This window comes from Scatophagus argus, chromosome 5, assembly GCF_020382885.2.
Source record: "Scatophagus argus isolate fScaArg1 chromosome 5, fScaArg1.pri, whole genome shotgun sequence".
NCBI lineage: Eukaryota > Metazoa > Chordata > Actinopteri > Scatophagidae > Scatophagus > Scatophagus argus.
The window spans coordinates 9,824,194-9,967,503 of NC_058497.1; the positions used below are offsets into that span (position 1 = coordinate 9,824,194).

The 143,310-nt window shown below is 41.1% G+C and overlaps 8 protein-coding genes across 13 annotated transcripts in view; 5 read left to right on the forward strand and 3 right to left on the reverse strand.

Annotated features, from left to right (window-relative positions):
* Positions 1-355: 355 nt before the first annotated feature.
* veph1 (ventricular zone expressed PH domain-containing 1) lies at positions 356-71,043 on the reverse strand. Of its 3 annotated transcripts, none has more exons than XM_046388616.1 (15): positions 70,843-71,043; positions 62,269-62,851; positions 61,901-62,119; positions 59,687-59,861; positions 36,268-36,431; positions 34,916-35,125; positions 29,356-29,579; positions 27,437-27,655; positions 25,928-26,304; positions 22,618-22,757; positions 21,808-21,942; positions 14,855-14,972; positions 4,346-4,482; positions 985-1,035; positions 356-638 (listed from the first exon to the last, which is right to left on the reverse strand). In XM_046388616.1, exons 2-15 carry the CDS (start codon positions 62,404-62,406, stop codon positions 456-458), a joined length of 2,490 nt encoding a protein of 829 aa, XP_046244572.1. In that variant the 5' UTR covers positions 62,407-62,851; positions 70,843-71,043; the 3' UTR covers positions 356-455. The 3 variants fall into 3 exon arrangements, with proteins under 3 accessions (XP_046244572.1, XP_046244570.1, XP_046244571.1); XM_046388614.1 differs by having other exon boundaries at positions 985-1,038; XM_046388615.1 differs by lacking the exon at positions 70,843-71,043 and adding an exon at positions 70,645-70,836 and having other exon boundaries at positions 985-1,038.
* Positions 46,700-55,073, forward strand: ptx3a (pentraxin 3, long a). Of its 2 annotated transcripts, XR_006843347.1 has the most exons (5): positions 46,700-47,042; positions 50,111-50,270; positions 50,947-51,386; positions 53,331-54,050; positions 54,393-55,073. XR_006843347.1 is itself a non-coding variant. In XM_046388617.1 (4 exons), exons 1-4 carry the CDS (start codon positions 46,901-46,903, stop codon positions 53,987-53,989), a joined length of 1,401 nt encoding a protein of 466 aa, XP_046244573.1. In that variant the 5' UTR covers positions 46,700-46,900; the 3' UTR covers positions 53,990-55,073. The 2 variants fall into 2 exon arrangements, 1 of the variants encoding a protein (XP_046244573.1); XM_046388617.1 differs by having other exon boundaries at positions 53,331-55,073.
* A 1,588-nt stretch (positions 71,044-72,631) lies between the features above and the next one.
* LOC124058969 (lysosomal amino acid transporter 1 homolog) lies at positions 72,632-79,569 on the forward strand. Its single transcript, XM_046388620.1, has 8 exons — positions 72,632-72,806; positions 73,052-73,437; positions 73,577-73,706; positions 74,209-74,296; positions 75,081-75,190; positions 75,363-75,464; positions 76,878-77,063; positions 77,799-79,569. The coding sequence occupies exons 2-8, from the start codon at positions 73,235-73,237 to the stop codon at positions 77,913-77,915; spliced, it is 936 nt and encodes a 311-aa protein (XP_046244576.1). The 5' UTR covers positions 72,632-72,806; positions 73,052-73,234; the 3' UTR covers positions 77,916-79,569.
* Positions 79,570-80,210: 641 nt separating this feature from the next.
* golim4a (golgi integral membrane protein 4a) lies at positions 80,211-99,354 on the forward strand. Its single transcript, XM_046388619.1, has 16 exons — positions 80,211-80,909; positions 89,610-89,684; positions 90,157-90,206; positions 90,460-90,513; positions 90,661-90,811; positions 91,282-91,364; positions 91,632-91,715; positions 93,323-93,544; positions 93,646-93,897; positions 94,258-94,544; positions 95,286-95,362; positions 95,481-95,554; positions 96,036-96,245; positions 96,460-96,528; positions 96,627-96,719; positions 98,129-99,354. Exons 1-16 carry the CDS (start codon positions 80,723-80,725, stop codon positions 98,252-98,254), a joined length of 2,094 nt encoding a protein of 697 aa, XP_046244575.1. The 5' UTR covers positions 80,211-80,722; the 3' UTR covers positions 98,255-99,354.
* Positions 99,355-102,044: 2,690 nt separating this feature from the next.
* LOC124058970 lies at positions 102,045-106,802 on the reverse strand. The gene is made up of 7 exons (XM_046388621.1): positions 106,709-106,802; positions 106,065-106,194; positions 104,283-104,376; positions 103,885-104,018; positions 103,646-103,788; positions 103,098-103,295; positions 102,045-102,990 (listed from the first exon to the last, which is right to left on the reverse strand). The coding sequence occupies exons 1-7, from the start codon at positions 106,717-106,719 to the stop codon at positions 102,873-102,875; spliced, it is 828 nt and encodes a 275-aa protein (XP_046244577.1). The 5' UTR covers positions 106,720-106,802; the 3' UTR covers positions 102,045-102,872.
* A 2,282-nt stretch (positions 106,803-109,084) lies between these two features.
* On the reverse strand, positions 109,085-124,981 carry serpini1 (serpin peptidase inhibitor, clade I (neuroserpin), member 1). 2 transcript variants are annotated; one of them, XM_046388623.1, is made up of 10 exons: positions 124,807-124,981; positions 117,850-117,931; positions 116,134-116,435; positions 115,732-115,962; positions 115,193-115,387; positions 112,858-113,062; positions 111,275-111,372; positions 110,325-110,411; positions 110,106-110,195; positions 109,085-110,008 (listed from the first exon to the last, which is right to left on the reverse strand). In XM_046388623.1, the coding sequence occupies exons 3-10, from the start codon at positions 116,396-116,398 to the stop codon at positions 109,932-109,934; spliced, it is 1,248 nt and encodes a 415-aa protein (XP_046244579.1). In that variant the 5' UTR covers positions 116,399-116,435; positions 117,850-117,931; positions 124,807-124,981; the 3' UTR covers positions 109,085-109,931. The 2 variants fall into 2 exon arrangements, with proteins under 2 accessions (XP_046244579.1, XP_046244578.1); XM_046388622.1 differs by lacking the exon at positions 117,850-117,931 and having other exon boundaries at positions 124,807-124,962.
* Positions 124,982-125,358: 377 nt separating this feature from the next.
* On the forward strand, positions 125,359-134,929 carry pdcd10a (programmed cell death 10a). 2 transcript variants are annotated; one of them, XM_046388625.1, is made up of 8 exons: positions 125,359-125,601; positions 128,924-129,153; positions 130,803-130,856; positions 131,060-131,177; positions 131,934-132,060; positions 133,430-133,508; positions 133,602-133,684; positions 134,138-134,929. In XM_046388625.1, the coding sequence occupies exons 2-8, from the start codon at positions 128,995-128,997 to the stop codon at positions 134,217-134,219; spliced, it is 702 nt and encodes a 233-aa protein (XP_046244581.1). In that variant the 5' UTR covers positions 125,359-125,601; positions 128,924-128,994; the 3' UTR covers positions 134,220-134,929. The 2 variants fall into 2 exon arrangements, with proteins under 2 accessions (XP_046244581.1, XP_046244580.1); XM_046388624.1 differs by having other exon boundaries at positions 125,360-125,601; positions 128,961-129,153.
* A 986-nt stretch (positions 134,930-135,915) lies between these two features.
* Positions 135,916-143,310, forward strand: part of LOC124058973 (WD repeat-containing protein 49-like) — a 29,771-nt gene continuing 22,376 nt past the window's right edge. Inside the window, 5 exon segments of the mRNA XM_046388626.1 lie at positions 135,916-138,919; positions 139,093-139,401; positions 141,281-141,454; positions 142,005-142,088; positions 142,269-142,647. Of these exon segments, the coding sequence (XP_046244582.1) occupies positions 138,839-138,919; positions 139,093-139,401; positions 141,281-141,454; positions 142,005-142,088; positions 142,269-142,647 (1,027 nt within the window). The 5' untranslated portion in view covers positions 135,916-138,838.

A 143,310-nucleotide genomic window follows, 5' to 3' on the forward strand; every position in this document is an offset into this window, starting at 1 on the left:
TACAAGTCCATATGAGGTCTGTGTATTGTGTCAAGTCTTTATTGCTGAATACTACTCTTTACTGTAGTAAATTTTAATCATCATGCGTCATTAATCTTCCAAATCCCAAGTTTCCACAGATGCTGGTTTTGTTTGATTACTAACGCTCACAGCAGAGTCTGGGTTCAAGCAGAGGAAGCTGAAATGTCCACATCATGTGGTCCAGTCCAATCAGGTGAAGACCTTCTGAACACGTCACATGTAACTTTAATCTGTAACACTCATGTGCTGTAACATTCAGTTATGACGGCACACGGTTGTAGATATAATGTTCCTCTGTTGTACTACTGGCAGTGGATGTTGTGTGTTTTTTATGTTCAACTAAACATGGTTGTCTGTGCATGTATGAGTTTACATGTGTGCATAGCATGCACTGCCAATGGTACAGCGCATGTCCTCATCAGTTTGTGCTGCTCTCACAGGTAGGTGGTAGCCTCTCTGTTCTCCCTCTCTCTGGCCTGGGCCACAGCCACATTGATGCACTGCAGCCACTCCTCAGCGTGTTTCTCATCCTGAGCTTTCAGCACGTACGTCTTGCTGTCCGTGAAGATCTCAAAGGCCCGCGGAAGGCCGCGATCGCGTCGCTTCTTGGCTACCACCTTTGGAAAAAAAGATGAGAAAGAGAAGGATAAGAAAAAGAAGACAAACTTAGAGTTTTAACATCTGAAGAGATGCAGGTTGTCATCTTTTAGACTGGCTTACTCCCTCAATGTACAGTTGTAATGTAAGCCCGCTCAAAGTGTGTGAATCTGTGATCTGAGTGTGGAGGTTTTCAACCTTCCACGCAGTAAACATGATCAGATGATTATAAGCAGCTTCGTAATAACAAAACCACAGCCATGAATCCAGCTACACTGCTAATGATACAAAAACATGTGACCAGTGTGAAGATCAAAAAGTTTTGGGAGCAGTTTTGTAAGGGATGGTTACAGTATAAAGCTTCACCTTGACACTTTGCACCTTGCTCAGCTCAATAGGGATGTCATCCAGCTCATCCTTCTGGGCAGAGAACAGAAAATAAGAGAACACACAAGAAAACAAATGAAAAACCTCACATGAAAAATCACAGAATTCTTCATTTTCCAACAGCAACACTGCCACATTACATCAAAATCCTTATCTTACAAAGATAAGTAAAATTCAAAATGTTACTCATAAATATGTCAGTTGTGCTTGATGTAGAGTAAATTTTAACTTTCATTAACTGTAGGGTAGTTTATCCCGTAAAATGTATCACATTTTATAAGATAGTATAATGTTTTGTTAACTGAATAAATTACTAGCAACTGTAAATGTGAAGTAAATATCATGCATTAAAAAGTATAATATTCCCCTCTGAAAAGAAGTTAAATCTTATGGTATAAAGTAGCACAAAAAGGAAATGTTAAAGTATGGTTGAGTCATATAAAAGTTCATTGTGCATTTTAAGAATATCAATAAATCTGTCTGCACTATCAGCTTCACAATACTGCGTCATAGTTTTGTTTCCAGCATGTACAACCTCAGAAGAAACCAATTACACATTATTGTTCTGCTTTTCCAGGGCAGGTCATTTTGAAAGCGTGTGTTTGTAAGTGTGGGGAGGTGTGGTTGTGTATGTGCTGCACCACAGTCACGTCTTCTTCACATAGTTATGTAGGTAACATGACCAGAGCTAGCTGCGAGACTCGACTGCAGACATCCTTTCTGCGGCGTGTGTGTGTGTGTTGAAGCAGACATTCTCACAGTTCACCTCCCAGCTGGCTGTGCTGAGGGTCTGATCTTGGTTCCCTGATTCAGATCTGATTCAGATGGACATTCGATTTGTGTTATCCTACCCAGAAAGTCTTGCCAGAGACTGAAATAAAAGGCAATAACTTTCCAGGGGTGTCCTTGCTGTCTAGGTCTTGAGATGGCAAAAATGATTTTAAAATTCATATCATTATAACTTTAGATTGCATTATTATTCATATTTGACTAAAAATGTTTGGGATTTTGGGAAAGGGCTTACTGACAGTGACCCTCTCAACAGTACAACTGCACTGAACATTTGGCTGCTAAACAGAACCATTCTGTGTGCTGTGACTCACATTATGCTTTTCAGGATGTGCATGTTTGCTTTTTGTCTTCTGCCCAGTGACACGTCAAATCACCTTGTAAATTAATAATATGCTGGATTTTGAAGCCTATCAGGTCAACTAAACACACCACAACTTAGCAGCACTTTCACTAACAAAAGTAAGACGAGACACTCTTACAGTAATGGGTTAACAAAAGCACTTTTTCAATGTCTCAACAGTGGAAACTAACGGCTGCCTGGAAGGTAGGAAAATGGCATTCAGTGGACTGAAGCAGCAAAACAATACAAAACAATGTGCCAAGTTATGCCACAGAGAAAGACAATAAAAAGTAAACAGGATAAGGGATAAGGCTTATATATGCTTCTGCTCTACTTAGTGTCATCATAAGTGCAGTGATATATAAACACACTGACACTGAATACATCATTCATTCTCATATAAGTCCCATTTTTCTGTATGCATTGTTTTCTGTATTCCTGCATTAGGTCTTGCCAAATTCAAGCCCAGGCCTGCCTGTAGACTAGTCCCAATTAAAGAGAAAATACAGCACTCAGTGGAGGACAAACCAGGGTTCAGCAATAACCCACAACATAGAGGAAACAGGTATCCTCCTTTACAGAGTGTGTGATCCACTTGGTTCATGCGCTCATGGAAATGAACACGACAAGTAGCAGACCGAGATACGACACATAGCTTTGTGAGGTTGTGGGGAATGTGTCAATTCAATTCAATTCAGTTTATTTATATAGTGCTAATTCACAACAAAAGTTATCTCGTGAAACTTTCAATTTAATTAAATTGTAATACAGAGAGACCCCAACATTCCCCCTTGAGCAAAGACTTGGTGACAGTGGCGAGGAAAAACTGCCTTTTAGAACGCAGAAACCTCGGAGCCATCTGCTTTGACCGGATGGGTTGAGAGAGAGAGAGAGAGAGAGAGAGAGAGAGAGAGAGAGAGAGAGAGAGAGAGAGGGGGGGTGGGGCAGAGATGCATAGCAGCAGTAATAATACTAGAAATATTGAAACTGTAGATTATGATAACAAAGTATACAGGAGGTACTGCGGTGATTATGATAGCAGTATTAGTAACAGTAATAATAGTAGTAGCTGTACAGAGTAGTAACAGAATTAAAATAGATTATGACCTCTCAATGAGTCAGAGCTGCTCGATCACTCAGTGTGGAGGAAACAACACATTTTTTGGTTCTTAATCTCACTCCCCAGTTGGGAAAAAGATCTTTCACAACAAACTAGAACATGCTGGCAAAGACAGACTGAGCTCAGAGAACTAACACAAAAAAAACTCTCCAATTTGTGGCTGCTGAGAGGAATCAATTACCATCTGGATAGCAGCACAAAGACTATTGTTCAGTATAAAGAAAGAGAGACAGGGAGAGAGACAGAGAGACAGAGAGAGAGCTCAACTCTACTTTTCTGATTGTATAAAGCTGGCAAGCTCTAAGGATCCAAACAACATCAAATCTCCTCTTGGCTGTGAAATTATTTTTCAATTACAATTACTTACTTGTAGAAGACAGCCATAAGCCACAACAATATGTTGCAACTTTTCAGAAAAAAAACAAAAAAAAAACAAAACAAAAAAACAAACAAAACAAAAAAAAAATCAAATCTGACCTATTTTTTTTTAGCAAAACTTTTTCAACACGTCTTCTATCACGCTGCTTCCGCTCCATGTTTTTGATTAAGCAAACTTTCCCTTTGGACAACAATTCTCTGTTCAGTGACCTCAGCCTTTGTTCAACCTAACAGCAAGTCACCAAACACAGGAAAGCTGGAGAACTAGTGCTGTTGCAACCCAGAGGGAAATCTCCTCACCTTTGAGTTTGGCCTTTCTTTCACACACACACACACACACAGTACGAGGCTATACGTCTTCTTGTGTGTATGCTACTTGTGCGTAATGATATCTGCTTTGAGTTATAGTGGGTCAGAATGACTCATGTTGTTGCAGCATCCTGCTTTGGCCTCGTGAGTCCCCCACGAGTCCTTACCGGGGCCAAGGCTTGCTACAGTCGGATTCACCAGATGCTCCAAGGGGACAATTGAGCTTATCACGATATGAGATTTCCACTGTTTCATACAGAGTTTCATCATGATTCAAATGACACGGAACAGGGAAATATTAATGAGGGTTCTCTGAGTGAGAGGTCGGAGACAATGACCCTGTATATCCGTGCATGAGTGTGTTTGTGTGTGAGGAGGCCTCGTTTTCATTAGCTACGTACCGATTTGCCTCTCCGGAAGAGGAGCTGGTTTCCTGCCAAAGTGAAGTAGCGGGTTTTCCAGCGCTTGATGAACTTCCAGCGGACCTGCTTCTCCTTCAGCTTCCCCTCGATTAAAGGCTGTCCCTCTTGGTTCACGACTAGAGAAGGGAAGAAAGAAAGAAAAAAAGAAGGAAAGAAAACAAGGAAATATTTTGGTGTTTACTGCTAAACATCAATGAACTGATCTCAAAGGGGCGTCACTAGGATGCATTCATGACTTTCATCTGGGACTTGAATCAGCCAATGAACAGCACTGTTTTTGTGTGCTTTGTGATGGGAAAATTGAGCCCAAAAGACAAACAATAAGTAAAAATGATGAGATGGATGGTGAAATAAACAATACCATTTATTATTTGGCACTGTGATAGGTTTTTCATCTCCACCAAGTTTTGAGACTGATGCCATATCCAGATTGCTTTGAATTTATCATTACATTCATTACAGCTGGCAGGCAAATTTTAATTTTTCCATCTTTTCCTATCTTGAATATCCCCCTCTTTTATGTTATAGAGCACGCGAGCATACATAGCGTTTTATTTCATACGCAAAATGTGCAGCACCTAATTTCTCAACACAAAGGCTTCATGACCAGCTGCGCTTTGAATTAGCGTGCACCAAAGTGTCTCTTTTTGAACCAACAAAAATAGTTTATCCAGAGACAGACATCTTCATTAGAGGTGGACAACTGATTATGTTTTCACAGAGTTCAATGTGACTACTTCCTGTCTGGTGAGAAGAAAGCTGGCATTACTTTACCAAACATATGGTATAACAAAATGCAGCTTCAGAGTCCAGATCATTTAAATGTATTAAATCCACCAAATGCACCACCATTTGAGAAGACTTTCATGGGGAAATTAATGTACAACAATGGCTGCTTGTACATGGGCCGGCATGTGCTACCATTCACATGGCTAATCGTAATGTACAAAGGCTCGGTGTGTTTTTAAGCCAGAAACACCCTGAAGCCATCAGGATGTTCATCAAATGTGGTAAACCCTGCAGATTACAAACCATCCGCCTTCTTCACGTCTCAGTTTTCTCCATATAAAGAGAGGCAACAAAACATTTTCACATCTAAAGTGCAGAACAGCCTGCTGATCTAAGACTCACATCATGAATTTACTGTTACACTGTTCTCACAGTAAACTTCTGTTCTCTGTATTTATTTCAATTTCTGTCTCTTTAATTTTTTTGCTGGGATGTTTAACAACCCTAAAGCCGTTTCAGTTTAATGAAACAAACAATACAAACAAACAAACTGGAACTTTTTCCATTCCAGTCGACATTAAGCTGTTGCTCAGTTTAAATCAACAAAAGCATTTTGTCTCACTGACAGAGGAGAATTCCCACAAAGTCGAGTCTGGACCAGTCTGATTAGAAACACTCACCCACATCAAACCTGTTTGTGTGTGTGTGTGTGTGTGTGCGTGTGTGTGTGTGTGACAGTACCTATAAGTGTGTGAATCTATGTGTTTTTTTGTGTTTACGTACATGGGTGTTTTGTTCGAACGCTAACGACCAGCTTTAAAATAACTGATCACGGATTAATTTCCCATGACTTTGTATTCTCTGTGTACTTTGAGAGTACTGTGATCTCCAGGCCAAAACACACAGCTGTTTTGATTGGTTCAGGTATTGGTGCCAGTAAACCAGGAAGTCAGAAGTTGACTACTGACAGAGACCTTCCTTGTTGCCATGATGATGACTAAAGCAGTGAAGAGATAAAATCAGTCTGATAGGAGTGTGTGTGAGTGTGTGGGCATGCTGCAGAGGTGATTCACAGATGTGCCCGACGTCAAACAGGACGAACCTTTAAATGTCATCAGAACCTTGAAAAAGTAGAGAGAACAAAGACAAGCTTGTTTGCTGTGTTTCCGTTTCACATTATTTCAGTCTTTTCACAGACATTATTTCAGTGTCTGAGTATGGGTATTTAATAGCATGTGGCATTTTAGTGACTATTTAAGAAATAATATATACATCGACAGTAATAACAATCCCAACCTGCACCCGAAAATGCCTTACTATGCAGGGCTGCAAGACAAACACTGATTCCTTCACAAATCTTTCTTTTAAAGGGCCAGTTCCCCCCAATTTAGACTTTCTTCCATACAGCTAGTTTTTGTTTGCTTTGTCCAGGTTTTGAGATATCCATCCCCAACCCAAATACAATGGAGGAGAATGTAAACTTGTTCACATTTCTTCCAGAATTGAAAAATGTAATTTCAAAAATGACACAGGAATGCGTTTTTCCAGAACAAAAATGGACACAGTCTCTCTGACATCACCATCGGTGCCTGACTCCACCCAACCCCCAGCTCATCCAAACATAGGCAGAGATGTGAAGCACTGTCTTATTGGATGGTCTGCTTGTACAATTATCTGCAGAGCAATCAATATTATTTGTGCAAAATTTGCATGAAAATCTCCCCAAAACCACCGACACCACAAACGCAGCTGAGAGGTCAAATTCAGTGCCTTGAATTATCTGCAGACAGCTAGCAGCTATCTGTTCAGCTATCTGCTCAGCTATCTCAAAGCAGCCACACACTCACTTGAGCACAACTTCAAACCTTGGTACAATTTAAATGAGTGAGTCATATAACAATTCACCTCCCATATAGTTGTCATAAACGTGGAAATTAGCTACAGAGACCAAAAGTGTTGGAGTCGGGTATTTTGATATGAGGGTCTATGGGGATTGACTCATTTTTGGAGTCAGCCTCAAGTGGCCATTTAAGGGACAGCAGTTTTTGGTACTTTCACATTGACTTCATTTTTCTTCTGCAACAGTTGCCACTGTTTCAGCAAACTCACTGAAGACAAAAAAGTTGAAAAAAAAAATTAAATGTAGGGAATATTTCTGTAGAAATTATTATTTTAAAGGTATGGATGTAAGTAGTATTAATGTAAGTATTAATGGTTTGAATTTCTAGGTTTTTTGTATCACACTGATGATTCAACCAGGATGACAATCACCAGAGCAAAACATTTCTGATCTTTAAGAAGGCTGTGAATGAGTGTCCTTCGCAGGACACGCCGACATCCTGTGAGCCTGTTTAGGCAGAAACACTCATATACGACTGGAAACACTCCCACTTCTGTGGGGTGCCGGCTTATCTGCATCATCTAACAAATATTTCAGTTTTCTGAGTGCTGAAATAAACTTGTCAGGTGCATAAATCATCGTGCCTCGTGCCGTCTCCTTGCTTTGATGCGGACACCTGGAAAGGGATCCCTGGATTTGTCATCAGCCTCAGGCAAGCAGTTCACGACCCCTCGCCCAAAACACACTGAAGTCAAACAATGACACGAAGACACAAACAGTGGACAAAGGTAACAAATTAGATTTACTCAGGTAGTTCAGTGAAATTTTGATTTATTTTTAATTGAATTTATTTTAATTTTGTTGTTGATTTGGCGCTATATAAATAAATTGAATTGAATTGGAGGGGAATTAACATGCTACCTTGAAGTAACTATACATAAGTAATTAAATCACAAATATTGTGATTTGTCAAATAATTATAATGAGCATTGCACTTGATCAGACCCCAATATGAGTTTAGTTTCTTTCTGCTGCACTGACACCTTTATTTAGATCTGTCCAAGTGTGTTCAGATTACTGAACTCACACATTTTATTTCTAAATCTGACTCCTAATAAAGCCCTCTGCCAGAGGCTCGAGTACTACATTTTGAGCTTTGAGCTTCATTGGAGTGACAGGATTTCAAAACTGTGACAGGAGTCAAGTTTCCAACCCACAACATCACGTGAAACAGCTGTCACTGCAAACGCAAGCCTTATTACACCCTCAGGTCCAAATATGAAAGGACGTTCATATTCATCTTCAAACATATGTGTGCATTTGTGTAGTAATGTGTGTGGTTTGGTGTTTGGTGGGATGAGGTGTGAGGAGAGAAGTGAGACGTATCCAGAGAGACACTTAATCTCTTTCTTGTTAACTGTCAATGTTGGGGAAAAATGTGGTTGTAAACAAGCTACCAACCTGCCTGCTGTGTTAAATGTCAGTTTGCTTTTTTGAGTGACAGAATTTCATAAGTGGAGAACATGCCAAGTCATTACCGAGAAGAAAGGTGCTTCTTGTAACATGTCTAGCTCTGCAAAAACATGTTTTGGAAATTTTTTAGAAATAAAAACTGAAAACAGACACAGACAAAATGATCAGTTAGAGGCCCTGGTTGGTTTCAATAGAACGCCCTGTTGCCAGTTGGGATCTGCAGAGAGTTCTTGTATTTGTGTCTGTATCTGTTGGGGCATTAAAATTATTTTTATTTGAATAAAAGTGGAAATAAGCGCAACAATCTTGTTTTTTTTGTTGCAATAAGAGCAGCTAAGTGATTTACAAGAGTGGCTTGCAGGGATACGACATGGATGTGTTGTTGATTGACTGATTGTTGATTGTGGTAATTTTAGGGGGTTTGGTGGATGCCTGGGTGGGAAGCTCAACATGTAAATGTAAATGTGCATTGCAGAAGTTGACAGATGATTAAAATCTTTGCCTCTGCAGAATTTCATTGGATCTGTAATGACTGTGAAATGCTGCCAGACAGCACTTGTGTCTTTATGGCAGTGGGAACGATATAAGTAGTCTCAGTAGCATGCAGGTAGCTTAACTAGTAAACATCGACAACTGGGAAAACGATGGAGGTAACTATAGATCGTTTCTGCAAAAGGAGAGCAGCCCAAAAGGCTACGCTAATTCTGATCAAGTATAGATGCAGTTGAGATCATGCAAAAGGACAAAACACAATCCAAAGTGGTCTGTAGCTGCTCTTCTTTAGCGTAGTGGTTCTCAAACGGGGAGGAGGGGGTCAAAGCAAATTAATTCAAGCATTCACCAGTACAACGATGGGTACGCTTATAGACATGGCTGCTATACAACAAATATTACCAAATCCAAACCAGCTTTGTTTCTTCCAGACTTCGAAAGTTTTATTCACGCTTTTGTCTTTTTTGCGTCCATTGCAAAGCATTGATTACAAGCCTTACACAACCCACAGTGGCTTGGCTTCATCTACATCCTTGCCTCCTGTCACTGGCTGACAATTAATTTCAGGATTGATCAGAAATCTCTTTAATAATCTTCGAAGCTCAACATGGTAAATACAAAGTTATTGACTCCCTATGCTAAGTCATGGCCTGAGATCCTCTAACCTACCATTGCTAGTTTTTCTGAGGTCATGGCTGGTGACTAAGAGCATCAGGACACGCAGGCTCTGGAATTCTCTGCCTGAGGAGTTCAGGCTGGTCACCATATTATCTGTTTTTAAATCATAGCTTAAAAATAACTACAAACATATGATTTGACTTTTTATTTTGTATATATATATAAAATTTATTTATTATATATATATATATTTATATAGAGAGAGATTTTATAGACGAATACTATAAAAATGAATATGCTTTCTTGTCAATAATGAGGTACTAGCTAACAATGTTTCCTTATAATCACAACCTGCTCTGATGGTTTTGCCAGAATATCTGCTGTCTTAGATCATCTCAGCAAATACTGCTAACTCTCAAAAAATCCATTTGTGGCAAAGGCACTTAAACTTTGGCAAAGAGTGATGGTCGTCCGCTTTTAGCCAAAGAATCTCCTGAATTTGCAACACAATTCCTGGAGGTGAGAATTTCTGTCCAGCGTGTCTTCACTGATTGATGGTGGGACGATGGAGAGATTGGCTTGGGGTTTTCCATCTTATTGCAAACAGGGGATCTTTCTTCTAGACATGAGTGAATGTGTGCACAAATCCACAAGTAGAGACATGAGGATGAGAGGGTATGTATACATTGTATATGTATGTATATGTATATGCATGTATAAATTGTGTGTATGTTTGTGAGTGCCAAAATCCACTCAAGCCAATTACAAATCTCTTTTCTCTTGTTACTGGAAACCCTGAAAGAGAATGAGAGGATGTGCACACACACACACACACACACACACACACACACACACACATTACTGCTCACTTCAAAGGCATTCCTGCAGTTGAACTCAACAGTATATCAGGTAACTACTGGCTCCACTTTGGCCTTCACAATGGAAAGCACTTCATCTTTCCCATTAAAACACGAGAGCAGCTCCCTGCTTGTGTGCGTAATTTGTGTAGTAATCACAGTGAACCACTCAAGCCAAGTCAGCAAGTTTTTAATATGGTAAAGCAATATAAAGCACTGTAAAGTAAAATATTGGCTGGTAGCAGCTCATAATGTGACCAGCATGTATACATGGTAAATATTTGAATCTTTTATGATGAATATAAAAACAATTGGGTCACCTCAAAGTGAAAAGTTCCAAATCCAAATTGCATTGGATCTGAAGTCAAGTTGTTACATTTGTGTCAATGAGATGAGTCATCACTGACATTTACTGTAACTTGACCAAATACTCCGGATGTAGCCGGATAGCTTTTAGTTGGACGAATAAGAAAGTTTCCTGTTTTGAGTTTTGTTTTCTGGCTTCAGCTATGTGAGAAAGACCTCACATCTCCATAAACCATTTGAATTTTCAGACAATTTCATGTACATGAGCCATTTGAATGTGCAAGGGGCTGGTGTCCTATATTTGATGGCACAGATGCAGGCACTGCCTTAACATCATAGAGTGCAGTACAGTCTGTCTAAACCGAGAACAACTTCCCCATAAATTTCTTCAGGTTGCATGGATGTTAAAAGCAATTCGATAAATTTTCTGCAAAATCCCCACTTGATGGGTTACACATACAACACTGGGTCAAATGTGCAGTGGCTGCTAATGATAGTTTTGATTCACAGGTTAGTAAATGAGTCAGTATGATTCTGAAAGGGGTCTCACAGGGGTCTGCTGGGCCAGGGACCTGAATGTCTCTCCTTTCTATCTCCCTACATTTCTTTCTGACTCTCAAGAGCATATCATCAATTAAAGGTAGAAGTAACCCTTAAAAAGGTTTGAAAATGGTTCCAAAATCTGATTTAATATTTCAAAACTTGTCCTGCACAGTAGAGACAACATGAACTACCTTGACGTTTTGCGTAACATGTTACATTTCCTCTAAGTTATGTAGCTGACTGTTGACAGCTGACTAATGATCAGCTGCAGATAGCGTTGGATCAGGCCACTGAGTTCATGACTGACACAAAAATGTCACGCCTCAGGTGGTAAAGGTCACACGGGGGTCACTGACTTGACACAGAAGGCTGTTTGAATACAGCACAGGATAGATATACAGCCATGCTGGGAGAATTTGTTGTTCCAAGTAAGAGACATGCATGCACGCACACAATATTTGATGCTTGAATACATCAGAAATGTGAAAATTTCCTGTTTCAGTAAAAACAGTTAAATTCTCCAAATGTATTAATGCTATGCTCACCAGATTCCAGTAAATCACTTTAATCTGCACGGTAATAGGGAGACAGAGACAGAAAATCTCAAAATGGCTTGGCTAGACATTAAGAGGGGTAAGTGAAAAAATATACTGTGCTTTTTTGTAAATAACCCTTTTAGTTTATACCAGATGCAGACATGCAGAACAGTAGGACCATCCGAGACCACAAAGACACAAATGCTTCAGTAAACACGTGTCCACACACGCTTCCAATCATACAGTCCCAGTGGGAAGGTGCTACTAATCCCAATGTCAAGAGACGAGCATGAATCGAAAAGGAAATCGTGCATTCCTTGCAGTCCTTCAGTTGGCTCAGTGACGGCACTGGTTGGACCTCAGCAGCAGAGCTGAAAGAAAGGCTCTTATGTGGCTTTTGTATAGTCTGACATGCGTGTATATGTGTGTGTGTGTGTGTGTGTTTGAAGAAATGGGTGATGACAAGACAATGACTTGTAAGAAAGAAAAAGAGAAGTTGTCAGCCCAGCTTAATGACAGCTTCAATATAAACAAACCAAATGAATGACTTTCATTTGAATAGATGCAGATCATTCATCACTCACTAAATTATCTCCTATGTTCAATACTGACATCTGGAGAAACATTTAGACAGCGTGCAGCGTTATTCCAAGTGCTCACATAGGGCTCAAAAGTGAAGGGAGGCATAAGGTGACGTACCAGTCCACAACGAACCAAGTTACATGCGCTTATGACAGATATTTTACTGTTTTAATCCCTCTAAAGTTTGGGCTTTCAGATGCTTTCTACTTTCAACCTGTTTATCAATCAACTAAAGCTAGTTAAACGATGCATCTAACACTGTAATTTGATACTTTGTATTGCAAAAAGGACATGTTTTGGTTGCGTTTGGGTCTCCATTAGTCCCAGACGACTGTAGCGAGGCTGCAGTGGAAGTGAACACTGAAGTAAAACACAAAATGCAAATCCAGCTGGTGGCAGAATGAAAAATAAATGTGGAAAATAAGGCAATAGTATTATTGGCATTAGCCCGAATCATACTTGAAAATTTACATTTATGCCAGAGACAGTTTAATAAATCTGACACCCTCATATGCACACATAGTGTCACACTGCAGATAATCCCATTGACATTCATGACTGGAAATAGTTCTTAATAGTATTATGTATGCTGTGCAGCGTGGCAACACTTTCACATTATTCCACTGATTGACAGTCGGCAGCTGCAGCAACAAAAGGTAGGAAAGAAGAAGAGTGACAGCTCACAAACATTAAGGTAAACAATGCTGGCTTCAAAATATTCTTAAAATCGTTTGTTTCTTGAATAAAAATTGCACTCAACATGTTTGTTAGACCTGCAGAATAAATAATAATTACTTAAATGTTGTGAATACAAAATAATTTTTTACAAATAATTGCTTTATTTTTTTGAGATTGGAAAAACCACCCAAACTCTCACCGACAAAGCTGTTCTCTCCTTATTAGATACAACCTGCTACATGTGGTAAACATCTATAATCTGAACCTCTCTCCCTCCAGAGCACATAAACATAAATAAACACACGCACATGCACTTACTAAACTTTAACTGCATCCCATCTGCCTGTTTCCTTCCGCCGGCAAACAACGTCCTGCCTCCGGCTTTAACTTTCTTCTTATTAGCTGCCATCAAAAAGCAGAGCCTGAACACGCCAGGTTGCTTGTCGGGACGGAGGTTTACAACTACTTATTAGTGACACTATGCTTCCTTGATTTCAGGTTCACTTGCTCAGAAGCCGGTCCCTCTCATTCCTACCTCCCGACCCCCTCTCTCTTCTCCCTCCATATTTCTTCATCAGCACACAACATCTGCCACAAACTGCCCCCTCTGACTCCTCTTATATAACTAATAACTGCTTCCATTTGAGACATACAGAGACACACAGATTTAAAGCCTTTTTCCCCCAAAAGCTCTGTCACATTTGCACCCCTTGAAGCTAAACTGTCGCTCATTGATTTATAGACAAATTTACTGCATCATCACTCACCCACGCACAAGCTCTTTGTGCTGCCTTTAACACAGTGGGGAAGCAAGTGTGGGAGGAGAGTCTGAAAAGTGGGGAGCCACTGTGTGTGAGACAGGTGTACACACCTTTTTTCAATGTTTTGCTAACATTTTATACAATATATTTATATATAAGTCTGCAGTGAGTACAGCTGTATTGTAGGCAGTAAACACACTCAGTGATCTAAATGTGATTTTTTTTCTTTAAATCACAGTTCCAAGTGTTACTGGTCCAAAGGAGTGAGTCATGATGGCAGTGGCTGACTGATTGCAGTGACCCTTCGTAATGACACAAAAATCAGACTGCTGGCAGCTATTAAATAAGAGGTGCTCTTTGCTCTCTTTTTCCTTGGCTGTTCTGGGAAAAAGAGAGCAAAGAGGCCTTGAAGGCCTTCTGAGTAAAAACATATGACGGAACGCTGCGATGGTTTTACTATCAGACCCCCAGGGAAACACAACTGTGCCCAGGAAAGCTGGTGAAATGACCAAGAAGTGAAAGGAAATCTTTTAAAACGCCACTTCACTTGTTCATTGCTCTGTTTAGAGAAGACGACAAGGGTTAAGAGCAGTTCAGAGGAAACCACAGTGGAGTCTGGTTGTTTATGCCTGTAGTCTTTATTTCCCTTGTTTCTTTTGCCTCACCTTTTTACACTTTTATGGCCACGGATTTATTGATTTTGTGCGGTTACTCCAGCCATCAGTGTTCATCACTATTAATTCACGACTTATCTATTACCATGTTAAATTCAAAGTATACAAAGCAAATAATAGTCGCACAGCAAAAAAAAAAAAAAAAAAAAAAAACACAACTGAACTGATTTTCACCACGAACTTTTTCATTTCCAGGGTCAACTTTTGATGCCATGTTATCAGAATGGTAGCTGATCCGATCATATTAGTATGAAGTTGATACAAGTTTATTTTCTGACATCACTGTTCCTGTGTATGAAAAGCAAAGCTGATATGCACTGATATGCACACACACTAAACTGACGATTCAGTATAATTGAGCTTTTGTTTAAGAGAGGTAATGTGTGTGTGTGTATGTACCTGTGGCTTTCTCAGGGTTGTTACACATGAAACAGAGCCAGCTTCCCTCTTCCTCACTGTAGCCAAACAGGTCAAAGAAACGCACCTCCTCCAGCTGAATCTGGAGACTGTCCAGGTCCTAAAGACAGAAGGAAAGAAAACAGAAAACGGTCCTGTGATGACAGTTAGACTTTTCGGTTGGTATGCTTTTATTTATATTGACAATAGGCCCTTTTCCCAGCAGGCATTTTGACATGTCACAGTGGGAAAAGCGCAAGTGTAAATATTAAAATGAATGATGGCTGAATTCCATTTAGCTGATTCAGTTTCAGGGTCCCATCTTGCTCATGCTGACTCACCGACACACTGTCTAGGCTTATTGGAACACTTCAACACAACAGAGCGCAGGGCGTACTTAGCCAGTAGTAAGACTGAATCGAAATTAAATAGGCAATTTTAACTAAAGAGTTTAAATAGCTTAGGGAAATGAAGCCTTCATCATGGATTTCCTGTGGTGGTTTCCTTTATTTTGTCTATTTGTCCTCTTGTCTTTTATGTGTGGAGACAGGAGAGTCTTTATTGACTGGTACAGAAAGCCTCTCTTCATGTGCAGCTTGAACAAAATGCTGAACGCTGTGCACATTAGGAGCCATTTCCAGTCAAACCAAACAGTGGGGTGATCCTGTCAAATTTAAAGGAAACTGGTCAACGTTTATTTATCAGGCTCTTCTTTCCAGTTTCTACAAGAGTAAGAAGAAACTCTAATTTACAAGAAAGGTTTAGCCATCTCACTGAGCGCTGCTGCTACAAGTTGCTGTACATGCATACACACACACACACAATCACAAGCATACACTCACAAATGATAAACCCTCAGGTATTTAAGAGCTTTAGGTTTGTACTGTGCAACTATGCATCAGTGTGTATGTGTCAAAACAGAAAGCAGTGGAAACCAAGACCCGCCTTCCAAATCCCTAAAGACCTGCCTGCACATGGTAAGAGTTATACTTCTCCTTATATACACAGAGGCACACTTCAGCATCACTTAAACCCATGAGAGAAAATACATATTTATCTTAGGCTGGTTTAGAGAAAAACAGGAACATTTAAGAAAATGATGGATTACTGTCATCAGTCTTCATGACAAAGAAGCAGTCACTCTCTTCTATGTGTCTGTGCGTATGTGTGCAGGCGTGCGCGCATGTGTGTTCGTACTGTATGCGTGCTGTGTTTGAGTTTAACTAAATCTCTTTATAATGAATTCAGTGTTATATATCCTCACCACCAACCCACTAGAATAGTTTGCTTTCATATTTCTCTTGAACTCTGACCCTGGTGCAGTCCTTTCACATTTTCTGATGATCCATTAGAGAGCCAGAGACGTATTTATTACTATGACAAAGTTAGACTCACAGGAAATGCCCAGAGGGAGCTGGATTTGAAGGAATGTAAGAAAAACAGGTAGCTGTAATGACTGAGCTAAGAGACTGTGTGACCTAAAGCTAGTTTTTAATGTTTCTGCTGCCATGAAACTAAACACCAAATTTCAACAGACATGCACATGCGCACATGCACACACACACACACACACACAGAGCACTGGCCATGAGCATGTCTGATCCTGGGATCCATGCATCACTGTTAAACACAGCTATGAGTAACAGCCCTCCTTCTCCTCATCCTTCCCAGTGAAACATTTGTGTATTTGCTCATATGCAGTCAGATGGAGTTGCTGATGGGACAGACGACTGTGAGACGACAGAGGCGGAGGGTGAACTGGCCTCAAACATGTCTCTCAGTGAGATGGGTGCTGCTGTTTAAACAGCCATGCCCCAGGCGAGGCACACCTGGCTTTAAAGGGGAATGGGAGATGACACTCTGATTGGTTAAATTCAAGTTCTGCCCAAAGTTATGATTAATTAAAAGACTAAAAACAACCTGTTCACCCAGATGATGGGCCATTTTACTACCAAAAAGGAGATGGACAGGCCCTGAATGCACCTGCACCATGAACTCTACACCATTGCTTGAATGGGACCCTTTGTGTTGTAACAAGTTCAGTTAGGGCTTTGCCAAGACCATGTAAGATTATTTACTCCACGACATGAACGTGACAGCTGTAGTTACAAGCTGCTTTGCCAGGGGAACTAATTCTCCTGCATATCACTACCTTAATTTTCTCGTCTCGCATGTCAGATTTCTACATTATTATTATTACTACTATTACCAGTGCTGCTATGATCATTATGATTGTTAATACTGTTACGGTAATAACTGTTCTGTTATTTTCACTGTTGCTACGCATCTCTGTCTGTGTCTCCTCTCCTGTCTTGCTCTCTCTCTCTCTTTCTCTCACAACCTAACCAGTCAAGGCATATGGCTGCCCACACTGAATCGGGGTCTGCTCCGAGGTTTCTGAAGGGCTTTGTTGGGTCGCTCTGTACCAAAAATCAAATTAAAGAGTTTGGTGTAGACGTGCTCTAATTGGAAAGTGTCATGAGACAACTTCTGTTTGAACTGAGATGAAAGAGATTTTAAAAAAACACAACACATTTGTATAGCTTCCAAATGGTAATGCAGTTACAGGGGCACTCCAACAATTTTAATCACATGAAATTCAGTTTACTTATCTGAAAGAGTACCACTCAGTCAGTGAAAACAGATGTTTAAAGTCTTCATGTGGCTCTGTAGAGAGCACTCTACATCTTGTAAACGATGCCATTTTAAAGATGTGCCACTTTCGGCTGACAGACGTGAGCTGCTCCTGACATATCTTCAATGAATCATTTTGGACTTTTCAGTAATCTTAATGAGTTTTGGCTTTCAGAGATAATAAAAAAAAGAACATTTTCTGGGTTAGAAAATCCAATTCATGCCTAAACAACTATCAAAACTATTAAAATAGCTTTGGCATTGTTCACTCATACAAAACAAAGTTGATCTGAATCATCGGTTCTCTGAAAAGCCTCAAGAACAAAGACAAAGACAGAAGCTGGAAGATGATGACAGACAGACTGTGAGTCAGAAGCTGAGGAACAGTGTGTGAGAGAATGAAGACTCATAACTCAATGAGTAATGAATCATTAAAGGAATATGAGTAAGAATCAGAAAAGCTCAAACTACAGTCTGTGTGTGCCAGGCTCACCACACACACACACACACACACACACACACACACAGCTGACAGGCCATAATACACAGCGTAAATGATTTGTATTTGGTTTAAATGAGCTTTCAGGATGTTTAGAGTGACAAATTTGCAGCCAGGCAACAGGCGGATGTGGACAAACACAAGCCCATATTCAATTCATCAGCACCAGAGAGGCGCGTTCAATAAAGAGATGAAGAAACAATGACTAAACCATGTTCTGAATATAATCCATCTATCCTCACATAACCTCCTTTCCTCTTTCAATACAGCCCTTCTCTCTCTTTTTGCACCCCCCAACCCTTCCTTCATTGTTTCTTGACCATTATAATTGGATCAAGATGCAAGGTTATAACTGCATGACTGAAAGATGCAATGTGTCTGCAGTTCTAAAATGCTATTTATTGAAATGAGATAAAGGTATTTTAGTAATTTTTGTGAAAGGGGAACCTTTTCGTGAGTTGTTAAAATGTTGATGTTAAAATGTTAAAATCGCAGCACAAAAACAGAAATAAGTACAGCTGAATAGAAAAAACAAATGACTAAGCATGTGAATAAAATAAGAATAGAATAGAATCTAAACAGGAAAAATCACCACAAAAATGTTGCAGTGGTGCAAACAAGCACACAGATAAAGAAAAGTAGACGAAAAGACTAGAGACAAAGACAAAAGGCCGGAAGGGAGGAGACAAGAGGAGAGGACAGAGACGCTCTTTGGGGGTTTCCTGAACAAACTTCACCAGAGACAAAGAGAGAGAGAGATGGGACAGTGGGAGGTGGATGCACAGAGGGTAGCAGAGAGGGGAGTGTAAAGCCAAGAGAAAGGTGAGTGGATGAGAAGTGGGAGTGTTGAAAACAGGAGTGGAGGAGAGATGGATGAAGGCAATAAACCAAGCACAGGCTTCATTTCTGTCTCTCTTGACATTTATCCTCTGCCTGGGCGGGAATTTTATGAGGAAAAACAAGGGTCCTGGCATTATAAGTCATTTCAAACAGGCACAAACAATTCCCATACATAAACCAAATCCTGTCCTTTCAGTCCTCCTGCTCTTGCTTCCTTCTTCCCATCCTGGCCCTGTTTGTTTTTTCCTTCCCCAATTGTCGTTATCTAATCTCAGCTTCAGCTCTGTCTTCAGTGTAATTCTATCTCTTGGTACTCAGCATTTCTACATCATCCTCTTCTTCCACCAAGCTTTATCTCCACCACAAGTGTATCAACAAACGCCCTCACTTCAGGCAGAAGAAAGACAACAGGTGAAACAATTCTCGTGCTGTATCTGCCTTTTTAGGTTTCCTCGAGCATATCTCATGCTTTCCCTCTTTTCCTCTTCCTGTGTTCTCTTGCTACATAATACGTGGAAACTTTAAACTACCTCTTTGAGCTCTCATATGACATCTTTCTCTCCATCTTCCTGTCTTTTTCATTCTGCATGTTCTTCCTTCATCAGGGACACAAAGTCTTGTCTCTTTTTCATCTGTCTTTTTAATAATTTTTTAAATTCTTCTTCTTTAATTGTTTTTATATTCTTAAGTTTACACTTAACTTTAGTCATCTTTTCACCAAACATCCTTCCTTTACAAAACCTTCTTTCCTCCCTTCTCTCCTTTATATTCCTGTTTTCTCCCACCTCTCATTGTTACCAGGAGAAGCACAATTACCACTTTACTTTCATCCCCTTTTATCAGTAACTGTTATTTCAGTCTGTCTGAAGATCGAACTGCTAAACTGTGCTGCAAGAGGTCATCTCTTACATCCCTGAAGCCTCATAACGTCCTAAGGTTCCCTTTAAATGACCTTTCCTGTCTCTTATAGGTCCTAGGTTTTCTCCCTTTGGCATCTCCTCTCTCCTCGTTTTCCACTACATGTGTTTGTGATTGGTTGACAGTGATGGGAGGGAGGCTGTGAGACTAACGAGGATGGAAAGAGAGAAAATAGGAAACGCAGAGCATATGGATGGAGGGAAAGGTTGTGACCCTCATCCTCCATGTCTCATTAAATCTCATCTTTTCTCTGTGGCTTTTCTTGGTACTCCCTGAAATATGAGACTGAAACCATTTTAGAAACAAAGGAGACCCAGGCAACAGTATATCATTCTGTTTGTCTAACCTGCGTACTTGGCAGGTCCACTGGATCAGCATCTGTGCCAAAACATCACTGATCCACATTAAATATTGTTCTTAAGGAACTATTTCACGGCTGGAAAGGTCTTGTCATAAAATGTGGATGTCTACGCTGTAGACAGATACAAATATTTTTATGATATTTTTTGACATAAATAGAGAAAACAGAAAAACAGCTTTGGTATTTCAGGGAAAATCTACAAGAACCAGAATGTACTGAGTCACACCAGGCCAATAAACGCTCTGGTTGGTGGGTGATGTACTGCGAGTTCAACAGCGCTTGGTTTTGACCCCATTTTGAAACAGGAGACAGTATGATGGCGGGCTGGTAACAATCAATCATGCATTACAGCTAACCAGTTCACTAAAATCTGTTTTTGAAAACATTTTAGGTGAGAGATTAGCACTGCCTCATTTCACAGATCGATCTGAGTTCTGGGTAGTTTTAGCAAAAACTGGTCATTTGCGCAGACTACCCACATTGTAATGACACAAAGCTTGGCAAAATGTCCCCATTAAGCTCTGCTCCTGTTATTTGCAGCAGCAGTCTGATGTTACTGCTAAATGAACTTCCTGCATGTGCTCCACAGTAATTCAGTTTTAATGTGTAGCCAGTGGTACGTCTTTACTGTGAAAAGTTATGTCTTAACAGTATCAATAACTGACTCTGACAAATAGTTTTCTTTATTATAGATTTGCTCCCTTCTTTGTTGAGAGGTTGCTTGTAAATCTCTAAAAAGGAGGAGCTATATTGTTTGTCAGACCAGTTTTAGTCTGTATAAAAGATGAAATGAATGAAGAAGCATGAATTACATTGATGAAACCTTTTCTGTGAGGACACACACACACAGGCTTTCATTTATGTAATTAACGCCTCAGCATTTAACAACTCAGGAATGAATTACATGTAATGACCTTCTAAGCAACATATATAGGATTTGGTGTTGTTTCAGTACTCTGTATCAGCTGATAAACCCTGTTTGGATATCATGTTTCCTGTTTCCAGTCTTTAAACTCAGCCAGCTGGCCGCAGCTTCTTATTGATCTTCTCTTACAAGTCACAAATTATTACATTTTTAAATAATGAACTATTTCTTTAAGGTTCAAGTAGTCCAATTAAGAACAGCGGAAAACACATTTCACTGGTGACAGACACAATGAACACACTAAAAGATTATGACCACCAGTGTTCGTGGGCCTGTGCTCAGTTTGTGTGTGTGTGTGTGTGTGTGTATGTGTGCGCGTGTGTTTATGAATACCTCTGTTCAGGCTCCATATGGTAACCATAGCTGTTCTGTCTCACTGCAGCCACAACACATGTTTAGAGAAAGACAGATCTTTATTTTCTTAGTGGGTCTAATTGTTTCCTAGAGACCACTTAGCTTTGTCACACTATGGAGGAGCAGTGGGAGAAACATCACCCACATCCACACTCTCACAGAAACACTGACATATTCACACACACACACGCACGCACACACGATAAAGATGAGGAGGAGGAGGAGTCAGGGTGAGCAGAGGCCTTGTATACAAAAATGTCCATTTAGTGACTTCCATATTTAAACAAAGTGGATTGTGAACTTTGACACTTGCCTTTCTTGGAACTTTTGTTTTTATTTTTTCACTACAGATGACTTCATCCCCTTTGCTGGAGACAGACAGCTTTTAGGAGGAAGCAGCATACAGACACACTGTGTTCCAGTACCTTCCTGTGTGGGGTAGGTTGTTGTGTCATGGCCATGGGGAAGCTGTGAGCTCCTTTTAGCTGCGTCTTCTCCCACAGAGAAGCAAGTTTCTGGACACATTCGTCCTTGGAGGATAGAGGGGCACTGGACTTACTCTGGCCAAAAGAGGGAGAAAACAAAAGCACAAAAATATTTACACAAAACAGGGGTTATGGTTTGTATGGAGACAAAGGAAAAGTTTGGATGAACAAGGGGAAAATCGAATTGGGAAAACAAATCGAGCCTTGCATGCAATTTTATACTTGAACAGATGCAGTCATAGATTGATACATAGTCTGGTACATTTCTGAACCTCAAAGCTCTCTTTAGATTTCCAAATATGGCAAGGAAGGTGGAGAACTGACAATTTGAAGCTTATGTTTTTTGGTTTTATTCCTAAATGACGAGAAGTCAAGGTTAAAAATTAAAGCATCCACTGGATGGACTGCAATGAAATTTGGTGCACACATTTGACTAGACTACCACTAATTTCTCTTATGAACAAACATCTGAACTCTGATGACATTCCCATCAGCCTCAGCTGCACTTTAGTGCCAATTATCAAACGTCAGCACGCCAGCACGCTAAGGTGGTGAGTAATGTAAACACTGTAACTGGCTCAACACGAACATGTTAACATTGTCATTGTGATATACGCTAAAAACTAGCTGTACGTCTTACATTATGAACCGAAATGACTCGATGAGCTGGACAGTTCCAGATGTGTATAAATGCTTTTAGACACAATGACATGTTCTGTGCATTACAGCTCATTCCAGCATTCTGTGCACCTGCAGATGTAGCAGCATGATGTGTATCCAAAGATGAGGCTGTCGGCTGGTCAGACTGAAACAAGACTTGGCGTACAGACAGTAGTGGCCCTTTAAAGGACAGGAGAACGAGAGCTTGGCCACACATCCTCGATTTGAATCTGTCAAACACACACACACAAATACAACGCATTAAACAGCAAAATCTTTAATATTTAGCAGATGTTCAAAGGTTGCCCATCTTAAATTGAAATTCCTAAGCAAAACCAGAGTCAGTCCCTTTTCTCTGTGTGTTCGTCTCTGTCTTTAGCACATATGGACTTCTGTAACCATAGGAGCATTTAGAGTGATTCATAGCATGCAAGGAGAATGGGTCTGGGTCTGATTTAGCTGGTAAAAGAGATTTAAGATTTCTTCTGACCTTTTTGATAATGTGTTTATTCGCTTTCTGTCAGAAGGTTAGATGATAGGACTGACACCAGTCAAAGCAAAGAAGCTCAATAGTGTGCATGAGCAAAGCCCAGCTGGGCACAGGTGCAGATGGTAACTGCTTCCAGCTGTGAAACAGTGCAGCACAAACTCACCTGTAAAACAGCAAATTATTGTTCTGATATGGATTTTTTTTTTTTGAGATACAACAGGTAGTTACTAAGTTTCCCCCGTACTTATTTTGTGAAAGCTTCTTATTAGAATTTGACAGGATATTTGTTTTTTTCATTATATTTGTGGAAATGAGCTTCCATATGTTTAGAATTCAAATGTCAACATTATGAAAAATTATTCAAACTATTCATTCCAGCCCCACCCGAGTTTGTGTGTGTTTACTCTGCTTCAGTCATAAGCACATGCCTGATTCTAATAGTGTTTGCTTGTATCTGTTGGTCAGTGACACTATATATTTTTGTGTCAACGTGTGTGTGTGTGTCTGGATGTTTGGACTAAATATACAAGTGCACGTACACTTTTTAATGTATGACTGAGATGGAGGGTGCAGATGTGCAGATGGGCCAGGAGGATGATGACATCATCCAGCTGAGACCAACTGTGACATCATATCCTAAGTGCTTTGGGATTGATTCTCATTAAGAGGCTTAATACTGAGAGAGCAAATGCAAAGCACCAATTATGGGATGAGGAAAAAACGTGTGTGTGTGTGCATGTGTGTCACATTTGTATATTTACATTCATTTTCAGATTTAATCAATGAACCAGAGGCCATAGGTGGAGTTCGTTGCCTGTTTTAACTTTATGGATATGTGTGTGGGTGTGTGTGGGTCTGTGACTCCTGGCTGCCTCTTAGTTAAAATGATGTTACGGCTGAAGCAAGAGAAATAACATTCCTTCCTGTCAATAAAATATCATCACCTCTCATGTCATGTTTAGTGTGCATGTGATTGTTTGTGTGAACTTTGTCTGCTCTTAATACGTTCAAAGGAATGAAGCCGTGTTCCCATAGGTGGAGCTCAGATGCAGATGAGTCAGACAGAGGAATACAGAAAGGACTGTACTGTCCAATATATATGTACGTGAGTGTGAAATGATGTGTATTGCTGAATGTGTGCACATACACCAAAGGTGTGTATGGTCCCAGAGTTCCTCTGTAAATGCATCTCTCTTTTAAAATCTGTGTAGTCGTTGTAAGGCATATTTAATCTACATTTCAGTGTATTTTATGTTGAATTTTTCTGTATTTCTGGATGAAGATCACATCAAGAGAAGATATATCATTTCTGCTGCAAAGATGGTGATGAAGTCTTAATTCAAGTAAAGCAAATCGAATTGTAAAATGGAAATAAAGAAGAAGTCATACGGCATGAATAAAAATAAAATATCAAATACCTGAATATGAGAAGAATGAGAGGGGGAAATGTGAAAACGGATTACAAAGTTTAAGGAAATGGATTAGAATAGTTTGGAGACGTAAGAGGTTTCTCATTTCATGAACTGCTTGACCTCCTGTTTCTAGTCAATGCTCACTGCTACAACCCTGGTCTGAAGGCAGGCATGTGCATACACACACATACACGCACACACAACACTGCACTCCTATAAACATGTACCTCTACATACTACATGTATATGCATCACATTCATCTGTTTCTACTTTAACCTGACTGTGTTGGATAGATGTAACTGAATATTATGACCCTGCCCGCCTCAAAACAATTCTCTGCTTCTATACCATCATTAATTTCTCCATTGGCAAATCAGTTGTATGACATGAAGTCCATAGAGACGTTTTTGTCAAAGAGCTCATGTGCCAAGACCAAGACTAACACAACATAACATGAATTAAACATAATAAAATGGATTTTCTGATACAGTTCATTCCACTGGATGACTTCCATCATTGTCCAAAAACACATCAGTGAGAAACTCAGTTGCATTGGAAGACATGTTCCTTTATTACCATAGGCATGGCCACTGGAGTTTTGTGTCAGTCCTACATACACTGTCCTGCTGCTGGAAATAATCACCACAGCATGAAACTTGAAGCTGAAAATAGTCCAGGTTTACAGCACACCAGTTTGAGTGAATTTGTTGTACGCTAATATGTTCATGGCCCACTTCTAAAGACTCACATGTTCTGTAGGAGAGAGAGGTTTTGGTCTTTTCATGAGATTTGTTTACGGTTACAGTAACAGTTTACACCAGTCTTACCTTTCAAAACTGGTCTATTGTTAGTCTAAAATCTATTAAACATTGTTCAGACTGATGCAACGTGTTGAAAACAACTGCACTGGAGCTGCAGGAGTTCATAACAGATATTTGACAGGCAAATCATCAGATCCTCTTCAGCAACTGGGCTGATGGTCCTCAATAACTGGAAACACAGTTGTTAGCACCCAAAAAGTTATGATGAGATGCAATATTCAATAAAAGGTGTCTGTCCATAAAGGTTATAAATTATAGGAGGACACAAAATGTATTCAGAATTGGAACCAATAATATGTAAAAGAAATCATGATTCTGGATGGGATTAAAATCACTGACCAGCACAGTATTAAAATGAGTCCATTCCCACCAGAGAAATAAATCCCTGTCTGACTGAGGCTCGAGAGACACTAATCAACTCACAACTGACAACTATGTGTATGCACACAACTATGTGTGTGCGTGGGTGTAGGTGTGAAGGAGAGAGGGGGAAGAGCACGTGTATTCACGCTACATCATTAATCAGCTTGACTGTAATCTCATTCAGGTTCAGCAGGTTACCCAAACCCTCCCTCTGCCTCTCTGAGTGCTGTTTTATTGTCCACAGCACTTAATTTCTTGTGCTGATCTCAAAGAAAACATTCACTGACAAAGCTGTTTGTCACGCTCACATTACCTTCTATCACACACTGCTCCGGTGTGGGGATCTGCTGCACCATGTCTTTGCAGAACTCTCTGATCGTCTCCATGTTCTCTCTCAAATGGATGAAGAGTCTATCGGCTTCCCCCTGCTCCTCCTCCTCTCCATCCTTCTCCCTGTTTTGTCCTCTCTCAGCCTCTTTGACCTCTCTGCCCAGGGCAGCTGTGACGGGCCGGGAGTCGTCGCCCGTCAGCTTCCTGTCATTATGTAGTGCTTCCTGGTTTTCTGAGTGCGACTTCACCAACATGCTGGAGAAGATGTTGTCTGGGATTTGCTCCAACCCCTCACCGTCGTCCCCAGTGTCTGAGTTGATGGAGCGTGAGCGCACAGCATGGAGGGCCAGGCTCTTTGACCTAAGAGAGACCATGAAATAAAAACAGTCAAAATTATCACTCTTAACAGATAAAATTCTGCCTCCTTCCTGTTGTGGTCACTGTGCAGCAAATTGTGCAGAATTAAATCTGATTCTGTGGTTGTGAACCACTGAGGCAAAGAGCTTCAAGACAACGTTATTAACAGTGATTTTGTAACAAAGAGAAAAACATAAACCAGCAGTGGCTGACTTTCAGTTCATGGCAGAAGTATTGTGCACATAGGCAGACACAGATCTTCTGTAATCAGTGTTTTTCTTTGACTGAATAACCTTTTTTTTATTGTAGGAAAACTGTTGTCTTTAGTCAACTATACAAACTACACTAACTATACTAATTATACTGAAAGGATTCTGCACTCCAGTTCTAATGCAATCAGCCTACAATGACCAGTAGTCAAAAGGTATCACAGAAGTCCTGCAGTGAACAACTTCCAGATCTTTTAGTACACTGATGATAATGACACTAAACATGCAAACAAGGCCCAATCTCTCCTGGAGGTTATTCACGGTGTTGTGTACCACATGGAGTGACATAAAAAGCTGTGTCAGGAGTGCACTAGAGAGAGAGGCTCAAACTGTCTTTCTCATCTCCACGCAACTAACCAAGCACAGCCTGAAGTGGATATAAATGTTAACTTGGTGGACCCAAATTCCCACTTTGGAAATATCGGGGGGGGGGGGGGGGGGTCTGAAGCTACCCAACCATCTGATAAAATGCAACAATTCCTACGCTTCATTTGTTATGTGTGTAGACACCCATTAATTAAAGCTGTAAATCAACACTTGAACAAATGCATTGCAACAAGAAGTGCATTATTATCTCAACATTCTTCACACTCACTAAACTGTGACATGCATAAATACATCCACCAGAACTGAGCTTCCATATTGTGTATTCTCAGCATGTGAGCTTTTTTTAATAAACAGCATGTCTCTATTTCAGGACAGTCTTGAGTTTTCATCAACAAACAGACACAGTTACGGCTTCTCAGCTCAAAAGATCTTGTGTTAACTTGACTAGGAATCAATAAAATCCAGCAGGTTTCAAAGTCTCTTCTTCATAAAATTGAGATTCTTATTGAGCAGAGACATAATGTTAGACCCTAACAGACCTGTTGAATCTCATCTCTCGCCTCTCCTCCCTGACGGCTTGGCTCAGGCTGTAGCGTCGCTGGGGGGCAGGAGAGTCTTCCTCCACCTCCTCCTCTCCCGCCTCCTCCACCATTTTCTCATCAAAGGCCTCGATCTTCACCTGCAGCCGCTGCTCTGAGCCTCCACCCCCCCCTCCTGGGAGAGCGGCACAGGGAGACGGCGGGCATGCCTTGTCCACTCTGTAAGCACACACACAGAGAGGGCAAAAGGTTGTATTGCAGGTGCTGGTCATGTGAGATGAAGCTGGAAAGACACATTTGGATGAATTTCAGGAGCCTCACCCTCCTCCTCTCCTGCTCCCTCCCTTCCTCGCTTCCTCCCCTTCTGGCTAACTTTTTCTAATTCTCACTTTCGAATGATGACTGGCTGTATCTCTGTCTCTCTCACCCCATTTGTACCCCATCTCTCCCTCTTTCACTGGCAACATCTCACCCTCTCCCGTCTCACTTTGGCTTTGTTTTTCTTTGTCCCTCACCATGGTGCCTGGCCTGTCTCCTCTCTTCTGCTCTCTAATTCAAACTAATTATTCCCTCCCTCTGTGTCTCTCTCTTTCTTTCTGTCCATATTACTTTTTCCCCGAGTGGCCTTTATAACTTCATTAAACTGTCCACTTGTTTGCTGAAAGAGGACTTCCAGCTGCCCCGTTGTTGTTTTTATTCTGTCTTCACCCCCTGCTCCTTCACTAATAAACCACCCTGCCTCTCTTAATCTCTCGTCCCCTCCGTCTTTCTTGCAGAAGACCCCAAGCAAAGCCTTTGAAAGCTTCCAATCCTGCACATAATGTTTTTATTCTGGAGAAAGATGTGTATGTCATTCCCACACTGCAACCAGATGAATCCCACTCAACTTTTGATACACATTTACACACACACACACACACACACACACGTGCCGTCCTCACATGTTGCACATACATACTGCAGGTGGTGGTGCATATGTAATAATGTGTTGTTGTGGGGCAGTCGTGGATCAGCGGTTAGGGTGTCGGACCCGTAACCGGTGGATCGCTGGTTTGATTCCCCGTCCCGGTGTCCATGGCTGAGGTACCCTTGAGCAAGGTACCTAACCCCCACTGCTCCCCGGGCGCGGCACGCGGTCGCCCACTGCCCCGGGTTTGCTGTGTGTGTGTGCACGTCACTTGGGTGGGTTAAATGCAGAGAACAAATTTCATTGGAGTGAGTTCCCTCCAATGACAAGATATGTCACTTTCCTTTCCTTTCCTTACAGATAAAAATTTTAAGCTTTAAATTTTGTTATGAGCAGGTGTCATTAACACTGAATTCACTGCTCCTCAGTCTAAGTGCCAACTGGGGAGCTTCATCTTTTGTCATTTATCATCATTTTTTAAAGCCCCTAAAACTCTCAAATTCTGTATTTTTGTATAACTAATAATAATTTAGAAGAAAATAAGTTTTGGGGGAAAGCATCCCAAGGTATTATATACTAAGAATTTAACACTCAGGAATTTGCTTCAGCAGAACTGTGTGAGAACTGATCGGTTTGCTTTGACAGCAGCCTTACAACACAAGCAAACAATCTCACTACTATTATCAGATTTTCACTCAAATATTTTTAAGTTGTGAATGGTGAAGTGAAGTATGTCAAGTAACCAGAGTGCAGGCAAAACAAAAGAATGTGTGAGTATGTGAGTAATGTGTAAGTTTTCAATGCCTTTACATGATCAGGGTGCACTGAACAGAACATCGACTGCATTGCTTTACAAGACACAGATTCAGTTTAGTGTTCAGCTGAAGTGTGTCTCATTAGCTTGTTTGTCCCTATATATTTAACAGAATAGTTGAACCCTTTGGGAAATGTGCTTATCCACCTTCCTGATAAGAGTTAGATGTGAGGATCAACACCACTCTCACTCTCTGACCTGCAGTGAGTCGTAGCCGTATTCTCCTCCAGTCTTCTCCCCAGTAGTCTGGCTATAGAGGTGAACGAGTTGCTCATCCTGTAGATGTCTTTGCCGCAGCCTCCCAGTAAGGACGGGTAACGGTCAGTCAGAGCTCTGATCTCCAGCAGCAGCGTGTGGTGAAAGCTGTGCTCCATGCTGCCCAGAAGGGACACCAGATAGACCAATGAGCTGTGAGCATGAGTCTGGAAAAAGGCGACAACAGTGGGACAAGATGTTAAAATGACCATTCTCATGTTGTAATCCATGCAGGCATAAAATTAAACAAAGATAGTAATAATAAGACAATAAAGAAAGTCAAGAAGAAAGAGTTTACTCTACACAAGCAGCCAGTTTATTTGTCTTGAGTGTACTGAAAATCAACGGAACTGGAAATTTAGCTGAATAAAGTGTGTATTTTATCTCATTCGACACAGATTAGTTTTCCACTTTCAGGCAGTTTGGGGAACTTTCTTTTGTTTCTAAATTCAGACAAACAAGAATAAATATAAACACGTGCACTTGGCTCGGCAAACTTTGAAAATATAAACTTTTTCGTTCCCCAAACGGCTTTACTTTCCCCACTGGTCTTGGTAATAACTCATAAGCGTGTACATTGCATCATTCTCGGCCTGCATTTTGTGTAAACTGTGTCCAGTACTTAAACAACCTGCTTTTCTGTGACACAGAGTGAACAAGGTCTGTTGTGTATATTTTCGGTATTCTCAATGTTTGGTCCACATCTGTCTTTTATATGTCCTCATCAGTGTAAACCTGTAAATGCAACTTTCACTCATTTTAAAACTGCAAAGCTTTTATCCTGACCTATCTGGAGCCAATTAACTAGCCATTCAACAACGAAAGACAATTTAAGGTGGCCTAAAACAGTCACCACCGACATCGTTGTGAAACAGAATAACTAAGGTGATACGATCTATTGACAGCTCTCTTGCTGTGCTTTAAGCTGAACCAAATCCAACAAAACTCCCAAGGAAAAAAAAGAAATTTGAAAAAAACAGAAGTCTCACTGCTTGAAAACCCTCCCTCTCCTCCGACTGAGAGACAAACTGACTGATCGATGCAGGGATAGAGAGGCAGGCAGAGCCAACCTGTGCCTTACAGGGCTCAAGCACACCTTGTAACGAGGAGAGAAGAATGCAGTTACTGCACAGTTCAGGCATGTTTCACAAGCCCTCTCTGTAGGAGGCTAACTTTGTATGTGGATGCTAAAGCTACCAGAAAAGGTAGAACTTGACTTTATACTGTTACAGCATGCCAAGCAGGTATTTAGGAGTCTGTGAGGTCGAAAGAAACATTAGCGCCTGGAGCCTGGAGAGCAGGCTGCAGGTACAAAGACTTTGACTAGTATGTACCTTGATTCTGCACCAAAGATCCGACTGATGATTCGACTTTTTAAGGACTTGCTTCAATACTTCCAAACATCACAGCATAAGCACAACCTGCATCATTCACAGTTTGCAAGTGAGCCATTTTACAGTAATTCTACATGAAGCCTGCCAGTTCGTATGAGGCCCTTCTTAATCATCAAACGTGACCAATCGGGTCTCTGGCAGGTAACCGCTAAGGATGCTAAACTCTGTCCACTAGCTCCCCCCTCTGCCCCCTGCCCCCAGACTGTAACCCAGCCATTTACACAAGGCATTAACCTCAGCTGTTTTGCACCTAAACACTCAGCACACTCACTGTGTGTGACCGTATTTGCATTACTGTCATTATTTTTTTATGCAACTGCATGGCATTAGTACGAAGGCGACAGAGAACCAGTATTTTGATTCTCCTGTATGTTCTGCACGTACAGTGAATTGACAATAAATCAGTCTTGAATCTTTGAATCTTGTATATGAGCACACCACCTTACTGGCTTGTGCAGCTATTGCCTTCACTGGTTACAATCGAGGTCTTTACAATTTATTAAATCACCCATAAAGACTGCATGTCATATCTCTGTGCCAGTCGTTCCCAAACTTGTTGGTCAAAAGTCAACTTGGAACCCTTGTTAAAGGTTTTGTATTTTTATGAGCTATGAGCAAAGAGTTATTTTTACCTTCTCATATTGTTAATCTGAATAAGTTTTACGGGCCCAAAGAGGTAACACTACCCAGCATTTCACAAAATACTAGTTAATAATCATCTCACACTGTGACCACTGCTCCATTTTTAAAAAAATAAAAACAAGTAAACAAAAATATTGGTTTATTATATATGAAGATGGCTACAGGGTTAACAGCTTCAAAATAGTGCAGTCATAAAATTTTGTTCTAGGTGATGAAATTTCAAACTGAGTGAAAAATACAAAAGCTGGTTAAACACTTAATTTTGTTGAGAACATTACTTAAATTCTTTGAATGCTGTTTCTGAAAACCAGGATTTTCCACAGGACTGATTTGGACAGAAATACCGTGTGGGCCAACTTCTTTCTCACACTTCAATGAACATGGGGATATACACTGATCCAACAAGCAATATGTCCAGAAACACAATATACAGTAACTCCCTTTAGGAGGTAAAGGAAGCCAGAAAGAGTATTGCACAATACTTTTTGGGTCAAATACAAATGCAACCCAGTGAGAAAGTGTGTGTGTGTGTGTGTAGGGGGGGCATAAAGACAAACCCACAGGAGGTACTCCCCACTGCCATCACCAGGAGGCCTTAGTGGAGGCATTTCCCAGAAAAACAGGGGTTATTTTCCAAATGGTTCCAATGTGAAGAAACACAGGACACTGAGGTCTGACCAACTGTGTGTGTGTGTGTGTGTGAGAGAGAGAGAGAGAGAGACACTGGGTTGGCACATTCTTCCACAAAAAGACTGAGGGGTAAGGGAGCTTTTGGAGGAAAGGTTGCCCTGGAGTAAATGAGAACGTTATTATGACTTCCAGCTCTATGATCTCTGTGTGTGTGTGTGTGTGTGTGTGTGTGTGTGCATCATCTATAGAAAATTGTGGCACATTTTCCCCTTTAGTTCATTTCCCAAAATTGATGTTAAACTGCCTTAAATGGACCCAGGGGAGCCCTCGGTCTGTCCTGCTGTCACCTTCATCACTCTGCTCACACACATTACAGACTGACTGCAGGGAGTGACTTCATCCTACCTGTCATTATAGTGTTGCGTAGACAATCATGTCTACTTCTTACTTCTGCATAACACAAGTTGATAAAATTTTCTCATGATCTGCACACCCAGATGTCAGGGCCCCACATGTGAAAGCCCATGCTTCACAATACAATCCTTAAGGGGGAAAAATCAAATCAAATTAGTTTTACTTGCTATTCAGCACTGTTTTGCATCTTCCACAGTATTTTATTGACTGGGCACATACAGAGCTAACGTCCAGCATGCGTACCTGATGCTGTAGTACATGGACTTTGTATAAACTGTACATTACTGATGTATGTCTTGTCTCATCTTTTGTATTGAGTTCATGTCTTGCATCCTTGTGTATTTGCAAGTATTTACTAGGGTCCCAGTCTGAACCACTTACATATGGGAAGGAAAGAGAATATAAAATAGAAGAACAGTGAGTGTTAATTTAATCACACTGATGAAAGAATCTAAGAGTTAACAGTCAGCTAGTGGCTCTATGAGGCTGTACTGTGCACAGCAGCTCTCTGAGGACAAAAAAACAACCTTACATACTCACATTACTCACAATAACAATGCTAATGCGTTGATGTTTAGCAGCTGTAGAGTTCTCACTATTTTTGTAACTAAGTGTAACTGATTCTGATAGAAATGTTATTAGTTTTTGTCATAAATCAAATTATAGGACTAATGAAAACATGACCTGATGAAGGTACAAGATGAAAAGTTTGCAGATTAGCAAAGTTATTATAATTCAACCTGAAAATGAAGTTCACGAGTCAGGCAGCTGAAAAGACGACACGCTGACTGACCTTCCACTGCATGCATGTTTATGTTTGTGACGCCAACATCACTCACTCTCCAGGCCATCAAGCAGGGACGCCACCTTGCAGTTTGCTCAGGCTGCTGGGCTGATTAACCTGTAATCACCAGCTCAAGTGCTTTTGCAGGGGGACCCAGGAGACCTCTTTTTACAGCAGAAGGAGTGCTATGAGGAGCAAATGAGCAGCCAGGTCTACAGGGCAGCCAAAGTGTTTAATCCATGGGTTGGCCAAAATGAGGCTCATGGGACAAATTTTGCTTACTCCAAAACAAATTTCAAAAACCAAAACGTATATTACTAGTATAGCAACTACTAGTCTTAGTAGTTGTATTCAAAGGTATTAAATGAGTACCTGCTGCAACATATTGGTGCAAATACTTGCATGAAGTTGAGACAATCCCAACTGAAAATGCTCAGAGGAGATTGTTTTTGAAGAACACATAGGGTGATTTTCTCCTCTGTAATAGTGTCATAGTCCATTTCTCACAGTATGTATGGAAGAAGATTTCTCAAGGTTAATATTCTTCCCACGGTGGAACAGCAGTTTGTGGTGTTTCTTCATCTCTATTGAGCTGTAGATAGACAGAACTCTCTGAGGAGTCAGCAAGTGTTTGTTTAGGACAGACGCTCCACATGAACACTGATGTAGGTGTGAGACAGCAGTCACAACCTCCGGATCTGCCTGGCCTGTCTGGTGTGAGAGTGTGTGCTCTACACTTGGCAGGACAACAGAGAACAAGTCATGTGAGAGCGCAGCCAATTCCTCCCCACTCATTAAAATAATCACTCCTGCATGTTTCAGTGTGTGTGTGTGTGTGAATGTGAATACCCACTGCCAAGCGGACTGAGGGTGCACAATAGTGATTCCCATGCCGTTTTGACGTGAAAGTGCATCCTGTCTTTGCTTACAACAAAACAGCCAATGCACAAACGAAACTGCTTCAGAAAGCAACTCACACCACCTGCATGTGATTTTGTGCTAAAATGCTCAAACTAAGACTGATTTCACGGAACTCCACTTTTTGTTTGTTACTTCTTCCAGACTCTTTCTTTTTCCTCTCGTTTCTTCACGTTCCTTAATTGGAATAGGGAAATAACTACAAATTTCACTTACCAGGACCTCTATAGCTCACAAATTGAACAAATTTTATCCAATTTGTTTAATGTGGACAAAAATCAGAGTGAAAGTGTAAAAAGCATGTCTGTGGATTTCCTCATTTATCCAGGTCATAGATATCCCAAGGAGATTGAACGGAATGCAACTGGACACGGTTGCGTTCAATTCAATATCTTCGAGGTGTGAAATTGATGATTTACTCTTTCTTGGCTGGGGCCTGTCTTCACTGGTTACCTGGTGAACTCTAGATTTTACACTCTGGATTTTATGTGGATTAAATAAATGCAATATAATGTATTCATTTAAGATGAAACATTTTTAATCTGGGTGGATGTGTTGATTTGAACGAATAATCCCATTGAAGGAACTAACATCTGTTCACGTCTTTACGCTGACTTTGCATGCAATCGTGCTGCATTTAAACATTCAATTGCAAATCTCTGCTGCAAATGAATCAACATGAATACTGTTGGTGCTGTACTGTTGTTGTGTGTGTCTGTACCTCATTGATTATTCCCACGGCACCATGGATTTTGGCAACATGACCCAGGAGAACTGGACACTGCTGTCCCACACTCCTCAGTGCTGGCAGAAAGCTGACCAGTGAGGAAGGGCTGGCCTGTGACACGTCCACGAGCGCGCCCAGTAGGGTCTCGGTTAGATTTTGGTCTCCAAGGTAACTGACTAATGTGGGCACCTGAGGGCTCAGCATCTGTAGGGGTGATGAGAAACAAAGACACAGAGAAAGGAAAGTTACATTATTCATTATTTCTCGATCGCAGCAGTAATTCTGTCGCAGTGTGGGAACCACAACCACTCCCTCGCCAATAAACAGAGACCTGAGGTGTCTCTAATGAAGGCTGGTGGTGAGAGGAATGACCTTGGACCGAGATAAACCGACTGGTGACTAATAAGAAACAAAAGCTCGACTGTGTTCCTCCTCGTTATCTGGACTGGTCACACTGGACTGCTCTAGACTGGACTTGATCAGGCTGACAATGCCCAACATTGCCAAACTTCCCTGCTTTATGAGTCACTTGTTCTGAATAATCATGTTAATATCAAAATTATTTCTTCCTCAGGGAAAAGATGTTCGACCCTTTAAAAAAGTTACGCAATTTTAAAGTTCCTTATAATCACTTCAATACCACATCACTTCTAGGAAGTTAATATTAGGATGTAGAAGATTTGTTAACCATTGTGACGAACGCAGTCACAATCACAACAGAAATATTCAGCGTATCTCTGTGGGGGGAGGGGATTAGAACAACTCCAGATGGCTGGTTTTGCGTCTCTAATGCTTCACGGAGTGAGTGAAACTCCATGTTTGACCACCATGTGCTCTGTTTGCTGGCATGTGCCGTCTTCCCCTCATGTTGAACATCAACAGCACGCCTCCAAAATATGCAGGATTAAGGGAATTCCTGCTGAGAGATGTGCTCTCTGCGTGCACAACTTCCATTTCCTCACTGCTAACTACATTCCAGCAGATTTTTTTCCACATTTTGACATGAGCCCATGACAGGATATAGTGAGGTTATATGGTAGAAGTCTGATTAAGCTTGACTCATAGGCAGAGATGCTACCACACAACAAAAGGCACACACATGCGTTATTGTAAGCCAAAGACAAGTTAAATACAAACTGATGCCACAGAGACTCAGTTGTGATTTAGTCGGATAGTGCGTTAAGTGTTTCCAGGTCATGGCTTCTGGCCTGACAAAGACACTGCAAACAAAAAGTTTTTAAAACATATGACCAAATATAATTTGTAGAGTGACAGTGACATTTCTAACATAAAACTACACACACAGACACACACACACAAACAATGCAAACAACACAAACACGTACAAGTGGGTGTTTCTCTGCAACCATTTGAATGAGTCTGATCAGGTGTTGTTGTTCTGAGGTCTCCAGCTGTGACATCATTGCAGTGAGGTTGCCTAGGTGACGGTGGATGGTATCTGGTTGTCTAGGGTAGACGGAGGGCAACACCCGTAGCAGCATATGGTTACCTGTCAGAGAGAGACAAGGATGTTTTCAGTTAGCCACACTGTACATGACACAGTTTAAGTACAAACCACCACTATTTGGATATCACAAAGAGTCAACTTAGTAAATCTGGTATTATTGTTTTATATACAGTTTAGGACGTACTTTTAGAACATACAGCCTTCATTCATGTTTTTATTTATTCTGATATACTGTGCGACGCCGAATTTTCCTTCTTTCCTTTTTCAGTTTTCTTTCTCACTTTAAGTATTTCCAGTGACTGGTTGTTTCATCCTATGCACAACATGCTCTGCATATCACCGATTTTTATCTTTGTACTGTGCGCGTTGTTTGCTCTACTCGAGGTACTCTCAGTTGCCAGTTTATTAGGTACACCTATCTAAAACAAATGCAGCCTGATACAACAGTCTTGCAATAAATGATTGTCATCATGTGGAGTTTCTGTTGTTTTAGGGGAGTGTTGATTTCATTTCATCGATGTTTTGGAGCCTGCAGTTTGTGGTGCTGTTGAACTGTATTGCATATATTAACAGGCTTATCTATTATTTCATCCATTCAATATATTTCAGTGAAAGTGCACTAAACCACAAAAACACCTCCATATAGCGCAATACAGTTCAACAGCACCGTAAACTAGAGCATCAAAAAGGGAAGATTTATTACAGGACTTCCTGCCTTTAGCTGGGTGTACCTAAAATTTGGTTTCCCTCACTTTAAAATCTGACCAAGTGACTGACTTCTTGAGTCTTCTCAGTACCACTGTTTCCACATTCCACATGGGGCAGTCGTGGATCAGCGGTTAGGGTGTCGGACCCGTAATCGTTGGATCGCTGGTTCGATTCCCCGTACCGGTGTCCATGGCTGAGGTACCCTTGAGCAAGGTACCTAACCCCCACTGCTCCCCGGGCGCTGCACGCGGTCGCCCACTGCCCCGGGTTTGCTGTGTGTGTGTGCACGTCACTTGGGTGGGTTAAATGCAGAGCACGAATTTCGTTGGAGTGAGTTCCCTCCAATGATGAAATATGTCACTTTCACTTTTCATCTTTCATTCCCAGATCGAAAAACTTGGTGACTATAAATTTATTACCAAGACAATCAATGGTCAAAACTGTGAAAATTTAAAAGTATGTAAATAACAGAATTGTCCTTGAAACTGTCTGTGGTGTAGCTGCACTGCAGCTTCATGCACGTTTGCTGTAACTGTTTTCCCCCATTTTCCCCAGAAAACACACACGACCCCCAGTCATGATACAACATCTGTGGTGCATAAAATGTTATCCATTTGTTGTCAATACTCCTTCAAAGATGCTGATGCAGGAAAAAAAAGCAAGTCAGTGCTGACACATGAGTGGACATAAAGGCGTGTGTAAATTCACACAGCCCAACAAAACCCACAACATTTCCCAACAGCCTTTGACTCACGTATGCAACATCTTTAAATGATTCAAATCGCTGGACAAAGATTCTTGTTTTCAAATGGTAACTTCATTATTGGTGACATTTCAAGATTTCAAACAATGGCTCTTCTGTTTGACAGTAAACCCAACACCAAACACCAGGATTTTAACCACAATAACATTTTGAACTACAATGGTTGTACAGGTTTATGTCACAGGTGCTGCAGGATTTAAACCACAAATGAAATGTGGTATTGATGTTTGGGGTTAAACTCTGTTAGTCTTTTATTAAATGTACAGTATAGGCAGGACAGACAAAGAAAGAAAGACAAAAAGAATAGACTGATGAACTACTTTACTGTGAGACCAACACACTGAAGGGATCTCAAATGTCCCAGTAGCCGAGGAGACATTTCACTCATAGTGGTGCTACACGGGAGTCACCACAGTCATTAGGCTTCATCGCCTGGGAGTCATAAATTCCTTTACAACATTTCATGACATTTTCATATCATTTCATAATCCATGCAACACTTGCTGAATTATTTCACTCTGGAAATGATAAACTAACATTAACATCCATAGAGCCATGCTGCAAAAAAAAATTAAGATAAGAAATAAAGTTTAATATGATAAACAAAGTAAAATTACAGTATCAGTATCTACCATATTTACAGTATTTATTGTATCAACAGTGAACATCTGGTCCACAATATGTAAAACAGCTAGTAGATCATGTGGTAAACTTTTGTCATATTTGATAAAATCTTAATAATAACTGAAATAACTGAACTAAAAGGTTTCACAGAACAGGTGACCCACTGCCATAAAACACTTTAAACACAGACTTGATCCTGAAACAGACGACCAGACAGGACAGGTTGTTCTGTACTCTTCTGTGCAAAGGCTGAGGTAAAGAACCATCCACATAAATATCCATAAGATGGTCACTTGGCTCTTTTAAGTGCCTTTCCCTTTCCTGTAATCATAGATCACAACTGTATATTAACACACATACAACCATCTCTACACTTACGAAACAAATCACCATAAAAAGAGACAGCTACAGTACATGTACAGAAATAACCATAAAGTCCAGGTTGCAGCGTTTACATGCCTGCTCAGAGGAATGTTAAATGGCAGGAGGAGACAAGAATCTGCACAGAAACACGCTGAGGAGGATTTATAGAGCTTATCTGTTAGATCACACATCCAAACACACGGAAAGCACATGCGAGCCACAGCCTTGTAGGACATTGCATGCATTGATTATGCATTGATTACTGATTAAATGTATTATGGACCCATAATTATGTTTTAAACCACCTTATTTGACTCATGTGGTATTACAGCTTACTGTATGTGTGTGTGTTTGTGTGTGTGTGTGCGTGTGCACAGTATCTGACCTTCATACCTCCATTCCAGCACACGCCCAACCCATCACCATAACTTGCAAATCTCAGTAAAATATCCTGTAACGACCTTTGGTCCTTTTGCACACAAAGGCGACATTTTTGAAAGGCTCCGCAGACATTTTCCGAGAAAGCTGAAAAGTGACTGATGTGTTCAACTGTTTGCTGTGCTGTTTTCCAAATGTCACAAGAGATTCGCTCGGTGAGTCACAAAAAGAATGACCAATTGTGCAGAAACATTTAGCTTTGAATTAAAAAATGACTTCAGTACAGTTATTGGCTAACTTACAGTAATATTCTTCTTTTAGTCTTTATTCTTTGCCCCTACTATAATAAAATGTTCATGCAAAATACTTCCATAATGTCCCTAAGAGGACACTAAAACAGTCTGACTAATGGGAAAAACGACTTTCAACATCGCTGCTGGAGATACAGCTCTGGTAAAAGCCATTACAATTCACAGCTATGACAAATCCATAAACTGCAGGTATCACAGGGCTTGGACCTGTGCATCCAATACAACGTAACTGAAATCTGGATCAAAGATGCACAAGCATATTTCATTTTTTACATGCTAAGTTAAAACATTTTAGCCCCCCCAAAAGTCCAAGCCTTGAGAGGATCAGGATACTATTAAACTGAGAATAGAGATGCACTGCATGACTGCTGAGCTAAAAAAAGGTGTTATACACTTCTCCAAAACCTGCCTCCATTTCTCTACAGTGTATAAGAAGAGCTACATAACAGTCAATTAAGTTTTGAAAAAGGCAAGAAAAAAACAAGCAAACATCCAAACACATTTAGTTAGCTGTCTTTTCTCATTGGGTGTAAGTGTCAAAGATGTCATGGTAGCTATCAAGAAATTAGTCATGTTAAACTCCATCTGCTATCAAGTAATCGACCAATTATTTTCTAGGATAATCCTTTAATCTGTAAAAAATCAGCAAATTGTGAGAACTGGTCAATAGTCCCAAGGGCATACGGAGACAAATGCCTTTTCTGATCAACAAAACTAAGCCTCCAGCCATGGAGCTGCGAGAGTTGGCTTTGAACTAAATGCTAACAGCAGCTCACAATAAGGGTGCTAACATATTGATGTTACACAGATATAATGTTTTTACTATGTTCACCATTTTATTTTAGTGTGTCACAAGGCCAAAAGAAACACTTAAACACTTAACTGTTATACAAGACAGGTTATTGCACAGAGCAAAAATGCAGAGATGAGCACGAGCACAAATGATTTTCATTTCACATGTACACCCAGAAGGTCGTATATCACGCGGCTCAAATAACCTCAGACAGGAGAGGGCTGGGAGAAACTGTCAAATGGAATAGACAGGAGTCATACCTCTCCCAGAGAGCCCATATCTTTGGGATTCTGTGCATTTCTGTGTCATGAGTGAAGTAAACTCAGTAACCGTTCTTCCCTTTCACCTAGATAACTTCACCCGCAGCCTGTCTTCAACCTTTCTTCATCACGTCATTACTAAAGGAATGAAAGTGATGCTCCCGGTCAATGACAAGTCCCATACAGACACATTACTATGCACTTCTTTCACTAGCTGCTGAGTCAGCAGGGATTAGGCACAGCTGGAGGTGCAGCTGACACATCTGCACACTTGATGTCATATCATATTGACATTTGTCCTTATGAGTCCAGCATGTTGTGAACTGTTGCAGCTCTGGTTATGGGAGGTTTTGACATCAAAAACACTTTGATAGGTTTTGAAAAGGTCAGCGTCATGGTTACAAAATGCAAACCCCAGTCTCCTGTGTCAAAGTTCGTAAAAGGCCAACACTTTAGATCCATCATATCTGTCCCAGGTCCCCCTCTCCAAGGCTTTTCCTTGTAATCCGAGACTTTTGCTCTATTTTCTGTTCACGGCTCTGCAAATGTAGGTCTTTATGAGCTATGGAAATATACATCCAATGTTGTCATTTTTGTCCAGAAGACAATCTCACGTCTTAACTCACTGTTTGCACCTCGAGACTGAGGATCATGTATGATAGTGTGTGATGACAATGACGTGAGAAAATACTTTCCAACTCATCTCACTCCATAAGCATCAGTTTTTTAGTGGCCTGGTGTGCTAAAACATCAGTGTGGGGGGAAATCAAGAACATGCTGTATCTTGTAACACCAAAGCCCCTTCCCCAACAGATAATGTGTAATAGGATGATGATGCTTTTTGCTTTTCGTTGTAATGACTCGGATGTTGTGAAAAGAAGAGCGCAGGTCACCAGTGCGTACGAAGGTTACTGTGAATGTGCCCACACAAAAGCAGTAGCCTCAGCTGATGTTCAGGTCACAATCCCAGAGCATAAAGTTCAGAGTGTGAGCACAGAGAAGTGAACACAAATACAGCCATACTGTACCTCACTAATTTACTATTCTGTAAGATGTGAAGGTTGCACATTTGTTTCAAATAAACCACCTTTTTTATCAGGAATAATACAATCTCATTTATTTCAGTAAAAATAATTAAAAAAGAAAGGCATTTATTTCCTTCTGGCACAAAGCACATGTTTTTGTGTGGTAGTGGTAAGTCATAGAGTGTCCCACCATCATGGTTCTTATTTTGCCAGATTCCAGAGAGACTCCCCCACACAAATATGAAAAGATATGCCTATTGGCAGCTTTCTATGGTGAGATCCATGTAAAAATGTAAGAATTTCATGATATGTAAAATATTTTTTGGTAATGTGAATATGTATATAAAATATATGCAAGCATTACCACATAAAATGATCTGGGTAGCTCTGACTGTGCGGAAAAAAAACAACATATAGCACGTATGGAGGGAATTTGTACTGGCCAAGATAAATGCTTGTGAGTAAAGGTAGTGAAATTGCCCTAAATATAGCCAAGGCCTTTAAGGGGTTTACGTCTTGCCTCAGGCAGTAGACGCAAAACAAAATGATTCAACACACAAACTGTGCATATATAAACATGTGTGTGTCATTTTCATTTTCTACCTTCCATAATATTTGTCTGCCTCTCTCGATGATAAGGTATTTTGTACCCTCCATCCAGGTATGGCTCCACATTCACACGCCACTCTAATGCCTTTTTGAACAAAGCCTAGTTTACCTAGTTTATAAGTCATAAAGTGTCACACTATGATAGAAATTAGAAAAAGTTGTTTACCCTTGGATGAAACATGCGGTTTCTCAGATTTTTTGCCAAAATACCAGAAATAACAGCTCAGTCGTTATTTGATCTACAGACTTCAACGTGGTATCCATTGAAAGATTAGAGTTCATGCTTTCATCGGATTGTCGCTGCCTGTTCCTGTGGTTTTGTCATGCCTGGTGTTTTTGAGTTATGCTTTGTCTTTTGATTTCTGTCCATGTGCCATGTTCCATGTTTGTCTTGTGCTTCCATGTATTAAGTTCAAGGTTTTTGTCATGTCCTGCTTTATTTTGAAAGCGTCACTTCCCCTGTGTGTCCTGTTTTCATGTAGCTTTGCTTTTAGTTTTCCTGATTGCTTTCTCCCTCCTGATGTGTGTCACCTGTGTCTCGTTGTCTTGTCTATTTAGTCCTTGTCTTCCCAGTCACTGTTGTCAGAGCGTCTGTGTTTTTTCCCCCCACGTCATGTCAGGATCTTTTTTGCCATGCCATGCCATGCCATGCCTTGCCTTGATTTTGCCACAGTAAGTGTGTGTGTTTTTTGAGTTTAGTTTAGTTTAAATAAAGACTTTTGCTTGGATCTGCCTGCCTGCCTGCCTGCCCTATTTGACTCTGCATCGGGGTTCAGCTATTTTCTGCGTCATCGACGCCGACCAAACTTGACAGAACGCTCTGACCAACATGAACCCCGTAGAGTCTCCTAGTGCGGGCACCGGACTGGCGGCCCGGCCTCCCAATCTGGTGGAACTCTGGGAGGAGCAGATGCGCCGCTTCAGGCCCCAGGGAGGCCTCCATCCAGCAACAGGCTCCCCGCTGCCGGGGCGGAATCCGCGGATCGAGCCGCCAACCGTCGCGGAGATCGACGCCACATTCCAGACCCTGATGGAGCGGCTGTCTGCCGTCTCCGCTCTCCTCGCCTCAGCTGATAGACTGCAGCCCACTGTTCCAGGTCTGGGTCCACCAGCACCCCAAGCTACGCCAGGGCCCCATGCTTCAGCTGATGGACCGCAGCCCACTGTTCCAGGTCTGGGTCCGCCAGCACCCCAAGCTACGCCAGGGCCCCATGCTTCAGCTGATGGACCGCAGCCCACTGTTCCAGGTCTGGGTCCGCCAGCACCCCAAGCTACGCCAAGGCCCCGTGCTTCAGCTGATGGATCGCAGCCCACTGTTCCAGGTCTGGGTTTGTCTGCCTTCACGCCTCGTCTCACCCGGTCTCCTCGTCAGGTCTCCAAGTCGCCACGTCTCGTTGCCAGATCTTCACGTCTCGTCAGGTCACCACGTCTTGCCGCCAAGTCTCCACGTCTCGCCAAGTCTCCACGTCTCGCCAAGTCTCCACGTCTCGCCAAGTCTCCACATCTCGTCAGGTCTCCACGTCAGGTCACCAAGTCTCCACGTCTCGTCAGGTCACCACGTCTTGCCGCCAAGTCTCCACGTCTCGTCAGGTCACCACGTCTTGCCGCCAAGTCTCCTCGTCTCGTCAGGTCTCCACGTCAGGTCGCCAAGTCTCCACGTCTCGTCAGGTCAGCACGTCTCGCCATGTCTCCACGTCTCGTCAGGTCACCACGTCTGATCGTCAAGTCTCCATGCCTCGTCGGGTCGCCACAGAGGCGGCTCATGGCTCAGTCTTCGGTCCCGGCCCAGCATTCTGGTAGACCGCCTAAGGCCTCACGTTGTGTCCTGGCCCAGCATTTGGGCAGACCCCCTGACTTATCAAGCCCCACCTGGGTGTCGAACTGGGGCCGCCCGCCCGAGATTGCAGGTTGGGCCACTGCCCTACACCAGGGCTGAATCCCTGACTTTGTTTTTTCCTTGTTTCATGCCTCTTTGGTTTTCCCCCCTCCAGCCACCCAGCCTGTGTTAGACCTGTGTTTCTTTTTTTGAAGGGACATCTGGGATCTGTCCCTTAAGGGGGGGGTTCTGTCATGCCTGGTGTTTTTGAGTTATGCTTTGTCTTTTGATTTCTGTCCATGTGCCATGTTCCATGTTTGTCTTGTGCTTCCATGTATTAAGTTCAAGGTTTTTGTCATGTCCTGCTTTATTTTGAAAGCGTCACTTCCCCTGTGTGTCCTGTTTTCATGTAGCTTTGCTTTTAGTTTTCCTGATTGCTTTCTCCCTCCTGATGTGTGTCACCTGTGTCTCGTTGTCTTGTCTATTTAGTCCTTGTCTTCCCAGTCACTGTTGTCAGAGCGTCTGTGTTTTTTCCCCCCACGTCATGTCAGGATCTTTTTTGCCATGCCATGCCATGCCATGCCTTGCCTTGATTTTGCCACAGTAAGTGTGTGTGTTTTTTGAGTTTAGTTTAGTTTAAATAAAGACTTTTGCTTGGATCTGCCTGCCTGCCTGCCTGCCCTATTTGACTCTGCATCGGGGTTCAGCTATTTTCTGCGTCATCGACGCCGACCAAACTTGACAGGTTTGAGTTATGAGACACATGTCTGTCCTCCTTTGCTCTCTATTTGATGTTATCATTTCTTCTATTTCCTTTTTTTTCCCCTCACACAGCTCCTCTCTCTCTCTGCACAACTATCTGAATGAAAAGGCTGTTCCACCCAGATAACAAGAGAACGAGTGTGTGTGTTCCAGTAGGTGTCTGACAGAGAGAAGACAGATACAATGAGAGGGAGACAGACAGACGAAAAGATGGAGGAAGTGGGAGCAGGATGGGAGTGGGAGAATGGGAAAATCCTAAAATCTCATGAGGACGTCATTATTTCCATCTCCATGAAAATACACACACATGCACAAGAACATACACATTCACACATGCACATGCACTCTACACACAAATCTAAATATAGAATAAAAAATAAATAAATAAGCATATAAATATATATATATATGTGCAAAGCTAATAAATACATGAATAAGACAAAAATAACAGCAAAGCAGTAGAACAGTGAACACATTAAGAAACCCCCTGATGTCTGGGAGCCATTCAAACTTCCCTCAGCACACACACACACACACACACACCACACACATGCTCACACACACACACCACACACATGCTCACACACATCATCTCTGCATGGGGTGAAAATCAGCAAAGTTTATGTTCCCTGCTTCTTCCCCCTTCTATAACCCCCCTCTCCCCCTTTCTCTTTCTCTCTGCGAGTTGCAGGAGTTGTATCTGATTACGACATACAGACTACCTCCAACGACGCATTACTCACCGCCTCGCTCGCCAATTTCAGCATACTTCTGACAGCCAAATGTTTTCACAAGGATGGAAATTTAGAGAAAGTTTCAAACATTTCCTCATTTCCTTAAAGGACATTCCTCACGTGTTTGAATCTATAATTTTGTGTAATAGTGGGGTTTACACCTAAATTTGGGTTCATATCAAAAGATATTTTAGGCTCACTTCACATTAGTGTAAGGATTAGTTTTAGGGTTGAAGAGTTATTCCTGTTTATCACAGCACGGATTTTATTTTTCTCATCAAAGTGAATGGTGGAGGCATCACATTTCACATTGCTTGTAAGTTGCAGATCAATTCGTAAGTCTTTCAGGCCTCTTGTCTGGTATGATGTTCATTTTTCATGAACAAAGCACGTACAAATGAACATGAGAGGAAATTATCTCAAACTGCAAATTGCATCTATGTAAATTTGGCAAAATGAGCTCCTGGGGACAACAATACTACAAAGATTATGCAATAATCAGAAACGGTCACAGACAGTTTAAACCCATTACTGATTAGGTCAATAAAAGGAAGTCAAATGATACAATCAACACCCAAACTGTAACCATATCACAGACATTCTGGTTCAACTATGACTTAGTTGTGCATGATTAGCACTTGTGGGTTTCCATAGAAAAGCGGTTTTGATTGCTTAACTGCTGGCTTGTTTACAACATATCTGCTCACTCTGCTATAGCAGTGTCATGTGTCCCCTCATCTCAAGCTGCAATAAATCAGACTTACCCTCCCAGAAAAAGCATATAAGGCTGAGGATTAAGGTCTGCAGGCTTTCAGATAAATAGAGAAAATTAAAAAGCTCTCTTAAGTTCTATATAGTAATATGAATTTCTGCCTTTTGTTGTGAATTGGGGCTATATAATTTAACTGAATTGTGTGCATGTGTAGAGCCCAAGCAGCCCCTATCTGGTTGGACTACACTGTCAGGCTTCCTGCCAAAGGATTGCTCAGCATTTAACAAGGAAGAATGAGAGAGAGAAAGAAAGGGAGAGAGAGAGAGAGAGAGAGTAAGAGAGAGAGAGAGAGAGAGAGAGAGAGAGAGAGAGAGAGAGAGGTGGGGAGACATTTGGGAGGAGGGACAAGTACTGTATGAGAGTGAGGGGTTGATAAACAGAGTGGGGGACCTGCAGCGCTGTAAAGAGAGACAGACAGAGACGAGTAGTAGAGACAAAACACACACAAGCTGACTGAAACCTTCTCTCACAACACACACACACACACAAAGACGAAGAAAGTAGGTAGACAGAGGAGCACACTTGAAACTTACCAGACACACTCATTTGTCCTCATACAATCACTCACACACTCAATCACCGGCAGCAGCAGTATGTTTCTGTTGAGGCTCCCCCAAGCACTGTGTGTGCTGTCGGCATGTGTGTGCCTGGTTCTCGCATACGGGGAGGATGATATTGAGGTCAACTACGCTGACACCTACTACAATGAAATCACAGAGGGAGACACGCCAGAGCGTAAGTTTTAAACTGTGTGTGTATGTGTGTGTGTGTAAGCTGAAACCAAAGATTTCTCTATTGAAGATGGCCATGGTTGCAATTTAATTAAATTATAGAGCGTAAAAATTGATTTATCATAGGAATCATGTATGGGGTTGTGTGAGAGGTTAGTTCGGGACATTGATGTCACTGTCCTTACATGATATGTTCCACATCTGTCGTACTGACTTGAGTGGTAATCAGCGTTTGTAATACTCCTTGTGCTAAAAATGATGCATGAGGCATCAGTCACAAATATGCTGCAGAGTCTTTACTAACACTACCATAAGATGCAAGAGCGCAGAAAACCAAGAGATTGAGGAGAAATAAGCTGGGTTTTATATAAATACACAAACCATTAAATATATGTTTTGATGAACTTAGTGATTCACTTGTATGATATTGATGATTGTGTTGCTGATGTTTCAGCATGACAGAGCGGTGGATATGAGACTGTTCATTTTCATGTCTGGTTTGGTTAGTTTGTTGAGTACTTTAGCGTAATATGTACTAAAAAGATAAGATAACCCTTAGCCGATCCCCAGAGTGAAAACGCAGTTGTTAGAGCAACAAAAGGATTGAAATAAGCACAACTAAACAGAGAAAGTTGCAAATAAATATTAAGAGGTATCTAAAACTAAAATAAGAAAAGAACTAAAAATATAAAATATATAAGAGCAATTATAGACAAAATTTACAAAAGACAGACTTAAATCCAGAGAAGGGGACAGAACAGAGTACCACAGTATGTACAGTACACTGTTACTGTTACCAGAGACAGAGTTTGTCTATGAGACGAGCAGCATCAAAGAATATGCTGAGCCGGAAAAGCAGACGGCTTTTTCAGTTGCTGATGGGATGAACACATATTACAACATGACTGACTGCTCACCAGTCACAGAAACACAATACACAGTGTGTCACTATGAAACTCTCACCTGTTTTGGTTCTGAGAGAATATGTTCAGGTGCGCACACGAAAGACAAAGTGTGAGTGCATGTTTCCGTGCGTGCAGTGGGCCCCTCAGTGCTTGCATTTTGCATTTGCTTGTTGTTTTAAAGCTGGCAGGAGGTATAATTGCAGCACCAACAGTTAAGAGGCAGCTAACTTTGTTCTGAGCACAGTCTACAATGTGGTTAAACATGACTAGAGCCAAAAGAGATTGGTTTGAACAAATGACAAAGACTGAGTCGTAAAGAGGAAAAAAAAAAAGATTGTTTCTGCCTGCCAAAGCAAGAAAAGGTGGGATCGAGAAGAAACCAAAAAAATTGTAATTGGCCTCTGGAACAAGGAAGTTAAATCACGTGAGTTCAGTACAGTTTAAGAGGTCAAAGCCTGGAGGAAGACACAGATTTTTACTTGTGACCTGCTAAAAAGTGGAATTTGAATTAATGATAACAACATGAGAGAGGTCATGGCAGTTCATTTTCAAATGAATGACAGACTAATAAATTACACGTAGTAGATAAGTAAGCCCAGACTGTTGGCAAAAGGAGGATACAGATTCTTCTTCAGTTAGCACTTTTCCATCGGTCCTTTTTCTACTGGATATTGATTAAAATGAATGTACATGTACACACAGTGTGTGCAGATTAACTGCTGCATAAAACTTGAAAAGACAGGTTGTTGTAAGAATAAGTGTAATTCAATATTGAAAGAACAGTAGTAGTAGTAGTAGTAGCAGCAGTAGTACAGTAGTAGTACAGTTTTAACAAATAATAATATAACAGATAAAACAAAGAAAAACAAGACATAAGAAACTTAAAGTAAATGCAGAAGCGGATTTGACCTGACAAGCTCTCAAACTCAGTAGGTCAAAAGTACCTCAAAGACAAGAATCCAAGCTAATCTCCAAGCTCATTTTACACTTTACTTATGCTCAGATCCATCAAAATCCTTTCTACCCCTGACAGGCCTGCACTTTTAGGCTGGTAAGTTAGAGGGAGCAGAGTGCACGAAGCCTTCTGCCTAATTTACTTTGAACTGTGAGGACAGGCAGCCAAAACAAATCCTGCAGTGCTGTAATAATGCCCCTCTGGAAGAATTTCACAGGTATAAACAGACTTTAAGAGGCTTAAACGTTTATCAGAACAGCGTGTGTCTGCCACATTCTTTCATTTTACACTCCTTTCTCTATGTTTCTCTAAGGAGTGTATATCTATGTTCTCTTCATTTGTTGTTCAACTTTCTTCACTGTCTATTTGAGTCAAGAAGGCAGCAGTATTTGTATCTTTGTGCTCTTCGCTTTTCTGTCTTCCTCCATTAAGTATGTGTATGTGGATGTCCTGTCAAAGCTTGGAGATCATAGTGTGTTCAACCCAGCGCATCTGATAAAAATTTCCTGCTTACTCTTTCTGAAGCCACAACTGAAAATAAATACACTGAGCAAGTTAAACCTTGTTATACTCTGTGAGCCAAATTCACTTTTCCATCACTTTCATTTGTTGAAGATCTGATTATGATGACATATGATACATGATCAGAAAGCTCCTGGACCTTAGTGATGTGAAATACTTCGTGAGGTGAAAGGCACTTAAAACCTTTTAGTGCCTACAGTGGCAGTTGGAGTCAAAATTCAAATTTGGCTGAAAATCATCATGTTTTAAAGTTTTCTTTGGTAATCCAGTGACAGTTGTATGTATACATTGATGGGTGCATTGCAAACAGGAACTATTAATGGCTAATTCGGTATACTTTAGCCGTTTTGCCAGAATGTATACAAATACACGCCAAAAGTTTCCTGGGTGGCTGTAGCCAATGCCTAAATAACTGACTGCATTAGTTACATGCTGTTTAAATTCCAAACTATTAGGGAAGTTGCATTTCCAAAATTTAGCATATGATAATTGAAGTATCGCATTGAATTCATGACACACTGTCAATATTTCTCTGTCATTAGAATAGACAGGGGATATAAGGGAGTACAACACTAAACCAAATGAAATCCCCTGCATATATGATGTACAAACATCCTTGTTTTAATCTTCTCTCGAATTTGTGAGTTTTTCTCTTTTTTTCTCTCTCTTTTTTACCATCCCCCTCTACAGCCACACCGAGCACAGCTCCCTGCAGTTCTTCCAACTTGAACAAATGGGACAAAATCTTCTCGATGCTGGAGAACAGTCAGATGAGGGAGAACATGCTGCTTCAGTACGCAGATGACATCATCAAGGTGGAGATGGGGTCACTGCGACAAGAAATGCTCAGGTTGGTTGGACAAAAGGTGGTCTCAAACAAGATTAAAACAAATTTTATTTAAAGGGACAGTTCACCCCAAAATACCTGAAGTGCTGTTTATTCATCTAGATAGTTTTGGTGTGAGTTGCAGAGTTTTGGAGATATGGGCAGTAGAGGTGTCTGCTTTCTCTTGAACATGACAAAACTAGATGGCCCTTTGCTTGCGCTGCTTAAAGCATCAAAAATACATTTGAACATACATGTTACAGCTCAGCCGAGGGGGATACCATTACTGTCTACATACGTGAGTGTCTTGTCCATAAGTAAATGCACGTCTCAGTCTGTGCAATGATATGGTGTAGTTTGGTATAAAGACAATGGTTCCAACGTGAACTACTAGTGCTGCTATCCTTAATCCAATGAGGTACTAGGACTAGGACTGATTATTTTCAGAACTGTCCTTTTAAATGACTGAATAAAAATGGCTCACCAAAATTGTTGCAGATGATTTTTCTGCGGATTGCCTGATCGATTGCTCAATAAATCCTTTAATCTCTACTTCACACCAGTATTCTGATTGTCCAATCCGTTTTAATTTCAGTGATGTTATGGGTGAATTTTAAGCCAAGTTCCGGGAGCTAAATAAGCTTTGGTTGCTGGGGGGAAAAGGTTCAAAACATTTCCTTTGGCCTTTTTTTTTTATCAGATTTGTAGCCCAGTATGGTAGCTCCTGTGGGATTGCAGTGGAGACAGCAGGAAGAAGGACGGCCTTGCAACTGGAAGGACGCCTCAGAGAAACCTTGGAACGCCTCAAAATTAGAGATCAGACTACTGCTGCTGGTGGCAATTCTGTCGGGAATTCAAACCACCTGGAGGCAATAATGCAGCAGCTCCTCTCCACAGCGCAAACACTAGCTTCTCGACTCGCTAAACTGGAGACCAGTTGCTTCAGCAGCCCGGGAGCTGGCACAGGAATGAATTCAAAGACTAGATCCCAGCTTCCAGAAGTTGGAGCTGCAGGGACCTCAGAGCAAGAGGTCACATCACGAGAGGTGGCTTTAGATGGGGTGCTGGCTGCACTGCAACAGACAAGGGTGGAACTGGAGGAGGTGCAGAGATCATCAAGGCAAAGACAGCTACCCGCAGGTATGATATCATCTTACCACCAGCAACCTCTACGTCTGTCTCTACCTGTTCATTTCTGTTTCTTTGTATTTGTTTCCTTTCTCAAGAGCGCCACCCAAACAACCTTACACGTTCAAATTTTCTTCCGCAATGACACATTCAGGTCAAGCTTCAAGTAAAAGAATGAGACCCCCCTCTGTCAGGCCTTGCTTCTCAACATATAACAACTAATCATGCAGCTTGTGTTTGTCCTAAATACCTTTTCCACTTCCTCTGTCTGTCTCCAGGCGCGTTGTCCTCCTCAAGTAAAAACCTATCCCTTTCCCTTCTCTTAATAATATTAGTCTCAGACAACAGGGTAAAGCCCAACATGGAGAAGACGGGCTGGAAGGCAAGTATCGGGTCAGCTCTACAATGCTCAGTTATTGAGTCAGTTTCTTTAACATTTATTATAAACACATCTTGATGAGTCATCACACAAGTTAAAAGAAAAAAAATGGGTCAAATTCTGGGTCTCTCTGCTCAGGCAAAGCGACTTCATCCATCAATCTAAACTTGCCTTTAGCTATTTTTTCACTGACAGGTATTTAATGAGACTTTTAGATGTTGAAACATAACAAAATAAGCCAATAAAGACATGAAAAGATAGGATAATACATAACTCTTGCTGGACTGACTGCAAACATAAATTTTACTCAGATTCAAGCCACTACAGCATGTGGTTCCAGTTAGTCGAACTACTACTCCGGTTTGCTCACCTTGTTTGATTTGAACGCTGACTAACAACAATGTAACTTGAGAGATTTAGTGATCAAGAATGAATAGGTAAACTTGGATCAACTTTAGTCCCACAGAGGCACCACTCACGTCAGTAAGACAACTTCATTTCCTAGAATTAATCAAATAAAAACTGCAAAACAAACATGGTTGTATTACTCATCTAATGCACATACAATCCAGACATGTGAAGCTGGCCTACATACAGAGTGGAGGTAAGGGTAATCATTGGCAGGTCGCCACAAAAACCACACCAAAGCACCCTGGGAAAGCAGAAGCAAATGGAAACCATAGTGAACACACATGTTCAAAATGTCCTTTTTCATCATTAGTTTTGAGTGGCAGAAACCTGAGTCAAATGTAACATCAATATTTGAGGTGTCAGGGTTTTAAAAAGGGGGGGGGGGGGGGCAAAAAAGACAGAGAGCCTAATGGAAATGAAAAATGATGAGGAGAAAACTTGAAAGAGAGTGAAAAAGAACACAAAGTGAAGACTGCAGATTGAGACTGAGCTTTCCAATTTGCTGAACCACCAACAGAGCTGTGTTTGTGTCTTTCTCTACTTATATTCTCCATTTGTATGCACCAGCCCACGTCATAATCAAAAATACAAAATCTCTTTTCACACCCAGTTTTATCTCACTTTCAAACTGAACAAATATAAGATGCAACAACCTTGAGGACATCAAAGGTTGGCTGGCTCAAATCTTTCTACAGATAAAGAAGAAAATCTCTGAAAATAATGTATATACACCGATAAGCCACACCATTAACACAACTGACAAAGCGGATAACATATCATAATCTTATGTTTACAAAGCAATCATGTGGATGTTCATTGACATCCCCACCCCCACCCGGACACCCCACCCATAAAGCACAGGAACCAAAGGATCCAACATTGTGATGCTGGTGATGTTGCAGCTGATTGGCATCTTTGGTCCTGCAAAGCAAACCATCCTTATGACTTTTCTCCAAAGACATATACCAAAAAAACTACAAGATGTTCAACGCAGCATAGATGTCTCTTTTTACTGGCTCACAGTTACTTGCAACATTTAAAATCACCTTTCTTCAGAATCACTCACTTTACCTTTACTAATGGACATACTACATTGCTCTCAGCAATTAATATCTGAATTGTTGTTTCTCAATCAATGAAAACTATCTTGTCTCTTTGTTATTTAGGTTGTGAGATGGCGCTCCTCTTCCCCATGCGTTCCCGTCGAATCTACACCTCCGTCATATCAAATGTTCCTCTCTCCCTCACCGCCTTTACTGCCTGCATGTGGGTGAAGCCGACCACTGTCTCTAACAAAACCGTACTGCTCTCCTACGGAAACCGCCGTAACCCATATGAGATCCAGCTGCTACTCAGTCAGACCTCCGCGTTCTTCACCATCGGAGGAGAGGCTCACTTGGTTGAGGCAAGGGGTGTTGTGAACCCAGCAGGTTCATCTGAGTGGATCCACTTGTGTGGGGCCTGGTCATCAGAACAAGGCTTGGCATCTCTGTGGGCAGGTGGGAAAAAGGTGGCCACCACACCTGGAGTGGCTGAGGGACATGTCTTACCTGACGGAGGATCATTCCAGCTGGGGCAAGAAAGGAACGGCTGTTGCGCTCAAAACAGCGAGAGCGGGGTACCAGGGTTTGAAGGAGGGTTTGATCCCAAGCTGGCATTCGCTGGGAAGATGACAGGGGTGAACATGTGGGACAGGGTGCTGTCAATGGAGGAGATTTCCCAGCTGGCTTTGAGTGAGGGCCAGGGCTGCGAGCAGAGGGGTAACATTGTGGCGTGGGGAGTGACGGAGATGGTGCCACATGGAGGTGCTCAATTCATCCACTAACAGATTCATACCCTCCGTGGTGGAAATTGCCATCAGCATCATTATGAATATCAGCAACATGGTAATGAGTTTTCATACTAAAACTAAAGATATGAAAGTTCATTTTGTCACATAATCTTTCGAACTGTGGCCTTAACACACACACACACACACACACACACTGGAAAACATTCAGCGTAGAAAAATTGTTGCAGGAAAGACATTTACCAAAGACTTAATTAGACTGCAAGAAAGACAAAGAGTCTATTGTTGATGTGAACGAGTTCTGAGCCAGGAAAAAGAGTAATCACCAGACATCCACACATGACAGGGGAATAAGAGGTCACACACAGTCACGAGAAATTGTCTTCTAACTGTAGAGAGATACATGTTTTACAGCAATAACACATTTCTTTTTGTCTAGATTTGTACAGAAACGGCAACAAGTTGAAGATCAACTGCCGTTTAACCCCATTCCAACTAACAGAAGAGGTACTATGACAACATGTTAATTCTGCGTTGTAATGCAATATGCTGTGCAACAAAGGATGTATTGAATACCTGTGTGAGTGAAAACTGCTGTACTTGCTTTCACTTCAAGCATGGCCAACTAGCAACTCTACAAATAGTTTCAAATGAAATAATTTTTTTTGTTTCAATATCATCATTTTCATGAATTTCACAAAAGCTTTTAAAGCATTTTTAAAACCTTACATTTCCAAACTTATACTCATCAAAAGTGTTTACATTCATATGAGTTATGTAATTCCAGTTCTGCTTTGTTAAGTCTTTGTCAGTAGCTCTCATTTAATTTTAGGGTAAGAAATGTGTGTGCCTTCTTTTTTAATACTGCATAAGACTAAAACTGTTACATTTGTGATGTGAGATTGACATTTTTTTTTTATTTGATAAAAGAAACTGAGGATAATGTTTACACAATCTAATCTTTTATGAACTAAGCTGTATTATACTGTAAATTGTTTTTGCTGTTTTGGTTGTTCTTGTGAAAAGGTGAATGTATTTTGTACATAAATATATTTTGCATAACATGGCAGGATGAATGAAGAGTGAGGTATGAATAAACATTTCAGGTTTGTTGGATAAACCAGTGTCAGTGTTTTTCTGTCATTTCAAAATCTTATCAAGACCACATTTGACTGCTTATCCAAAGCTTTCAAGGTAACCCAAAATTATTTGTATAGCATCTTTCAAGGATAAAGATAAGTCAATATGCTGTAAATAAGTCAAAGATACACTGGATACACTGGATCAACATTTGAAAATAAAACTGCTTTCCCTCATCAATGTTACTTTCTAGCATTAAAAAACCAGTTGTTTTATGTGCCTTGGATTCACATTTAAAATGAAATCTGTTGGCAGTCAAAGAGTCATCACTACAACACTACATTTGTCTCCATAAATAGCAGAAAGCCGAAGTTCGAATCACACAGCTTATGATGTAGACCATACACAAAATTTTTGGTGCTCCCATGTGCTTGCAATTTACTGCTACAGCCCCATTAGTAAAATACAACAGCTTTCTCCTGCAGCTATAACCTCTGCACAGTCTCCAACTGTTTCTACAACTGTGACCTGTTACAAAATGGAAACTTCACCTTTCATGTTCAGGATTCCCATTAAACCCACCTGCCCCAAACCTTCCCCACTCCACCGCCTCTTAAGCTTACAAGCCACAGTACAGTAACTACACATGTTTCACAGCAGGGGAGCCAAATAGACATATAACCCTGACGGATGACACATTCCAAGCTTCAGTGTTAAGATCAGGTTTTACTTAAAGAAGGAAGGAACTTTAAAACCCCTGTGGGGCAAAAGCAATGCCATATGTTTCTGTCTGCGGGTACTGGTTACTGTAGAAGGCTGTAAAACTTCCTTTCTGTATCCTGCTGTTGACTTCCTGTAACAAGTAAACAGACACACACACACACACACATACACACCTCAGAAAGCTCGCTATACTGAACTGACAGATATACGACAGAAATAAAACAAAGCTAGAGCAGCTGTGGCTCAAGTGGTAGAGCAGGGGTCGTCCACCAATCAGAGGGTCACTGGTTTAATCCCCTCCTCTGGCTGCCTTGTGCAAGACATTCAAGCCCAAATTGCTCCCAATAGCTGTTCCATCGGTATGTGAATATTTGTATAAATGACCGAGCATGGAAATCCTGTGAAGTGCTTTGAATAGAGAGAAGTATATCCCTCCTGATGAACAGATAGGCTTCTTGTATGGCAGCCTCTGCCATCCGTGTATGAATGTGTGTGAATGTGCCATGTGTTGGCAGACAGGAAAAGTGTTATACAAAGGCAAGTCAGTTTACCATTTACTTTACAGTCAATTCATGTGCCAACACATTGCCTTCAAAAGACCACAGAAAAATGCAGAGTATAAGTGAAAACCCACACGTGGCAACCTCAGGCTTCACTAACAAATGTACAATATAAACACAAACACACACCACACACACGAGTACCCAATCCAAACCCAAACCCCATTACATCAGCATCCTGAACAAAGGGCTGCAGATGAGAGGTCATCTATTATTGCCTCTATGAGCTCTGTGTGTGTGTGTGTAGACAGTTTGTCATGCGTATGTGTGATTGTAGTCTTGTGTTTATGTTGTGCTGTGTTCATGCTGAGGTTTTCGGTGGGAAAGAGAGTAGAGGCTTCTTAAATAGGCAACTTGAGTTGGAAATGCTCAAAGCACAGCAGATGAGCCTCAGCAGTGGGATGCAGCAGGGGGTAAACATTTGAAAGTGCCTAAGCTGCATTAAAAACTGCCTGAGGAAACATGAATTTGAACAACTATAATAAAGCCCTACGGCAAGCATGGTTCGCTTTCATCCTCTCTACATTCTCAGTGTGTCTGTGTGTGTGTGTGTGTGTGTGCGTGTGTGTGTGTTATATTCCAGCTTTAACGAGGCCCAACATCAGTTCACTACCCCCCTGTCAAGCTGGATCACAGCCACTGGAAGCTTTAGTGTGTATGTGCATATAATTTTCTATCTCTCTATCTTTTTCGCTTTCTTCTCTCTTTCTTTTCTGCCTTGTTTCTCTATGCTCACAAACAAGGCCACAGTGTATTAATGTACTCGACTGCCCCATAGCGTGATATTATGTGATGTCATAAAAATTGTGGAAAGAAATTTCAGGGTCGCGATTTTCAAACAAAAATTATGACTGCACTATATCATGCTTGTGCAGCTGACAATCAGAAATCTGATATTTTTTTGTTTCTATTCTCTCAAATGAACTGAGTTTGACCCCAAATGCATAAAGATGAATCACACAAGGCCATTGGTGCAAATATGCAACATTAAAGTTGCTTTGCACTTTAGAAGTCAAAGCAGCTCGAAGACAAAAACTGTACGGCTAAACAGGACTATGTTAAAAATGTGAAGTATAGGTATCACATGGGAAAAAAGTTTGACCAAAAAACAATGTTTGTGTTTATCCATCACAAGGTAATATGAGCCAATTGGAGTTGGAGTTGGGTTCATCACTCGCTGCCATCTTTACCTTTGCTTAGTGAAAAATAAAATAAAATAAAATAAAATGAGGTGAAGCCTTTGTGATAAGGTGGAACAAACCTTATCAGTAAATACTACAGTAGTGTTTAATAGTCTGCCCAGAATATTTAGTGTCCAAAACACATTCCGTGTATCAAGCAAAAATGTATTTTTATTTCTTCCCTTGTAGAAAAAAAGCTGATTTTTTTTTTTCAATAATGAAAATTACACATGGTTTAAAAATACAACACAAACATTGGTGTACTTAACAAAAAAAAATACCACAACAATACCAGTGGTAAAAAAGGTCAAAAAGTGGTCTTCAATGAAGCAGTCTTTTTTAAAAAACAATCTGATTTTACGTTGTGCTGTTTCTTTCTCTAGAGTCAAAACAGAGCAACAACACAACAGCAAACGCATCTTAAAGCACAATGCTGACTGGCACTTGTTTTAAACACAATACCCTTTACCCTTTTATTCTCGTCTTGCTATTGTAATCAGAAAGAAATGCCTGATTTCTGTTTTCCCATTGGCTGGCACCATTTGCTGTCACAGTTTTATTAACCAAAACGTGCAAAGTATCACCTATTTGACACTCCAAGCTCAAATCCTGAATAGATTTCACTTTCACAAAATGAAGCAGACAGCAGAGAGCTAAGCCGTTTCACGTGCTGAGATGCTGGCAGAAAATGTGCTCGGTGGGAGCATCACGACGGTGGGCAGCTCACTCTGGTGCTGCATGAGACGATTAGCACCACGTGCTAGTGTGTGTGTGTGAGGTGTTAGTTCAGCATGTTGCCAAAAGTGCTGGATGTTTCACAGAGAAAAACACACCTGTACATGCAAATACACACAGAGCCTCAAAATCATGTTCACATAATGCACGACTGAATTACTTAAGTAAACTGTCGTCCATTGGCTGAACCCCCTATATGGTGTGTGTGTGTGTGTATGTCAGGGCATGATGGGTAAACAGATCTCCATCAGACACCTACACAACACTAATGAGCTTGAGAAGCATCTGTGTTGATAAAAAGGGTAAAAAGAGCAGAAAAAAGGTTTCAGGGATTAGTGACCTGATCAGCTCAGTTCCCCTTCCTGACTCCATCTGTGGCGATAAGATGAGAACACTGATCGAATCAATGATCAGTAGATCAGATTAACAATTTCATGATATAATTGTGGAGGACTTTCTGGAACACATTAGTTCTGTTTTTAGAAGACTTCCTCACACACTGCATATGAAATGTCATATTATTTGGTCACTGGCAAAACATTTTTGTTTTTCTTTACATGTTTGGAATTGAATTCCTCGTGGGGCCCAAACGATAAACGGTCCAAGCGAATTTCAAAATCTCTGTCAGTGAGATAGTTGCATCATTTTGTGAGTAGAGTTACACTTCAAAATCAATGAAAAAGTGAACCTGTATTATATATTTATACAAAAGTAGAAGAGAAGTTCAGAGATGTTTATGTAGTACACACAGATAAAAACATGAAACTGTACAAAACGATGCAGCTTTTCTCTCTACGATAACTATTTCTTATGTATGAATTTAAACATATCATGAAAGGGCCTTCAGGGAAATGATGAGTTGCAACAGCTGTTATTATTATCCTCAATGAGCTGCTTATTATTATAACATTATTCACTATGGCTCATGAAAAGATAAGTCTATGGTTTGCTACTACAACCACTGATTACAACAGTAATCCATTTTTACAGTCCAGTAAACCAGCTAATTCCATTGTTGCAGAGCATACAAGTGCTATTTCTACAAGCCAAACTAACACGTCAGCCATTAACAATTAACTGAATACAATAATGTCTTTTTAGAGAGTCTCTTCAGTGTTCATTCTTATGCAGAGCTTTCTTGCAAAGTCTCTACAAAAGGCACACGCCCACACATACACACATTTCCCTAAGCATGAAAGAAGATCTCTATCTATGTGGGGCAACAGAATAATAACGAGAGTAGAGGAGAAGAGAGGAATTGCGGTGCATAGCACTGGACTTTAAAGAGAAAAACTCTCCAAGAGCACAGAAGACCACTTACACCAAATTCATGGAGAAAAGTGCAGCTGAAGTTTGATGATGCAAATGTGTTCTTACATAATTGTGTGTATGCATGTTATTATATGCATGCTGAAATATTCATCCATTTTTCTACATGTGCATATGTGTCCTACCTCCCAGCACGCTTAGTGTTATGGCCTCTGTGTGCTCAGCCAGCAGGTCAGCCTTGGCTATAGCAGCCAGAGAGAGATAACTGGACATGTTCCTGCTCAGCTCCCTGTTCCCTCTCTGCAGGAACCGCACCGCGACTGGGACGGCCAGCACCATGACCGATGGGCAACTGTAGTTCTGAGGAGACAACAGGAGACAGAAGGTTTGAGGAGACCTTTGCTTGCGGACAGTAACTTTTACTTTTTAAGGGAGAAGCCAAATAATAAACAGAACATTAAAATTGTATTTGCAAAGTGATGTTCAGACGCAGTACATATGCATGGACAGAGTGTATTTTGTAAAGTGAGGATAATGGAGGGCCAGCGATAATATAAAACAGGAGAGTCTCTGAATACAGTCACTCTGTGAACACTGATGGAAGCAGGGATCGGTTTGATGGAGACCGAGCTCCCTCCAGTCCTGGGTTTGCATAGTGACCATAGACAAAAGAAACAGTTTCGGAAGAGAGAGAGACGAAGGGGATTTGAAAAGCACTGGCTCCCTCAACAGGACAGAAGGTGAAAGAGTCTGTTTGAACATGCTTGTGTTTTTGTGTGTGTGCGTGTGTGAGCGAGACAAAGACAGAGAAAGACAGGGGAAAACAACAGCCAAAGGAGACTGCTGCTGATCCATACTTAGATCCACAAGTTCAAGACCTTCTGCTGTGATTCCATATCATATTGTGTTTCACGATGTATCGTTAATCTGCAATGTTCTATGCATTTCGTGGACAATATAATTTATTTGTGCACCCACTTTCAAACTCAACCTCCCACATTTACTTCTACTTCAGGATCAGATGATGACTGTTGATGCATACACTGTGTTCTGTCACTCCTCTACTCTGCCACATGATGGCAGTGTCCACAAAAACTTCCTTATTCCAGATACGTTACCATCATTTAGAAGGCAATAATTTTAATCTAAATATACAGTATATTTTTACCTCATGTATGGATGTACAAATTTATTTATCTGTTATGTCTCTCTCATAATACTCATAATACAAATCTGTATTGTGTGTATGTATGTATGTGTGTGTGTGCGTTGTACACAAGCACTGTGCAAATAAAAACCCTACAGGCTGCTCTCTCCTCCTCTCTGTGGGAGTTTCAGTGGAAGGGTAAGAAAAGTGTTTGTGCATCTGTAGATTCAAAATGACAGCATGACAAAAGTGCAGAAGAGATCAGAGAGGAGATAAAGATAGTCAGAGGGTAAGAGAAGGCACGAAGGAACAAGTGAGGCAAGCAATGTAAGGGGGATAAATCAGGAGAGAAACAGGTTGAGGGAAACAGAGAAAGGAACAGCGACAGAGCGATAACTGTCGGAGTGAGGACCTCAGAGCCTGGAGCTGCTGCTGCTCGACCTGTTGGAGGTTTCACTCTGAGCTCTACATGTGCGCACATATGTGCCTTTCATCAACAATCAGTCTCATTACGATGCTTGAGAGAGAGAGATTTTTTTTTACATGTAAAGACCCTCAACAGTGACTGTATAAGGAAAAAAAACGTTGGATATGTTGCAATGATGAGTGATTTCATTTATACTTATGCACCCATTTTCTCTCAACCCTTCTCATCTAGCCTACTTTTACTAGCCCAAATGCCTCTCAAAAAATACAGCAGAACAATAAAATGGACCAAAGTAACAAAAAACAAATTGCACTGCCTGTATTTAGACCAATGGAAAAACAAAAAAGAAAAATAATGTTTTGCTATTTAAATTTTTCTCTCCAAGGTACACAAAAGGTTACACGAAAGACTGTAAGCACAACTGTACGTAGCCTTTCTGTACAGGATGTGTGCTGACACATATCTGAGCCTATGTTTAGGCAGGAGTGTGTACACTGTAAAGTTGTTTTCATGTACCAATACACCTCCGGTAACAAGAGGACACTTCATTAATTTAAAAAGCCAAAAAGGTTAGAAACTTTAAACATCTGAATTTAGAATGTATTTTTAATTAACTGCTGTTGATTGAATCTATTTTCCACACAGACCACAAACAACAAACTTCTGCCACACTTTTTACAGCATGCAAGTGCACTCATTCAAGTCTACAGGAATGTGTAAAGGTATGTTCTGTATGTGCTTCAAACAAAACAAAGAGAAGGAAAGAAGGAATACAACCCTACAAAACAATGTCCAGTGGGTGTGCATGAGTGCAGGTGTGCATACCTGTAGGATACAGCTGGTGATGTCAGAGGCTATCTTGGCATGTGGTGTGTCCTCTGTGTTTTCACCTTGCGGGGTAAGGTTGTGTTCCAGACACGACTCCCAGAGCCCCACCAACGCCGTGCTGTGATGCTCGATGGAGCCCGTCTCCCTTATGGCCGTGGTGACGCGCGTTATGCAAATCTCCACCACAGCCTGGTCATTGTCATTGGTCAAATAGTCCTGTCAGCCAGCACATGGCAAGAGGGTGTGTAATCAAGGATGCAATGACAAATTAAGGACAAACAGATGAATTATGGATAAAAGAACATGAATAATTAATTAAAGTGACATTTGCCCTGCAATATTGTGTGTTGGCTCTGCCTACTGACCGGTGAGCAGGAGATGACCTTGATCTGGTCCAAAGCCTGAGAGAGACAGTCTTCGATTTCTGCGTCCTCAAGAGAAAACAGATCCCCCGCTCTGGACAGATCCCTCTGCCCCAGCACCTGGCTGAACAGCTGGTGCATCCTGGTCCTGGTTAAGAACTCCTTTCAAACCAGTTTGGGACTGGTGCTGTCCAGTTTAGGATCCCTTAGTGGAGAACGAATCCCTGACATGACTGTTTTCCTTTTGGTTTTAGGGGACCAAAGAGGTGTCCGCTTCCCAAAAGAGTAGAAAGTAATTCCTCCTTCCTTCTAAAATGACAACTCACATTTCAGGCACTATTTTAGGCATTATGGGTCTTGGGAATGTACTCTAATTGGTAAAATAACTACAAGGATTAATAGAGAATTTTACAAATTTACAGAGAATCATTAAATGTGGGAATTCTGGTTAAAATCCTCTTGCAGGATCAGGTAGGCTGGAAAAGGGCGGACGAGTTTGGCCCAGTGTTTTTTTGGGTCTGCCTGAGGCCTGTTGCCATGGAGACAAGGCATATTCTGGAGAAGGCAGGCTTTCTACAGCAGAGTCCTGAAGGAGAGGGAGAGAGCGAGAGGCAGAAGATTAAATTAACTAAAGAATACTAAACGCTGGGATGTTCATTTTGTGTACAAAATAATATTCTGGCAAGAAATATTACTGATTGAGCAGTTGAGACTGAGAAAATCCAAGCGAGCCAGTGAGAGCAGCTGTGGGGGTCTGATTAAAGATTTTCGGTGAAACAGATTTACAGCAGAGGATGTGAATCAGTATTGATGCAGTAGATTTACATTTGGGGAAATATGTCTATATTGGCCCTCCTTTTTCCCCAAGGTGAGAATATTGATGACGCTCTCAAATCTGTCTGTTAGATACGAAGCTACTATCAGCAGCTACTACAGCATAAAGACTGGAAACCGGGGAAAGCCTGGCCCAAAGGTAACAAAACAAAAAGATATAAAAAGACATTAATGATCTTTAGATAAATTTTTTATACCTTCAGACTACTCTGTATTCATATCTGCGCGTGAATCTGGAAGACGGGGACAAGATTTATTTGCATTCATATACAGTTATCTCTTAACAGGAAGTAGATACATTTCTGACTGGTTCCAAGATTGATAATCAGACTTAAAACGATGACCAGCACACAGAGACTCAGATATACATTATCCAGATATCTGCTGGCCACACTGGGAGCCCAGAAACCCTGGCTGTTGCCCTCAGAGGCTCAAGGTGTAAGACGACCACCGACTGGTTCTGAGGTTGCCTTCACACAAAGTCAGGCTCAGTGTCTCCCCACTTCCAGTCTTCATGCTAAGCTAAGCTAACAGGCTCCTCGTATTAACAGACATGAGAGCTGTTCTGATCTTCTCATTTAAGTCTCGGCAGGAAAACAAACAATTCCAAAATGTCAAAACTATTGCTGCTGGTGATTCTCGTTCATACAGGCTTGATGTTACAGTAACAACCAATAAAAACATCAGAAGTATAATATCTGCTCAAACACTCAATCCTCTCTCAGTCATCCTTCTCCTTTTTAAAATATTCTTCTCTTATTCTGTTTTCCTCTTTCTACCAGTGATGTAAACTAAATGACTCTATGGTAAAGTGTGACATATTTGCTACAAAATCATACAGTTCACACATGCATGCACCCTGGGAATGTGTGCCTAAATTTTTCTTTTGCTTAAACAGCTTCACTGACATTTTGAGTGAAGTTCTACTGTTTAATGTAGGACATATTCCACATAGTGGTGGGTTCACATTAAACTTAAGGACCAAGTAACCCAAAGCACCAAAATTGTTTCTGCACGAAGAATCTTACAAATGTGTTTCTTTTCCATACAAATAATGCATAAACTGTAATGTGCTTCTTATAACACAATATTGTAAGTAATGATAAATAAATAACCCTTAACAGTTCAATGAGAACAAAGAGCCATCTAAAGTATTAGGAGTATCATGGAGTCAGAGTTGTAGGAATTCAAAGGTACTGTGTTAACCATTATCCCTGTTCCTGTGACCTTACATTAAACATTAAAACATGAACTCTTCAACACACACACACACACACACACACACACACACAGATGCACAATGCTTGCTTGTACAAGTGTGTTATATTTCCAGCTTCACACAGCCCTCACATACAAAAACATCAACACATACACACAAATACTCTGCATGCTCCTATGCCGTATTATGAATGTTTTGCAAATAGGAAACACACACACTCTTCACAACAGTTACTCAGCCTGTCAGAGGATGAGCAGCTAAGCATATGTATCTGTGTCATTGTCTGCTCCCTGCACGCGCTTCCCTCCACAATCAGCAACTATCATCTCATTCTCACACCATTTCTCTCAAAGTCACATTGGAGCGAGCCCAAGCTTGACCAAAGGACGAGACAAAGCAGAGCACTTGGGAGACTGTCCTCTCTCATTTGCCAAGCCAGTAATACCAATGGAAAGCTGCCCATTGCCAGGATACCACATCAGGAATTCTTATTGGTCAAGGCCAAGCTGCTGGGTCCAAAACAACAATAAATACAGAACAAAGAGATTTATCTGTCACACACAGACAGTCAGACACATACACCTATTGTCCTTGCTGTGCAGGGCAACAATCAGAGCTGTTTCTGTATGTATATGTGTATGTGTGTGTGTGTGTGTGTGTGTATGTGTGTGTGTGTTGGAGGGTTATCGCTTAACAATTATTTTCTCCATATACTGTACTGTACAACACTGATTCAGTCTAATACAACTGTTCAACAAATCATAGCTTCACAAATGTTTTAAGGAAACTGTTCAGAGACATTTTGATTCGATTTATTACCAGTCACAAGGTATCCATCCATCCATTTTCTATACCGCTTATCCGTCAGGGTCGCGGGGGGAGCTGGAGCCTATCCCAGCTGACTACGGGCGAGAGGCGGGGTTCACCCTGGACTGGTCGCCAGTCAATCGCAGGGCTGACACACAAAGACCACCACACACTCTCAAACTCACACCTAGGGGCAATGTAGAGTAGCACGTGCATGTTTTTTGGGATTGTGGGAGGAAGCCGGAGTACCCGTAGAAAACCCACACAGGCACAGGGAGAACATGCAAACTCCACATAGAAGGGCCCAGACCAGGATTCGAACCTGGAACCCTCTTGCTATGAGGCGACAGTGCTAACCACTGCACCACCGTGCTGCTGAGTCACAGGGTAACTGTATGTATTTATAAGGAAAAACAGACATTCAAAAGGAAAGATGCTAAAGAAGCAAGGGGGTAGAGATGGAGAGGATCAGGAAGACACGCCAGGAGAAGAGGAGGAATGAAGGATGGACACACACACACACACAGAGGGAAAGGCAGAGAGCAACAGAGGAGATGACAGAGACAGAGAGCCACAGGTGGATAATGTTTCGCTGTCCTGAATTCCCTGTGTAACCTGCAAACAACTCACATACTGAGCTTCCATTATTCTACCTGAATGCCTCACTGATACACACACTCACACATACATGCTCATACTGTTCAATATACACACATGCCTCCCTCTCTATTCTCACAAGCGAAATGTTGTGTTTATTTACTGTAGCCCTTCCTGCTCGCACTGTGTCCCTGCCCGACTGAGTGACAGAGCACCAAGTGTGTGTGTGTGTGTGTGTGTGTGTGTGGATGTGTGTGTGTGTGTGAGTGCGCAAAAGCAGAGGGAAAAAATGGGCCTGAGGAATTTGAGGTCTTAAACAATCAGCTAGTTACTATTAATCACCCAGCTACGGCTCAGCAAGCTCAGGAATGCAGCCTTTAAACACACACACACACACACGCACATGCACACACATACACATATACAAAGTGTAAAAGACACTGCGTGGCACTTTGTTTTCACCTGTATTTTTGGATACATACTTTAAATGCTTCACAATTAACTAAATGACATATCTGAGCTGCACTTGTCTGTTTTGTCTTGTTGGTGCACAGTAAACATGCTTCTAGTGAAAGTCAGTTGAACGCAAGCACCCACATGTTGCAGGAGAGCAGCGAGTGGGCCACTGGGTGAGGGGTGACGGGGGGTGCATGCTGATGTGGGGTGGGGGGGGTTTGGGGCTATGTGAGGACAATGTGAGCGAAGGGCCTCTCTCTCTCTTTCCTCCACCACTGCTACTACTGCCTTCACCCCGCACTCTGGGAGAGAAAACACTGGCTCTTTTGTATGACCTATAAGACAGACCACACCTCCCTCCTTCCTCGTCTCTCCCTCTCTCTGCTCAGTCGGCCCTATCCTTCTGTGTAATGTGCACCTGCTCAGCCTGCAAGACACACACACACACTTTCTCTTTCTCTCTCTCTCCTTTACACAAATACTTTAGAGAGGAGCTGGGTAAAAGGGAGAGACAGAAGGGGACTGCAGGAGAAAAAAAAAGAGCCAGCATTCCACAGTTTCCTCTACATCACTGCTTCATGTCTGACTGAGTATGAATTAAGAAGCAGAAAAAAAAAGAAATATTTCTCTCATCTTTCTTTCTTTATGCACATAATTATAATGTGGATTTGGGTGGGGGGATTCAGGGGCAGCCTGAGCACTGTTGAAAAGCTGCTTTTCAAAAAACTGTTTGAAGTTACTTGTCTCACACCATTAAGATAAAGATAAATATGCACAACTGGCTCATTCTGCAGTCAGGAACCCTGAAAATACATCCTCTGGACTTTCACTGATTGTGTTTGCTCTTATTGCAGCTACTGGGTTTGAAGAGTGGGTTACACTCTTTCGTCAGTGTAACCACATGAATAAGTTCATGTTGACTTTGTAATTGCAAATCAGTCCTTGTTTTGTTCATTTCTAACAAAAAGCATGTCTTTAAAAATAGTACTAAATTAAAATTGCTTCCTAAAAACAGTGCAGAATAGTGACTCGGTTATGCGGAGCTACATGCTGGAGTGTATTAGCTTAGCATTTACGGCACTTGTCGGTGGATGTCAGGAAAGATGCTGGGCATCCTGAGAAATGAAACCTGCTTAGTTAACCAGAAAACATGAGCCAATATGTACAGTTAACTCCAAAGTCCTTACAACACTATACGCTACACGTCCTTCTACATTAAATGTACACACTAGTTAAACGTCACAAACAGCCACACTGAGACATAAACACATACAGGCTCATTTGATCTGATCTACGGCTGCAACTGATAATTATTTTCATTATTGATTAACCTGCCAAGTGTTTTTTTTTTCATTTCACCAATTACCTGTATGGAGTATAAAATATCAGAAAACTTCTCAAACCAAAGAATATTTGTTGTTTGTTTTTTTTTTGCTTAAAAAATGACTTCAATGATTACTTTAATATCAAAACAGTAGCAGATAATCTTTATGCCAAATCTTTTCAATTCTAATCTGCCAAAAGGCCTCCCTACATAAAATAATCAAACTGTAATACTGCATGTTTTGGTTCTCCAATATCATCCTGAGCAGAAATCTACTGTCCACATGGTATGATTAAAGGCTGGTTACGCTGGTAGTTATTCTCTATAACTGGGACAATCAGTTATGCAACTGATGCCATGGATTTCATGAATAACTAAGATGAATAAGTCACAAAGTCAAGATTCCCTGCAGACTTCTTAGGAAATAGGTCGACACTGCCGTACAGAACTCGGTTAAGACTTTTTGAAAGATAGACCCCAGAGATTTAGCTTGGGAACATACTGTAGGAATGTACTGTATTACATATGTGTATGAGCATGTGTGTGTGTGTGTATGAAAGAAAGGGAAAGGTTTTCCATTATTTATGCCCCGCAGTTATGCAGCTGTTGAGGAAGGACTGGGAATTACAGTATGACAGGAGTTGGAGAAAATAGCTACTGTAAAACACACTGAAGCCACTGAGAGATAAAGACAGACAGAGCGGGAAATGTAGAGAGACAGAGAGAGAGAGAGAGAGAGAGAGAGGGAGAGAGAGACAAATATCTCATTTTGTCTCTGGAGAGTGGTCAAGGTAGACCCAATAAGAGAAACCAGAAGCAGAGCACAGGAACAATTAATATGACTCTTATTACTGCCTAATGCAGACACAGCTGGTTATGAACAGCAAAGAGAGAAGTTAAGACTGTTAACACACGGCCTGATACCATGTGGCCTTTTATCCTGTTGATGGACAAACTGATGAATTGTTCCAGCTGAAACAATGCTATAACTGAAACACCACAGACATTATCTAGCAGATAAAAGTTGACTCGCTCTGTAATACCTTAAGAACAATAGTTTTTTCTTTGGAAACTTACCAGTTACCCAGATTTGCCACTCAAAAATATCTTTTGGGACAGTTTGTGCTGAATCCGAAGGTGAAACGAATTTGAATCCCAGACAGAAAAAAAAAGCTGGCTGAAGGCTGATTCTAAACATGTGGAAGTGTGTGTGTGTGTGTGTGTGTGTGTGTGTCTCAGTCTCTGCAGGCATAACTGTGTCAAACGTATGTGAATCCAACCTAAAGTGTGTGTGTGTGGGGGGGGGGGGGTACTCTGCTGCAGCACTGCTGAGAGGATTTCCACAACATAGAGGAGAAGCCCTGGCTGGAAGAGTGCATTACCACCACACTTTGCCAACTAACATTCACACATATTTTCTAAACCATTTATTATTCATTACTCCCCACTGCCTTCTACAGCCCAAACTCAGGAGTCTCGCTCCGAGAGCTGAGCGGAAGCACGTTCTGGTTTAGGCATACAGGTCTGACCCAGGAGTGCAGCTTTCAGGGATAAATTCATTAAATGTTAGGTCCTCATTCTAAATTGTGAACTGTGTTCAGATATCCTCAAGACATGTTTAATATGTTTCTAAGTTTAGAAAGCTTTTCATATCTTGCATCCTCCATTCTATCTATTCATTCTATCTAAGTTTCCTGCTTCCTGAGTGAGTAAGTGGTTGAATAGGTGACTCAACTTACTGCTTTCATTTATTAGATGTACATAATAGAAAAAACATTGTCCTAATACATCAAGTTGTTTCCTACAAACATACCCAGCTTCAGCTCCCTTTTCTTGGAAGCAGAAAATCTCTTAAATACCAGCAGATAATGCAAATATTCTGAAAGATAACTCCAAAAAAGTTGTCGTGCTGTGTAACATGTAAGTAAAAAATGTTAGAATTTACTAATGCTTTTTTGACAAATACTGAACTTAAAACGGTGCACTGACAACATATTTAACGTTTCAACTCATCCATTTCACTGTTTTTTTTTTTTTTTGTAAATGTCTGAGCATTCAGAAACACTGCCGACTTCCCTGAGTGAGATAATGGGCAGAGACAAAGTGCAAAAGTGTCCACATTTCAAATTGTTCTTGGAAATCATGGATGGTGTGTCCCTCCAGGCTAAGGAGGGGAAAAAAGTCTCAGTGGCTACCAGAAGTTCAAGGTTGAATAGCCGGCAACCGTGATGGTATGGAGGTGTGTTAGCGCCCATGGTATGGGTAAGTTGCACATGTGTGTTGTGGAGTTTTCTGAGTAACATATGCTGGTGTCCCTGCTTATTCCAGCTTTGATTTAGACTGCCTCCTAACTTTTTTTTAAATGGAGGGATGACAGTTAAAATGCAAAGCACATTAATATATGCTCTCAATGACACAATAAAACACCTGGAGAGTAATATTTGATTAGTTCAAGGCAAGTGTATGCTAACCAATATGGGCTGGAGTTTGCGTCTATTAATCTGTCCTGCCCTGTGATAAAGTGGGAGCTTCAACCTGGGACAGCTGATAGCATTATTTTTTACATTTTCTCCAAACTTATCGCAATTATATCGTTATTGCTAATTTGCCCATAATCGTTTAGTGAAAGCCTATGTGACACGATGACAGCCCTAATCCTTTTTATGCCCATGCTTGAGACGCCAACATCTGTCTATCTCAGAAGTACGTGACCTTGAGGAGCCCCCCCCCCCTCGTCCCCCCGACCGCTTCTCTCCGTGTTCACGCACAGGTGGAGCAACAGTAGTTTCACAACTGGAATAGCATTAAGGGAAGAAATGCTGAGAATAAACACGAATAATGCAACTGAACTTGCATTTCAAGCTCCCAGAGCACATTCCACTGTATTTACACTGAAACACAGAGACGGGGGGGGGGCGACATGGAAGTAAAGCTGGTGTTCATCAAGTATTGCAATGTTTCCAGTAATACCGAAAAAAAATATTCACTAATATACCGCACATCTACACATATCTCTGCATCTCTCTTTACTGTTTAATACGTGCACCCTGAAGGTACACCATGAACACATGTAATAATTAACAAGTACTTCCATTAATTGCATGTGGCAACAGCCTACAACGAAAACACCTCTTCAGTCTACCTGCGCGCTCTCCTGTGGATTCCTACGTCGGTGCTTTGACCGACGATTCCACCTCATCCAGTCAACTTTCCCGACATCAAGGAATGCGGCTGACATTCAAGCATTTTAGCCCGGCAACGCGTTTCTACTGACAGAATGCCATGCAACAAGAGAAAACAGAACCTGATTCCCTGACACTGACAACGTCGGACAGCTTACCTGCTCCGTGCGGGACGAGAACGCACGGACACTGAATGTGGAGCCGCGTTCAGTGCCTCCAAACCTCAGCCAAAAAGCAGCGCAAAAAAACCCACACATAGCCCCAGCACGGCTTCAAGATCCCCCCACAGAGCAGGTCTCCTGTTCATCCTCGTCGGTCATTGGAAAGCGCGCCATCGTGCGGCCGAGGAGAGCGCACGGAGCAACAGGTGGATGGAGGGAGGGAGTGGGGAGGGACAGGTTACTGTGTCGCCTTCAAGTACATTTGGGAAACATGATGGGAAATACAGTAAGCACGGTGACATTCGTGAGCCAACTAACCGAGTAATTCACCAGATGTCACTGCAAATTAGGTCAGGTAGGCTACATAATTAAGGGTTAAGGTGAGTAGAAACCCCTCTAACTATGACTACATTTAAAGTCAGCATCAATTCACTCCCCCACTGAACTGTTGAAGATCGTTTAGAAAGCTGTACAATCCATCAAACATCAGTGATACATTTTATATGTATGGCCTTTGCTTAGTAATGTTGTTCTTTGTGAAACATTTAACTGACACAATATCTTATTTTTAACAAGATGATTGTTTTCAGTTTCTGTGGGCTAACTCTCCTGTGAAGCAATTCTATGTTTTCTGACTACTAAAAGAAATTAAACCCCTTGTCATATTCGCTCTTGTTTTCGCCTCATTACTGACATTTTGATCTAATCACTCTGAGAACTCACTAGGAACTATTGGAGGCGACTTGGTACCATAGAGGGGAATGAGAGAGAGGAGCTGAGGCCCAGTGACTTCATGGCTGCATTCCAAACCAAAGTTATCCCTAATCCCATTTCTCAGCTCAGACATACTGTACTGTTCAGTGTTTGCTACAGTGCCACAGGATAATGAGACTACTGGCAGCAACTATTCATAGTGGGCTTAGAGGAAAAGGTGAAGATCTCAATACATTTATTAGCTATTGGTTCAGCCAAAAATTCACTTTAGCCCATACCTTAAACTGATTATCAGTAGTAGTAGTGACAGCAGTAGCAGCAGCTTAGTAAAAGTGTGATAAGTGTAAAACATATAAAAGTGTAATAAAATGACATCAGAACGTGGCTTGACTTTATTTATTTGTGTACTTATTATTATTGTTTTTACTATTTATTTTGCTCCATTAAGATTGCACTGATCAGTCCATGTTGTCGATGGGTGGCGGTATTTCCCCAGGTTTGCATCGGAAGTGAAGAAAAAATGTGCAGTGTGCAGTTTTCGGGCGTCAAATTAATAGAAGTATTAAAGGCACTTTTGCCTTCAAAATAAAAGTACTTGGCTTGACACCTTTAAGAAGATACTGGTTTAAGGCTGCCACTCATCACAATCATAAAACTATATTGAAATGTCGGAATTTTTATTAAACTGTACTAAATTAAACTTGGAAAAGAGTTCCCATATTTGAATACTCGAATAGGAAAAATTAAATTCCCCGAGCACCTTTTCCACCTTCACAGGCTACTGCAGTAAATACCTTACATACAACGCTAACGGGTATCTTCCACTTTTAAATCTCTATTTTACATTATAATGTAGCAAAACCTTTCGTTGTGCTACTGCAGGGAATGGCATCTTTTGTACAGTCAAGGCTATGTGCATCAAAACCAATGTGTAAATGAGAGATAGAACAAAACATTATTTATCAGAAAGCAATCGTGAAATATGTTCCTTATTATCCATTTTCTTATCAGTCTTTGCCAAGTATGGAAAAACTTGCCTACAATGATATTATTTTGAAAACCCTCACAGGATGTTGTGTTATTCAGGATGTCCTTACACATGGAGGACATCAGCGATGGATCATAACAATTGGAGCTAAACTCTAATGCTCCTTAAAGGCCACGCAAACTGTTCACAGAAGCGTATGAGGATGTGGGAAAAGTTTACGGAGTCCCACAAAAAGTCTGTACCGAGTCCATTTGTTCGGGTGAGGAAGCTGGAGGCTAATTTTAGCCGTGTTTGCTTGTTAGCATCTCCCCCTCAAGTCAATGCAAATGTACCAGAACAATGATAGTGTCGAAAGCTAAAGCAAGCAAAGATACAACTGGCCAGCTAGTTATTTAATAGTATCCCCATTAAGCAAATATCATATGCAAGGATTTCCCAAAATATAGGCATCATCACCAATTCAATCCTCACAGTCTTAATTGTTGTTTTATTTCTCTCTTGCAGACTCATGACAGAATCAGTCTCCACAAATCTTTTTTATGAGGGAGGCAGATGTGCCAGACCTGCCTAATCGGTTTGGGGGTTTTGTTGCCAAAATAAACCTACGCCTATTTACAATTTGGATTCAACGCTAGCAGCAGGAGGTCATATCTTGCAGCCGGGGGCGGACATAACCCTTACCTCGCCATGGCCACTGCACGCTTTCCCGGAAAGAGTGTGGATGTGGCCGCCGCCAACTGGACAGCTCAGTCGCTGGACCGGCCGCTGTGTGTCAACGGGACGCCGTGGATCCTGTACCTGCTGGAGGAGTGTGTGGATAATGTGTGGGAGTATTGCAGTGTGGTGATAGGACTCATATCCATGTTCTGTTTTCTGCTGTCCACCTTCCCGTAAGCACTGTAACGCTTGAAATGCTTATCATTCTTTATTAAATGTTACATATTGAGCTGAAACTTCTGAGACTTACTCTTAACTTAAAGTTTTTGATTTGTATTTATGGAATCAGTTTTATTCTATCTGTCTATCTAGGCAGGTCTATGAGGCCTATCGGAGTGGTAAAGTGGAGGAGGCCATATCTTTTGGCTTTCTTTTCTTCCTCTTCAGTGGTGATCTGACCAGCTTTGCAGGTTGCTACCTCACCAGCCAGCTGCCCATTCAGGTAAACAGATACACACACACACACACAAACTCACACAAATCCACTCAAGACATATGACCATCTAGCCTGACTGTTTCGAAACATTGTATATGTCACAGTCATTTCCTTTGTTGCAATGGGTGAGTGATGACATTTCAGACCAGCTGTGCTCGGGCCATTTTTTTTGCTGCAGGCTCCTTCTCATATTTGTGTTTTTACTGCTAACGCTGTGTTTGAAGCTTTGCAGTAAATTTGGAAAAACATTTAATTGGTTCGTAACTTCTGGGGTTTTGAATTCTTAAATTTGCTGAATTGAAAATGATGAAGTGTTACCAGTCACAACTACTAAAAGCGTGTTCTAATTGTAGACATATTTTCCCTGACCTTCATAACTCTGTCTTGATAGAGGGAACCACTTAACACCATCAACTCACTCATCTACTCATAACTGAAACATGTGATGACTCATGTTGTATAATGTGATATTTTGTCTAAAGTGTTTGTTCCCATGTCTCTCTCTCAGGTGGTCACGGTGGTGTTCTACATCTTCACAGACCTGATCCTCATCTCCCAGTTTCTCTACTATAAGATCAAGAACAGCTCCAGCAGAAGTAAGCTCAGATGTCATCTCTGCTCTTGCACTGGCGAGTCATGACTTTGCTGAGTCAGTGATGATCGTCCAGATTAGTGAAAGGTTTAACAATGAGGAAGGAAGTATTTCCTGCTGTTGACTCACTTGCTGTTTAAGGTGAACTGCTTAACATCAAGAAGTGAAAGTTAGGCTTTTCTGGCTTAGAGATACTGTCAGTTTTGGAACTTTAGCAATGATAAAACTTGATTTAATTCCCTGTCTGCATGTATAAATACGGCCATAAAGACTATACGCAAGTTAACTGTAAATGAAAATCTACAAGCATTCCCACCAGTTAGAGCTATGCCCTCAAAAGTGAGACTCTGTTCATTTCTTTTTTTCATATTGATGGGTGAGCTTACAAATGATGGTACCTCCAAAAAGTTGGTGCAGTTGCTTTATGATCTGAGTATTAACTCCATGGATCAGATAATTACAACGGGGATGGAAAAATCAGTTCTGTTATGGTATCAAAAGAGCAGCCGTCTGCTGACTTCAGAGATAACTGGGACACTTGATGAGTGGTTACCAGCAAAGCCGAAGATGATCTTTGTTACTTGTAAAGTCACCGATGCAGCAAAAATTAAATCCTGTCTGTTGCTTTTGTCTTGTGTAAAACAATAGGTATAGAAACTGTATATAAGAGTGTCAGCTGTATTTCGGCCAGTGCAAAGACTTGAATGCTTTTTTTATGAGGACCTATTTGCTTGTGTGTCTCTTCACTGTCAGTTCTTAGTTTTGTGTTATTTCTGTGAGTGCTCTAGAAAACCCTATGCTGAAGAGGCTGTGCTTCATGTGGTGTGGCACGGCTACGTTTGCTCTCCTGGCTTTACCCAAACTAATCATAGACAATAGTCCAACTTCAGACACCCAGGTAGGCTGACTATGTGCTGACTATACTGTATATATTTGCATGTATTTGTGTATGTGTGTAGATTTGATATTTCCATGGTTATTGGATACACACCAATTGTGACTGTGCTGTTTTTTGTGCAGTTGCACTATTCTGACCATTTCACTTCTCCCCGCGTCCTCATCTTTTCCAGAGTCCAACTACCTCTAAATCAGTGGAAATTAGTGGCTATATATGTGGATACCTGGCATCTGTCTTCTACCTCTGCTCGCGTTTCCCACAGCTTTATAAAAATGTAAGTAACTTTTGCTGTTATTCATTTGAAATAGGGAGTTTGTTTTCCCTTTATCCTGTAACGTTGTTTGTTAGTGAGCAGTGCCAACAGGAGATCTTACACAGTATTCTAACGGTCTGATTCCAGGAGGTCCATGGAAAAAGACACTTAATATATGTCCTTTAGTAATAAAAGTGTCTGTGTGTCAAAATGGGAACCAGACGTGGCAAGACAAAGGTGCTGTTGTGCTGTCGTAATGTCCTGGCTCAACTGCAGCTATTAATCACCAGAAGGGGGATCATCTCAGTTTGCCAAAGAAGCTTCTGGGGGCACACAAACAAACTCTCCCTCTTGTATTGTAAATCATTATTAGGATTTGTGCCGTAGAAACTCCTGCATGTTCAAATGTGTTTTTTCAGCCTGTAACATTTTCACTTTATCATTCATAGTGGCAGATTACTAAGCCAGTTTGGTGAAACACTAAAAATAGCAGCAAAAATAGTATTATTATTTAGGATTACCTTCAGTATAACTGTGGCAAACACTTGCAGCTTGCTTAGCATTGTTTGGCTTCAACCAATGTGGTTATCCGCAGGACATTCATGTTGGGTGTTGAACTCAGTTAGCCTGTATATTTCCACCACACGGACATAGCACGTCCTTCCTGCTGTTTGTGCTGAGTGACGCATTTGTCACTTTCTACATTTTGAACGAACTAACAGTGTAATCTTGTTCATTGTCCAGTGCCGCACCACAGACAATACAGTGGTTGTGAGCAGAATGAATTCATCATTTTGTGGAATGAGCACAAGTACACGAAAAGCAAATTAACTGTTATGAGTGAAACAGAAACCTGGTCTATTATTGATATGTACAACCTCAATTACAAAGCAGTTAGGATGCTGTGTGTGAACAGAATGCAGTGATTTGAAAGTCCTATTCAACCCAGGGTCTCTGTTGTTGTATTTTAAGATTAATAGCACGCTTTGCATTTTTAATGGGTGTTAATGGCTGCCTGGCCCATCCTTCCTTACAAAGGGCTGAGCCTTTCGAGGATGCTCCTGTCATGCCCAATTGTGATACCATCAGCTGTTACCAATGAACCTGTTCACCATGTATTGCAGGCATCGAATTCAGAATGAGTGTATATTTACGTTAGCGTAGTAAAACTTATCACTTTGAAATTCCATACCATGTGTTTATACTGTATTGAATTAAATATAGGTCAAAAAGGATTTGCAAATTATTGAATTCTGCAATCTGGATTATAGTACCCAACCTTTTCTTTTTTCTCTGACTTTGAATTTTCAACTATGCACACTATGAGTAAGTGGTGATACACATGAACAAAATGAACAGTGTTTACAAGTCCATGCAGCTCCTGTGCTGCTGTTTTCCATTTTAATGACTCACTGTGAACTCTGTCCATTCTAGTTCCAGCGACAGTCTACAGAGGGCACATCCTACCTGTTGTTTTCCCTGGCCATGATGGGCAATGGGTCATATGGGTTGAGCATTATCGTAGTCCTGCCTGCACTGAAGGGCTCCAAACAAACCTTCATCATCAAACATCTTGCCTGGCTCATTGGCAGCCTGGGAGTCCTCATACTGGACTTCCTAGTATCCTTCATCAGGTTGTAGCTGTGTTGAATACTTGTTTACATGCTGTTGCTATAACCATCACAGTTTGATGTGTCTGTCTTTGGATAGTCATTTGATATTTGAATGATCTGACCACAAATTTGAGCTTGCATGTCAGCATGTATTTAAAGTCATAGTTTTTGTTTTGTTTTTTTATTTCGAGAAGCGACCCACTGAAGGATTGTTGTTCAGTTGCCTGAGCCTGCATGATAAATGTGGGTGTGTAGAGTGAAGAAGCAGTTCTTGCCTGTCCATCATTACCACTACGCTCAGTGTCCAGCAGATCAGATTGTGGTTGTCCCAGGTAGCTTCCTGGTGCGAATGTGATCAGATGGGAATTTTTACACTTTGGTAGTTATTAAATCAACGAGACACAGTGTGTTAAGTAGTGTGCTTTAGAGATGCAGGTAGGTGAAATTTTGTAGGTTTGGACAGAGCCAGACTTGCTGTTTTTACCTGTTTCCAGTCCTTATGCTAAGCTGCTAGCTGTAGCCCAAAGTGTATTTCCCAAAATATCACAAACTTTTGCTTGAAGAGAAGACATAATCTGTGGTCTGTCTCAGATAGTTAAGCCTTACTGCTGTTAAAAAAGAGTACTACGCAAACCAATGTCTGAAATTTGTATGTGATATTTGTGAAAAAAAAAAGATTAGATGCCAATAAGAGGATGTTGCTAAACATGTTGTATTCCTGTAGGAACCTTAACCTTGTCAGGTGACTGTCCAGTTCATCATGTACAGGAAGAACTACTCTGCTAAAGGCAACACTCTGCTCAGCGTCCCAGAGGTGGAACCTCTTCTGTGTGAAGAGGAGGAACTGTCAGTGTTGTAGGACACAGAGTGTACACCAACCTGGATCGCTGAGTCAACAGCGCTCTGGTCGTTTTTCATCCTTCTGCGGGTTGTCAGTGGTCATTGATTTGTTTATGATTTTCAGATTGCAGAGGCATTGTAAAAGGCTCTAACAGCAATGATACTAGCAAGCAATTTTAGTGCACCTTCATATTCTTGATAGTGCTGTCAAGAAGACAAACGCTCTCTTCTATTGCATGTTGTAATAAGGTAGGAAAAGCTACAGAAAAAGCCCGTGTTTTCCTAAGGCTTCAGTTAAATGAAAGTACCACTTCATTTCTGGCTGTTTCTCTCAGGGCAGGCGGGTTAGTATGACTGACATCTTTTTCTGGTTATGAGTGCTGTCTGGTTTTTTTTGTCTTTTTTTGTTTTTTTTTTTGATAAATTCTTCCCCTGGTATTTCCTTATTTTGTTTTGAAGGGAATAACTGTATTTTTATTTGCCTGTGGAAAACATACACACCCACAGGAGGCTAAATCCCACATGTCTTTTCACAAATGCAAATGTCATGGATGAATGAAGTGCCTGTTTACCCATTTTTACACCGATTTGGTATTTTAGTGCCATAACGTACAGTTTTGCATGAGCACAGTAACGGAGGAGCCAACAGTAAGGTTTGTCTGTAAAGTTAGCTACGAGATAAGCAGCAGAACATTAGAACACAGACTTCTATTTCAAAAGGATGTTGCATTTCTCTGTTTTTTTTTGGTCCAAGCAAAATGTATTATTGTCCTTTTTTTAAACTAAACACAGTCTTATATATAAATGCACTGTACATCCCTTTCAGAACTGAATTATTTTAAGTTAAGCTACATTAGTAAACTACTGACGGTGATCTACAGAAACCACAGTTTGTCTTTGAAAATGCAGAGGGATCTGCAGATTTCCCTACCTCACGATAATGTGGTTGTGATTTCTTTCTCCCGTTGTGCATGAAGAGCTGGTTTGTAATTGGAGCTGAGTGCTTCATATGTGGAAACAGTCTGTGTGTATACAAAGGGAAAATTAAATCAAGGACACGCTGCATATAAAAATGTGAAATTTTCTGTCGTAGCATCTGCTTCAACATTTTAAGTGTATATAGGTCGATGTTATCAGGTTTACATGAAGAACATGACTGACTCCTTTTCCCGTCCATAGCTGTTCTTATTCTAGTCAGGTGATGCAATAATGTGGAATTATGTACGTGTGGGATTTTCTCTGACTTCAGTTACTGAAAAGGAAATGTATATTTTATTTCCAAATGTATGCAGTTAAAGTGAATGATCTGATTTGTTAATTCACTTCTTGCTATTTTTGTATTACATGATTCATACTTTGATCCCTTTGTTATTTCTTAATGAGCCTCTTCAGTCTAACACAGAAAGAACATTTATTGTATATTTTGCTACTGTACACTGTAGAACATCTAGTATTTATAAGACAGTTTTTACTGAAATATGAGACTGTTGCTAGGATGTATTTATTTTATTTAGATGGATTTTACTGTACGTGGTCCGTTATATTGCAGTACTAAGCTCTGAGCCAGGGTGCCAGGGTATGTTGACTGAAAATGTCTTCTGATATTTTCTGTGTGGAAAATTATACTGTAAAAAAAAAAAAAAAAAAACTGGAATAAACTGTAGTATACCGTGTATCACCAGTGGAGATATTTGTGGTGTTTTGGTGGGAAGGGCAAACAAACAGAGAGGCACATTTGTTTAAACCAGACATGTCTGAGCAAAAGACATAATTTTCTATGGCTATTAATCAAATGTCACATATGAATGCAGGCTATGTGCTGACATGGCACACAAAGAATTTTTAGCTCTGTTTTGTACATTTATGACTCCAAAGTGAATATTAAAACATCAGAGTAGTTGTTTTGAACATCATTACTTGTAGATTAAAGGAATGCTTTATGCTGTATTGTACTGATTTGACTAACTGCATGACTAATGCCATTAGTGGGAAATTTTATAAGGAATTACACAGTAATAATAATTATAACAATGATTTACAGTTTTATTTTTACATTTGTGAGTTGGCTCTTGGGGCTTGTAATCAACTGTAGTGGCTTGTAATTGAAAGTCGACATGCTGTGTTTTAGAAAGATTATTTACAAACTGTTTACACAGCATCTTAAGATGTTATCATCGAGATACAACAGGTCTTTGTAATGGTGAAATTACAAGTCTCCAAACTGTCCACCCCCTCACGACTCGCTGCTCTTTGATCGAGCTCTCTTGCGACCAATTGTTAAAATGTGCTCCTCTGAGGGCGGGAATAGGGAAATTTATGATTTTATTCGGAGGAGGGACTTCCTTCAGAGTAGCAGTTGGATGGCAGGCAGCTGCTGGGCTGACACGTAACTAAAGTTAAAGGTGTTATGGAGGCCTTGTCGGGTACTTGAGGTCTTACTTTTCCCTCAGGCGTTTCTGAATTGCGTCGGAAAAGTGAAGTGTTGCAGGGTGAAAAGAAGAGCAAAGCAAGCGGGAGTCGTCAGCCTCGGTTTGACCTGCATTTCAGCAGCGCAGAGCCGGAGTTTGACGTGAAGTCAAGGGAAAATCTGAGCGGTTACTTTGAAGTCACAGGAAAGAGTCGCGGGTGGATGTGGCTATGCTAAAGTAATGTTTACATGGGCAGACGTTAGCACTTAAACCGTGTTTTCTGCTTGGAAATGCTCGGGAAGTGACAGGAGAGGGGTCCCTTCAGTCTTCACTGGGAGGTACAAAGTTGAGTCGGAAGTTTCCAGCGGCAGAGACGGGGTTTTCTCGCGCAGACAGCGGGGAGGGGTACGGGTCCAACATGGGAAACGGGGTGTGCTCCCGGAGGCAGCGGAGGATCTTCCAGTGTCTCCTGCTGGTCACCGTGGTCTGCGGGATGTTGTACGGGGGGATGATATCGTATGAGATGCACAAACAGCTCAAGAGGACTGAGGCGATGGCACTGAAGTACCAGCAACACCAAGAGTCACTCTCGGCACAGCTCCAAGGTAAATATAAAACTTAAAACCTAACGGTGATGTGATTAAAGGTTGATCTGTCACCCAGGTGACAGAACTGTGTGACGAATATCAGCCAGGCTCCGCTCATAAAACTTCAGTTTTATTGTCGTCTTCCTTAATGTGAGACGGTTACACTTTTAAAAAACACTTTCGAGGACCTAATGCGATTCGCGACGAACTATGGTTCAGTTCGGTATCCAGTTGGCACCTTGAAACGTCAAAGTTTTCTCCTGTCATCTCAACCAAAAATACTCAATGCGTGATAGGTGAAACTGCATCAGTGTAGCTGTTCATTTGGGTTGGTAATGGTGCAATGGTTGGTGCTCTTGGTAATTTACCAAGAGCCTTCCATCACCTTTTTGACCATAGGTGGCCTTACAAGATATATATATATATATATATATATATATAAATCAAAAGAGAGTCCATTCTATTGAACAGTCTTCTTTTTGCATAGGCCTACTGTAAGGCTGAAATTAGACCCCACACTACCCAGTTTACTGCTGACTAGAGGCTATGACACACATGCACACACACACTTAAACACACACCTGGTTGTAGTCGCTGTGTCCCCAGGCTCACCTCAGCAGTGTACAGATTAGTATACCTTAAAGTCATGGGGTCAACGGGAACATCTGCGTCTGCCAGCCACAGCTGGAGAACCAGATGAGGAAAAGAGGGCACGGTTACCTTGGTTTCACGCAGTAGTTTGTGAAGCACACTACTACATGCAGTATTAAAGGTCTAGTGTGTAGAATTTAGGGGCAGAAATGGAACATAACGTTCATTTTTAAGTATAGTCACCTAAAACTGTAAAAAGTGTTTTTGGGTTTTCGTTATCTCTGAATAAAGATTTTGTATACATAGGGAGCAGATCCTCTTCCACCTCCTCGCACCACACAGAGACAGGGCCTTTCACATTTGTCAACAGACCTTTACTTTCTTTTTAAGGGACAGTGTGTTTGCAACCCTTGATTTTGATGTGGTCATGCTGTAGTTGTTCTAGTCTCCCTGTTATCTGCTTAGGTGTTACCATATAGATTTCAGTATGTTCATCATTGCATGTTTTAAGTTAGAGATGAAAATCATTTTGCAGATGATAATCATGTAAGCAAAGCTGTTATTGCAGCATAAATCGTTAGTAACTGTTGTACTGTAACATGTTAAAATGGATACTGATAACAAACTCAGTTTAGACTACAACTGACAATTATTTTCATAATTAATTCATGTGCTGGTTATTTTCTTTTCCTGGTCTGTAACATCTCAGAAAATCATTAAATTAAAGCAAATAAAAAATGCCTCCTACAATTTTTTAAAACTCAAGCTGATGTCATTAAGTGGCTTGTTTTATCTTACCTGCAAACCCTCAAATTATCATGATCCATGTAATTTGACATAAGAAAAAAGAAAAACAGTAAATCCTCACTACTGAGAACCTGCAGCTTTCCAGTGTTGATTTCTTTTGTCTGAAATGTTCAGTAATCAAAGTCGTGGAGAATCTTTATCGATTCATCAATTAATCAAATAATCATTCTGGCTGTATTATTCATTCCATACATATTATCCATATATCCATTCCTGTGTTTTAAATTTGATGGCAGGAAAACCAATTTGTCTTGCATTTCATCACATATTAATCTTTTACAGCATCACTAGCTGCGCTTCAAAATCTGATGAGATACCCGCGCTGATCAGATCTGATGGCATAGAGTCACCAGTCATGTAGTCACAGTCGTCAACACTGTGGCTACCAGTAAAATCTGCAACATTCACACTAGAAAATCAGTAGACAATGGACCAATGTATTTGCTTTATTGCCATGTTTGGACACATAATCGCGTAGTACACCCACAGTATGTGTCCCTAATTGTAAAATGTTTCTATTAAAAAAAAATCCTGAAGAACTTCCTCTTGCATGCCCCACCTCGAAAACACTCTTGTCCTACAGTGACCTTACTGATTTACTCTCTCCATATAAACACTCTTAAACACACACTGCTGTGCTGACAGGATGTGAGGTTTCGTGTCATGCCATTATGCCATCAGTTTAAAATTAACAGCTGGGCAGAGAGCCCACTCCTCCGTGGCTTCATCTATTCAGAATAAGGTTTGTGCCCACATCAGGGAGTCAGATAGTGTGTCAAGGTTTTAGACTCTGGACCTGTTAGTTTAACTCAGCCTTTGATCCACCTAACCAGCAGTCATCTCTGTCTGTGACCCACAGCCTGGTCCAGCAGGCCCACTATAGAGTGACCCATAAGCTCATATCTGTCATGTTTGTAAAACGTATGTGCATGTACACATAGGAAGGGCTTCGTTTGTTTTGTTAACATGTGAAAAACTGACAAATTAGAGTACTTAACAGTAAATCTGATTTGATAGTGTTTTGTAGTAGTGGTTAGGGCTTCCAAGATGGCAGCCATGTATGAGAAATGTGCAGGCTTTTTTATATTTATACCTCCACTGCATTAAGTTTCTTTTATGGTGTCATTTTCTAAGATAGAGGTGGTTGAGTCATGGTAGACAGCTGTTGTACATTTAGCAAGATAAAAGAAGGAACTGCTTCAAGTAAGGCAGTGTTCAAATGCCACCTCAATTGAATATCTGTTTTCCTTGAGCTAAGGAGCTTTGTGTAGTCGGTGTCAGGTCGGTATAATACCAGGGGCTCCTATTTCATTTTTCACAAAGCTGTTGTGTTCGGAGACAGAGAGCCTGAGAAGATAATATGAGAGTTTGGATGAAGTGGGTATTGCATTTTATCTCTCAACTTGTGCACCACACCCTAACTTTTATTGTGAAGTGATGGATCATTCAGCCAATCACAAGGCCTGGGCCACTTGATAGCCATGGCTGACTGTTGATTGCTGTTTTTGTGTCCTATATTTAGAGGTGGGCCATGGCTTAGGGGGCTGTTAGCCAACTGTATTGATTCACCGTTGCCCACTGAAACCACAGGCTGGCAGTTGTCAGTCATTTAAAATGAGCAACTGGCACTTAGTGGTTATGCATGCTCTCTAACAAATGTGTCCCTGTGATTTTACACCCATTCACTCCCTCGCAAACTCACAGACACATCATTGTTTATATGTCATTGGCAAAACATTAGTCAAGTGGAATAATCTCAGCCATCTTTAAATGAGTGTTGTATTTTTATTTATTTTATTTATTTATTTATTTTACCAGTGCAGTTGTCATCTGGTGTTTATTGAAATGAACAAACTCATTATGGCAGACGGAATGGTTTGGTTTTTCTTCCCTTGAGACAAAAGGAAATAGAGTAAACTACTAAATAATACTGGATATCATCAAAGTACAGATGACTTGGAAAAAAAACCCAAATCAAAGCTCACAACAGAACGCATCTGTCAGAAGCTCCCATGAACATTAAAATGTTACTGAAATCAAAATTACATTTCATTTTTAGAATTGGTTCGTAGAATTTTTGTAAGATTGTTCTGGGCTCTCAAATATCCAGATTTCTTTGCTTTACCACTTTAATTATGAAGTCCATTATTTCTTCAATGAGGAATTGAGTTTTCTTGCTGGGTTTCCACCAATTTCATTTTAAAAAAAGTCACCCGAAATGTGAAAACTCACACGACCCAGCCTGTGTCTTGCATCTTAACCTTTCTGTGTTTATGTCCAGTTTTATGTACAGTGTTAGTATGGAATGCTGAATGCTGCTCAAGGAAGCTGTGTGGGTTATGTTTCCCTTCCATCACTTAAGCCTTTGATCACCCAAGCAAAATAGATAAAGTGTTCATGAATCATTCATACAACACTATGTGCATTGTTAGAATAAGTAAAGATCTGTGTCGGATCTCACTCATTTCCAAATTGAATTGTGTGTGTGTGTGTGTACACTTTTACACAAACACTCCTCAAACAAAGTCTTGGAGCCTAATTCCCTGTGTGATTGATAGTATTCACGGTTCACACCACTGGCCAACAAACCAGTAGGTCAGTAAAGGTCACCACCATAGAGAGCTCCCTTGTTCTCTCTCTGCTGATGCACTCTAAATGCACCATGAGGGAGATGTTTCATTGATCTAGGTAGGTGAACGTACAACAATATATACTCATTCTCAGGCTCATTGTGAGGTTTGAATGAAGATGAGGGTTGCTGTCAACTGAATTGAAGGTGTATGCATTGAAGGTGTTAGGAATGCTTGTTTTTAGCAACAGTAGTCTACTAAATCACCATTTTTACAGTGAGAATATTCATTATTGACTGGTGAAGTCTCATGTAAATGTATGCAGCGGAGTATTTGTAGTTCATGGAGTTATGCTGTAGGGAAGAGTTTGAGTCAACTCCAAGGGGATTTAGAAAGTCTTACTTTGGATTGTTGTGTTAAAATGTGAAGCACACAAACAAAATGTTTTTATCATTTTGACCAATTTTTCTTTTATTTTCCTTGATTTACCTTGTCCTTTTATGTTTTATAAGTAGCTGTTTATGTGAAGCACATAGAGTTTAAGTATGACAGTAATGACTTTGACTTGTGACACTATAATTATTATTATTATTTACACTTTTAATAATTCAAATGCACATTCAAATGACTTTTTAAGACTGTAGCTTCTTTGTGGCCATTACTCGACTTGTACATGTTGTCCCCTTGAGACAGGGTGTGTGTGTGGAGTGGCCCGAATTGAGCTAAGAGCAGCATGGCCTCATCTTTGGCATTTCTCACTGTTCTCACTGCTGAGGGTACACCAAGCAGAATAAAACCTCCTTAATCTCATGTAGTTGGGTGTCCATCTGATCAAGCTCAGAGAGGATTGAAGAAATCCATGCAGTAGGTTCAAATTTCAGGAGAAAGAATCTGGAAAGACATTTGTTTGAAGTTTGTTGGATTTCAGCCCTTTTTACAGGTTTTAAACTTGAAGGTCGCATTTTACTTTGACACAGCTGAATGATGTGAAGTTATGAACGTTATGCACAGCCATAAAACTTTGTGTCGACATTGAAAACTGATGAGGTCAGCACCCATTAATGCCTTACTGATTACTGTGTCTTACAGGTGATGGTTATTTGTAGGCACTTTTCAAAATGACGGTTACAAAGTGCTTCACGCAAAGCAAATAATACAAACAAACAGACTGGAATAAAATCAGTGAGCCAGAAACCAGTGTCCCTGGTAGTAAAAGCAGGACTGAATGAGTGCGGCTGGATGTCATTAGCAGTGCCACCAAGACACTGCCTGATCTCCACATATAGGTTCAGTGACAAGAATGACAAAGGTTTTTCCTGAATTTAATTATAAAATGTGTAGACATCTGTTCTGTCACATCTGCTAAACATTTAACCAGACAAAACAAATCAGAAGGGTTATTGGGCTTTAAGGGGAGATATATCTCGGTAATACCTGCATAACTACGAAAAGCAACACCATGTCTGTATATGATGTAAACAAGAAACATATTGATGGAAAATAAAATTGGTCCAAAAACTGAACCCCGAGGGACTTTAAATGTAATAGGAGTTAAACGTAAGTCGCACTTTGAAAAACTACCATATTAAAATTATGTTGTAAACCACTGCAAAGAAGTATCAGACATACCAGCACTCTGCTGAATTATTTTTGTCACGATGCCATGATACACTGTATGAAAAGCTGCACTTAAATGTCTCTGGCATCGGCATTCATTAAAAGGTTTCCTTAAATTTGTCTCTGAGAAAGCTGGTTTCTGTTCTTTTTCCAAAAACTGTATTATCTAACGGGGCTTTCAGAAGCTGCTATAAAACTATCTTTTGCAAGATTTTGGCATTAAACAGAAATTTGGAAACCTTGGCTATAAATATTGTAGACAGAAAGATCAAGGCCAAATTTTTTTTGAAAAGAGTCTAGAAGTAGTCAGGGAAACAGCCAGTGGAAAGTGTCGTTTTCACTGTAGAACGGATTGGGGACAAACACATCCCAGTCATCTGATAGAAATGTCAAGGACAGGGCATCAACTGTACAAGAAAAGGGTTTCCAGTGAAGCACGATGTCCTCTAGCTGGTCAAAGTAATTTGTGGAGGGATGGCTGAAAACGTAACAATTTGTGCAGGAAATGTCTGAAGGAAAGTGGAAAGGTTGAACTGTTTAGTGAAAAAGATTACATTACTCACCAGTAGATGAGCTTAAACCATATAAAGTATCTATCTTTTAAATGGCAGTCAACAACATTAAAAGTAGCTTTGGGATAGTGTTTGTCAGCAGTAATTAAATCTGAAGAATAGTGAGCGCTTGCATTCTTAACAAGCTCATTATGTGATGTCAACAGTGTCCTCATCTTTTCCCTGTGCACTGGGACTCTCATGTTTTTCCAGTGATGCTGCACCCTCCTGCTCTGGCTCCTTTGTTTGTCTTTCCTGAGCCAAGGTTAAAGACCTTATTTTTTAACCTTGTTTTTACAGGAGCAACAACATCTAGACTGGAGTTACAAAGAAAATTAAAACAATTTATCATTCTCTCAAACCGGCAATTGACCAAAAGGATTTGGAAAATATCAGCAAAAATCTAATATCGTAAACTGACACGTGTAAACACAAGAGTCTCAGTCCAGAACATGGTGTTTCAAAAAGTCAGAGAAAGCAACATTAGTCTGCCTTTGTTACAGGTTGGTATTTATAACTCATTGAAAACTGCCAAAAGCCCCTCCATGTCCATTAAGTCTGAGCTGACTAATAAAAGCATGTGTAGGGGCGCATAGCTCTGACATAAAACAGCCATCACCAGGCTACAACCATATCTTTACACGAATACAATCTAAGCTGAAATAATTAAGTAATTCAACGTAAAAGTCTTTTTTGAGATTATGTCAGTGAGTCTGAGTGGGCCTCAGATTAGAAAGTGTGACTGCTGAACAGAGTGCCTTGTTTTCTACCAGATGAAAAGAGGATGAAATGTTCTGTCTCGTTCTTACTCTTACACTCTTACAGTGTGTGTGTGTGTGTGTGTGTGTGTGTGTGTGTGTGCGCACTTCCTGCACTGTCTCTCCCCCTCAGTCTTCTAGTTTGTCTGTTTATCTTTGCCCTCCCTGTTTGTACCCTTACCACCCTTCCCTCTCTCTCTCTTTTTTCTGCTCATTCACTGTTTTCACAGTTACTTCTACAGTTGCTACAATATTTTACTCTTCTCCTTATATAGAAGATTTTGTATCAAACAGTTTATCCTGGAATCTGCTGCGTTGGTGCTCAGAAGAAGGAGAGTCAGAAAAGAAGAGATGACTTAGTATTAGGTTGTGTTGTGTTAGGCTGCTCTAGTTTTGGACAGCTGTTTAGTCATGCAGCTACCAGGGAAGTCCAAAACGCATTTATTCTTACACCAAGTGAAAGTCTTTTGTTTTCTGCAGTGCATTTAGAGTTCATGCATATGTACAACAAAAGGGGGCTTCCAACACAGAGCTGACATAAACCTTTGTAATCCAAGTAGAGAGAGTAGGGCTGCCCCTGACAAGTGTTTTCATTATCAAATAATCTGTTGGTTATTTTCACAATTAATCATTTAGTCATGTAGTCTAAAACGTGTCAAAAAAATTGTGAAAGATTTCTCATCACAGTTTTTCACAGCTCAAAGTGTCTTCTTTTGTCCAGCCAACAGCCCAAAACCCAAAGTCTTTTAATTTACTATCGCAATTGACTGCTATCCTGTCAACAAATCTGAAAAAGAATATGATTAAAGATGTATTTAAATCGAAATCGTGAAAAATGAATTTGAGTTAAATTTCATGTTTAAGATGAGTCGTAGACGTATTTACTCAAGTCATGGCCTTCGATTTTAAACAAGCTTTTAGATCAACCGGGGGTATTTGGAAAGATTGGTGGTAGCTAAACTAATTTTGGGGTAAAAAAAGGAGAATTTATGATTTGATTTTTTTTAAAAAAGTACATGCACATCATATGGAATCAGCTGTAACAACTAATTCAGGAATTTTTATGGACTGTGCAGGCGGTCTCTGAAGGATGGGCTGCAGACAAGTCAGCCATTACTTACTAATTTGTTGCATTGTTTGTGTTTGTGAGTATCTGTTTTGTGAGCTTCAGAACACTTTGTTATGCTGTGTTATCTCTGCTGTTACAGTGACCCTAATTCCCCACAGGGATTATTTAATCTTGAATCAGATGAAAGTAGAAAATTGGAGGGAATAAAATGAAGAGTCTGTCTAAGAGAGGAGGACAGCTGCAGAGATTAGAAGTGAATGTCAGGCCTAAAGTAGGATCTCAGATAAAGGTTATAAAGGAGCTTTGGGAAATGTTTTGTTTTGTTTCTTTATTATTAAAAACTAAGAATTATGTTCTAATTATTTACCATACAATCAGCTTTTGGAAACATGCTCAGACTGCTTGAGCTCTCCTACAACGTCAGCCTAAACCAAACTACAGTAGCACTATTTGTAAACACTTTGGTTGGGCCACCAGTCTTGTGAGGAATGCTACAGCAGAGGAGCTGTCATGTGCTCAGATCACAGTCTGGATGAATAAACCACGACTCGCTCTCATATCAGCCATGCAATGCACATCCGTTTTCTGTCACTTTCTGTTTGTGAGTGTTTTGTGCTGCATACCATATTTGTGTTACAGATTTGTTTAGTTTACCTTTCAGCCACACCAAACAGTTCACTAATCCATGTCTTCTTTCTCTCCATCTCCCTCACTCCATTTGTTACCTCTTTTTGCCTCTGTTTTTATATGTATAGTGGTGTATGAGCATCGCTCCAGGTTGGAGAAGTCTCTTCAGAAGGAGAGGCTGGAGCACAAAAAGGCCAAAGAAGGTGAGAGAAGTAACATCTACACTCAATGCTGACTCTCTGCTCAAAGGGGTTGTGGGAAATTCACATCTTCATTTGAGACATCCTGTGGTAGACAAAATTAGCATTCAGATATATACAATGATGCCTCTAGTATAATAACAATAATAATAATAATCATGATATTATTATTCTATGTGAACAGTATGGACATTTTATTTTACAATAAGCAAGTGATGTGTTAGAAGACTTCAGGGACTTTGGGATGTTTTTATGTATTGAGCTGTTTATGAAAGTGTTGGTTTGAGTTGTGATGGAGTTTACAAGACATGAACCCAATACTAATATCAGTACTCAGTCATTATCAGTGTTGTACTTTTTCTCTCCATCAAAACAAGTTACTTCTCAACTGTTTCACATTTCATTGGTTATAATCAACTGCAGTTTGTTATGAAAAATAATAATAAAACTGACCTGTGATGTTTGTCTATTCTAGATTATCTGTCTTACAAACTGGAAGCACAACAGTCACTCAACAAGGAAAAGGTATTTTTTTTCTTTTCCTTCCTTCCTCTCTTGTCACCTGTCCTCCATATTCTTCCGTTTGTTTGCATTGTCTTGTTCAACTGTAACATACTACATAGTCTTATTTTAGATGTGTATTGCAATGCATAAATACTGCTGCTAAAGCTGCATCTGTCAGATATAATTAATCTCTTCACCATTATCTGCTGTAACAGCAGTGCTATTGAGCCTGGACTGCAAAGTCACTAGTTTGCTTGTTTTTATGCCCCAACAGCAAGACAGCATCAGCAGATACAATTCTCTACAAGTGCAACACCAGATGCTGAAGGTATCGATCGTTGTAATCCCCTCAACACGTTAGTATGTCTGTGTGTGTGTGTGTGTGTGTGTGTGTGTGTGTCTGTGGGCTTATATGTAATGAAAAATCAAGACATAAACCGCAAGGTAGACAGCAGTGTTTTTTCCTCACTGTCAGAACCAGCATGATGACCTAAAGAAGCAGTATTATGAGCTGCAGGACCAGCACCATGTCGAAGGTGAGGACCACAACCGGCTGCTGGATGAACACAAGGAGCGCTACGAGAAACTGCAGCAAATGAAAGAGGTGGAAATCTCCCATCTCAAAGGTACTGATGACCACATGCACACACACACACACACACACTGTTAAACATGTAGGGAAAATACAGTCAGACTTTCTGTAGTTGTGTCATCATTAAACATTCTTTGTCTCCATCTTCTGACTTTATAAAATACTACATGTCTGAGGCCAAGTACAAGAGCTTTAGGTGCACAATTAGATCTAGACCATTCAGCATCTCCTCTGCCTCAAGTGTTATTACTTGAAACAAATTTCCCATGCTGCTACAGGATATTTGTACATGTAACTGTGTGACCAGTGCTTGGAACAGGGACATGAACTGACAGGTGTGATATGAGTCATGAAGATAAAAAAGAAGCAAAAAAACAAAACAAGCGCAAAGTTTTTCTAATTATTTTTGCAGATGCCTTGCAGTAGACTATTGTTCTTGTTCAGTGGGTCGCCTGTTCACACGCATGCTTTCTGCTGATGTGTTTGCTGTTTGTCATGGTGCAGAAAACGTATACAACCTGAGAGAGGAAAACAAACAGCTGAGGAAAGCCCATCATGATATTCACACACAGCTGCAGGATGCACAGGTGAGGCTCAGTTTGCTCTGTTTTGTTCTCCTCTTATTCATAGATTTTTAATTTCCTTTTGGTAGAGACCCAAAATGTGTCTGCCTCTCTGAAATTCTCTGTGAAACTATGAAAGTCATGTCACTCATGAAGATGTCCCAGCAAAATTTGGAAAAACACATTTTGTCTAAATATTTACTTTAAATGAAAGATTTTGGGCAGTAGAATGTAAGCCTTATATAAAAATAAATGGTTCATTCATGCTGTTTGGCTGCACTTGTTGTTCAGGTTCGCCATCAAGACCTGAAGACAGCCCATGACCAACTTGCACTGACGCTGGAAGACCACAAGAGTGCGCTGGCTGCAGCTCAGGTGGGACAGCAGCGCAGAGATGCCGTCTCATTGTTTTCTTTCCTTACCCGACTGATGATGAACTGCTGAATCAGAAGTATTTTGATCACATATTTTTTTTTTCCCATCAAGTATTACGAATCTTATTGCCTGGAGACACCAAAGACTCGAGGGAAGATTTTAACATTTAACTGATAGAAAGGCTGGAGAGTCGCATTTAAATGTTATGAGGATATATTTGGTTTTTTCTTAGCATGATATCAGTGAAGCTACAGAGACGAGGACAGTGTTAATGGTGACAGTGAGTGTCTATTACTGATTAAGAGCAACTAAAAGGTTTTCTTTCTTCACTCTGCATTCCTCCCAGCCTTACTTTAACCTTTACTTTCTCCTCAGTAAAGCAGAGAAAGTGTTTGTTGCAGTGGACTGTATAATCTCCAGTAGGGAGGAAATAGATGAAATAGATGCCTGAGGTCTTGCTTGGCTTTTGGGTAATTAGATCAGATGTTGCCGTTTCTCCCTGAGACTGACCTTTTGAAATGCCTGACTGGTTTATTGAACATACAGTACTCTGGTTGATTTGTTTGAAATGCTTTTCTCCTTTCTTTCTGCATTGATGAATACTCACTCTTATCTCCTCTCTTCTCTCCTCTCTTCCTCTCCCTCTTTCTATCTGTCTGCATTTGCTAATTTATTTTAAAGCCTGTCCTGTTTTCTCTCAGTGCTTCTGGTTGGATGGACACACACACACACACACACAACTGTTTTCCTTCTCTCCAGGGGTTTCGGTTTAGTTTGTGCTGTCAGAGCAGCACATGCATTCCAGCCAATCAGCCAGAAAGATATAATGGCAGGACAAAGAGAGGGAAGGAATTTAGCAAGCATTTTTTCCAAATTTAACCCCCAAGCCTGGTTAGAAAGAGTGAGTGTGTGTGTGGTTGGGGGGGGGGGGGGGGGGGGGTTAGCCACATTTAGCAGCATGGCTCAAGACTTGTCAGTGCCAGTCCGTTGGATGAACTGTATTTGTCCAGAATGAAAAATCTTTCGGCTGTTTCATGGATTGTTAGGTTAAGGTTTCAATTTGACCAGTACTCATTTTTTCACAAATACCTGCAACACATGTCATTCCCATCAGCCTTGGATGTACTTTGTAGTGCTAATTAGCAAATGTTAGAATGCTAACATGCTACACCATGATGAGGAAACATTAAATATTATACCTATTAAACTGATGTCAGCTGTGTCAGTACAGCCTCACAGAGTTGTTAGCACAGCTGTAGTGTAGCTGTAGCTGTGCTCTTGTTTCTGTGTAACAGCTGTGCTTAAGAGTTTTTGGATGCGTGTACTTCTCTCCCTACACAAACCAAAATATTTCAGTAGCACAGAGGATTGAAATTTTCCAAGTTTTGAAAGCTTACATCAAATGTATTTAATTTAGGCTAAAGTCCTGGAAGACAGCTTGTGCTGAGACAGTATTGACATCTTAAGCTTCTTTTTAAAAGGGGAAACTGCATTTTAGTAAGGTACCAACAGTATGCAACCTGTTCCACCACAAGTCCTAGAGTTTCATACATTTGAAGAATTTTCTCTCTTAGCCCTCCCGTGTTTGTGTATGTTGTTCCCTTTAGGTGCAGGTGAATGAATACAAGCAGTTGAAGGAGTCCCTGGACAGGGCGCCCAGTCAGAGACAACCTGAACAAAAACATATTCCTCAGGAGCAACAACCAGCTGCCATAGCACCCGAGTCCCATGTTCATGAAGGCCAGCAGGTCACAATACTGGAGCAGCTACACAAGCAAGAACCTGCTCATGAGGAGGATCACCAGAATCACCAGGACACTGAGTCCAGGGTAATGTGGAATTCTTTTGGATCACTATGTGATCAAAACTAAAGACAAGCTGTACACATGAAAATGTACAAATGTAATTCCTCATGTTTCTTTGTCCTCAGTTGGGTCATCAAGAGGAGGAGGTGCATGTCCAGTCCCAGCACACCTTGTCAGACAAGGAGGAAGATGGAGAGGGAGAGGCAGAGAGGAGGAGGGAGCTGGCAGAGGAGGAGATGGCTCAAGCAGGACAGCCCCAGAAGCTGGAGGAGGACCCGGACCAACCACAGGATGAGCAGCAGGAGGAAGAGGAGGAGCCAGAACCAGAACAGCCGGACGAGAACAGACTGGGCCGAGAGAGGCGCCAGGAACAGCCGGTCAGAACTGGTTTAGACCATTCACTCTTATCTAAACAGAAATGAAACAGGCATGGTCAGTCACTTGTCCTTTTCATGTCAAGGACATAGCTACCACTCACATTGAAGGGCGCATTATTTTAGCTTATTTCTAGAGGAGCCAGAATAAATCACACTTTTCCTCAGTGTTTTCTTTTTTGATTAATGACAGCTTGCTCTTTTTATGTTTTGCTCATTGTTTTATGCTGTCATTTCCATTTCTTGAAATAACTTCCACATTTAGGTCTCAAATGCTCAGCAGGTCTCTATGTTGGATTTACTCTTAATATTTTATTTATATTCTACATGTTGTTCCTTTGCATCTATTTGTCTTCTCAAAAGGGTTCCCATCCAGAGCTGCATCCCGAGGCCCAGCTGCAGCACGAGGCGCACGCCCAGATGGAACATGTGAAGTCAGCCTACGAGCAGCAGCAGGAGCAGCAGCGGCTGGAGGCTCGACGGGCTGAGGAGCGCCGGCAGATCCAGATGCGTCAGGAAGCTTTGCAGGTCCAGAGAGACAGGGTGCTGAAGGAGAGGGAGCAGAGGCTGAAGGAGGAACAGGAGAGAGAGCAGCAGCAGCACAGGGAGGCCGACCGACGGGAGCAGCTGCTGAGAGAGGAGCAACAAAGGTCAGATTTCAAGGCAGAATTGAAAGATGACTTAAAATCAGGTGCATAAGGAGTTTGACCAAAGTACAAAAAATGCATTATGTGCATTCTTACTGAAACTCAAAGGTATTGAGTTATGCATGTAGGTTCAATTATTTTGGTTGCTAAGCCAAGCTCATACAATGTAATTTGTTTCATTCAAATTGTTGAAAAATAGAAGAAAGAAAGTGAAAGTGAAATGAATTGAATTGACCGAAATGTGTTTTATTTTCAGTCGTGTCGTTTCATTCCTTCAGAAGTCACTTGGAGAAAAGGAATCAGCAGCTCAGTCTCCCATGGCTGTTGATTATTTTCTTAATTATCTTTGTTCTAAAGAAACATCAGAAGAAGCACTTACTTAGACCAGATTGATTAACCCGAGCCAATCATAAAATATCCTTCCTGCCACTCACAAAACTAATTACTCTCCGTTACACGCGGTAACACTCACATCCACAATGCAGGAGAACATTTTTGATGCTTTGATTAAATTTGTGCAAAGTTGAAAGAGTCCTTAAATGCAGATGTGTCTGCTTAAGAGCAAACCAGAACAGTTTTTTTGTATATAATAAACAGTATTTGACACCATTACCACTAGATGTGTATCAAAAGCTCAAAAGAAGGCTGTTATTAAACACACTGTTGTACAGATGCACATGGCTGGGCATTAATAGCTCTGTTTTGATGTAGCCTGTGCTCTTTTGACTGCCCTGTTGTTATTAGGAAGAAGACTGAGTATGAAAATATGGACAATGATATTGTTCAAGGAGAAGAGGACCGTCACGCTGGGGATGAAGAGGGTGAGACAGAGAGATTATCTGGATCAGCAGTCAGCTACTAAACAATGCTTATTATTACATCCTCTTAAAATACACTGCTAAATGTGTTGTGTGTGTGTGTGTGTGTGTGTGTTAACAGAGAGGGCGGTTCATATGTTACATGAAGAGGAGGAGAAACAAGAAGTGGATCACAAAGTGCCACCACATCCGCAGGTGACAGTCTGTTCATCCCGCTCGCTCCACCTGTTCACGCACGCGTCCTCATAGTTTGTCTGTCCTCTCAGCTAACTCAGTCTCTTTAACATTCACACCAGTGTATCGTGTGTCATATGGGCGTTGAGCCATCCATCCATCCAGAAGTCACTTCTTTCATCCTGCCTAGCCACTGTCCCACACTGACACATTCATCTTCCACTTATCAGTCAGCCCTAGTGATCTATGAAGTCTCCTGAATACCAACAAGGCAATTAATATAACACTGAAGTACACTAACTGCCACAATCATTTTTGTTCTGCCAAACACATTTAGTCGTTAATCCTCCGCATTGCCGTTTTATTGCATCCATTTCATCACATCTGTTGCTCTTATTCTTTTGTTAATGCACCATATATGTTCATATATTAATATAAAATATTGCGTATCTTCCTCACTCTTTAATTCTGTGTTATTTCACCATGATCTCCTCTTCTGCAGGGTGCTGTAGATGGCGAGCTGGACCCCGAGGACGACCCCAACAACCAGGGAGAGGACGAATTTGAGGAGGCTGAGGATGAGCGACCGCAGCACAGGGTCGCAGAAGAGGAAGAGGAGGGGGTAGAGGAGGAAGAGGAGCCGGCAGCACCAGCCCAGCACAGAGACACACACCAGAGACCCGAACAACCCGCTGTGGAGGAGCAACTGGTGGTGAGTGAGGGGCCAAAAAATAGCAACGGGTCAGATGTACAGAAGTTACCCTCAGCATCAGCAGCACAGACTGCAGAGATTACAGCGGGAGGAAAAATGAGTGCTGGCACAGGAAGAAAATGAGTGGCCTGGTGTAACTGAGTGGTCACATCTGGGGAAGAATCTAGGATAATAAATGATCTAACTAACTTGTGTGTTATTTGTGCATGTTCAGATGGCTGGAAACCCAGATCAACAGGAAGACACGCTGGATGACCAGTACCAGGAGGACGTCGAGGATGAGGTGTGTAACACTCGCGCTTTGACCCAAATCCTTTTACTCTATTTTATGCTATTTTACTCCTAAAATGATTTTTATTCTTTTGTCTTGTTGTTCTGAAGGCTCAGGAGGACATAGCAGGTGGGCAGAAGAGAGAGGGGGTGGAGGAGGAGGAGGAAGGAGAGGATCCATATAACGAGGAGAACATAGAACAGGTGGGTTCTTCAGTAGGGAAGCAGAGTCAGGGGATTTCTAGCTTTTTCCACTTAAATTCTTTCAGAGCTGCTTTCTATTTTCATAAACCAAACTGGTCATATATATTTTTAATTAACCATATACCTGCCATAGGACCCATTTCTACAGCTTAACTGAGGAATCCAGTTTTGGTTCCTGGGCCTTCTAATATTTTCCTGTCCCAGCAGGTCACAATTACATCACACCCCAAAACAGTTTCAGTAGAAAGCACCTGTTGTACAAAAATGTTTTGTTATCACATTTGGAAAGTAACATTTACAACACTGATGTATTAGATGTTGTGTCAGCATGTGTGTGTCTTTGTGTGCGCGCCTGTGTTTTGTCCCTGTAACTTGAACCTTATCCGTGTGTCCTGGTAAATGAGGGAGATCAGGTGTGGGGTCTGTTGGGGTGTCATGTTACCACCTGGGCTTGGTTTATTTAAATTATCCTGAGAGGAAATCTTTTTGGAGAAGCTCACACATTTTCTAGCTTTAAAATCTACTAGAGTTGATACAGTATTTTTGCTACTCTTGTTTACACAGTGTTGTAAAATGGGCACCCTGGTCCACTAGTTCGTCTAAGATGTGATATGATCCCCAGAGCTGAGTAATGTGCAAACCTTGTGAAAAGCAGCAGTAAAGCTTACTGTAATGTCCTGCAGCGAGACATCTGAATTCCTCCTGTTCTGTTCTGTAGCTGACCTTGACTCCTGACCTCCTTGGAGAGTGACATTAATATATTTATGCTCACCATACAGTCAGGCCATACAGTCAGTTTTGTGTATGTGAAGATTAACATGTCTGATCATTTTATCTCAAGGTCCCAGCCTGTAGATATTATAAAAGATGTGAGATGTGTTAAATAAATAACACTTCTTTTACTGACTTGAGTTTCATGCTCAAACCCAATCACCTATTGAGTGGACATACTTATGTTTCTCCGTAATTTGAGCTCAGTGGAGCGTTCACTCATTCAGCTTCATTCATCCACTGTTGTGCAGTTGCTCTGGCTGAGGTGTTTCAGTTCTAGTCATACACAAAAGAATTAAACTCCCGTGTGTTACAATCCTGCAAACAGACAAGCGGGAAGCATGCTAGTACTTGAGGCTGCACATGATGTGAAGATGTAGATGTGGAAACAAGATGTGTAAACATATTTTTTTTCATTTTGTTTGTGGTTGTCTCCTAATCCAAAAAGACTTAAAATCATGAGTTTAAAAAAACAGTTGGTGAGGCTAAGAGGTAAACATGAGGACACATAATTTCCACAAGAGTAAAATTGTCATGAATACAGGTAAATTTCTAAAATTAAAAAATAATAATAATAATCTAAGATTTGCATTTAAAGGTCATTAAATGGTCTTCTCTGTGCCTGGTATTTGCTCTAGGATGAAGTAAAAAACCAGGAGGGACCAAGAAAGGAGGGGGAAGAGAATTACGAAGAGGAAGAAGAGGCGGCAGAGGAGGATGCGGCCGGTCGAGGCAAGGGAACCAATCGGAGGGCAGAGATGTAAACTGGACACAGACTTTGACCAGTTGCAGGGCTTTGTTGGCTGCCCTTGGAGCCTGCCGGGTCTTTCTTTCCCTTGTTTCCCAAAGGAATAAAACCATCAATCCAATCAGGAAAACTGGGATATTATTGCCTGAAAGATGGGATGCTATTCCAAACAGGATGGAACTGAACAGCCTACACTGTGGAATCTGTTGGGTGGAAATCAGACGCATACTGTATTTTTATTATTATTATTTTTTTTTATTATTATTCATTTTCTTTTCTTGTCTGCTCACACGTCTGCCTGATTGCCTGATCAGTTTTGTGACAGCGGAGAGGCAGAGAATGTATTTTCATCATCTGCTGTCTTTGAGTATGTGTAAAGAAAGCAAAGATAAATTATGTTATTCTAATGTCCTCATGTTCAGGATTTATATGTATGTTTTATGCAAACCGTATTGTTTGTAGAGCTCAAATTTTTAATTTACGTCCTGTCATTCCAAGTCGATCAAGTTGTTTTCCGTTATTTATTGTTGATTGTAACAACTCTGACAATCATAAAAAGGTGCAACATGTTCTTGTCTTTCCCCTTACTGAACTGGTTTGTTTCATGATGACTTTTACATCTGCATGGGAGTGTTTTCACTGGTTACCTCTGAAATTACCAAATGCCAAAAGAGACATTTATGATAAAAACATTCTGTGCTCAAAGTGTCACACTGACATGTGCCTTTCCATTCTCGGAAACTTCCTCTGGCTCACCAGTCATTTTACATTTGTAAATTCATTTCAGTAGAGCAGGAGAGTAGGACTCTGTGCACGCCAGTCAGTGCTGAACTCTGTGCACGCCAACAGTGCTGCAAATTGCTTCAGCATAGCCTTAAACAGTGGACGCTCTCTCTCTCATGTCGACTGCTGGTGTGATTTAAATTCGCGAACTTCATGCAATTTACTGCAAAATCTTTAGTCTACTGTACAATGTGTCGTAAAAATAAATGCTGACAATTTGTACATTTTTCCGCCAGTTAGATTTGATACAAAAATTGTATTGATGATTGTATTGAACCGTGTGTGTGTGTGTGTGTGTGTGTGTGTGTTTGGAATAAAGGGGTCAGTTCTGTACTTCATTCAGTACTTTCACCTTTCGGGAGACTTCAGAGTTGGCAGTCTGCAGTATTAAATGGATACTGTGGTGGTAACTTAAAGGCTAAAGTTGATTTTAGGATGTCAGCTGCCATTTAGCTGCCAGCTTTCCTCAGAGGTAAGAACTGGTGTCTGTGATCTGTCTTTACCTGTCCATCCTGCCTGTGGGAAAAACTTGAGAGGAAAAAAAATGACAGTTTGTTATTATCATTAAGTGTCAGCTATAATAAAAGTAATCAAAATTCTGTAAAACTAAATGAACTGTTCCTTATGCCTTTAGGAAAGAATATGAGATACTGTGGTCCGAGCAATCCCCACCGAAGCAAAATGACGACAGAGGAATCAGGTGTTTCCGGCAGGCGCTGAAAAGTTTATGAAACGTCGTAAATAATTTGGGGTGAGTTTTTTTCATCACATCTTTTCTTAACATACTTAGTAGAGGCAAAATGGCATAATTGTTTGACTTGGATAAGATTTAGAGCCATCTTAGCAAAATTACCAAACAACCCCGCTGTTCTGTGTTTAGCTCATCAATTTGTAACACAACTTGCTCAACTTTTTTGATAATCAGTGAATTGTTTAAGTTCTTTTCTAAGGGGAAAAAAAAAAAAACTCCAAACGTTCTCTCATTCCAGCTTTGAAATGTTGGCTGTTTTTTTTTTTTTTCTTCACTCTGATGTGACAGTAAACTTAATATCTTTTGGTTCCACGAAGATTTCGGAAAGAAATCAAAATGATACTTGAATTGGAAAATCCTTCACTCACTTATTTATAGTTTGATCAATATGTCTTTCAAATTGACAAAGCAGTTGACCTCCATTTGTATCCATACCAGACTAAGTCAAAGCACTGAATCTTTAAGGCTACTACAATATTCTGACAAATGTCCTTAGCTCAATAGTGTTTCCATAAGTATATATCTAAGGATCAGGAGCTCAGCAGACTGGATGGAGCACAGAGTTGTGCTGCCGTTCCTCAGCTAACTTGATAAGAATACTGTATGGTCAAAATGCAAATTCAGGCAGCTGCAGACCGTGTGAGGCATCCAGAGGAGGTTTTTGGGCTGCTCCGCTCCACTGCTGCTGTTACCCTGTTGCCTGACGTGACTAATAAAATGAACAGATGCACTTATTCTTGACTTTCTGGCAAGCTCGGATTGAACTTTCAAGTAGATTTTCGAGCAGAGACGAGATGATCATAAATATGCAGCAAGTTAAAAAAAACGTAAATATTCATGTTTGAGTTTACAGTTCACGGGGCGCTTGGTTGATCATGTCTGCACTGCAAGGATAAATCCTGCCAACTCTCTTCCATCGATCCACTTTTCTGGCTGAGAACAGAGAGGTGAGAGGACGAACTGACAGATCAGGATGAAATGAATATCAAGCGGGAGGAAGTGAGCTGAGAAAGGTTAATAACCTCTAATAAACAACATTTGTCCCCCCTCCTCCTCTCAGTATCTATTTGTGCTCTGCCTCTCCTGCCATTGTCCCTGTGCTTTTTCTCTCCATTTCCTCTCTCTCTCTCTCCCTCTCTCCCACCCTCTCTCCCTGTCACCATCCCTCTGCTGTTGTGAGATTGTTGGTCTCCCCAGAGGGACCGTGGGATGCTGCAGGAGTACGAGTAACAGGTGTCTCATTACTGTGCTAATAACAGGCCACGGGGAGACACACACGCACACACACAAATTTTTAGTGACAAGCAATGGCAGAGATGATAACTCCTCCACACTGCTCACATTCTTGCGCTCTCTCAGTCACCATTTCATGGGTGAACTGCCGGGCATGAATAATTCTAACGAGTCGATGCCGAGAGCAGGAGTCTATCTTGAGATGTATGCCCACACGACTGCCACCACTTCTCAAATGTTCCATTTAACACCACTGCAAGATTTACTTGAAAGCTCAAGCTCCAAGCTATGAAAAGATTTTTTTTTCCCAACCCACAATATTTTTGGGGGAAATCAACTCAAACTCCTCTTCTATTTGACTGCCATACTGGAAACAATCATAGCGTCAGAAAGGGCTGCACGGATAATTGATAGAAAATCATTTGAAGCGTCTCTTCTTGACCTGGATCCTATCTGCATTACACAAGGATCCAGTGAGCTCATTATACTGCCTCTCTGCAGTGGTAATGGCCTCTCATTCATCAGCGGCAGACTTAGTGTTATCTTTATCTCCACACACACATAACACACAATTGCACAAACAATCTTCCACACTTAAACGAATCCCAATGAGGCATGTAACTGGTCGTTTGTGCCTGGCCGCATGCTTGTTAGAAGGTATTGGCTGCTTAAACTGTGTTTCTCTGCATTACTGTGAGGGAGGAGAAGGCGAGTGCTGTTTGTGTGCCCCAGTTCATACATGAGACGTGTACATGCAAGTGTAGCAGTATTCATACTTATGCTCTGCAGTATCAGATAACAAAGTGTGTTTATGTTTCAGGTGCAGGCTGAAAATGAAACCACTGTTAAAGAACACACTGCTGCAGTGTACAAATAAATCACGTACAGCCAACAGGAGGGGCGATGTGTCTAACCCCTGCAATACGACTTTATGTATGGCACAATGGATGCCTTTTGCTTTATGTTTTATCCAAAGCACTTCACTCTACTCAGAGTGCATGTACCCACTTTTATTGGGAATAAAATGTTGCCAATGTGAGTGCTTCACAAGCTACTAGGAATTACTCTCTGCGTACATGTTTTATGTGTGCGTGTGTGCACGAGACCTGCTGCATGAGGCTTACGGGTCATTACCCAGTCAGTCAGAGGACACAAGAGGCCATTATCCTGGGGAGACTGGACACTAAATGTTTGATAAGCCTCGAAAGCGGATGTCCCGTTTCTCTTCTCACATATTACACATGTACACTAAAGACTCAGATACCCATTAAAAATCCAGTAATCCGTACAATAAGATACATTTTAGGTGCCTGCAATTGTGTTACTGCAGTTGTATCTAAAATAAGTTCTGCGATGTGTGTTTGGCACAACCCGTAGCAGACAGAGGAGTGTGAGTGTGTTGGCTCAGCAAAGTCCTAAGAGATGTCGAGCTGCTAGAGATGAGTCATGTAACAATCTGATTAGTCCTCTCTCTCTCTCTTTTCCTCTATCAAAGCCAAAGTTCGTCATCACCACTTGATATATATCTCTGTACTGCACCATGTTCAGTTAAAAACTGAACACAAAAGGAGGAAAAAAGTATTTATTATCAAAATAAGTATCAGGCATACAAAAAAAATTATATGTAATTATAGTATATGTATAGGTAATTGATGCTAATATAAAAAACATTTTGTATGGCCTCGGAGCACATTTCCTGTGACTGCATTGTCAGTGTGGTCTAAAATTGTGGCAACAGTCGTCATTTTGTGATTGAGACAGCTGAGGTCATGCTCTGCAAAGCTCCATGAGACCTCAAAGTTTGTACTTTACTGAAGCCTTGTCATCACTTCAAGTGTTGCAGGATTTGCACATCCATGGATGTATGTCACAAAATGTTGCACATCCTGGTGGTTTCTGGGACCTGCAGTCTGGTGGACAGTGAGTCTTCTGGCAGCTTGGGGATTCCATCCAGCATCTCTAGCTTTGGCAAACAGAGGAAAACCCTGGACAGACAGAAGCAGAGAGATAATGACAGACACTATCTGACAACCTTTCACTGTCTCTGTCCCTTGCTTTGATGCACTCTCCCTTTAAATCCATGTCTCCTCACCGTGCACGGTAGTCCTGAGTGAAGGTCACCGGGTTGCGGGTCAGGTTGAGGGAGCGGAGCGGGCTGTTGCCCAGAGCTACCAGCCCCCCCAGGGAGCCGATGGCGTTCTCAGACAGACAAAGGTGCTCCACTGCCGGGAGCTTTGGCAGCCGACGCAGACACACCAGGTGGTTACGCTGCAGGTTTAGCATTCTGCACCTGCTCAAAGAAGCACAAAGAGGCTTTAGGTTATTTAATAAGCCTTAGCTCATTTATTTAATGTACATGACTTTGAAAAGATATTTGATCAAAAGCACTAAGATAGTATCTGTAGTTTGACCTTCAAGCTAAACCATCAGAAGATGTGATTGTTTGACAAGAGTTGTTTTCTCCTTAACTGAGCTATCACAGACACCAGAAAAAAAATCAACAAGAAATGATACACTTCTATATCATTCAGAGACTTTACTTCTACAAAGATTTACTATCTCTTAGGATGGGGATTATGTTTCAGTGCTTGTCGTACAGGTGAGGGAGTTGTGGTGCACTGTGGCTACTGCAGTTCGTACCTTGGCAGACGTACAGAACTCAGGTCGGTGAGGGAGTTGTCGACCAGTTGTAGTTTCTCCACACGGATCAACCGGCGGAGGATCCGGACGAAATTCTCTTGCTGGTAGGGATCGCCCAAGTCCTGATAGGACAGATTTAACTCCTGAGAAGAGACAGATGGTAGAACCACCATCATCCTCCTCACCTGTACGGTACATCTTTAACATTACGGACACACACACAATGTTTGCAGACTTACCAAACAGTTTTCCCAGTTTTCTTGCAGTCTCTCCTCCCATCCCTGTCCCTCCTCCTCTCTCCTCCTCCCTCTCCTCCCTCTCTCCAAACAGATTTCATCCCCCTCTCTTTGAAACAGCTCCTCTTCTGATGGCCCTTTTTTGGTGAAATTATCAAAACAAAAAAAGTCTTAATTCACATACGTCTTCTGCCAAATCTATATCGAAATTTTCTGAAGAAATTCTGTCAAACAAAGAAGCCACACTGCAGTAGTGCATGAAAACTGTTCTCCCTTCTATTTTATCACGGGGAGTTCTTCTGTCACATTACCCGCCTGGTACTTCTTCCATGTCTGCATATATGTTCAACTATCACAGTATAAATGTTATTTTATTATTTTATTCTCAGAGTGATCCAGACCTTCTCTGACCCTGGGGCAGGTCAGCTGGTCACCTGTAACATCACACTGCTCCAGGCGATGCCACGACACAAACCGGAACCGACTCGATGGAAGCTGACCAGAGAAGCAGAAGCAAACAGAAGAAGAATAGTGTGAATGTGCATGGGGCCAGTCAGTGGCAAATATGGTACGCTCTGAATCATAATCGCAAGATCTATAACTGAGGTGCTCTAACTGAGTGGGTCTGTGAAAGGGCACGATGCATCAATGTGCTCAGTTTCATTACAATTTAACCACGAGAGGCTGAGGCCTTTGGAGCATTCAGTATAATGTTTAAGACATCAGTGACGAATGATATCCTTCCTAAATTTGAAACAAAATTCACTCATTCATTCAAATTAGTTTCAGCTGAAATTCAGCAGTGCAATACAAACTCTATTCCCTCAACGTGCAGCTAATGTGCAGCCAACTTTTAACAAAATTAACCAAAACAAGGCTCATTCAATTATTGCTCAAACTCCTTCAGTCCACAAGACCCACTCATCATGTTTTATCATCACTCTACTCCTTCCTCACCTATAAGTCATCCCTTCCCTCATCCATTTATAAGTATGCTACAGATCCTTCCACCAGCTGCAGGTGTCGCATCACACCACAGACAATCAAAAAGCAGATCCATCGGCCACCTTCAGTAAAATAAACTGGGAAAGTAAATCTGTGACTGCCATATTAAAAACTGACATTGATTTATCGATCTGAGCGTTTGTTTTGTTTGAGCAGTTCTCTCCCCCAAATGGAGAACATTTTATAACTTCATAGCTTATGAATAAAATTGCTAAATTAACATACAAATTCTGCTCAGTCTTTGTTACTCCCGAGGGATGCAGTACGTGACCAAATTCTTCTCCCTACTTGACCTTCTCAGCCCCTTTACACTCTGTCTGTGTAACTTAACACCTTCCTCTGTCACTCTAAACCACATTCCACTTGACCACCCCTCCTCATTGAGTGGACACTCACGCAAAAGAGCCCCGAGTCACTTGTTCACATCATGAAAAGTACAACAAAATACTGTGGAGAATGAAATACAACTTGAGAGAGTGATGCACCAAATGACTGAAATCATGATGGTCTGCAAATAAATGAATCATTCATAGATTTTACGTTACAGTCATGTTCAAATTAATCATGAATGTATGTCAATGCTATGTGGAATTAATCCATTTTTTTAAAATAATCTAACACCTGACAACAAGATGCACAGATTCAGTTCTAAAACAGCAGCATCCATCATGTATACAAGATACAGATAAGTAGAAATTTCCAACTTAGTAATAAAGTTCTTTAAAAATGCCTTTATACTGCAAGGTTTTATGCAATGCACCTTGCAGAGTCACAGGTGCATAGACTATTTCTAAGTAAGGAATTCTGCACAGAACAAAGGGAGAATTAGGTAAGAAGCCATTTTTCATCTTTACTTATTCAAATAGTCAAGAGGGTGAAAAATCATTCTGCATAGCAATCCAGGTAAGAGGCCAGCGGCCTGAGGGTAAAAAGGAGAGTGCAGGGAACAGACCAGACTGAGAATATCAGGTTCAGTTCAGAGAGAGGAAGGACTGGAAGATGAAAAGATGAAGAAGGGGGAGGAAGCAGAAGAGTTAAGCAAGATGGAGGAGCCAAAGCAACAGATACGAAGGGGGTAAGGAGCACAAATGTCTAAAGAATAGCAGGAATGTACGATTACTGACTTATTGTGTGTGTGTGTGTGTGTGTGTGAGAGAGAGAGAGAGAGAGGGACTCACAGGTGTAGATACAAGTCCAGAATCAGGACTCTGGTCCACAGACAGAGGTGTGCGCACAACCCCGAAGTCAGAGTACTGGGATGAGTGGGATTTGGGAAAACTGCCACTGAGAGTGTTCACACCTGAAGAACTGAGACAGACAGACGTGGAACACACAAAGGAAAAACAGGTAGGCGCATCCAGTACACGGTCACATCTCTGGTCCCTCACCCTCAAGGCGAGCCGTCTTTTTTGTAACGTAAGCCCGTGGTGTGTGCTGAAACCCTGACCACCGGCCGAGTGGGTAGAGTTACGGTGAACTGGGCCTCACAATGCAGATTAGGACCCGTTGCCAAAGCAACAGCGGACACATGAGCAGGTGCTATTGGTTCATAATAAGTCGCAGCATGCAGAGGATAGCTGGACACTGGTGCCTCTATAATTGATTTGCTAAACTGCCATATCAGTATACTGTATAATGGCTGACTGGGTGATACAATTTTAAATATAATTGTAAAAGTTATTGATTTGAGTTAACGTTGGCTAGCTCACAATTTGGAGCGTGCATAGTCAAGCAGAATTAGCCTCAGTCGTCCCTTGAGCCTCATAATGTAATTACATTGGCAAACAACACAATATCAGTGAACACTGTTGATTTATCATACCTTTCTGACATGTCCCAATCGTCTTTGGAGAAGTTCTGCAGGCCCTCCTTAACAACTTTAGAACGGCTCGGTTTAGCCCTGTAAAGCAGTGGCTGTTACCCATGGAGCCCGGTGGGGTTCTTAGTATTAACCGAGACAAAGTGCACCGTCCTCTTTGCCGGCTCAGGGGAGACTGACAGCACTGGAGGCCTACAGATAGCACAGGTGAGACGCTGCCCTGCGTGCAGTGAAGACCCGGCCTGCTCGCCTCTGATTGGCTTATGTTCGGTGATTGGTTAGGGTTCGGGTTAGATGATTGGTTAGATACTAGAGCTTCAATCTGTCATCACGGTGCTGTGTTGCCTTTCGCAAATCAGTGATATCACTATATAACACAATAATATACAATACAGTAAGTAGTCGTGTTTCTTTGATACCAGTCACACAGTCTCCGCCTCCACCCTTGACCTGTTTTAAGTTTTTTCTCATCATAATTACCCTTTTCTTTATTTCTAGTTATATTTTGTAAAACACTAACTTTGGTCTGGAAATATTAGGGGTAAAATTAAGTTCTTAAATGTAATATTTGCATGGTAAAGATTCCATTTCTGTACAATACAAGCAGAAGAACAATAATATTTATAATAATGCTTCAGTGAACATTGACTTCAAATGGCAATAAGAGGACTTCGGCCGCCTTGTGGCCATGGCAAGCCACTCTAAAACTTAAAATAATCATAATAATAATAATAACACTGCGGTGATATAACTACACTCTACAAGTACGTCCTGACCTAAGATATTATTTAAACTAAAGTACAAATGTCCAAATGCATTAAATTACAAAATAAATAAATACTGATAATTAAATGGTATTTAACTGCTGCTAATTAAGCAGAATTTAAATGTTTTAGCAGGTCTAAGTAATAGTCCTAATTATTATTGTTGTAGTTTAATTAAAGGACATGGACTGGTTGGGAGAAAGGCTATTTGTTGCCGTTGTTTCTGTCTTTCTGGGTGTTGTCACGGGAAGAAGGAGGCTGATTTAGATTTTCAGTGGCACATGGTGTAGACACAAGGCACAGCTATCATACCAGCTGGTGAAAGTAATTTAGATTATAACTTCCTACACCCCTGGGCTGTCATCTTTCAGCAATACAGCGGGTTGTTTTTAAGATATTGAAGCACTAAAACACAGCGCACAGTGAAGACATGAAAAAGCTGTTAGATATTTCATAGAGGTAAATGAAAACCCCTGGGTACCGCAAAGGACTGTGGAAGTGATTCCCCCTGATACTGTACAGAGCGCTGACTTCTGTTTAGCACATCCATTAGTTGTCATTTACAACAGTAAACTGCTGTTATCTGCTTTTGTTATTCATCATTTAAATTATTTAAGTTGTTTTGTTCTGTTTAGTCTCATGAGACAACTGTCATGGATAATTAGTGTTCCTAAAACCTCAGCTGAATATAAGGAAGGCACATGTCACATCAAAGGATCTCTTAGCGTTGTGTTGCTCATATAATAGCAGGGAACATCAGTGAGGGATGTAATTATCAAGGTTTATCTCCTTATATTTTGTTATCAAATTGCTAATGCAGTGCAGACAAGAGTAGGTGTGCTGCTCGTGATAGCAGAGCGCAAGGAAATTTTGATGTGGCTATGGTTTCCTTTATGAGATTACTATTTAATGTTGAGAATTTGCTTAAAACACACTTAATGAGGGATTGCTGTGTGTATTGGTTAAGTCAGATTTAATCATAAAAACTTCATGGCAAATAAATCTTACTGCTAAATATGGACTTAATAGCCTAATTTGACTAAATACTACATCATGAACACACTGATTCTTATTTTCTTACAGTTATCTAACAGTTTTCCTTGTTATGCGACATTTATCAGAATCAACATTCAGGTCTCATTTGTCCTTGGTCACAGTATATCCTTGCCTTTTCTTGCGATATGATCTGTTTCCTTATGTGTGTCTGTGTGTGTGTGTGTGTGTGTAAGCTAGCTGATGGCACAGACCTGAAACCACTCCAAGATACCTTGGCAGGACATTGTCTGCCCTGGGAAGATGAGTTACAGTTGAGCAGCCAACTTCTGTCCTAAGCTTGGCTGTTCAAATGTAACAGCCGTCCTTAGCGCATTGCTTGAACCCTCTTATATATTCAAACATTGAATAATTGAATTTTGTTGCATCGTTTTTCAGTCTCACCTATCCCTTCATTTAAAGAATATAATTATGTATTTGCTGTTAGCGTTCGGATTAATTACATCCCAAATGGATGGCTGCCCCATGTAAACTCTATAGGCTACAGCTTACATTTAAAAATGGTTTTAATGAGATAAAAAAAAAAAAAAAACACAACATCCACACATAAGGGACACAGCTGTTTTAGATGGGAACACATTCATGTTTTTATTTTTATTGGGTAAAAGACTGAATACAGCTGGTGTTACCGATTCTCCCTGTATGTACATCCAAACCTCTGGAGCAGAGGATCACTGGGCCTCCCTGCTCCAGCCCATCTATATAGCAACCTGCTTATTTAGGCAGTCCCCTCTGCACACCTGTGAGATGTCCAATAGGAGCTTCATCAACCACTCAGATGTGATAAGGCATATTAGTTCATCAGCAGATTAGCCATGTGCCTACAGTGTAAAAAATGATTAGAATACTGTCTGGAGCAGATATATTACTAAGATTCATTGTATAAGGACAAAATGTTCGCACACGTTTATTCTGCAATAAATACTGAGCATATATATGTATATATAGAACACAATGTCAAATGTACAGCGATATAATTAAAGTGTGAAACTTACAGTGTGCACATACTGTATCTGGAGTAAGAAAGAGCAGATTTTTTAAAGAAGTGGTGAGAAAACCTTTTGTGAATGTTGTGCTGGGGCGCGAGTAAGTGCGAAGCTGCTGAACTTAAAGGGGTTGTGCGTGGATTAGATATTATGTGTTCTTCTCGCCCATATACAAACCATCCTTTCCTAGAGAATATTTACAACTTCCTCTTTCTACACGTCTGTATTCAAGAGTTTAAAGCTTCCAGTATCAAAACACAGTCACATTATGTCATATTTCAATATATAATATATTGTAGAATATTCCATTTGTATCTTTTTTCAAAAGTATAAAACACAGCTGAAGATGGCGAAAGGAGAGGACAGGTAGCATTTATGATGTCAAGATCTGACTGGCTCAGACTGAGTGACCTCGCGCCGTGGTTACATGGAGTCAAAGTCGTGCTCGTTGGGATCAATGACTTCAGGGGTCATGACCCTGCCCATGAACAGGATAGACCCTGCAGAAGCAAAGGGCAGATAGAAAGTCAGGTCAAAACACAGATACAGATACAGTATCAAAGGTTCATTGACATGCAGAGAGACACACACACGCACCTGTCCTCCGGTTCCTAATGACAAAGAAGAACGGGTGATCAGCCATGACCTGTGGGTACAGCACCAGAGTCCTGGTCAGGGCGATCATCCCTGAGGGACAGAGAGGGCAGAGAGCACAGTTATTTTCTGACGGGGTGGGGGCGGCTTTAAAAACCTGAAGTTGAGTTTCTTGTAGGTACCTGAAACTGATTATGATGAAGAATAAAAGACAAAGTCTACCTGACCCAACGGCTCCCTCTGCCCCCTCCTCAGTCACCTCCAGGTAAGCCTTCTGCACCGCCTTCCCAATGTACAAGTCCTTACCATCTGTTATATACACACATACACACACCATCAGCATCAGCTTTCTTTTGAATACAGATCAGTTAGTCTGACGTTGTGAATGACTCTCTCTTGGTCTGTGCACCAGCAAACTTTTCGTGCTGCAGGTGTGTGCTGGTGTACTCACATATTACTGAAATCAACATTACAAACCAGAGCATCAAGGAAAAATCCTGATGATTCGATTAAAAACATTTGTAAAGTTCCATCTCTTGTCTACCTACCCATCAGAATAGTCCATGAACTCCGAGTACATGTTGAGCTGAGGATGTTTCAGCTAGTACAGGATGTGCTGTGCAGCCACAAGTCCTGCACAGCCTGCAGATTGTGTTTCACAATATAATACTCTCTCCACCGGATGAGTAAGAACATGCCGTTTTGGAAGGTTCTTGCGTATCTAAGGATCTTTTAAATAATTTGTACATGCTTGCTATGTATGTGTGACTTGTTTATATTATGTCCAGAATTGGCACTCTGCTTCGGTGGCATCAGGTTTATTTGCATTAGATGCAAATTATCCCAACATATATACGTATCTTTATTTTTCTGTCTCTATGTACATCTGCTTCACTCTGGATCTATTTTTACCAGATGATGTGACAGCTCTGACCTGCCCACTCGGTGCCAGTTACCTTGGTTACCTTAGAAAGTACCGGAGGCTACTTCACTGCAGCCAAGAAGCAGAAACATTGAATCAACTTCTCACGCTGAAGCCTTCTGAGATTATTTCTCTAACAATTTGTGCCTACATCTAGGTCTTTTACATACTGACATTTGGGTTTGTGTCACATGTTTAGTGTTTGTGCAGCGCATGCAGGTGTGTGATTTTCCTTACAGCTGAATGTTACCTGTCATGGCGGAGAGGTCAGCATTGTTGCTGAAGATGTTCTTTATTCCTAGCTCCTGCAGAGTGCTTTTCAGATCGATCTTCTGCTCCACTTTGAACCTGAACAACACAGTCCCAATTTAAGCCAGTCGCATGTTGAAAGTGAGACATTTGGGGTGGATTATAAAAGAGGTCATCTTGTAATAAAAGGGGTCACACATTAATGAAAGCAGGTATATCACATAAACACAAAGTTATCATCCTATTACATACATATGTAGATGGGACAACATAATGTTTTATGGTTCAGCATACCAAGACATTTTGGTCAATGCTATGCTTCCAACGTTGTGGCAACAGTTTGGGGAAGGCCCTTTCCTATTCCAGCATGACTGTGCCCCAGTGCACAAAGCAAAGTCCATAAAGACATGACTGGATGAGTTTGGTGTGGAAGAACTTGACTGGACCACACAGAGCCCTGACCTCAACCCCATCCAACACCTTTGGGATAAAGTGGAGGAGAGACTTCTTGTCCAACATTAGGGCCTGACCTCACTATTGCTCTGCTGCACGGCAAAAATTCCCACAGAAACCAAAATCTTGTGAAAAGTCTTCCCAGAAAAGTGGAAGCTGTTCTAGCTGCAAAGCTGTCTATGTATTTAGAATGTGATGTCATTAAAGCTGGTGTTGGTGTAATGGTCAGGTGTCCCAGTACATTTATCCATATAGTGTAGTGGAAAGACAAAAATGCAGTACATCAGGTTACTCCATCTTAAATGTTCGTGTGTGGCGTGTAGAGTAGGGCGAGGGAAAACACATAATCCACAGGAAGTCATATACACTTAAAAAAAAACCTCCTGGCCCTCGCAGTGCAGGATGGGAACTGGTTACCTCTCGAACCCCGGGATGCCAGGACTGGTGTCTGGTATCAACTTCAGTTTTGTTACAGCTCTTATTTGCTCAGTCTTAAATTATGAATAAAATTGACTAAAAAATTATGACTATACACACTGTGTACAACTACACGACAACGCTTGGCATAGTATTGTCACATCTATTATTTATATCTATGTACACATCATGGTATACTTTGCATGTAAACATAAACAGTGTATTTATATCTATGTCACCATTGGTGTTCATGTACTGTCCCTTTGCACCAATGAAACAAAAGAATTTATATTTATAATTCTCAACAGGTTTGGATGCCCTTAGAATGGAAAGCCCGTTTCAAGATCCACCATCCACCACCATTTCACATCAACAAATCACACAGGGAGCTCCAGTGATGGAGCATGCAATTTAATGATTGGAAAAATTCATTGCAGCAGTTAAAGCTCTCCCCACATGCTACTCCAAGGACATTCTCTATGGGCTTTGGATTGTGAGAAATGTAAATATCATAACTCCAAGAGGCAGACGAGACAAAGCAACTTCTGAAGCACAATGGTGTCACAAACCAAAGGTATTGTAAGTGAAACTGAACCTCACTAGCTAACACCTCCCATAAGTGAGAACTGAGATTTGTGTTTTTCTTTCCTTCTGTTTTTCAATTCAAATCAAATGTGATTGTTTGTTTATGAGTTCGTGTGTGTTATCTCTCACCTCGGTAGGTAGACCTCCACCTTCTGCCGTTTGACATTGTTAGCCCACTCCTCCAGCAGCGGTGCTTTGATGATGGGCTCCAGAGAAGCCAGCGGCACCTCCTGCCGAGGCAGAACGATCATCATGGACATGTCCTCCCCTTCATAGGGCATCTCCAACACCTGGTACACACCGCCAGCTTCCTGTGAGCCATCGCTGAACTCACCTGGTAGGGAGAAAACATACATTGAAAAGATATGACACAAGCACTGGTTTCTCAATGGGTTTGAAATTTGTTCAAGATGTTACAGCATTTGTGGTCTTTTCCCTGATGCTATAATGAAAAACATACACACATACATAGTGTTTGTAGTCCTTTAGTACTGAGAGTGCTTCACTAAAATCCCAACAAAAATTCAAATAGGCAGAAATATGCACTTGACAGGCCTCAGGCAGGGAAAAAAACCCAGCAAACCAATCTAGGATCTCAGAAAAAAAACAAACAAACAAAAAAACATATCCTCCAAAGTACACACATGCAAATACAGCCGCCCACACGCGTCAAGACAAACGCACATGCGATTAGACATCTGCAAGAGACACTACAGAGGCTAAGATGTGATGTCTTCATAACTTGACTTAACTTCTTAACTTAACTGAGATGGATCCTTAATAGACTTGTCCTTTATATTTAATTAAACAAAATCCACAGCTGATGAACATTTACTTGAATAAAGAGAGACAGTATTTCATAGTCAGGGTGAGTTAATCCTTTTGTACCCAAAACAAGTCAGACTAGATTTTAAATCTAAACATGAGATTATCTCACTTACTCCAGTTTTTGCCATGAGATGGAGATTACGGAGCAATTAAGGCTGCCAGACTTTTATCCCAATCTTTTCACAGGATTTTTTCTTTTGAAATCCGCTTAAAATAGAAAATTACAGCAAAAAAAGAAGAAAAAAAGACTTCAGTAACTTCCACGTAACATTCTGCGTTGCGGCTGCTGATGCACAGTGAGGCAACACTGCAGCAGGGTGAGGTGTGGCTTCCCATTTATATTTTACTTAACCAATGATTGTGCTTCAAAATGAGAATGCAACACAGCCTTCTCCCCAAGGACCTGTCCCTATTCTGCAGCACACACACACACACACATACACACACACACAAACACACACATATAGCGTTCCTTGAACCTTGAGTGTGTGAGGATGAGTATGTGTGCACACTGTGAGCGTAGGTGTATGCAAGTGTGCAATCTCACTACACACACTCAGACTGCACCAAAATAACTCATAAGCATCAGTCTTAGTAACAGGGCAATGAGATTCTGTTGTAAGTGTCTCTGGCAGTATGTCAGACATAAAATGACTGGAAAAAGAAAAGACAGACTGGAATCATTCGGATGCAACAGCATTATAGCTGACTTGCAGGACAACAGACAGCGTTCCACCTCGCACTAAGGTACTGCCCAAGTCAAAACGACCACAAGGTATCCTTAAAATGTATAAGGTACAGAAAATGTCATCATAAACTCTTATCCAGCAACATAACAAGCACAAAACTTCATCTATCAGTATTGGACATAAAAAAGCAGAAACAAAACACACACACACACAAACACACACACAGAGGACAAATACAGTTTGAGCCCAAAAAAAAATCTATGAACTATTTTAATCATTTCAACCAAATGTGCAAATATGAGGACACCATGTGTGACATTATACAGACTTATCAAATAACTAGTTAGTTGAAGCTTATATACAATAATACAGTTTCAGCCCTTAAAATAATTTCCTTTCCTCCACTGAAACTAACTATGCATGTAGCAGTGTGCATCCTTCTGAAATTTTAATGACATTATTAAATTGGTAAGAAGCAAAAGATCTTTTCAGAGAGATTTGCATATGCCCAGCATAACACCTGACAAAATGTAACACCCTATAATATAATTAGAAGTACACATTAGTAAAATATGCCTCAGAATCCAACAAACAGGTGTGTGAAAGGAGGAAATGAAGTATAAAATCAGTGAAAAAACAAGTGTTGTTTACTGTCAGAGAGGATGTAGCAAAACCTAATATAGTAGTACATGGCTTACCGCAGACTGTCACAGTACTGCTAATACTTGATGACATTAACAAAATTGCTTTCAAAATAAAACTAGAGGACTTTGTGTAAGGAAAGAAACATCAGCAGCAGAGCTCGCTGAGTGGAAAAGAGAGGTCTTTCCTGAGAGTCAGGCTCCAAATATAAATATTTTACATCTGCATTAAACATTTTAAATATCCTCAGGAAACCACAAGTACACACATAGGCACACACAGACACACACACAGCTCATTCCTACCATAGTAGAAGTCTCCCTGTTGGTACATCATGAGTGTCTGGACTTCCGAGCCGTCGTCTTTGCTGAAGGAGAAGGTTCGGGTGTTCTCTGGCCTGAACTGGTTTTTCCAAGAACCTCTGAAGTAGACGGCATTCACCAGGGTCAGCCGGGTCACGCTGCTGAAGTCCTCGGCTGATAGCAGCTCCCGGATCTTACCTGATGGGAGCGAACATTTGAACAGTGTGTGAGGATTTATACGAGATTCCATTAGCCTGAGGAGAGGCCTCCAGCTCTGGTGCAGCCTCTGAAGCACACGTAGACGAGGACAGAGATTTGTTTGTTTTACAAGGTGATGTGATCCCACAAACAATGCAACAAACAACACACAACTCCTCTGACAATTTGATTTTCATTGTACAGCTGTGCAGTGGCAAAAAAGGTATTCTAAACAATTTTGCCCGTCTCTTCACACTATGCTGGGATTAGTAGTGGTGGACAGTGTTATCACATACCCTTCATCTGTATCCTACCCCTTCCTCCTCCCTCCCACTCTCACTCACTCTCTGTATGGTTTTCCACCCAGCTGTTGATCTGCTCGGCCACAGCTGCCGAGTCGCTGAAGTCCACCGTTTCCACATCAGCCCGGAAGTACTTCCTCATCAGATGCAGAAACTCCGGGTTAAAGGTGACGCCCTCCTGCAGGAAGAGGCTGTTGGCAAATCGAATCACGTAGTGGGTATCATCGTTCGACAGAGCTGCAGTCAGGTTCTGGAGCAGAGAGAACTCCCCACCTGGACAACAAAAGCACATCCATTCATACGGTCAGTGTGTAAAACCGTCAGCTTTGCTGTGTTACGAGGTGGTGCAAAGAGTAAAGTGAACTGAAAGGATCCAACTCCTCTTCCTTCACCCACCACTGACCTTGATGGTGGTGAATCTGTGTGTATGAATGCATCTCTCACCTGGCAGCAGGTGGCTGAATCCTACAGCGTGTCGTATCTCCTCCAGTGAAGGCCCCCTGGCTCCCAGCTCCACCATGCCGAGAGCCACAGCCACACTCAGCGGGGAAAAAATGATGTTGTCCTGATCCCCCGCTGCTTGCAGCTGGTGGTACAGTCTGACCGAGAACTCCGATGTAGTGTCCTCCGGAATGTCCGCCGCCCAGCAAATGTAGCTTGGCAACAGGATGGCAAGGAGGAGCGGGGACAAAACATCCAGGATCAACATCGCGGTTCAGACCACAGACTGCTGAGTGAAAGCGGGGCTGGGTGGACAGAAAAAAAAGATGGATTTAATGTGATGATGGAGAGTGGGGAAAGGGAGAGGATGGGAAGTGAATGAGGCATAACGGGAAGAAAAATATGTTTGGGGGAAAGACAGAAAGATGGATGGGTGGGGGGGGGGGGGGGTTAAGGAACAGGAAATGAGAGATAGGAGAGATGGAGGTGTGGAAGGAAAACAGATGAGAATGTAGGGTATATGAATCAGAGAAAATGATTTGGGGAGAGACAGAAGTATAGAGAAAAGGGTTGTAAAAAGGAGAAAGAGGTGAAGGTAGAGACAAGAGGATAGCAGAGGAGAGGAAGGAAGGTGGGGGATAAAGTTATTATTGTGCAAGGGAGAAAAAGAGATGAAGGACAAGAGGATTTCAGAAAGGGGGGTAACAGAGATGAAAGTAGAGAGCAGGGATGTGGGATGACGATAAGACAGCCGAGGAGAGGGACAGAAAACATCCGTCAGTCAATTATTCCTCCAATTTAAATTATGAAGGCAAATAGGTAAGAAAATCAGCCGATGACAATTTCTACTTCTTAGAAGTGAAGAAGAAAAGGAGTCCATTTCTTAAAAAGATGCAGGAAAACTGCTAAATGGTGCAATAAATTATGAAAAAATTGGATAAAAGACAGAGCTTAGATTAAAAAGAAATCCTGTCACAGACTCAAATGAATTCAGATGAAAGGGCCGTGGATCGGGGATGAGACGTACAATCGCCCAGTTAAAACCAGTTGTGCACAATTACAGAAATAACAGATGGAAAGAGATGGAGAGAGAGAATGAGAGGCAGTGAGATTATATATAAACAACACAAATGTGTGGTAACTACAGCTGCCGGCTGCAGTGAGTATTGATGTTCAGAGCGCATCTGCTAAACGAGCTCATACATATTTTATGGCCGTTGTTATCATCTCCAGTTAAATCAGGTTTTTTTTTTTCTTCAAAATCTGCTTCACTTGGTGTGTGCCTGACTTTTGACGTCGCATGTGAGCAGACAAGTTTCTGACTGAACCTCCTCCTTCCGTGCCGTAACACTTCTCACCTTCTTCTCTCATCCCTGTGTTACATCTTCACCCATCTCCTCCTCCATCATATCTCTCTACTTTCCTACCTTTTCCGTCTCTACAACCCTCCCTTTACTCCTTTTAAATGACACGGAATGTGCGCACACACACACACACACACACACAGAGCACCATCTCTCTGGTGCACTTGTTGCCAGGCAAAACCATTTTCTGCTGCCCCTCGAAAAAACGTCAATATCAGTGATGAGTCAGTGACACGTAGTATACCATAAAGAAAGAGTTGAGAGTAGAGGAAAATATATAACAACGGTTATAAAGTACGCAGTAACACATGCTGGTTTGTTTTGTCGTCTCTCTGCTGTGCTGTTGTCATCATACCGGGTTCTGTTAGTGAGGCTGGAACCTGCTGGCGGCTGCTGCTGTACGTGTGGGCCGACAGGTGACTGTGCTCACAATGTACCTGAGAGTCAACAACAACAATGGACAGCAGCCAGAAAATTAGTGCCCCCATCCTGTTGTGTACTGTGCTTTCCTCTGCTGTGCGCTGGCATGTGCCAAACAAAATTTCCCTCCAAACTGAAGCACTCCAACCTGAGGTGTGTGTGTGTGTGTGTGTGTGTGTGTGTGTGTTAATGTCAAATCCATTAAAGGATTAGTCTGGTCATATTCTACATTTTCTCTAATTGTCAACAAATTCCATGAAAAGACCAAAAACAACAACGAATTGATCGTGGTGTTCTGTGTTTATGGAGCCTATGTGGAATGAGAGGGGCTTCAGGTTTGAATATTGTCATCGCTTTTGGTACTGTAATTTGTTAATGAAAATATATGTAGCTTTATCCTTGAAGCACATCTGACTGAAAACTGTAAAATGAAGGCAGAGTCGCCAAGCCCTGCCTATGTCGTAGTATCATTCTTAATTTTTTTTGCATAATATTGCAAACACTGCCACATGTCACTTCCAGATCATGTCCTTCTAATCTGACAGTCAAGACTTCATATTGTTTGTTCTCCATCTATAAGCACGATGGCAAACTTCTTTTGACAAGCACACCAATCAGCCTGCTGGATTTGAAGCCACTTGAGTCTGGGTCTGCAAATAGAAACTCGTTGGAGTTAATAGTTGTGAACATTTTTGCATTGTACTGTATAAATCCAATATTGTGACCTTGGTTGTATTTATAAAGGGCATAACTGGTTATCTTTTAACCCTAAGAACAAACAAATCTTCCTAAAAACAAAACCAACAATTAATTGATGTTTCTGACATGCAGTGCCTGCTTAGCTTAAGCCTGATACGGCACTTTATTTTGAGTCAATCCTACGTAAACCATACACTGCTGTAAATACTCACTACAGCATCAAATGAGTGTTAATCTGCCTGTGAGACAAGGGCCAGCTAGTTTAAGAAATAGTTTCGCCTTTCGATCATGTTGAAAAAGTGTAAAGAGCAGGACAAATTGAATTAAATACCTAGAGATAATTAATCTGATCTTCATCTGTTAGTTAGTTGGTTAGATTTGACTAATTCAGTAGCAGGATGGTCCATCAAGCTGGCAAAAGTTGTGGTGAAAGCCTTGTAAACAGCCTTGTCGCATTAATGATGCACGACTTTAAATAGATTTACACAGAAAAATCAAATGATGCCCCACAGGCACAAAACTGATGGACTGCAGTTAATATACCGTTTAGTCACGTGTGTTCACCTGCTCTCACATGTCGTGCTGTGAGTCAGACACTGCAGGAAGAGCGAGAGGTATCCAGAGAGAGTAAGAAAGGCTGAGGGAAAGGAGGGGGCGGCTGGCAGAGACGTAAATGGAGGTAATGTTCCTGACCTTCTGAGCTGTGGGAGCTGAACTTTTCTGGGACAGACAGCCCTGCTCTCTGTAAGGAAAGAACCAGCCATGCAGTTAAGCCAGGGAAAGTACTGCTGAGCATCACTGTGTGCGTGCACCTGTGTGCGTGCGTGTGTGCGTGTGTGTGTGCGTGTGTGTGTGTGTGGGGGGGGGGGGGGGGTTATAACACCATGGGTGGCTAGCTATTACTTGTAATGGTGACACCGTCCTGACCTTTTGAGCTGTGGCATGTTGTCTGCAAGAGGATCCGATGCTTTCCCAGTTTGACCACTGATGACAATGGGCCCAGTTTCCAATCTACTCAGGTGGGGTTCCCAGCATGCCTTCCAGGTAAGCCGGGAAACCCAATACCCAGCTATAAAATGTTCTCTCGTGACTAAAACAACTGAATAGGGCAGAAAATCTCTCATGGTTTAAGTTGCAAGAGTGTAATCCTGACAACTTGATTAATCCCATGCAATTAAATTCACTGGCCTTTAAAATCAGCCTCTAATATCTCTGTGTAATCCTAATTCATTCAGAATAGATCGGAGGTTGACATTTCGACAATTAAAATGTGACGTCACCCAAATCCGCTGCACGTATGTTAATCCTTACTGCCATTTAAACCCAACACCTGGAGTTGGCATGCTTTGGAGGCCAAGGGAATTTATAATACATGGGCATCCTCATTCGTGCTCCGCAGGCGCACGTACACACCTCCAAGTACACGTTTCCACATATACTTCCAAGCCAAGGTTACCAAGGCAACTGCGAGTGATGGACATTTTTCGTTTTCCCGAGCTGACAGAGGAAATTTTTACCCTTAAAAGATATCTTCCTCCTTCCATGTAGGCAGATAAACTCTTTCCTTTTTCCACACACACACACACACACACACACACACTACTCAGCATTTTCTGCCTCACGTTGTCTTCATGAGAACTCTTCACTACAGCTCCAGTTCTGTCACTCACTGCACTCTCTGACATTGTCTGATACACACACACACACACTCCCAGATGTGCACGCAGAGCACTGACTGCACTCAGTAATTTTGCAAAAACAAGGCAAGCTCCCGCTCCACTGCAAGCGATCACTACGGAGCTGCAGCAAAGTCCCATCAACAGTATCTACCTCTTAAGCCCACTTCTCTGCTTCAGCTCGAATCACAGCAAGCCGGTTCACTTATGCTCTAAGTACACTTCCAAACTGCTGAAACTCAGAGGCACTTAGACAAATTCTGTGAAAGTGCTAACATCCCATTTCATCAGGGCCTATCCCCCTGAGAAAAAACTTCAGAGAATGATGTCTATGATTATCTCTGGCTCCAAAAACCTTGAATTTCTCCATTAAAAATGGCAGGGTAATCTGGCATGAATATGTCTAACTTGTAAAGGACTTTGCAGTACAGAGATAATTGAGTCTGATCATCATTCATGAGTTTCAAGTTTTCCTTGGAGGCACCACAGCAGCTGCTCTTTACATACTGTTCTGCTCTTGAGTAAAACGCAAGAACACACATGCTCACACTAAAAAATGATTAAAAAGACATGAAACCTTACATTATTAATCTCAAATCACTCATGTTTCCGTGAGTGTCTCACTTTTTCGGGTTTGATTAGACACCCGACTCTCACATATCAGCTCACCTGCTGATGTGGAGACTCCCGAGGTAGAGCAGAAAATTTACACAGCGACGCTGCAATAAGGCCCACCACTGGGTCAAGCCTTTAGTTCCATTGCAATCAAGGGAAGGGGAAGCACTTCCATTACTGCGCCCATTAAAGTGGATACAATTCAGCAATCAAGTACATATCTTTTCTGGGATTTTAGGTGCACCCACAACAATGGCTCTGCTCCGGGTTTGTGGTGCTTGCTGTGAACGTAACAGCAATCCATTAGCACCTCTTAAACACAAGCAACCCATTAAACAAACAACGCACTGGTTTTGGATACTGCGCTGAGTAGCTGACACCTATTTACTGGGCTACAGGGCAGTGACTGTTCAGAAATCACTCATGGATAACATTTAGGCATTTATACGATTAACACATACAGTATATTCCAATAATAAAATTCCATATTTTAGATCACCTCTATTCTACTTTTAAATTCTACCCATGCAGTTTATATCTGTTCCAGTGGCAGAAAAAATTACATATCTATGGCCCATCCTCAGCTCAGTGCCATAGCTCATTCAGGTCCTTGTTAGAAATTGACATAACACGCTATGGAAGCTGCCTGAAGTCCCAGGATGCTCACTGTACACTCCACAGAGGGCAAACAGAGGTTAACAACCCTTTATTAATCCCTGCTAACAGAGACACCCAGCGGGAGAGACAGACAGAGAGATAAAGGGGCATAAAGACAGTTTAATAGACTGAGAGAAGAAAAAGCAGAGCAGAAACAGAACCCCCCCTGCACAAAAACAAGGAAGATGTGGGTAGAAAACCAGCAAAAGAGAGGACACAGATAGACAGACGGACAGAAAGTGCGCTGGAAAGCTGAATAGAGGCAGCTTCCATGCAGATACCAGCTTTGATTCAGAGCCAGTGATATCTAACGACCCCCTGCATAGCATGGCAATATGGTTGACTGCTCCCCACACTCTGCCAAGACACTCAACGGCGTCTCTTTTCTTTCTCTGTATCAGAAAAACACACACACACATGCACTCACAGCTAGGGCGCTGTGGGAGCGCAGTTAGGAGGTCTGAGCAGTAATTGGATCGGCCTCTATTTGGGGTCAGTGGTAAAAGTGAAAAGACTGGAGGCTTTTTCAAATGGACTAAAGACCAGGGAGACATCGGAGAACAAGAAAGGTCACAATCAACTAGTCCTGTGGGAGGAGACGTGATTGTGTGTGTGAGTGTGTGTGTAACAGAGGTAAGAAATGGAGACGATGCTGAATAAGAAGTGATAGCCAGGTGAAGAAGCCGAGATGCGGAGAGAAGAAAGACGGCAGCGTGACAATAAACGTGTCTGAACCGCTCACAAACTGAACTGTGATTGTTTTGCTTTATACAGGGGGTAGGAGCTTAGCTGATGAACAGGTGCGAAAAGAAAAATGATGGTGACAAGAAAGACAATTAAGTGGATAATTCCAATTCTGGTATTTTCAACAGCAGAGTTTCAGTGAGGAGAAAAGACAGCTAACGCCTAACCACTTCAACCATTTAGCTGTCCTCCTAACAGATCTCTCTCTATCATCGTCCCTCCTCTACAATCAGCCCATCCCTCAGTGCCACCAGTCAATCGACAGATTGATTCTACGTGTGTGTGTGTGTGTGTGTGTGTGTGTGTGTGTGTGTGTGTGTGTGTGTGCATGTCAACCAGAGACTTGATGTGAGCTGGACAGGCCGGAGATGTTTGAAACGATTGCTGCGATATGGCAGCACGTTTCTCTTAAATGTGCACTGTCTTGTGTTTCAAAATGAGCCTTGTCAAATACTAATAATAACGTTACTCAATATCTTGGCTGAATTCATCAGATGTCCTCTATATTTTAGAGGTGTCTTTTCTTATTTTATGTATGTATCTAAGGTTTTTTTTTTTTACCCCCAGCACAGATATATTTCACTTTAAATATCAACCATTCGCTCAAATAGACAATTCATTTCCACTCTTTTGATTTCCTCTCTCTCTGTAACTTCCTGATATAACTCCTGACCTCTTTCTCGGAGAATCTCTTTCTCTCTCTCTTTCTCTCTCTCTCTGCTCTCATCCTTCTATCTGGCCAGGTATAAACTAATCCCCTGTGTCTCTGCACAGGCAAAAAACCTGCCTGCCTGCCTGCCTGCGACGATATGTGCGGGTGGTGTGTTTCACTGTGTGCGTGTTTATTTAGAAAGTGACGGATGCAAAAGAAAAACTGTGGAAATTTAGTTCACCCAACTTAAAAACATAAAGAATTATGTTTTTAATTACATGTCGTAGATGGATTATATAAATTAAACCGTCACACCATTTTTCAATGTGCTTTATATGTATATGAATTCCATTTGTGGAAGACAAATACACAGGTTTTCACGCAGATCACCGCCAGCTTTTTGTTCTACTGCCTTATCACTAAATTTAAATGCGGCAACCATGGGCATAAATGTATTTCAGGACAAAGAAAGACTGAATTGGATGGGTTTTTTCACTTCACACTGCAGCACGTAACATGTTTGATTCTAACCTGAGAGGATGTATCAGTGCTCAACTGCAGCACTTACTGCAAATTTCTTCTTATCACAGCAGAATATGCAATTGACACAAGAACGTCAATATAGCTGCGCACGCGGGGACACACACACACACACACACAGAGGTTATGGTTGGCAGTCACACACATGCACATGCAGTGTGCAGACTGTTCAGACCCGGTCAGTTGCTTCTCCCTACCCAGCTCATTTTGTTTCGCTAGACTGATTTGAAAGACATTTAATTATTGAAATGCAATTAATGCATCGCTCAGTGGGAATAGGCAGGACACACACACACACACACACACACACACACTAACACCACAGGAGGGCTTAGAGAGGAAGCAGTGGGATTCATATTAACAGATACCAGTGACTCAGATCCATATGGGATTAATACATTGAGATTATGCCTGAAAGGATACCGATTTTCTGAACATGGAGCTGCTGGAAAGGCCTAAATGCAGATTTAGGAAGTCATTATCTTAGTTGCGGAGATAAACAGAACACAGATGGATTGAGAGAATGAGACATGAGGAGGAAAACTGAATTGTTCATTACTGACTATGCATTTTCCCCCCTCACATCACTCTAAAATTCCTCTGATTTAACCTAAGGTGAAAAATCATTTTTACATGAAATGCATGATGTATTTTGTTTCTTTGTATTTTTTTCTCAGATATTTGAACCATAAGAATCTATACCTTTACCAGCTAATCAATCTCACATACACAGACCTGTAAGAAGGAATAACAAGTGGTGTGTGTGTGTGTTTGTGTGTATATGTGGGGTGGGGATAGGGTAAGACCAGGCTAGGCTACTACAGTCTACCTCGTTAATGCACACATGCACTCACTGCGCCTTTGCCCGTAATTCAAGGACAACAACCACACTGCATTGCTTGAATCCATTGGGGAAAACAAACAAACAACAAAAAAATAGCACTGCAAACGTAGACCACCGATAAAAATGTAAGAACATTGCGAGGGAGACAAAAGATTACCGGCTTTAATAAATAGGCTTGAGGAAATATGTTTGGCTCCAATGTGCGTCTCCACCCGCCCCCTTATTAACAGCCTACACATGTTGATTATAGCATCATGATCCCTTTATACTATTCGGTAAACTAGGCTACACAATCCCACACCTTCACAAAAATTATTTTACGCAAAAACTCAAATCTCCTATTCTTTTTATTATCTTACAAAAGCTGAACACTTAAGGTTTGGTATCGTTTCACGTTTCTCAGATAAATTAGTGCGAGTTCTGTGACTGATGCAGTTGTAGGTTATTGCATAAAACAGCTCTTACCGATAAACAGTGCTGGGCACGGTGGATAGATGGTTGGATGGATGTGTGCAATCTCTCACTGCTGCTCTCCACCAGCGCCGCAGATCCCTGCTTGTTCATTTGCCGCAGACTCCGCCCACTTCACGACGATTGGTCCATTAAACGTAGACCGAAGAGTATTGATGTGAAATGAAAATTCACCCTTACTCGTTTCCGACTTTGCTTACGCAAACATTCAATTTGCTTTACGTTGGTCACGTTGAATGCTTTCGTCTATCCTAACAGCGGCTTCGTGAACGTATATTGCATTCATAAGTCCCATTGTTTTTTGTCAGACCTATTGTATACCACAGGCACAATTTGTATAGCCTCTAGCATCATATTTTTTAATCAAATGCGCAGCCGTTACAGTGTAGTTGAGATTGTAGATAACCATCTTGACCTACAGCGCAACAGTTAATTTCGTGCGGTGCTGCTAACTAGCTTAGTCTGCGTCAGCTTTTACATAGCTCAGAAAACAGATGTTTTTATACTGTGTATTTTGTAAAGTGGAAAAGCGTTAAAATGCTAGTTAAAAAGGTAGGTCTGTAAACGAAAACGTCACAAAGACAAGAAACAAAAACACCCCACTCTTTGGGATTTGAAATCCGCTTTGGTGATTATTATAATGAGAAGACAGGAAGGAGATTTATCGAAACAACTACAACCCTGGTGTGACTGACGGGCAGCTCTCGTCACCGCCCACCTCTGCTGTCGGCTACAGCTTTGTGAGGCAGAAAACTTCCTGAATGAGACACAAAACTACAACAAGAGGGGGTGAGTAGCCTTTCAGATGGAATAATTAAAGCCCTTGCCTGTTATTGATATTTTTCCCTTTAAGGTTCCGCCATTTTATCGCTAAAGCGTTTACTAGCAGCATAGTGCTAGTTAGCGAAAGGCGGAGTGGATCACCTGCTACAAACTGCTTATCTGACCATCTCGCTTTCAAACACTACCAACCTCCTTGTCAGCGGCTCGCTGCTCACTCTTGTGTTCACTGGCAGCAATAATAACATCAGTTAAGTATCGTGCCTTCTCCTGCGATGTCTTTTTAGTTTAAGTGACAAACTTCCTGTGGCAGAGGCACACCATATAGACAAAAGTGTTCGGTCACTTCCCTTTAATTGTTGAATTCAGATGTGATATGGGGCTGTTTTTCAGGGTTTGGACTGGGCCTCTTACTTCCACTGAAGGGAAATCTTAATGCCTCAGCATGCCAAGAAATGTTGGTCAATGTTATGCTTCCAACAGTTTGGGGAAGGTCTGTTTCTATTCCAGCATGGCTGTACACCAGTGCACAAAGCAAAGTCCATAGAGACATGGCTGGATGAGTTTGGTGTTGAAGAACTTGACTGTCCTGCACAGCGCCCCAATCTCAACCCCATCCAACACTTTGATGAACTGGGACTGAGATTGCCAGAGATTGCCAACACCAGTGCCCGACCCCACAAATGCTGAACTACCTGAATGAGCAAACTTCCCATAAATACACAGCAAAATCTTCAGTTTTTTTCCACTTTAATTTCAGCGTAATTTAGTTTGCGTCGATTGAAAGGTCATATTAGAGAGTGCGGTAGTGCCCTTAAACTCAGCCAGATGATAAACTAGCCCTCTTGGTTCAGGAAGACTTGTAATGGTTCACACAATTGACTGAAAACATTGAAACACCTTTTGGCATGGTATAACAGAATAAAACACAAGTGTAACCAATCATAAATATCTAGCCAGCATGCACAGTACCAGAAACCTGCCGCATGCACACCTAAATATAACACACTCTGTATGATCATTTGTTATATCTGTGATTGATAGGTTGAAATGTCTACCTGAGAAAGGTTCTTTATGTAGACAGATACTACTGTGATACCTTGTTTTTAGTGGTCACAGCTTGATCTACTGATAGGGAAAAAAACTAGGACTATGTTGAACAGATGTTTACACATTAAGGACTGGTTAAACGCCGGTTGATTAGTCATGGTTTTACACAACCTAAATTGAAATGATGTGTTTTGGAGAGTTAACAACAATTGCATTGCATAATTTAGAAAATTAAAAAAAAATGGTAGACTTGTTGAGGCCAAATTTACATATGTAAGGTAAAGGAAAATTCTTTTAGGTAATTTCATTATTAAAGTATTGTAATTTGTTATGTCTAACACGATACTTGTTTTTTGTTGAGATGGAAGAGTAACTTGTTTTTGCTGACCTTGAGTGGCTTAACCTCTCACCTTCACAGGTGTACTCCAATACCCTGTGACATCACTGTTTGGTGTTGTTACAAGTGCACACTTCTGAACGCACCCATGCAGAGGTTGCATTAGTCTTTCGTTTTGTCTGTCATTTTGACGGACAGGATTGTCCTCCACAATAAACTGTGCAGAGGCCCTTCCTCCTTCTCGGCATGCTTAGTTGAGTGTATTCAGGCGCATCAAGGGCGATTGCTGCAGAGGTGATTGTCACTTGGTTTCACGTCTTTGCCTCAGACAGACAACTTCTCATGGCCCTTTTTAATATTGTTCTGACTGCTGACCTGGTCCTCTGCTGCCACACGGCAGTCTGGAATTACCTGCTCCTCTGCAGAGTTTTAAAAATGGGAAACATTTCTCCCAGCGAAGTGTTCAGAATTCTGAATGTGAGATTTCCTCATTCTGAAAGCACTCACATTACTGGGAGGAAATGCTGCAGCATGCACTAATGCACCGGGGCACCACTGCACCCCTCTGTAACCTGTAGTATTCGCAAATGTGCTCCAGTCCCTAAAATCAGTTCTTTAATGTACTGTCAGCACCCACATAGCTGGGCATGTTGAGTGTGTTGTTGAGGTCAGAGATATGCCAACAAGCTCCAAGGGGAATCTCCTGTGATGTGCAAAATGGAAAAGGTCTGCACATCTGTCTGTGTGAGCATGTTGTCACAGAGATTGCTGGCCGTGTTCATCTACGGCCTGTTCTAACATGTCCAAATGACAGATGATTTTCAGAATTTTCTGTCATTGTTAAAGAATTCACTTAATGGTGGAAAACGTTTGGTTAACGTGACCCCTGCACCCATCAGTGATATTCAGATGGGCATGGTCAGGGGTGAAACAGATTTGAAACTGTCAACTAGAGGCAGCAACACCCTGCTTTTCAGCTTGGTGTTAAGTTCCTCTTTAAAGCCTGAAGAAGGGCTGTCTGTAACTGTGTCTGTCTGTTGTCTCAAGTAGTGGCTGCTTTTGAAGCACTGTGGCTGATCCTCCTAGATAATCTTAGTCGGCTGTTGATATTAGGAAGCACTTTCACACTGGACCTCTCTAATAAACTAATAAACTCAGGAGCGGGTATCAAAGGGCAAAGTAACGTGTCTAATAAACTTGAGAGCCCTCTTCGCTGTAAAGGAGCGTGAAGTCACAGTCAGTCCATCAGGCACGCACTCACAGGCATCTTGAAAAAGCAAGGCACGCACATGAAGTCAGACTTAGCGCCTAAATCCCTGCCCTATGAATAATGCTCTGTTGTATGATGAAAATGAAGAACAACATCGTATTTGAACATGTTAAAGTAAACAGCAAACGATGGCTGTGGTAGAACTGGTCCCGGAGGTGTCAGATACAGCAGAGAGGGTGAGTGAGTGAGCAAGCCTTTTCTTCTACTTTTAATCACCACGATTCCCTCCTTCCTTATTACAAGACTGTGGTAGAAAAATCACTAAACATGTTTGCCAAGGTTCTGTATTTCTCACAGTGATATTTTTATTGCAGCAATAGTATTGGAAAGGGTGCTCCTTACTCAGGTATGACTCATCTCAGTTTTGTCACCATTGCACCCAGTGGAACAGTAAAATGCGCACCTTTGGCAATGTGGCTGATGATCATGCCTGTGACTGAAAAGGCCTCTGGGGTTTTATGACACGAAATGGGAAAGAATAAAACTGGCAGACTGTTGGCATCGATTTTTTTTTTTTTTTAAATGAATTGATTCCGTCTTTGACTAACCAAGTTGCCTTTTTTCAGTCCAAGAACATTTAAATGCCCCAAATTGATGGTGGTTGAATTTATTCCAGATTATAACCATGGTGCATTTTTCCTTTTAATCCTCTGCTCTGTCATTTCTGTACCCAGCATCTATTTCTATCTATTTCTTCTTCTTCCTCTTCAGGTCCTTTTCTGCTCGCTTCTGTCAGTCTCTGTGAATGATTGAGTGCAGTGAAACTGGCATCAGTGGACAGGCACACACGGAAAGGGTCCTCGATTGGTCAAAGATGACCATGGAAGACATGAAGAATGAAGCTGACGTTGCCTCAACAGTCTCTATGGCTCTCTACAGCGTGATGTATCCCGTCTTTATCCAGGTAAAAGATGCAGGGTTTCACATGGAGTAAAAGAAAACATGAGTAAGAAATGTGGATGAGACCCGTGGTGTAAATGTTGAGGTCAAGAAGCAATGTGTGTTCAATGAAAATGCTGGTGGAGGTCAACAGTTAGTGGGACTTTGTACAACATTCAGAGTTTATGACATAGCAGAATAGGAAGGAGAGTAGATGTTAAATGTTTCTTTTTAGTGTTGAGTTTATGAACGGAAGAGGTCTGCTAACAGGGAAAAGCGCTGTCTGCTATCAGTATGTGGTAAATATTTGTGTCTATATGATAAATCTCCATGTATATGTGTGTGCAAGTTAAGGTGATTTGTTTTTTTATTGTAAATTAAGGTCCATGCTGGGCTGCACAGTGTTTAGCAAGAGGGTTCCAGGTTCGAATCCCAGCCTGGGCCCTTCTGTGTGGAGTTTGCATGTTCTCGCTCTGCCTGCGTGGGTTTTCTCCGGGTACTCCGGCTTCCTCCCACAATCCCAAAAAACATCAAGACATGCACATTAGGTTAATTGGCTACTCTGCATTGCACCATAGGTGTGTGTGTGTGTGTGTGTGTGTGTGTGTGTGTGATTGTCTGCCCTGTGTCAGACTGGCGACCAGTCCATGGTGTGCCCTGCTTCTCGGTCGTAGTCAGCTGGGATAGGCTCCAGCCCCCCCGCAACCTTGACAGATAAGCGGTATAGAAAATGCATGGATGGTCTCTGCTCTGCATATTTAGCAGTCTTAAATGAAAACGTTTTTCACATTGGCATGTCTCTAGAGATGGAAATGTTGGTCAGTTCACCACTTTCGTCCTTCTGCTAATTTATGGACTGTCTCTAACCACATTTATGGTTAGATTAATGCTAATGAATACTAACTATTACTAATTACGTACCATTTTGTATTCAAGCTAATTTCAAACCCACGTTTACATCTTCGCATACGTGATATCAAACACACACACACACACAGTTCAAATTGTGCCGTGGAAGACGTATTGAGTTTGACAGCTTGGCTAACACTATAAATTGTGTTAAAGTCTTCTTAAGGGTGCCCTGCTGGCCTCTGAGTTTGTGTTTCTAACCATTTAGTAACATTCCTCATTCATCTCTCCCCTCATTTCTTGTCTGTCCACTCTACACAAAGGACATGAAATGTCAAAAACAGTCAAAGCTTCAATTTGAACAAACTGTACCCCAAGGTCTTGTGTCAGCTCCTTTTATAACTGACTGCTGTGACCGTTTTCAAGTTTGTCATTTGTGTCATTTGTATTTCATTTTTATCCTTTCGGTGAAGCTTGATAGAAAATGGGTTTTTGAAAGACACTTTAAACCCACACATGTGTGAGTATGGTGTACAAATTTGAGAGACGGAGCCTGTAGGTTGAAGAAGAGACAGACTTTGTAATACCAGAATACCAGCTCAGAGGAATTCTTCTGAAGTTTAGATGGAGGAAACAAATGAATGGACTTTTCACTATACACTAATACAGTGTCATCCTTTGATATTACCAGATGTCTGGCTTGTACGTTCTGTTCTGCAGAGTTACATTTCAGGACAGAAGAGAGTGTCCATGATAAGTGCTAAGCCGTGTGATGGTTTGTGCTGCTGGCTTATGTTTGTTATGTTTGTGTATTACAACTTGCAGTTGGAGAAAGTCAACTTATCGGCTGCGCAGACACTGAGAGCGGCTTTCATAAAGGTAATATAAGGTTCCTTTTGTTAGTTTGTTTACTTTTCATGTGTTGAACTACCCTCATTCCTGTAATAACTGTGGCCATACCTTTTACTTTTTAAATCATTTCCAGACTTTCTGTTGATTTGTAAGATGATAAGTTTTAATGCCACAAAACACCAAGGCTGCTTGGGATTACTTTTGGTGCATCTCTGTTTCTGTATTTCAAGGCAGAGAAGGAGAACCCAGGTCTCACCCAAGAAATTATCATGAAAATACTGGAGAAGAACAATTTGAAAGTCAACTATAGCGAATCTCTACTTCGCATGGCTGCAGATGATGTGGAAGGTAGGACGCTCAGTGAATGGTGCATGCAAAGACAGAAGGATGGTGGAATATGATGTGGAAACCATACGGCAGTACCAGCATGAGATTTACAGTATTAAGAAATATTAAGAAAGGCATATTAAACTGACTGACATTTGTGCCACATTTTACTTACCATGATGTGTTATTATAATGCTTCCTGATTTTATTTTTTTTTAATTTGCTGTACTCCAGAGGCAGGACATGCACGACACCGAATGTGTTTCTCAAGATGACTTCAGCAAGCTGGATGATTGCCTGCTTATTACCTTACTTAGCTTCACTTTGGTTTCAGTGGTGCCCTGGCCCACATTACATTAGCCCAATTATCCACTAGGGGGAGCTGTGTCTCCACAAATTATCTTCTCTCCCTGTTTTCAAATGTTCCTTTCTGTCTGAAATTGAATTCCTTGCACCATGTCGTAATTGATGGCAGTAATGAATTCACACATGCATACACACACATACTTTGAATAAATTTTAAATGTACCTCCTACATGGCACAGCCCAGATTCTACCTTAATGCTGCCCTCACTTCACTTTAACGTGTATGCATACACGATACTTGATCCTGTATTCATACTGTAAATATGCCCTATAGACGTGTTTTTCACACATGCCACCATTATTAATTGCTTCATTTCCGTGTCCCCTGTTGCTATTTGCATCTGTGCTGATGATGTTTGTCACTGAGGAGTTTGAAGATCTGTATTTTTCTCTTCCTTTTTGTGTTTTCAGAGTTTGTGATTGACAGGCAAGAGCCAGAGTTCCAGGAGCTGAACGAGAGGGCCCGAGCTCTGAAACACATCCTCAGCACCATACCACATGAGATCAATGACAGAGTAGGCTTCCTACAGACCATCAAGTAAGAAAGCCCAGCGTGTGATTGTGTTTGTGTCCAGTGTTCACCAGGTTTAGTTCTAACCAAAATTTCAGTCTGAAATGCAGTCTCTAGCAGTTAAATACATTGCCAAAAAACATCTCAAGAGAACTCCTGTCAGCCATTCCAAAAATTTTTCTTTTGTAGTTAATTAGTGGTTTAAAAAAAACTAAAGCTTTCATACAGTGCATGCCTTTATGATGGATAAACCTCATGGCAGGAAAGAAAAAGATTATTGGATGAGGCGCAATTGAACACAGAGTCAAAGGAAAGACATGAGCGACTGCAAATAGATGTATATTTGCTTTATGCAACTTAATGAGACAAAGACGAGTCAAATCTTTCAGCTGGTCCTGAGGTGCTTTGAGGTAAGTCTGAGTCAAAACACATGCACATGTGTTGCTAGTTATTGCTCACATCTTTATTTTTGGTTACGTTAGCTGTTTGGAGCACGTCAACCAACTGCACACACCACAGTCCGCTTGTCCTGTTAATGAGAATAATGCAGGGTGAGCATTAGCTTCTCTCTGTCTGAACACACCTTAAGAGCTGCGGTCCACAAGCTGAGACACAAGATCTGGTTTTATTTTTCTATTGCGCCTTTGTGCATGTGCTTATGTGAAATATTAATAAACAATACTGTTGAAGAAAAACACAGTAGCTGTGCTCATATTAATCTGTAATTTGTACATCCAGGAGGTGCTTGACAGTAGAATATACTTTTTTAAAATGGATTAGCTGTGCAATGTCAAAAAGAAACAAGAACAAAGATCATAATTTGGGACAATTGTCAGGTAAGATCAATTCTTGAGCATTGGAGTTCATCTGTGACCTTGTCTCCTTCAAGCTTTAGGTTGAGGGTCAGTGGGTGCATGAATGATTAATGAGGTTTTTAATATGTCCTGACATAAGTTTAGAAATCAAATTGTTAGAAAATTTCTTCTTATGTTACAGAATAGCAATGACTAAAAATGTATGGTCCCCCTGCCAGGCCCCAACCCATGCACATGCACACACACACGCACACGCACAAAGTGAAAGATGTTTGAGTTTCTTGGCCCACTTTGCCATTATTTTGATCGAATGGAGAATTAGAGAGTCACTGCTTAAGTTACTTACCCAGCGGAGGGCTTAGAAATAAAATCAATTCAGAAGGAATGCTAAAAAATTAAAGTTATGCAACATCACATTTCAAGTGCATATAAGGGGAGGAAAAGTTGAAGGTGAAAGTATGTTTGCAGGAGAAGGGGAAGAAATGGAGACAACGAGCTGGATCAGAGGACTGTAGTTTTAGGGTAAGATATTATTCTTTCTTCTTTTTTTACATGCACTTATTTCTGCGTGTCATCCACAGAGACATTGCCAGTGCCATCAAGGAGCTGCTAGACACAGTTAATACTGTCTTCAGGAAATATCATTATCAGAACAGACTGGTAAGTAGATACATGAAGAAGAAAATCTGCACACACAAACCGAGTTACTATGAAATAAGTGGAACTGAAAGGCTGTCCGTATTTATTGTTTAGGCACTGGAAAAGCAGAAGAAAGAGTTTGTGAAATACTCCAAGAGCTTCAGTGACACTCTCAAAACCTACTTCAAAGATGGAAAGTATGACACTGTTTCTAGTTTATTCTCTGTTTTTGGATTTTTTTTTGTTTTAAATCTGTCTGTTTTCCTTCCTTTTCTGTCTTTGCATTCACTTTTTCAGCCTCTTTTTCACTTGCACATCACACAGCTACTACCACATCTACTAGTTGTGCACGCCAGCACGCACGCACACACACACGCACATACACACACATACACACACACACACTGTCACCGCCATGTAAATGGTTGTCGTTTGATCACAGGCCCGCTTCTATCAAATCCACCATTGCTGAATAATTCCCTTGACCCATTTCCTGTGGATTCATGCTGGCTTGTATTCTCTGAAGCCTGACATTCTCCATTCCAGCCAGATCAAAGTGTTTCCTGGATCAATCCTGATATTGTTGTCGTGGTTTCTTTGCTGTATGATTGACACATGTGTCCTTGTGTCTCTGTCACGGTTGTTTCCAGAGTGATAAACGTGTTTGTCAGCGCCAATCAGCTCACCCACCAAACCAACATGATCCTGCAGGCCTTCAAGACTGTGGTGTAGCAGCAGCAGCCTGAGAAGACACACATACACACACACACATACACACGCAGACAGACCTTTTCATTAGAGAGTAGGTGATATGAGGCTTTGTAATTTGTAATTTTATTATTTTTTGCTGTATAATTTATAATTCTGTGGCTTTGAGGGGAGATCAGGTAGTTTGAGGTTCAAAGCAAATCAGACTGACAGTAATTGCCAGGGATTTTTAACTCTCTTTTATGTTGTTCTTTTATGAGATTCCTACATCGATATTTCTTCATGCCTTTATATATTTCCCTCTCTGTTCAGGAGTGTGTAGTCCTGAAAAAGTTTATGACAAATGTGATTATTTCCCATGTCCTTAAAAGTTTGGTGATTGCACAAGTCTAAAAGAAAAAAAAAGGTACAGAGAAGTACCATTCAGTTTCCAGATACATTCCCACATTTTTGGACTCTCAGTTTATTGCCATTTTTCTATTGTAAAACTTAATCTTGATCTACATGGTGGTATCACACTCTTGGCATTAATACCCTGTCGCTATCGGCATGCATCACATTCAACTTAAATCAGATACGTGCAAATCCTGTCAAAAAATCAAAGTCTGGGGAAAAACGCTTAAGAATTTGAAATGAGGATTGTGTTCACTGTGAGCTTTCTTTGTCCTGTATTGTTGTGGTCTACTGCTTCACCTAGTGCATCATAAACCACAACCACAATGAGCTATAACTCAGCAGCTGTGCTGTCTTTTTTTTTTTTTTTTGCTTGAGTTACAGGAATCTGTCAGCAATCTATTGGATTTACTGTCTACTAACAATAGACAGATCACTGTAAAGAAGAACACACTGTAGTTTTTAAAGGGATGATCAGAGGTGCCGGAAGTTATTTGGAATGAGCGTATGTACTGGCAATGTGTACGAGCCCTGTCAGGCTTACTGCTGTGTGTCTGAGCTCTCTAACCTTTTTTTATGTGAGTGACCCCTTCGAAATAACATCTACAGGTGAGTGCTCATCACAGGTTGATGGCCTTAATGTGGACATGAGGTGTGAGTAGTTCAAACTGACTAATTTTTCCTTCTCTGATTGTTGAATTATTTTTCTTTCCTGTTCCCAAATATGTGGTTTGGAATCGTTGCTGTATATATTCAGGATACCACATTGAAATCTTTTCCAGCAAAACTTTCACAATGTTTTTTTTTTTTTCTCAATGTCAACATTAAATATGTGTTTCAATGTCACATACCTAACATCAGTGGAGAATTTTGTTTTTTGTTTTGGACTCCTGATTTGTAGCACAGCCTCACACAGGGGTGTGTGAGCACAGCTGCAATTGTGGTACAACGTGGTGCTCAAAAACAGGTTGGCTTAATATCCCACACTCAAAAGCACAGAGTAGCTGAAGGTCATTAGAACAAACAGCATAAGTACATTTGGTTCAGGAAAAGACTGTACGACAGAAGAATTTACAGAATTTTGTGCAACACTGTGATGTTCGAAGTTTCTCGCAAATATGAGACAGGAATGAATAAATGAATCAATGCAAACTTAAGTTGGTTGTGACTTAAGAATCTGAAGCAGGACATTTTAACAAAGTTTACACAAATTTTTTTTTTTTTTGACCATGAATTTATCATCGATCCTTTTCATTTGCTGTTTTCTGAGACTTGCGAAATCCTCGACAGCAATCCTCCAAGCAAATGTAAATAAATAAATAAAAAACTGAAATTAATTTCTCGAGAACTATTAAACTGGTGTCGTGGAAAACATGTTGAAAAAAAACCACATTCCTTCTTATTGCAAAAAGAGTTCTGTCACATGAGGAAGACTTTCAAAAGTGGGTCTCTCTTTAGATTTGCGTTGTTGCATGAAAGTGCTTCATTTCTGCTCAGTTGCCCTTGCATTCTCTTTCCTCCCAGTACTAAGATCCTCACCAATCCCCCCTCCCTCCGTTTCCAGCAACTTCATTCTTCTCCCTGTATAATAGTGGATTTTTCATGGTGGATTTGTGGTGGGCTATTTTAGGCTCTGTGCTGGCTCCTGCATGCACCACTGTAATCCAATTGTGATAGTGTTAATTTTTAAAGCTTTATTATTGAAATTGCTGAGACCTAATTTTCTGATCCTGTCACCGTTGACGACCGCTGTAATCACCTAATTCAAGTTATTCCAAGCCATTAAAGTCACACACAGGGATTGGTCGTGGTCACTGAAGCAGCAGGGAGGAAGCAGAATGATAAGATCTGTGTTGGATGCATAGGTCTTGTGTGTATTCATGTTTGCAGTGATACAGGCAATCTATTTGTCTCAGTTTAACAAATCCCAGAGAGACTTTTTTTTTTCCTCTTTTGTTATGTGTGTGTACAGCTACGAGTGACCCACAGGAAGTCCTCTTGAAGGCATTTGAATGGCACTATAAAACTCTGCTGGTGTGTGTAAAGAGATTTGTTCGGGTCTAGGTTCACATCAGTGCATTTTAAAGTTATTTCAATGCAGGAACTCTTTTATGAGTGGCAGTAGAATACTAATGTTCATGTGCATTGTGTTGCTGTAGCTACTGGGGGGGGGGGGGTAATTGTAGCTCACACAGATATTTTCTTTCCAGTGTCTAATCTGTGAATAGAAGTAACACACACGCACGCACATTGAGTTACATACAGACGATAGGGCATGGACTCACAAACACAACTCTTTTTGACTACTTGGTTGCCAGGAAACTTAGCTCGAGTCTTTGAGAGTGAGAGTGAGGGATAATAAAAGAAAAGAATAGTGTGTGTGTGTGTGGCCTCTGCCACAGTCTGGGCTTCTGGGGGCAGTTAGTTAACTCTCTCTGGGGGTGAGTGCTGCAGCCTGGGCTGTTAGTGCTGATTGCCTCTCAGACATCGCTGGCTTAGACAAACCTCTGGCCACAAAGCTTGAGGCTCCTGGAATCAGCTGAATCTCCCACAGACAAGACCCAGCCAAGGCCAAGACAGCAGCCAGAGGCTGAAGATTTGTTTGAAATGTCATACATTTAAAAATGGTGTTTCAACACCTCGGAGCACGGGGGACTCTGGGGCCGTTTACTCTGGACACCCATTGTGGACTGAGAGGATAAAATTGTAGTCTTGGTAAGTTTGAGCGTGTTATTAACTGAGAAACTGTGCGTTCAGCTCTGCTATGTGGACTACATGAATCAAAAGCTGCTCGACTGAAGCACTCCTGGAAAAGGTGCATCTGACTTGACAGGTGATGTTGCCAGGCCAAGAGCCTGTCATTATGCAGTTACAGCCTGGTACTGAAATGGTTTTTTGGACAGTTTGACTGCAGTGGCTGATACTCTGTACAACTCTAATAAACCCCAGCTAGAAAGCCAGCATTGGCAGTTTTGAGAGACCTGAAGAAGAGAGGCAAGTGGGTGAGTTGGTTTTGTTTGCCGATGATAGCACTATGCTGTATTTTTTATTTTCTGTTGAGTTATTACGCAAAACTCACACGGTGAAAGCATTCCCTTGTGGTAAATGACAGCAGCATTGATGTATGTTGGATATGTTTTACATTTGTTCGTGCATTTATAGTGCATCAGCTGAAAATATGGGCTTCTTTTTGGTTCATTTTATGGCTGTGTCTGTGTAATCTCATAAAGACCGTCGCCAGCTGCCTGCCACAGAACAAGTCAGGATGTAGTTGATTAAAAGTTATCATGCTCATAAACAAAACATGATCAAATCGTCCCCAAGGTTTCACCATTCTCTTCATTTATTACTTTAGCATAAATGCATCTGTTGCAGTCTGCTTCTTCTTGTCAGTGATGTAAATAAAGAGGTGGATAAACTATCAGGAACTATCAGGATCACGCTGCAGTTAATCACCATTGTAAAAAAGATAATGGCTTCGGCAAAGCATTGATTTTTTTGCTTTCATTACGCACCCTGTCATCTAAATCTCTTCTCAGTTGGTGCCACTTCCAGTGAATTTGTCTCATAAACGTTTATGTCAGTCTAGAAATGAAACCGAGAGCCTTTGCTGTCCTCCACTGCCCTTTGTAGGTACTGTTTTGAAGAAGGTTTAAAACTAAGTTTTTCATCATCTCACATTTCTCTCCTCTACCTCAAAAGTGCTTTTTAATCACCACGCAGCATAATGTAACAAATCCTACCTTTTATTCCTTCTATTACTCATGCTGCTCATTTACCTGACATCGGTATTTTATTTCACATCACCTGACTTAACCGAGACTTGACATGCTGTGGCAGGCTGCCGCCTTCTCTATCCATTTCTGAGACATAATTTGGGGCACCTACTCACCCACCTTTGAAAGCCACTGAGCTGGGGAGGCTGATTTCTGTCAAAAATGAAAGACCTTTGCACACCGTTCAACAGAGACATGTTTGGATAGAGTGAAAAGAGCCAACAAAGGAAGTCAGCTGCTGCTGTGACTGCAGTATGATTGTGATGACATGACAACCCGCTGTGAAACAGATATAGAAGGTTACTAAGGAATTACACAAGCTGGGAACATCTTGTTTCATCTTGTAACGCCTAGAAAGGCAGGGAAATTATTATTTGATTAGTGAGTCTTCTATACAGACTTGCGCGCACATGCTTTACCTTCCTGACCTTTCCTGGTGTGCTAGTGATTGACTGACAGGTCTGAGCCGTAACCATGGGAACGAGGATGGAGGTGGCACAGCTTGAGAGCAGGATGAATACTGAGGACTATAGAAAGCTACAGGGCCTTTTCCTGGTGAGTGTTCGCCTGTTTTTCTTTTTGTGGGTATATTAATAGTCTCATATCACAACACCTTTAATTCATGTGGGAAAAACTTCAGAGAGAAAGTGATAATTTATACTCTGTTTGCCAGCACCCATTAGAAATGTGTAGACATTGTGCGCTGTCTCTTATTGATCTCCATGCAGGACCGCTTGGGTGCATCACGGTCCTTGTCCAGAACTGAATTCATTGAGCTGGCTTGGTCTTCAGTTGGCCGTGGCTCCAAGGAGGAATATGGTCTCTTGTTCGACAGCGTGGTTGTCACTCAGGATAACCGCGGTCTCCTTCTGGACATCGACGCCGTGAAGGAGGAAGGACGAGTTGACTGGGGAGGCCTGTGCTCTTTTCTGTTACTGGAGCTTTCTGATAAAGTGAAGAACACCAGAAGCAGCAGTGTGCCTTGCTGGACGCCACCTCGCACTTTGACCTGCCCCCATCGAGACCCGGTTCAAAAGGTAAGGCTCACTGACCTGCTGGAGACTGAAGAACAGAGAGACTTTGTTATGAGGGTTAGAACATGTCGCCTCTTTTAAACATATGATCTACTGCAGGATGTTATCTGAAATACATTTTGACATTGACTGACTGGAGAATCCAACACTCTGCTGACTGGGTGGAATTCTGTTATTAAACATTGTGCAAGGGAAAAGTTTGAAAGTATTAGGGTCTTGCTCATCAAAATGGCCCACCTCTTTTGAGATAAATGGCTCTGGACTCTTTTAAGTTTAACATCTATCAATTAATATGTAAATGAAGAGGCAGGGAATAAAGTGCCTACTGCTGTGGTTAAAGTGATGGCTCACCACTTTAATCTTTCAATCCCGAGAATGTCAAAATGTCAGAGTGTTGTGTAAGTTGTTTTACAAATGGCTGGAAGGTTTTGACCTCTTTAGCTTAGATCAGTGTTAAAAAATGCAGACAGATGCTTAGAAGACTCTAATTTCTGTTCCTAACACTGTTTGGTAAAATGTGGCACGACTTCAGCAGGGTAGACAAAATAGAAAATGTGAAAACATATATTTTCACATGCATGCAATGCGGGTTAGTGTTAATCCATATTTTTGTGTGACGACAAATCAAACGATTTTCACATGAGTGTTCAGTTCACCTCAGCTCAAGATACAGTTTTGGCATGAATGTTGGACTTCGTCAAGTGGCCAGAAACACACTCAAGCTAATGTTCCTCTGGGTCCACGAAAATTGTAAACAGTAAATTTTCTATCATCTTAGTGACAACAGCTTTAAAAGGTGATATGCTAATGTTATCTTGACAACTTGTTTCCTCTTCCCCCACGAACTATAAACCATTTAATTCTGCTTTGACACTGAAGTAATTCACTCAAAATAAAGTCCTGAAGTCCTGCACTACATCTAATCTAGCGTCTGTTCTACTAGTTTTTAGTGCAGATAAAGACTTTGTTTCGTTGCTCTTCCTGAATAACTAACTTAAATATTATGGGTTTCTGTGTTGTAAGCTAAATGGGAATCTACTGCTCCCGTTAACAATATTACCTCACCATTTTAATCAGGATAAAATTTCATTTCAGTTTTCAGTATATGTCAGTTTTAAGAGAAGTCTAACAAATTTTTAAAGGAATATCCATCAGGTTACAGACTACCAAAGATGTGAGTGCTACATTTGGTACATCTTGGAAAAGGAGTCGCCAGAAACTCTTCCAGTACCAGTGATTCACAAGCTGTAGATAATATAGGTAATTAGAATAATTAGAGATAAATGCAGGACACGCCAAACTGTGAAATCCTACTGAGACCCAGTTGGCTGTGGGAAAGTGACCCAGTCTGCAGTAATTACAGCAGTAGTACATCTTGATCCTGACCTCTATTCTCCAAGTATTAATAAACCTTTCTTTAATTAAAGATAGTCAGTGTCCCTTTCTCATCAGACACAGTCAGCTCAAGCCTTTCTCTGCAGCTCTCAGTTTTTTTTTTTCTTGTAGCTTAGCCAATAAAATGTCATCATTCATTCATTAATCCTTTTTGTTTTATGGGATGTGCCCTCTGCTCACATGCATCCAGTAAGAGGAAGATTCAGTTAAACTATATAATATATATAGTATAGTATATATATATATAGTATCTATATATACTGTACTATAGTTTTATTGCTAAAGATTAGAAAGAAAGGAAATACTTAAAGATTAAAGATATTTTAAATATCATCTTAAAGGATGTAACCTTTGAGGCATTTTACAAATTGACCTCCCATTAAAATGTTCCAAAGTGCTCACAAAGAGCATTAAAGCTGTTCTGGAGGAGAGTCTTTCTGGTACTTTGCCCGAGATGATGTTTTGTTTTGTCCTCTGGTTTCCCCAGGTGTTGCACCTGCAGAGCTCAGGTCAGTATCTGACCGTGAGTAAGGGAGGAACTGTGGGACTGCGGGACGGAGAGGACATGTCCCTTCTGCACACTCATCGACTGCAAAACAGCACAGTCGCACCCAAAGACCTATGGGTCACTGATATGGTGCTGCTGCATAATGTGCACAAGGTGAGAGTCACACGACAAAGATTTGATCAGTCAGTCTTATTGACTGCTGTCCTGCTTATTATGCCACATTCTGGGTCTCGTAGCATAGTTTGCATTATTATTTGTTCAGTTTACCCAGCTGAATAAATGTTATTACAAAAATTAACTTCCAAATTAATTATTGATTTGTAGTGCCAATATTTTGTGAGCAGATAATGTGCTGTATAGAGGTAAACAAGCATTTCACTCAATCAATTAATTATTGATCCACACTTTTGGTGAACGGTGTAGCAGGCATGACTCTGTTGCATAATGTTCACAAAATAGATATTCATTTTTCAGTAATGAGACCATCAGTTATTGATAAACATTTTCAATTAGCAGTCTATTAGCTATCGATTTGTGGGTGATGGATATAATTCTTATGTTAATATTTTAGAGTTATGTATCAATTATCAGCCAGAGAAACTGTTAAATTGTTGTTATACCATATTGATGAAATAAATTGCTCTTTATCTGTATGTCTCTCTTTGTTTAATCAGTTCATTTGCACTCCCTTCTTCATTCTCAGATAGCCGTGTCTTTCACAAGTAAGGAGGTATGTTTCTATGACATACTGTCTAAACAAGACTTGAGCTGCTCATATAAACTCCAGGTAAAAGCAACCCCTGTAATCCATCTCTAAAAAAGAGCAACACATGTATTAATTCTTATGTTTCGACAGGTTTTAGCAGGTTCTGCCTTTACTGTTGCACTCTGGATATGGGGTGTATGTATAAAAGTGTGGATGAACATGAACTGTAACCTTGTACACACCACTTCTCATCTTCTCTAGGGTCTGAAGTTTACTCCCTGGTGCCTAGACTACTGGGCGGATCCCAGTCATCTGGACCAGGCTGTTCTTACCATAGGTGATGTTGGAGGACAGGTAATACACAGAGAGAGGAATTAAAAGAATAAAAGAAACATTGTCAGGAGTCTTCATTTTTCTGCATCATCTGTCCATTGCTTCATAACTGAATGTGTGTGTGTGTTACTCCAGGTCAGTGCTTTATATTTTACCTCAGCTAATATCTCTCTTTTTGAGAGACTCAGTCTGAGGACCAGCTCAGATTCGGCAGCCATCATCCTATGGGATGAATTGGTTAAAGGAAAGCATCGCTCCTGTTACACTGTGACACACCAGGCACACGCACCTGCCTGGGTTAGAAAAGGTAGGAAACACAAGCACACACAAACACAGAAAGAGTTTTATTTTTATGTGCCAGACACATGAGGCAGAGACATACAAACAACTCTTTCGGCCTCTCTTTGATGACAGACTTGTACAAACTTGTACAATTCTTGCTTTGTCATTGTTTCCGTCAGTCTTTGTTGTCCTATCCTAACTCAAACTGCTTTGGTTACACACCTACTGTTTCATATTGTATGTAAATGAAGGGACCAGTACCTCAGCCAAGTGGCTGCAACAGTAGGTGCCTTTCAACATGCCACAGTTTTAATCCTGTAGTTTGACACTTTCATCTGGGGTCAGAAACAGTGTATTAACTGTGTTATTAGCTGGACACAATGAAAGCAAGGCTTCAAAATCAGTGGCTCCAATGACAGAGAATAAGAAAACACCCTTGGGTGTTGGATGTACCTGATGCTCACACACTTTCACCTTGCCAGCTGGGCTGAGAGCCACTCTCTGTGCTTGTTTGCCCACTTTATCACTGTAATAACGGCTTATGCAACACCATGGAAATGCTTGGGTGTGTTTCTGTCACTGATGCACATACATGCACACTGACACACGTGCACAGCCAGATTTTGACTACTGCCATAAAGTCAAAAGGTTTAAGGTCTGGCCTCCTGAGGATTCCCCACTTCAACTC

Bases quoted from the DNA above. Each gene is read 5' to 3' on its own strand.
- ptx3a (XM_046388617.1), top strand. From the start codon at position 46,901: ATGTTTCTGTTGAGGCTCCCCCAAGCACTGTGTGTGCTGTCGGCATGT. The intron at 50,271-50,946 runs GTTGGTTGGACA...TTTTTTTATCAG, and splicing joins CTGCGACAAGAAATGCTCAG to ATTTGTAGCCCAGTATGGTA. The intron at 51,387-53,330 runs GTATGATATCAT...TTTGTTATTTAG, and splicing joins GCAAAGACAGCTACCCGCAG to GTTGTGAGATGGCGCTCCTC.
- veph1 (XM_046388614.1), bottom strand. From the start codon at position 62,406: ATGCACCAGCTGTTCAGCCAGGTGCTGGGGCAGAGGGATCTGTCCAGA. The intron at 62,120-62,268 runs GTCAGTAGGCAG...GCTGGCTGACAG, and splicing joins AGGTCATCTCCTGCTCACCG to GACTATTTGACCAATGACAA. The intron at 4,483-14,854 runs GTACATACACAC...TCCCTTCTCTAG, and splicing joins CAACCCTGAGAAAGCCACAG to TCGTGAACCAAGAGGGACAG.
- LOC124058969 (XM_046388620.1), top strand. From the start codon at position 73,235: ATGGCCACTGCACGCTTTCCCGGAAAGAGTGTGGATGTGGCCGCCGCC. The intron at 73,707-74,208 runs GTAAACAGATAC...TCTCTCTCTCAG, and splicing joins CCAGCCAGCTGCCCATTCAG to GTGGTCACGGTGGTGTTCTA. The intron at 75,465-76,877 runs GTAAGTAACTTT...TGTCCATTCTAG, and splicing joins TCCCACAGCTTTATAAAAAT to TTCCAGCGACAGTCTACAGA.
- golim4a (XM_046388619.1), top strand. From the start codon at position 80,723: ATGGGAAACGGGGTGTGCTCCCGGAGGCAGCGGAGGATCTTCCAGTGT. The intron at 80,910-89,609 runs GTAAATATAAAA...TTATATGTATAG, and splicing joins ACTCTCGGCACAGCTCCAAG to TGGTGTATGAGCATCGCTCC. The intron at 96,720-98,128 runs GTGGGTTCTTCA...TATTTGCTCTAG, and splicing joins ACGAGGAGAACATAGAACAG to GATGAAGTAAAAAACCAGGA.
- LOC124058970 (XM_046388621.1), bottom strand. The intron at 103,789-103,884 runs GTAAGTCTGCAA...GTCTCTTCTCAG, and splicing joins AAAACTGGGAAAACTGTTTG to GAGTTAAATCTGTCCTATCA. The intron at 102,991-103,097 runs GTGAGGAGACAT...CTGTCTGTCCAG, and splicing joins ACTCAGGACTACCGTGCACG to GGTTTTCCTCTGTTTGCCAA.
- serpini1 (XM_046388623.1), bottom strand. From the start codon at position 116,398: ATGTTGATCCTGGATGTTTTGTCCCCGCTCCTCCTTGCCATCCTGTTG. The intron at 113,063-115,192 runs GTAGGAATGAGC...TCTCCCTACCAG, and splicing joins ACAGGGAGACTTCTACTATG to GTGAGTTCAGCGATGGCTCA. The intron at 111,373-112,857 runs GTGAGAGATAAC...TGTGTTGTTCAG, and splicing joins GTGGAGGTCTACCTACCGAG to GTTCAAAGTGGAGCAGAAGA.
- pdcd10a (XM_046388625.1), top strand. From the start codon at position 128,995: ATGATTGAGTGCAGTGAAACTGGCATCAGTGGACAGGCACACACGGAA. The intron at 131,178-131,933 runs GTAGGACGCTCA...TTGTGTTTTCAG, and splicing joins GGCTGCAGATGATGTGGAAG to AGTTTGTGATTGACAGGCAA. The intron at 132,061-133,429 runs GTAAGAAAGCCC...TGTCATCCACAG, and splicing joins GGCTTCCTACAGACCATCAA to AGACATTGCCAGTGCCATCA.